Below are 144,179 nucleotides of genomic sequence, written 5' to 3'. Positions count from 1 at the left end.
ATTTGTTCACGGGGTCTTTTTTGCCTTAGTGAATTTTTTCTGTGCCACCCTCTTCCTTTTCCTCCAAACCTCCTGCGACACTCCTTCAGTCCTTTTCCCTCCAATCCTATCCCTGCCCTCTTGAGATGAACGCCAACCCCAACCTGCATCACTGTACCTTCCTTCCTGTACCATTCCATCCTTTTCCTTACTATAAATTATAAAAAAAAAAAAAACAGCTACACACCTTGTTGTCTGTTAATAGTTTTTTTTTCTTTTGAGGGCGAGGGGAAAGAGGTGGCGGAAGTTAGCTCATGCTCTTTCCCCTCTTTGTTCCCCCCCTCCCCTTCGAGTTTTTGTGGGGGGTCAGCAGTCAACTCAAACTCTGACTCCCTCTTTATCCGCCCCCTTCCTTCCCCTCTTTCCCCTCTCCCCCGTGATTTGCCTTCCAACAAAATGAGGAAGGAAAGGCAAGGCAGGGAAGGGAAGGAAGGAAGGCAAGGAGGCAGGGAGGAGGAATGAATAGCATGTAAAAGAACGCCGGAGGGAAACTTTTCGGAGGAAGGAGATAACGGCCTCGTAAAATGCCGAAAACTAAGGATCCGGACTGGACTATCGGCGCATTCTAAAAGGACCGGGCGCGGAGGACGACTTTCCCCAGACGTGATGAGTTGCCGCGCGGAACGAACCCGAGGAGGAACACAACTCTTGAAGGGGGGGGTGAGGGGGGTTGAAAGGGGGGGGGGGGGGGGCCGGTGGTGCTGGTCCGTTGAGGTATCTGGGAATCTTGGCAGGAAAAGTGTAGGAACTGAATATGTACCGGGAAGTAGATAAGTTTGCATTTTTCTTTCCGTATTTCGTTTCATTTTACGTCTGGATATCAAGTTCAGTGTTATCTCTTCCGTTGAGATAAAAAGAATGAAGGGAATTTTAGCAGGAAAAGTGTAGGAACCGAATATGTACCGGGTAGTAGATTGTACGTGTGTTCTTTTCCGTATATCGTTTCAGTTTACGTCTGGATATCAAGTTCAGTGTTTTCGCTTCTCTTGCGATGAAAAGAATGAAGGGAATTGTAGCAGGAAAAGAGTAGGATCCGAATATGTACCGAGACGTAGATAGTTCGCATTTTCCTTTCCGTATATCGCTTCAGTTTACGTCTGGATATCAAGTTCAGTGTTATCTCTTCTCTTGAGATTAAAAGAATGAAGGGAATTGTAGCAGGAAAAGAGTAGGATCCGAATATGTACCGAGAAGTAGATAGTTCGCATTTTCCTTTCCGTTTGTCGCTTCAGTTTACGTCTGGATATCAAGTTCAGTGTTATCTCTTCTTTTGAGATTAAAAGAATGAAGGGAATTGTAGCAGGAAAAGTGTAGTTACCGAATATATACTGGGACGTACGTTGTTCTCGTGTTCTTTTCCGTATTTACATGTTAATTTGCGATATCATGTTATCTGTTATCTTTTCCCTTGAGATTAGAAGAATGAAATGAATTTTGGAAGGAAAAGAGCAAGAGCAATATATCTACAGGGAGGGTCTTTTTTTTTTTTTTTTTACAGCACAGAGCAACTCAAGGGCAACAAAAAGAAAATGTAGAAAAAAAGCCCGCTCAATGTTGCTCCCACAAAGCGAAAAGTATCGAGTGGCCAAAAGAGAGGTCAATTTCGGATCGAGAGGTGTCTTGAGGTGTTACTGAGGTGTTGTTTCTTTGTGTGTATCAGTGTCTTGAGGTGTTACTGAGGTGTTGTTTCTTTGTGAGTATCAGTGTCTTGAGGTGTTACTGAGGTGTTGTTTCTCTGTGTGTATCAGTGTCTTGAGGTGTTACTGAGGTGTTGTTTATTTGTGAGTATCAGTGTCATGAGGTGTTACTGAGGTGTTGTTTCTTTGTGTGTATCAGTGTCATGAGGTGTTACTGAGGTGTTGTTTATTTGTGAGTATCAGTGTCATGAGGTGTTACTGAGGTGTTGTTTCTTTGTGTGTATCAGTGTCATGAGGTGTTACTGAGGTGTTGTTTCTTTGTGTGTATCAGTGTCATGAGGTGTTACTGAGGTGTTGTTTATTTGTGAGTATCAGAGTCTTGAGGTGTTACTGAGGTGTTGTTTCTTTGTGTGTATCAGTGTCTTGAGATGTTCCTGAGGTGTTGTTTATTTGTGTGTATCAGTGTTTTGAGGTGTTACTGAGGTGTTGTTTATTTGTGTATATCAGTGTCTTGAGGTGTTCCTGAGGTGTTGTTTATTTGTGTGTATCAGTGTCTTGAGGTGTTCCTGAGGTGTTGTTTATTTGTGTGTATCAGTGTCTTGAGATGTTACTGAGGTGTTGTTTATTTGTGTGTATCAGTGTCTTGAGGTGTTACTGAGGTGTTGTTTCTTTGTGTGTATCAGTGTTTTGAGGTGTTACTGAGGTGTTTCTTTGTGTGTATCAGTATCTTGAGGTGTTACTGAGGTGTTGTTTATTTGTGTGTATCAGTGTTTTGAGGTGTTACTGAGGTGTTTCTTTGTGTGTATCAGTATCTTGAGGTGTTACTGAGGTGTTGTTTATTTGTGTGTATCAGTATCTTGAGGTGTTACTGAGGTGTTTCTTTGTGTGTATCAGTGTCTTGAGGTGTTACCGAGGTGTTGTTTCTCTGTGTGTATCAGTGTCTTGAGGTGTTACTAAGGTGTTGTTTCTTTGTGTGTATCAGTGTCTTGAGGTGTTACTGAGGTGTTGTTTCTCTGTGTGTACCAGTGTCTTGAGGTGTTACTAAGGTGTTGTTTCTTTGTGTGTATCAGTGTCTTCAGGTGTTACTAAGGTGTTGTTTCTTTGTGTGTATCAGAGTCTTGAGGTGTTACTGAGGTGTTGTTTATCTGTGTGTATCAGTTCATTTTACTTCACGACATCAAGTTACCTGTTATCTTTTACGTGTTTGAGATAAAAAGAATGAACAAATGGGAGGAAATAGCAGGACCAATGTGTGTGCTGGGAGCTGTTGCTGAAGCCGTGAAGTAAATTATCCGTACGCTCTTTTATGTGCATTACTGATTTTTACCACAGTATATCAAATTACTTGTTAGTTTATTACCATGATTAAGATAAAATGGACGACACAAATTGCCACAAAAATAACTGGACCAAGTAAACTATTCGTATGCTATTTTATGCGTCGCTTCGTGTTACGTTTGGATATCAAATTACCTACTATCTCTTTCCTGATTAAGACATTACAACAAAGGAGACAGCTCAAGGGCACAAAAAAGGAAACAATAATAAAAAAAAGCCCGATACTCGCTGCTCCTAAAAAGAATCCAAAGAGGTGGCCGAAAGACGGGTCAATTTCGGGAGGAGAGGTGTCCTGATACCCTCCTCTTGAAAGAGTTCAAGTCGTAGGCAGGAGGAAAATACAGAAGAAGGAAGATTGTTCCAGAGTTTACCAGCGTGAGGGATGAAAGAGTGAAGATGCTGGTTAACTCGTGCGTAAGGGATTTGGACAGTATAGGGATGAGCATGAGCAGAAAGTCGTGCGCAGCGGGACCGCGGGAGGAGGGGAGGCATGCAGTTAGCAAGTTCAGAAGAGCAGTCAGCGTGGAAATAACGATAGAAAATAGAAAGAGAGGCAACATGGCGGCGGAGTTCAAGAGGTAGAAGACTATTAGAGCTGATGAGACGAAGAGCCTTAGACTCCACTCTGTCCAAGAGAGCTGTGTGAGTGGAGCCCCCCCACACGTGAGAGGCATACTCCATACGAGGGCGGACAAGGCCCCTGTATATGGATAGCAACTGTGCGGAGGAGAAGAACTGGCGGAAACGATACAGAACGCCCAACCTCGAGGATGCTGATTTAATGAGAGAGATGTGAAGTTTCCAGTTAAGATTTTGAGTTAAGGATAGACCGAGGATGTTTAGTGTTGAAGATGGTGACAGCTGAGTGTTGTCGAAGAATAGGGGATAGGTGTTTGGAAGATTGTGTCGAGTTGATAGGTGGAGAAATTGGGTTTTTGAGGCATTGAAGGACACAAGGTTCCTTTTACCCCAATCGGAAATGATAGCAAGGTCTGAGGCTAAGCGTTCTGCAGCCTCTAGCCTGGAGTCATGTAATTCTTGTTGAGAGGGTCTTCCGTTGAAAGAAGTTGAATAATGCAGAGTGGAGTCATCAGCGTATGAGTGGATAGGACAGATTGTTATGGAAAGAAGATCACTGATGTATAATAGGAAGAGAGTGGGTGATAGGACAGAGCCCTGTGGAACACCACTGTTGATAGGTTTAGGGGAAGAACAGTGACCGTCTACCCGTCCACAGTCCACAGCAGACAAAAAGAGTAAACAAAACAGAACGAAAATTGCAGGACCAAGTAAACTATTCGTATGCTCTTTTATGTATCGCTTCGTGTTACGTCTGGATATCAATTTGCCTGCCATCTCTTTCCTGAGTGAGATAAAAAGAATAAACAAAACAGAACGAAAATTGCAGGACCATGTAAATTATTCGTATGTTCATTTACGCTCATTCATGTGCACCACGTAGTTTTACCTCTGGATATCAAATTACCTGTTATCTCTTTCCTGATTAAGATAAAAAGGATGAAACAATAACATAATGAAGAACCACGTGCAACCCAGCTCACTCTGAACAAAGACTATGAACTTCTACCCGTCCGTCCTTTCAGTGCGTCGTCCATGAGAAAAGAAAAACAAAGAAATACTGAAGGCTCAATAAATACTAACGCCTGTGATGTAGTAAGTGGTAGTATTTTTTTTGGGGGGGGTCTTAGCGTTCTTTTTTTTTCCTTAGCGTATTTTTTTCTTTTTCTCTCCTCTGCTTAAGGTAAAACAATAAAAACAAACTAACAAACAAAACAATGAAATACGCGAAACCCAACGCAGACAGTAAACTTTTACCCGTCCGCTTCAGCAATGCATCATTCAAGACAGAAGAAAAGACGGAGGAATTGCTTAACATAAAATGATGAATATCGACAACAAAACAGTGAAATACGTGATGCCCAAACGAATTCTTCACAAAAAATACGAACCTTTACACCGCCCATTCGTCTTCTCAGTGCATCATCCGAAAGAGGAAAAAATGACGAAGAGAAACTGCTTAAGATACGAGAATAATAAAGAATAACTAAACAGTGAGGTATTACGTGATAGCCAAACGCATTCTGAACAAATATTACAAACATTTACTTCGTCCGTCCTTTAAATTTATCACCTGAAATTGAAATAAAGGACGAAGAGAAACTGCTTAACATAAAATAATAAACAAAATGACTAAAGCATGAAGTAGTATGTAATACCCAAACGCATTCTGAGTAAAGATTACAAACATTTACTTCGTCCGTCCTATAAATGCATCAGCTGAAATTGAAAAAAATAAATGACGAAGAAAAACTGCTTATATAAATAATAATAACCAAACAATGAAGCATTTCGTGATACCCAAACGCATTCTGAACAAAGATTACAAACATTTACTTCGTCCGTCCCTTAAATGCATCACCTGAAATTGAGAAAAAGGACGAAGAGAAACTGCTTAACATAAAACAATAAAGAATAACCAAACAATGAAATAGTTCGTGATACCCAAACGCATTCTGAGCAAAGATTACAAACATTTACTTCCTCCGTCCTTTAAATGCATCACCCGCAATTGAAAAAAAGGACGAAGAGAAACTGCTTAACATAAAATAATAAACAAAATAACTGAAGCATGAAGCAGTACGTAATACCCAAAGATTATAAACTATTACCCAGTCCTTCAGTTCCTTCAGTACGTTATCCAAGAACACGATAACAAAACAAAACAAAAACCCATAAAGCAGAAGAGGCGGAACACTGGCGCAAGCAACACACGAAAGAAGGCTATAATTCCAATCTCAAAAATTACAACAACCCCGACCGATGCAGCAGCAGAGACTTTCAATACGTTAGTGAGGCGAGAGGCGGCGGAGATATGAGGCACGTGAGGCAAAGGGTAATACTTCCCGCACGGCTCAGCACGAACACACTCGCTGCATCTCGGATATACTGCACGCAATAACTATGATTCTCCGGCGGCTGTGTGAGAAATGTTTATGGTTTAAGAGAGGTGGAAGAGGAGGAGGAGGAGGTGGCGATGGAAGTGGTAGAGCAGGGAACAGACGTGAGTAGTAGTAGTAGTAGTAGTAGTAGTAGTAGCAGCAGTAATACAAGTAGTAGTAGTAGTAGTAGTAGTAGTAGTAGTAGTAACAGAAGTAGTAGTAGTAGTAGTAGTAGTAATAGTAGTAGTAGTAAAAGTATCAGTAGCAGTGGCTGTAGTGTCGGTGTATAGTGAGGTTATTAGTAAAGATAAAGACATAATAATTATCCTATAGCTGCGCGTGGCCTCGGTGCTCATCTCCGTCACGCCGCCCCTTGAGTCCGTAGCTGTGGTGATGGTGATAATCATTGCTAGGCCGAGGGTCTTAGTGGGGATGAATAGTGAGAGGGGGGGGGGGGGAGATTAAGGATGATGAAGGGAGTGACGTGAGGGATTCCGGGACCAGCGGGATGTAGGGGGAAGACGGGGACCAAGGGGAGGAGGGGAGGAAGAGGGGGAAGATGGGAGAGAGGGGGGAAGAGGGAGGGGAAGACGTGAGGAAAAGGGGAAGAAGAAGGAAAGAAAGGGGAAGAGGGGGACTAGGTGGAAGAGAGGAAGAGGGGGGAAGATGGGAGAGAGTGGGGAAGAGGGAGGGGAAGACGTGAGGAAAAGGGGAAGAAGAAGGAAAGAAAGGGGAAGAGGGGGACTAGGTGGAAGAGGAGAGGAAGAGGGGGGGAAGATGGGAGAGAGGGGGGAAGAGGGAGGGGAAGAAGAAGGAAAGAAAAGGGAAGAGGGGGACTAGGTGGATAAAGGGGAGGACCAGAAGAGGAAAAGGGGAGGAAGAAAAGAGGAAGAGAAGAGGAAGAGGGACGTTTTGTAATGGAAGGAGGGACTGGGATGGAAGGAAGGAAGGAAGGAAGGAACAAAGGAGCAAAGGAAGAAAGAAGAAAAGAAGAAAAGGAGTGAAAATAAGGTAATGAAGGAAGGAAGGAAAGAATAAACGAACGAAGGAACGAAGGAAGGAAGGAAGAAAGAAAGAAAGAAAGAAAGAAAGAAAGAAAGAAAGAAAGGAAGGAAAGAAGAAAGAAAGGAAGGAAGGCAGGGAGTGAAAAGGTAATGAGGGAAGGAAGGAACGAATGAACGAAGAAAGGAAGGAAGGAAGAAAAGAACGAACGAACGAACGAACGAACGAACGAAGTGAGGGAGCGAGGGAGAGAGCGTAAGGTAACGAGGGAACATAATTATCCATATTGACTCTGAAACTCGGACACCTCATTTGTTTTATGCCTCGTTAGCGTCGGCCAGGTGACATTAAGCAGATCAATGCGGCCCACAAGCTTACCGCCGCTGCTCCCCTTGTTAATTAGGCCGTTGATGACGATGACGATGGTGATAACAGAATGATGACGCAACTTTTAATACGCAACGAAACAAACAAGCACACACACACACACACACACACACACACACACACACACACACACACACACACACATACACACACGCTTGAGTCACCGTGTACACAAAACTTTTTGGGAGACGTCATTAATGTCACAGAGGAGAAAAGAGAAAAGAATAATTACAATCACACACACACACACACACACACACACACACACACACACACACACACACACACACACACAAAAGCAAAAACTGATCTCCACCTCTTGACATCAACTTTTCACACACCACAGAAGAGTCAACACACAAGAGAATGAACGCAGGTATACAATCTCGACGTAACTTCCATACACAACGAAAATCTAACAAAAACAGCAAAAGGAAAAAATGGACTTCTGTTTACATCCCTCCTTGGTGCAAACTTTAAATCCGTATACAACGAAAAAAATCGACAAAAAAATGGACTTCTCAGTATACAATTTTCACGCCAATTAGATTAAAAAGACATAAGATAACCATACACAACAACAACATCAACAACAACAACAAACAAAAAAAGCAAAAACAGGACCTTCGTATATAATTTTCTCACCAACAAAAAAACAACAACAAAACAAATAAAACAACAAAAGGATCATCACCCCCCCCCCCACACACACACACGCACACATAAACAAAAACAAAACCGAACATCCCTACACAGTCTTAACACCACTGAATTAAAAACAAACAAAAAGAGAAAGAAAAACCGGTTGAAGTATCTTGCAACATCAACCACTATGAACCTTAACACGCTCTGGGGTGAAGAAAGCAGTGTTACCAGATCATCAAACTCATCACATTGTATTACCAAGTGTCTGACCCGTAACTTGGGAAACGTCAATATTTAACGACTTTAACAATAACCCTAAATGAATATCGGTATCGTGGGAGGAACAGATGGAGGTAGGATGAATATGGAATGAAGGTAGAGTAAAAATAAAGTAATCGAGTAGAGGAATGACAAAGGGAAGATGTAAAAGGGAGTCGAAGAGGTATATCGTTATCGGCGTGAGGTTCGAAAGGGAGTGAATGAGAGAGTGTAAGTTAATGAGAGAAGGAAGACAGGAAGGTGTGAGAGACTGTATGTTAATGAGAGAAGGAAGACAGGAAAAAAGGAAGGTGTGAGAGAGTGTAAGTTAATGAGAGAAGGAAGACAGGAAAAAAAGAAGGTGTGAGAGAGTGTAAGTCAATGAGAGAAGGAAGACAGGAAGACAGGAAGGTGTGAGAGAGTGTAAGTCAATGAGAGAAGGAAGACAGGAAGACAGGAAGGTGTGAGAGAGTGTAAGTCAATGAGAGAAGGAAGACAGGAAGACAGGAAGGTGTGAGAGAGTGTAAGTTAATGAGAGAAGGAAGACAGGAAGGTGTGAGAGAGTGTATGTTAATGAGAGAAGGAAGACAGGAAAAAAGGAAGGTGTGAGAGAGTGTAAGTTAATGAGAGAAGGAAGACAGGAAAAAAGGAAGGTGTGAGAGAGTGTAAGTTAATGAGAGAAGGAAGACAGGAAGACAGGAAGGTGTGAGAGAGTGTAAGTTAATGAGAGAAGGAAGACAGGAAGACAGGAAGGTGTGAGAGAGTGTATGTTAATGAGAGAAGGAAGACAGGAAAAAAGGAAGGTGTGAGAGAGTGTAAGTCAATGAGAGAAGGAAGACAGGAAGACAGGAAGGTGTGATAGAGTGTAAGTTAATGAGAAGGAAGACAGGAAGACAGGAAGGTGTGAGAGAGTGTAAGTCAATGAGAGAAGGAAGACAGGAAGACAGGAAGGTGTGAGAGAGTGTAAGTTAATGAGAGAAGGAAGACAGGAAAAAAGGAAGGTGTGAGAGAGTGTAAGTCAATGAGAGAAGGAAGACAGGAAGGTGTGAGAGAGTGTAAGTCAATGAGAGAAGGAAGACAGGAAGACAGGAAGGTATGAGAGAGTGTAAGTCAATGAGAGAAGGAAGACAGGAAAAAAGGAAGGTGTGAGAGAGTGTAAGTTAATGAGAGAAGGAAGACAGGAAAAAAGGAAGGTGTGAGAGAGTGTAAGTCAATGAGAGAAGGAAGACAGGAAGGTGTGAGAGAGTGTAAGTCAATGAGAGAAGGAAGACAGGAAGGTGTGAGAGAGTGTAAGTCAATGAGAGAAGGAAGACAGGAAAAAAGGAAGGTGTGAGAGAGTGTAAGTCAATGAGAGAAGGAAGACAGGAAAAAAGGAAGGTGTGAGAGAGTGTAAGTTAATGAGAGAAGGAAGACAGGAAAAAAGGAAGGTGTGAGAGAGTGTAAGTCAATGAGAGAAGGAAGACAGGAAAAAAGGAAGGTGTGAGAGAGTGTAAGTCAATGAGAGAAGGAAGACAGGAAGGTGTGAGAGAGTGTAAGTCAATGAGAGAAGGAAGACAGGAAGGTGTGAGAGAGTGTAAGTCAATGAGAGAAGGAAGACAGGAAGGTGTGAGAGTGTAAGTCAATGAGAGAAGGAAGACAGGAAGGTGTGAGAGAGTGTAAGTCAATGAGAGAAGGAAGACAGGAAGGTGTGAGAGAGTGTAAGTTAATAAGAAAAGGAAGACAAGAAAAAAGGAAGGTGTGAGGGAGTGTAAGTCAATGAGAGAAGGAAGACAGGAAGACAGGAAGGTGTGAGAGAGTGTAAGTCAATGAGAGAAGGAAGACAGGAAGACAGGAAGGTGTGAGAGAGTGTAAGTCAATGAGAGAAGGAAGACAGGAAAAAAGGAAGGTGTGAGAGAGTGTAAGTCAATGAGAGAAGGAAGACAGGAAAAAAGGAAGGTGTGAGAGAGTGTAAGTTAATGAGAGAAGGAAGACAGGAAGGTGTGAGGGAGTGTAAGTCAATGAGAGAAGGAAGACAGGAAAAAAGGAAGGTGTGAGAGAGTGTAAGTCAATAAGAGAAGGAAGACAGGAAAAAGGGAAGGTGTGAGAGAGTGTAAGTCAATGAGAGAAGGAAGACAGGAAAAAAGGAAGGTGTGAGAGAGTGTAAGTCAATAAGAGAAGGAAGACAGGAAAAAAGGAAGGTCTGAGAGACTGTAAGTCAATAAGAGAAGTAAGACAGGAAAAAGGAAGGTGTGAGAGAGTGTAAGTCAATAAGAGAAGGAAGACAGGAAAAAGGAAGGTGTGAGAGAGTAAGTCAATAAGAGAAGGAACACAGGAAAAAAGGAAGGTGTGAGAGAGTGTAAGTCAATGAGAGAAGGAAGACAGGAAAAAAGGAAGGTGTGAGAGAGTGTAAGTCAATGAGAGAAGGAAGACAGGAAAAAAGGAAGGTGTGAGAGAGTGTAAGTCAATAAGAGAAGGAAGACAGGAAAAAGGGAAGGTGTGAGAGAGTGTAAGTCAATAAGAGAAGGAAGACAGGAAAAAGGGAAGGTGTGAGAGAGTGTAAGTCAATAAGAGAAGGAAGACAGGAAAAAGGGAAGGTGTGAGAGAGTGTAAGTCAATAAGAGAAGGAAGACAGGAAAAAGGGAAGGTGTGAGGGAGTGTAAGTCAATAAGAGAAGGAAGACAGGAAAAAGGGAAGGTGTGAGGGAGTGTAAGTCAATAAGAGAAGGAAGACAGGAAAAAAGGAAGGTGTGAGAGAGTGTAAGTTAGTGAGAGAAGGAAGACAGGAAAAAAGGAAGGTCAGAAATAGATAAGGACACTAAGTTGAGTAGGATAATCTGGAAACGTTGGGAGAAAGACTGGCTGAATGGCTGACTATCTGGTTGGCTGTACCCGCTTCGACCCCCGCTAACAGATCATCACTTCGGTCCGTCTCAGGAAGAAAGGAAGAAATGAAGTCAGAAATCGATAAGGACATAAGCTGAGTTCCACAATCTGGCAACGCTGGGAGAAAGACTGGCTTACTGGCTGACTGGCTGACTGGCTGTACCCGCTTCGACCCCCGCTAGCAGGTTATCACTTTGGTTTGTCTCTAAACGTGGATCTAGAAAGACGATGCACGTGGCTGACTGGCTGACTGTGTGGTTAGCTGTACCCGCTTCGACCCCCGCTAACAGATCATCACTTCGTTCCGTCTCTCAACGTGGATCAAGAAAACAAACAACAAAAGGATCCACACACACACACACACACACACACACACACACACACACACACACATGCACACACAAACAAAAACAAAACTGAATATCCCAATACGTCCATGGCTGACTGGCTGACTGGCTGTACCCGCTTCGACCCCCGCTAACAGGCCATCACTTCGGTCCGTCTCTCAGCGCTGATCTAATAAACTGTAACAGGAATTCCAGAGTCACCAAAATCTGTTCCGCCGAGAGGGACGCAGAGAGAAGAGCGCCGCGGGAGTACAGCGTTCAATCAGTTCCTTGATGGAGGTGGAGGGGAGGGGGGGGGGGGGTAAGTGGATCAAATACCGTGCACCAGCCCATATGAGACCCGTGTGGAAGACTTGGAAGATGAAGGAGAGGGTTGTTATTAGGGAGGAGAGGGGCAGAGGGGAGGTGGAACAAAGGTGGAATGATGGAACAGAAAGGGGAAGATAATATGTGAAAATGAATGATCAAGGAAAGAGAGGAAGGGAGTGGAAGAGGTGGAGACGAAGGAGAGAGGGGAGGGAGAGAAACGAGGTAGGATGAATGTGGAATCAAGGAATAGCGGAATGACAAAGGGATGAAGAAGAAGGAAGTGGCAGAGGTGAAAGATGAAGGAGGCTATTAAAGGGGCGGGGAGGAAGAGAGAGGAGGTTGGATAAATGTGGAATAAAGGAGGAAAGACAAAGAGAGGAAGGAGAGGGAGGGGGGGAGAGAAAGGAGGTAGGATGAATGTGGAATGAAGGAACAGCAGAATGACAAAGGGAGGAAGGATTAAGAAGTGGCAGAGGTGGAAGATAAAGGAGAGGGTTGTTAAAGGATTGGGGAGGAAGAGAAAGAAGGTAGGATGAATGTGGAATGAAGGAATAGCGGAATGACAAAGGAAGGAAGGATTAAGAATGGCAGAGGTGGAAGATGAAGGAGAGGGTTATTAAAGGATTGCGGAGGAAGAGAAAGAAGGTAGGATGAATGTGGAATGCAAGAGTGGAGGAATGACAAAGGGAGGAAGGAGAAGGAAGTGGAAGAGATGAGAGATAAAGGGGAGGGTTATTAAAGGGGAGGGGAGGGAGAGAAAGGAGGTTGGATGAATGTGGAATGAAGAAACAGAGGAATGACAAAGGAAGGAAGGATTACGAATGGCAGAGGTGGAAGATGAAGGAGAGGGTTATGAAAAGCGTGGAAAGGGACAAAGTGAAGGTAGAAATGAAGACGGAATGCAGAAATAGAAAGAGACAAAGAAATTGATTGCAGACTGACAAAAGGTAAGAAATAAAAGAGAGCGGAAGACGTGAAAAATGAAAAAAAATATAGTTAATAATGGGGTGGGAAGGGACGGAGAGGAGGCAAGATAAAGGAGGACTGAAGGAATATAAGAACAAAATGAATGACAAAGGAAAGAAGTAGAATTGAGTGGAAGAGAAGAGTTTTCAAGGAGAAAGGGAAAGAGGAAATTAGAAAAAAGAGTTCGCGTGATAAAGAGACAAAAAAAAAGTAGGAGAAAGTGGAGGAAAAGGGAGCGATTTCTGAGGAGGAGGAGGAAGAGGAGGAGGAGGAGGAGAATTAAGTTAGGAGAGGCGTAGAATAATAATAACTCAAAGAAAAGAGAGAGAGAGAGAGAGAGAGAGAGAGAGAGAGAGAGAGAGAGAGAGAGAGAGAGAGAGAGAGAGAGAGAGAGAGAGAGAGAGAGAGAGAGAGAGAGAGAGAGAGAGAGAGAGAGAGAGAGAAGGGGTCGTGAGAGGAGAATAGATGGAGAGAATAGAAGAGACGAAGCAGTGAGAAGGAAAACGAGAGAGAGAATCAGTGTAGGAAGAAGCAGTAAAGCGGAATAAAGGGAGGAAGGAGGAGAGAAAAAAGGGAAACGAGGGAGAAAACGAAAAGCGGGAAAACGAAAAGGGAGAGAATGACAAAAGGAGAAAAAGGAGAAAAGGAAAACGGGGAAAAGGAAGGAGAAAAAGGAAAAAGGAGAAAAGGAGAAAGAGAATGAGAAAAAGGAGAAAAAAGAGAAAAAGGAGAAAGAGAATGGGAAAAAGGAGAAAATGAGAAAAAAGGAGGAAAGGGAGAAAGGAGAATAGGAGAGGGAGAAAAAGGAGAAACGGGAGAAAAGGGGAAACGGAGAAAAAGGAAAAAGGGAAAAAAGGAGAAGAGGAAAAATTAGAAAAGGAGAAAGGCAGAAAAAAGGAGAAACGGGGAAAAAAAGGAAAAAGGAGAAAAGGTAAAATTAAAAAAGAGAAAGAGAGAAAAAAGAAAACTGAGAAAAGGGAGAAAAGAGAAAAGGAAAACGAGACAACGAAAAGGGAGAAGAGGGAGAAAAGGAGAAAGGGAGAAAAGGAAGAAATAAAGGGCAAAAGGGAGAAAAGGAAAACGAGAAAACAAGGGAGAAAAAAGGAAAACGAGACAATGAAAAGGGAAGAAACGAAGGAGAAGAGGGAGAAAAGGAGAAAGGGAGAAAAAGCAGAAAAATGGAGAAAAGTAAGATATATAACAGGCGAAAAGGGAGAAAAGGAAAACGAGAAAACAAGGGAGAAAAAAGGAAAACGAGACAATGAAAAGGGAAGAAACGAAGGAGAAGAGGGAGAAAAGGAGAAAGGGAGAAAAAGCAGAAAAAGGGAGAAAAGGAAGAGAGATAAAAGGAGAAAAGGGAGAAAAGGAAAACGAGAAAACAAGGGAGAAAAAAGGAAAACGAGACAATGAAAAGGGAAGAAACGAAGGAGAAGAGGGAGAAAAGGAGAAAGGGAGAAAAAGCAGAAAAAGGGAGAAAAGGAAGAGAGACAAAAGGAGAAAAGGGAGAAAAGGAAAACGAGAAAACAAGGGAGAAAAAAAGGAAAACGAGACAATGAAAAGGGAAGAAACGAAGGAGAAGAGGGAGAAAAGGAGAAAGGGAGAAAAAGCAGAAAAAGGGAGAAAAGGAAGAGATAAAAGGAGAAAAGGTAGAAAAGGAAAACGAGGAAACGAGGGAGAATCAACGAAAGAGGGAGCAAGCAGTAAGGCAGAGTAAAGGAAGGAAGGAGGAGAGGAAGAAAAGGAAGGGAAATGAAGACCACTGATATCCATGTCGGCATACGAAAAGGAAAAAGTGAGGAGAGAAGAGGAGAGAAGAGGAGAGGAGGAGGGACGATATGAGGTGAAGCTAGTTAAGAGGAGATTGACGTGGGTAGAGACAGACAGACAGACGGACGGACGGACGGATAGACAGATACAGACAGACAGACAGACAGGCGAGAGAAATCTTAACATATGAAATGGTGGAATATACGAAGAAAGAGAAGAGAAAGAATTATAGAAAAAGAGAAAGACAGATAAATGCAGAGAGAAATAGACAAACAAAAGTAAACAATCTAAACTTAAGATATGGAGGAAAAGAGGAAGAGAAAGAGATGAAAGAAATAAAGAAAGAAGACAGAAATAAATAAATGAATAAGCGGTAGACAGACAGACAGACAGACAGACGAACGGACGGATAGACAAATAGACAGACAGACACAGACAGACGGACAGACGGACGGATAGACAGATACAGAGAGACAGACAAGCGATAGAAATCTGACCTTATGAAATGGTGGAATATACGAAGAAAGAGAAGAGAAAGAATTATCGAAAGAAAGACATAAATGGAAAGAGAAATACAGACAAAATTAAACAATCTAAACTTAAGAGATGGAGGAAAGGAGGAAGAAAAAGAGGAAAAAAATACAGAAAGAAGACAGAAAGAAAGAAATGAATAAGCGGTAGAGACAGACAGACAGGCAGGCAGACAGAAGAGAAAAATCTAAACTTATGAAACGGTGGAACAGGAAGAAAGAAAAATCAGACTTATAAAAAGGAGAGAAAGAGATAAATGAATAACGTAATATAGCGAAGGAGAATTTTGAAGACGTAGAAACTGCACGAGAGAGACATAAGAGAAAACAAATCAGTCTTATGATATTGAGGAACATAGAAAGAGAAAGGAAAGACATATAGAGGAGATAAGGGAAAGAGAAATATAGATAACTGGATAAAGAAGTTAGTAAAGGAAATTTATAAGTAGTAGAAACTGAGAAAGACAAAACAGGAGAAAAAAATCAAACATAGGTAGAAATATAAAGGAAAAAGAAAAAACATATAAAAAAGAATGAGAGATGAGAGAAAACGAGAAAGAGAAACTAAGCGACAGAGAAAGAGAAAGAGAAATATGGATAACTGGATAAAGAAGTTAGTAAAGGAAATTTATAAGTAGTAGAAACTGAGAAAGACAAAACAGGAGAAAAAAATAAAATACAGGTAGAAAAATAAAGGAAAAAAAGATTTAAGACAGAGAGATGAGAGAAAGCCAGAAAGAGAAACTTAGCGACAGAGAAAGAGAAAGAGAAATATAGACAACTAGATAAAGAAGTCAGTAAACGAAATTTATAAGTAGTAGAAACTGAGAAAGACAAAACAGGAGAAAAAATCAAAAATAGGTAGAAAAATAAAGGATAAAAACATATAAGAAGACCCAGAGATGAGAGAAAGCGAGAAAGAAAAAGAGAAATAAAGATAACTGGATAAAGAAGTTAGTAAAGGAAATTTATAAGTAGTAGAAACTGAGAATGACAAAACAGGAGAAAAAGATAAAATACAGGGAGATGAGAGAGAGCGAGAAAGAGAAACTAAGCGACAGAGAAAGCGAAAGAGAAATATAGATAACTGGATAAAGAAGTTAGTAAAGGAAATTTATAACTAGTAGAAACTGAGAAAGACAAAACACGAGAAAAAAATCAAATATAGGTAGAAAAATAAAGGAAAAAAAATTGACCAATCTTTCGGTCACTCCTCTAACTCTTTTTAGGAGCAGTGATTAGCGGGCTTTTTTTTCATATTTGTTTCCTTTTTTTATACCCTTGAAGTGACTCATTTGCTGTAAAAAATAAATAAAAGAAGATAAAGATGAGAAAGCGAGAAAGAGAAAGAGAAACCAAGAGACAGAGAAAGAGAGAAAGACATATGTATAACTGCATAAGGTAGTAGCAAAAGTAGTAGTAGCAGTAGCAGTAGCAGTAGTAGTAGTAATAGAAGTGAGAGAATTTATAAGTGGCTGAAGGTGAAAGAGACAGGGAGAAGAGAAGAGCTTTAGGGATCTGGCGGAGAGTGAACGAGGGCATGACTCTATGACCGCCTCGGGACTCAAGGACACAGGGGGAGGCGGAACCAGTGGGATGAACCTTGGCCCGGAGATGTGGAAAATGGGCTTAAGGGATGCGGTGTTTGTTTGCTTGTGTGTGTGTGTGTGTGTGTGTGTGTGTGTGTGTGTGTGTGTGTGTGTGTGTGTGTGTGTGTGTGTGTGTGTGTGTGTGTGTGTGTGTGTGTGTGTGTGTGTGTGTGTGTGTGTGTGTGTGTGTGTGTGTGTGTGTGTGTGTGTGTGTGTGTGTGTGTGTGTGTGTGTGTTTGGGAGTTGTGTTTGTGTGTGTGTGTGTGTGTGTGTGTGTGTGTGTGTGTGTGTGTGTGTGCAGAACAAACACCTACATCCACACCCACACCAACACCCACACCCACTCACACACACACACACACACACACACGAACACACACGCACACACACACACACACACACGCACGAAAATCTTTGCAAGCACTTTCCTACGAGTGCAAATTGCCTCCTTACGCTCTCCCTCCTCCTCCTCCTCCTCCTCCTCTTCCTCCTCTTCCTCCTCCTACGTAATGTCGCCTTCCTTTATTTCCTCCTCCTCCTTATTCTCCTTTTCCTCCTCCTACTCTTTTTCCTCATCATCCTTGTCCTTCGCCTAATCATCTTTTTTTTTCTTCTTCTTCTTCCTCCTCCTCCTCCTCCTCTCATCTTGCTCCTTTAACTTCAAATTTTCCTCCTTCTTTTTTTCACTATCATCATAAAAAACAGAGATTATTAACAAAAAACGAAGCAATTACAAGACACTTCATATTACTTTACATTCTTTTACTTTACGAGGCCATTAGAGATACATAGATAGATAGATAGATAGATAGATAGATGGGTAGATAGATAGACAAAGCAAAAAGCCAACAGCGCAGTAAAGTAAAGCAAGATGAAAATTAGGCTTGAGTAAACACATCCAATTTTGCCTCCATTCATCGGAGAGAATTCGAGGAAGTGACTAAGGGAGAAAGCAGGTAAGGGAGGGAGGGAGGGAGGGAGGGAGAGAAGGAAAGAACCAAGGGGGAGGGAGAGAGAGAGAGTGAAAGAAGTGAAGCTTTGATGGTGGCGGAGAAGCAAGGAAAAAAAAACACCTAATATTTACTAGTGATTTTTGGAGCCTGCGAAACTTGGCTATTGAAAAGAAAGGTTATGAGGGACTTGGCGCTCACCTGAAGTTTGGACAGGTAGGTGTTAATGAGTCTGGGGTTAGTGGGCTGAGGTAGGGCTGGGGAAAGGCTGGGAAGGAACTGGGGAAAAGGAGAAAGAGGGGAAAGAGGAAAACTGAGGAAATATGAAAAAAATAATGACTGGGATATATTGGGGAGGGGAAAATAAGGAGAAATGGGAAAAATTATGGATATGAAAAAATGAGAAAGAGGGGAAAAAGAGGAAAACTGAGGAAATATGAAAAAATAATGACTGGGAAATATTGGGGAGGGGAAAAATAAGGAAAAAAGGGGAAAAATTGGGGATATGAAAAGCTTATAATGCTGAGAAGGGATGGAGAGGGGCGTAAATAGAGGAAAAAGAGGAAAACTTAGGAAATATGAAAAAAATAATGACTGGGTTATATTGGGGAGGGGAAAAATAAGGAAAAGGGGGAAAAATTAAGGATATGAAAAAATTATAATGCTCAGAAGGGATGGGGAGGGGCGTACAGAGGAAAAAGAGGAAAATCATGGAAAAGTTAAAATAATCATGCTGGGGAAGGGTTTGAAAGCAGTAAAAATAAGGAAAAAATAAGAAAATTAGGAAAACATGAAAATTACTATGTTTGGGGAAGGATTGGGAAGGTGTAGAAAATTAAGGAAAATGAAAACTGGGAAAATAAAAATAATAGTTATGCCTGGAAGGGTTGAGAAGGTGAAGAAACAAGAAAAAAGAGGAAAACAAAGGAAATACAAAAAAAAAGTTCGGGGAGAGAGAGAGAGAGAGAGAGAGAGAGAGAGAGAGAGAGAGAGAGAGAGAGAGAGAGAGAGAGAGAGAGAGAGAGAGAGAGAGAGAGAGAGAGAGAGAGAGAGAGAGAGAGAGAGAGAGAGAGAGAGAGAGAGAGAGAGAGAGAGAGAGAGAGAGAGAGAGAGAGAGAGGAAAATTTGGGGTTTGTGAAAAAAAATTGGGAGGTAGCAGAAATAGAGTAAAATGGGGAAAATTAGGGAAAACGAAAAATAGTTATGCTTGGGAACTGGTTAGGGAGGAGACGAACAAGAGAAAAGAGGAAAATGGGAAAGGAGTAAAAATGGGGAAAAAATATATCTAGGGAAACGCGAGAAAGATTATGGCGTAGTTATTTATGTTTATTTCTCCTCATTATCCTACTTTTTTATCATTATTCTTTCCCTCCTTTCCTTCTTCGTGTACCCAAATCACCGCGCGGCTTTCTCTCATTACTCGTCTCTCCTCTTTCCTTCCTCTATTCTTCTTCCTTTTCTTCTCAGCTTTTCTTTTCCTCTCCCTCTTCTTCCTCCTAATTCATTTTCCTCTCTTTTCTCTTCATAATTTCCTTTTTTCTTCTCTACCTCTTCTGCTTCTTCTAATTTTTTTCCCGCTTTCTCTTTCTTTTCTTCTCATCATTTCTTTTTTCTTCTCTACCTCATCCCCCGCTTTAATTCTTTTTCTTCTTCCTTTTCTTCTCAACACTCCTTTCCATTCCTCTACCTCTTCTCTCTCCTCTAATTCTCTTTTCTTTCTTTACTTCTTACCATTTTCCTTCCTTTCTTTCGTCTACCTCTTCTCCCTTTTCTAATTCTCATCTTCCTTTTTTATCGTTTGTCGTGTTTTCATTGTTTTATTTTCCTCTTTTCTAGTCACACAAATTTCCCTTCTCTTCTCTACCTCTTTTCCCTAGTTCTAATTCCTTTCTTATTTTTATTTCTTCGTGTTTTCATTTTTCTATTTCCCTTCTCTTCACACATCTCTCTCTCTCTCTCTTCTACCCTCTTCTTCTTCTTCTTTTACTGTTCTCTTTCTTTCGTTATTTATTTTTCTTCCGCTTTCACTGTTTTGTTTCCCTCTTTCCTTATTCTTCTTCCTCATGTACTGTTTATTGTTTTCTTTTAACGTTTATTCATCTTCTTCTTTCGCTGTTCTGTTTCCCTCTTTCTTTCATCCTTTATTCTTCTTCCTCTTTCCTCTTCTATTTATCTCTCCTTTATTCTTCCTCCTCTTCCACTATTCTATTTCCCTTCTCTCTAAGCCTTCCCACATCTCTTTCTTCTAACTACCCGCTTTAATGCCTCACTTTCCACTTACCTCCTCCGTTAATTTCCTCCTTTTCCTCTCCTTCCTCCGCTAACAGCCACGCCCCCCTCTGCCCCTCCTGCCCCTCTCCCTTTCTCTCGCTTTGAACAGCCTCTTTCACTCGCAAGATGGGAGGGGGAGGAGGGGAGGGGGGGGGGGTGAACAGCGTATAAGAGCGGCCTAATACTGGTGCAACAAAAATGGCAACTCTCTCTCGTTTATTATTCTCTGCTTATCTCTCTCCTAACTTAATTTTCTTCTTGTATTCCTTCTCTTTCGTCTCTTCTACTTTCTCTTACTTCCGTTTTCCACTTCTTCCACTTCCGGTTCTTCCTTCCCTCCTCTTCCACTTTCTCCCTTACTCCTCTTCTTCTCTTCCACTCCCCTATCTCGCTTCTTTCCTTTGTCATTCCTCCTGCTATGTTATTTTGTCTTTTGTATATTCTCTCCTTTTCTTTCCTTTCCTTTCGTTTCCTTCTTTTTCTGTTCTCTCTCTCTCTCTCTCTCTCTCTCTCTCTCTCACACACACACACACACACACACACACACTAACCACCTCTGAATGCGTTGAGTCACGGCCGCCAGCTCACCAAGACCCTCACCACACGCCGCTCTTGTTATCGGTGTGATTGGTGTAGCGTTTAATTGCGTTGCGTTGTGTAGCGTTGTATTGTGTTATTGTGTTGTGCAGTGTTTGGGCGGCTGACAACCGGCCCGTAATCTCCGGCAGCCGCCTGGGAAATCATTGAAAAGGACCAAAACGAATCGAGAACGAGACATGATGGCCTGCCGATTAAAACGAGGTGAGGCAGTGCAGACAAGGTGCTTTTTTTTTCCCCTCAAATGCATTCCTTCCATCCGAGATTCACCTCTCTTGCCCACTCTTCTATACACCGATTAAAACGAGGTGAGGCAGTGCAGACAAAGGTGCTTTTTTTTCCCTCAAATGCATTCCTTCCATCCTCAAATGCATTCCTTCCATCCGATTCACACCTCCGATTAAAACGAGGTAAGGCAGTCCAGACAAGGTGTTTTTTTTTCCCTCAAATGCATTCCTTCCATCCGAGATTCACCTCTCTTGCCCACTCTTCTATACACCGATTAAAACGAAATTCACCTCTTTTGGGCACTCTTCTATACACCGATTAAAACGAGGTAAGGCAGTCCAGACAAAGGTGTTTTTTTTTTCCCTCATATGCATTCCTTCCTTTCGAAATTGACCTCTCTTTTGGCCACTCTTCTATACACTCTTTTCTGGAGGCAGCGATTAGAGGGCTTTTTTTCCTCACTTTTTTTTTCCCTAGACCTCCTTCCTTTACTGTAAAAAAAATCATCCGCCAGAGAAAACTTTACCGCAGCTAGATGATGCACTACAAGGGTTGTTTTTCTTCTCTATCAAATACAATCATCCGCCACTGAGACAACCTTCCCGCAGCGAGGTGATGCAATACGTAGGTTGTTTTTCTTCTCTCAAATGCATTCATCCGCCACTGAAACAACCTTCCTGCTAAAGTAGTTAGTGTAAAAACGACACCCTACTATAAAATTACATCTACCGTTATTCTCCCAAACAGATTAATCCACCACTGAGACTTCCCGGTGTAGTTATAAGTGCAAAAACGACCAACTCCTTTAAAAATCACATCTACCGTTATTCTCCCAAACAGATTAATCCACCACTGAGACAAGCTTCCGATGTAATTGTTGGTGAAAAAACGACCAACTCCTTTAAAAATCACATCTGCCGTTCTTCTCTCAGATTCATCGGCCACTGAGACAAGCTTCCCGATGTAGTAGTTAGTGCAAAACACGACCAACCAAGGGAAAAACGGGACAACTAGGGAAAAGGAAAGGGAACTATATTTGGTGGAGAAGTAAAAACATAAAAAAAGATATCTAGGGAAACGCGAGAATGATTATGGTGGAGTAATTTCTGTTTATTCTCCTCATTATCCTTCATTTTTATCATTAATCTTTCCCTCTTTCGTTATTTCGTATCCTAAATTACCGCGCGCGTAATTTAATTTAAAAATCGAATCAACCGTTACTTCGCTGCGACAAGTAAAGTGAACGTTCCCGTGCGTGAAAAGAACAAGTGGTTTAATCTAGTCTGCAGGTCAAAGGCTAAGGAGCATCAAAACATATAATTCGCTCTTTTTTCTTCTTTTTTGGTCTTAGATTTTTTTTTCAGTATTACATCTCTCAATAGGATACGATTAATAAATACATAATGAAGTTCCCCACTAGTACGAAAAAAAATATATACGCTTGACGAATCCATTAAAGCACTAGAGCAAGCAGCCTATGTTATTGCTGGCTATTATTATTATTATTATTATTATTATTATTATTATTATTATTATTATTATTATTATTATTATTGTTACTATTGTCAGAATTGGCTTTCTGTTTCCTGCTCTTCTGTGTTTCGATGATGCATTTTTCAATTTCCCTTCTCCTCCTCCTCCTCCTCCTCAGTTCTCCTTTAAAATCTCCTCTTTCTCCTACTTTTTCCTGTTTCTCCTCCTTTTCCTCTCCCTTCCCTTCAAAGAGCCTCAATAAAAGCCTTTGATATTGGGGGTTTCTCGAGGATTTAGTCCCTTGCCTAGGTTGACTTATCGACTTCAATATGCTTCTTTAAAATTAAACCGAAGAAGTGATTGCCTTTTAGATGTTTGTCCGATTCGTAATATGCATATCTATATCTATCAGTCTATCTATCTATCTATATATCTGTCTGGTTTTTTTTATCAAATCTCTCTCTCTCTCTCTCTCTCTCTCTCTCTCTCTCTCTCTCTCTCTCTCTCTCTCTCTCTCTCTCTCTCTCCATGTCTTTCTATTAATATATCTACCTATCTCTCTTTCTGCCTGTCTTTCTATCAGTCTTTCTACCTATTTCTCTATCTACCTAGCTAAGTATGTCTTTCTATTAAACTATCCACCCATCTTTTACTCTATCTATCTATCTATGCACAAAATACACACACACACTAACACTACCCACACCCACAGCCACACACCCCACACACAGCCACCCACACCCACCGACACATACACCCACACATTCCATACTATTTTTGCAGTAACTTTTTTTACCTCCATGTAATATGAGACTAATGGAACAGTCGCTCAACACGATGAGAAGCTAAACTGTATGCTGCTACACTAATTGTCCTCGTAATGGCGACAGCAATAACAGTAGCATCAGTAGTAATAGTAGTCGTAGTGGTAGTAGTAGTAGTAGTAGTAGTAGTAGAGGAAAGGCTGGGATAGTAGCAAAACGAGGGAAAAGCAGGAAAACTCAGGAAATGTGAAAATAATTGTTTGGGAAGCATTGGGGAAGGAAGAAAAATAATGAAAAAAATATAAAAACTGAGAAAAAATAAAAATAATTGTGTGAGAGGGATTGAGGAGGAAGAGAAATAGGGGAAAAAAACACGATAATTGAGGAAATGTGAAAATAACTGTGGGAAGGGTTTAGGAGGCGTAAAAAGAGGAAAATGAGTAAAACTAGAAAAATATGAAAACAGTAATGCTGGGAAGGGTTTGGGAGGCGTAAAGGGTAGAAAGAAAAGAGGAAAATTAGGAAGATACCATAACTACGCTTGGGGAGACTTTGGGAGGGATGGAAACAGTTTTAGCAGTGGTTGTGGAAGTAGCTGTAGTTGTAGTAGTAGTAGTAGTAGTAGTAGTAGTAGTAGTAGTAGCAGTAATAAGCAGAAGAATGACGTAACCAAGGGTGTGGAGTCGTAGTCGGAGTCGGTAAAAAGATCTCCGACTCCAACTCCTTTACGATACGCGTGATGTGTGGTGTGGTGTGGTGTGGTGTGGTGTGCTGTGGCTAGGTTTGATTTGCCTACCACTGTACTGCAGAAGAAGGGAAGGGGGAGGGGGTGGAGTTGGAGTCGTAGCCTTAAAATTTCCTAAAGTCGGAGTCGTAGCCTTAAAATTTCCTGAAGTCGGAGTCGTAACCTTAAAATTTCCTGAAGTCGGAGTCGTAACCTTAAAATTTCCTGGAGTCGGAGTCGTTATCTTAAAATTTCCTGGAGTCGGAGTCGTTATCTTAAAATTTCCTGGAGTCGGAGTCGTAACCTTAAAATTTCCTGAGGTCGGAGTCGTTATCTTAAAATTTCCTGGAGTCGGAGTCGTTATCTTAAAAGTTCCTGGAGTCGGAGTCGTTATCTTAAAATTTCCTGGAGTCGGAGTCGTTATCTTAAAATTTCCTGGAGTCGGAGTCGTTATCTTAAAATTTCCTGGAGTCGGAGTCGTTATCTTAAAATTTCCTGGAGTCGGAGTCGTTACCTTAAAATTTCCTGGAGTCGGAGTCGTAACCTTAAAATTTCCTGGAGTCGGAGTCGTTATCTTAAAATTTCCTGGAGTCGGAGTCGTTACCTTAAAATTTCCTGGAGTCGGAGTCGTTACCTTAAAATTTCCTGAAGTCGGAGTCACAACCTTAAAAATTCCTGAAGTCGGAGTCGTAACCTTAAAATTTCCTGGAGTCGGAGTCGTAACCTTAAAATTTCCGTAACCTTAAAATTTCCTGGAGTCGGAGTCGTAACCTTAAAATTTCCAGAAGTCGGAGTCGTAACCTTAAAATTTCCGTAACCTTAAAATTTACAAAAGTCGGAGTCGCAACTTTAAAATTTCCTGAAGTCGAAATCGGAGGAGTCGAAATTTTTTACCTCCGACTCCATACTCCAGGACGCAACACCAGCAGCAGGAGATGTAATAACAGCTTCAAAACACCGCTAACTACACGCTACAAGACAGGAACTTTGAGCGGGAGTCAGTATGTGAGAGGAACACGCGTGAGCCTCTCCTGACGCTGCTAAAGTGACGGACGTGCCGGCGTAACGAGTCATTTTTCAGCCAAGATCACAGGGTTGCGCGAGCCCTTACAGCAGGCGGAAAAAGTGTCCTTAAACAGTAAAGCGAAAGCGAGTATTAGTAAGAGTTTTATGGGGGAAGAAAAGAAAAAGGCCGGCAAATTTGAGAGAATGAGGTTTTTTTTCTTGTCTTGAACGTGAGGAAGAATCGAAGGAATTAAGGATGATGGAGAAGAGGAAATAGGAAAGGAAGAAAGGGAGGAGGCAAGGACTAGGCATGAAGGAGGGAAGAGAGGGAAAGGAAGAAGGAAGGAGGGAGGCAAGGACTAGGAATGATGGAGGGAAAAGAGGGAAAGGAAGAAGGAAGGAGGGAGGCAAGGATTAGGAATGGAGGATGAAAGAGACAAGGGACGAAAGGAAGGAGGCAAGAACTAGGAATGAAGGAGGGAAGAGAGGGAAAAGAAGAAAGAAGGAGGGAGGCAAGGATTAGGAATGGAGGATGAAAGACAAAGAGGAAGAGGAGGACGAAAGAAAGAAAGGAGGGAGGCAAGAACCAAGAATGAAGGAGGATGGAAGAAAGGAGGAGCGAAAGGAAGATAGGAAGGAATAAAGGGAGGAACAGACGAGGAACGAAAAGAAAAAAACAAAGAATCGAAGGAATGAAGGAGGAAACAGACGAGGAAGGACAAAAGGAAGAAAAGAAGGAGGCGAATGAAGGAGAATAGAAGAAAAGGACGAAGGGAAGAAAGGAATGCGGCAAGGAGTAAGATAATGACCGAGTGTTCGCGCCGTGGGACAGCCAAGGCGACGCAGGGTAAGGGAAGGGCTGGGACCGATCTTTATGAGAGGGTAGTTTAGGCAATGACAAATGACCTACTTATAAATATCTTAGTATCCTGCAGACCCGACCTGTAAGAGTTCTACTACTTCTACTTCTACTACTACTGCTACATCTACTACTAAGAGGCAAACTGTGTCGAATATTTTAGAATGATTTACAGAGGCAGTAGAGTTAAAGAGAAAGAAATGAGGCACAATGCGTTTAATATCTAAGAATGAGTTAATAGTGACAGTGGAGGGAAAGAGAAAGAAAAGAGGAAAATTTAGCGAGAGTAAGAGACGGCGCCCCTTCCTGATGTGGAGAGTTAATGAGTTACTGATACTAATGTTAATATACTGGCGGCGAGGCGGTGGAAATATCTGCCGCGGTAAAAGTTGTGGAGTTGAAGTGGAAACATTAATAGCGCAATGAAGGCCAGCGTGGCGAAAATAGTGGATCAGAAGTTGCAGTAGAAGTTTTTATTATTATTATTATTATTATTACTATTATTGTTGTTGTTGTTGTTGTTGTTGTTGTTGTTGTTGTTGTTGTTGTTGTTGTTGTTGCTGATGTTGTTGTATTAGTAAAAGGGCAGCTTGTGTAAATAAAATATGAGTCGGTATTCGCAAATCCTTCCACCAATTACATCAACCATTTCCAAAGGCTAAAAAGGAGGAGGAAAATAAGGCAAGGGAGAAGGAAGAAGGGGTATAGTGAGAGAGGAATATATGGTTAGCATGAAAAGGACAGGAAAAGGAAAGGGATGCCAGAAGAAGTGGATGGCGTAGGGGCTCAAGGAGGAGAAAAAAGAAGAGGAGGAAGATAAAAGTAAATAAATCTGGTCCTCGTGAGTGTTTCTTTAGGTTCACGGTACAGGGGAAGGGTCAAACTACCACCAGAGTCATAAAACTACTCCGGGTAATGCCCAAAACTCCTATGAAAGCTTTGTCAAATAGGTGATCTTGGGCGCCGATATGTTTAAGTGACCCCTGAACTCATGAAATCAATAGTCTTGGAGATAGTGGATGTCTTTTTAGTTTCCTTCCTTCTTTCAATTTCTTTCTCATTTCAAGCCTTCTCTCTCTCTCTCTCTCTCTCGGCTCCTCATCATTCTTACTTCATTTCTTCCTTCTTTCAATTTCTTTCTCATTTCAAGCCTTCTCTCTCTCTCTCTCTCTCGGCTCCTCATCATTCTTACTTCATTTTTACTTTTATTCTTTACATTTACATTCTTACTCTTCATACTTCACACTCTTACTCTGTTCTTACTACTTCTATTCTTTATATTTACATTTCTACTTTATTTAATTCTATCTTTCTCCTCCTCTTTCTTTTCCTCCTTCTATAAAGCCCCTCCACCATCCACTTCTCCCTGCATCCCTTTCCTTTTCCTTTCCTTTTCATTCCTCATTTCTCTCTATGCCCCTTCATCCTCCTCCCCTACCCCCCTCTTCATTTTAACATTCTTATTTTAGTTTTATCTTCCTTTTCTTTCTCCTCTGTTTCTCCATTCACTCCTTTCAGCACCCATTTCCTTCTCCTTTCCTCTTCATCCTAACCGTTTATTCCTTCCTCTCTAAACCCCTTCATCCTTTTCCCCTTTCCCCTCTTTCTTCTCCCTCACTAAGCCCCTTCATTCTTCTCCTTTCCCCCTCTTTCTCTTTCTTTAACCAGTCCCTTCTTTATCCTCAGCAACCCATCACTTTCACTATCCCATCCATTCTTCTTTCGTTTCTCAATCTTCTAAATCCTATTCTCCGGTCTGTCTCCTTTGTTCCTCTCAACACACTAACAACATGACTTCGTACATATTCTGAGAGCGTTTGATCATGAAGAAGACGAGGAGGAGGAGGAGGAGGAGGAGGAGGAGGAGGACAAGGAGCCTTATGATTCTAGACATATTTAAACTTTTTCATGTCCTGATTTATTTCCAAAACTTCATGGTGGCTTCTCCTTCCTCCCCTCCCCTCTTTATCTCTTTTACTCCACCTCAAGAGAAATTGCCCTCAGAACCCTCCACCTCTCCTTCCTTCCCCCTCCTCCTCCAATCTCATTTTCTTCGTTCTTTCTCCTTCGCTCTCCTCTCTCCAATCTCTCTCCCCATCCACTCGAGTCTTTCTCCCCCAATATCTGCTCTCCCTCTTATCCAGTTTCCTTTCTCTCCATCGTTATCGCCCCTCTGGCTACGTGGAGGCGTGTGATAATATCCCCGAAAATAGTGAGTCAGTCAGCAAAAAAGGTGAGTAGGAAGCGAGCGGTCAAATTCTATCCGGGACTCGAGGTTTCAAATGGTGATTTCGTATGTGTGTTGTGTTGTGATAAGTTTGATACTGAAAGGTTGATAAGATGGGTAGCAGCGGCGGCATTGTGCTTGTAGTTCTTGAAGTGAGAGTATAGTGGCAGGAGAAGCGTAAAAAGAAAGAAAAGGGGCATGTTGTGTTATGGATCTTGAAATATCTTAATTGTGGCCGTGCATGTAAGAAGGAATAAGAGAAGAAAGTTACGATTGTATTTCTTGACATAAAGGAATAGTGGCAGTAGAGTTAGAGAGAGAAAAGAGAACTATCGCGTTGTAGAGCTTAGAATGAGAAAATAAAGGCAGTGAAGTTAAGAAGAAAAGGGAAAAACTGTGACGGTAATTCTTGACATGAGGGAAGAGTGGGAGTGTATCTAACAACGGAGAAAGAAGGAATATTGTGTGATAGATCTTAGAATGGGAAAATAAAGGCAGTGAAGTTAAGAAGAAAGAAAAGAGAAAAGACTGTGACTGTAATTCTTGACATGAGGGAAGAGTGAGAGTGTATTTAATAACGGAGAAAGAAGGAATATTGTGTGCTAGATCTTAGAACGAGCAAATAAAGGTAAGGTAAAGTTAAGAAGAAAGAAAAGAGAAAACTTTAACTGTAATTCTTGACATGAGGGAAGAGTGGAAGTGTATCTAATAACGGAGAAAGAAGGAATATTGTGAAATAGATCTTGGAACGAGCAAATAAAGGCAGTGAAGTAAAGAAGAAAAGAGAAAAACTGTGACTAATTCTTGACATGAGGGAAGAGTAGGAGTGTATCTAATGACGGATAAAGAAGAAATAATGTGAGGTAGATCTTAGAACGAGCAAATAAAGGCAGTGAAGTTAAAAAGAAAGAAAAGAGAAAAACTTTGACGGTAATTCTTGAAATGAGGGAAAAGTGGGAGTGGATCTAATGACGGGTAAAGAAGAAATAATGTGAGGTAGATCTTAGAACGAAAAAATAAAGGCAGTGAAGTTAAGAAGAAAGAAAAGAGAAAAACTTTGATGGTAATTCTTGACATGAGGGAAGAGTGAGAGTGGATCTAATGACAGATAAAGAAGAAATAATGTGAGGTAGATCTTAGAACGAGCAAATAAAGGCAGTGAAGTTAAGAAGAAAGAAAAGAGAAAAACTTTGACGGTAATTCTTGAAATGAGGGAAGAGTGAGAGTGGATCTAATGACGGATAAAGAAGAAATAATGTGAGGTAGATCTTAGAACGAAAAAAATAAAGGCACTGAAGTTAAGAAGAAAGAAAAGAGAAAAACTGACTGTAATTCTTGACATGTGGGAAGAATGGGAGTGTATCTAATGACGGAGAAAGAAGAAATAATGTGTGAAAGATCTTAGAACGAGAAAATAGAGGCAGTGAAGTTAAGAAGAAAGAAAAGAGAAAAAACTGTGACTGTAATTCTTGACATGAAGGAAGATCAAGACAACAAAGATAAAACAAAAAAAAGGAATCCTGTTGGTTTTAGAACGAGAAAATAGAGGCAAGACAACAAAGACGAAACAAAAAAAAAAGTCCTGTTGGTTTTAGAGTGAAGGAATGATCAAGACAACAAAGATAAAACAAAAAAAAAGGTCCTGTTGATTTTAGAGTGACGGAATGATCAAGACAACAAAGATAAAACAAAAAAAAGGTCCTGTTGATTTTAGAGTGAAGGAATGACCAAGCCAACAAAGATAAAACAAAAAAAAAGGTCCTGTTGGTTTTAGAGTGAAGGAATGATCAAGACAACAAAGATAAAACAAAAAAAAAGGTCCTGTTGGTTTTAGAGTGAAGGAATGATCAAGACAACAAAGATAAAACAAAAAAAAGGTCCTGTTGGTTTTAGAGTGAAGGATTTATCAAGACAACAAAGATAAAACAAAAAAAAGGTCCTGTTGGTTTTAGAGTGAAGGAATGATCAAGACAACAAAGATAAAACAAAAAAAAAGGTCCTGTTGATTTTAGAGTGAAGGAATGATCAAGACAACAAAGATAAAACAAAAAAAGGTCCTGTTGGTTTTAGAGTGAAGGAATGACCAAGACAACAAAGATAAAACAAAAAAAAGGTCCTGTTGGTTTTAGTGAAGGAATGACCAAGACAACAAAGATAAAACAAAAAAGGGCCTGTTGGTTTTAGAGTTAAGGAATTAACAAGACAAAAAAGAAAAAAAAAAAAAAAAGGTCCTGTTGGTTTTAGAGTGAAGGAATGATCAAGACAACAAAGATAAAACAAAAAAAGGTCCTGTTGGTTTTAGAGTGAAGGAATGATCAAGACAACAAAGATAAAACAAAAAAAAAGGTCCTGTTGGTTTTAGTGAAGGAATGATCAAGACAACAAAGATAAAACAAAAAAAAGGTCCTGTTGGTTTTAGAGTGAAGGAATGATCAAGACAACACAGATAAAACAAAAAAAAGGTCCTGTTGGTTTTAGAGTGAAGGAATGATCAAGACAACAAAGATAAAACAAAAAAAAAGGTCCTGTTGGTTTTAGAGTGAAGGAATGATCAAGACAACAAAGATAAAACAAAAAAAAAGGTCCTGTTGGTTTTAGAGTGAAGGAATGATCAAGACAACACAGATAAAACAAAAAAAGGTCCTGTTGGTTTTAGAGTGAAGGAATGATCAAGACAACAAAGATAAAACAAAAAAAAGGTCCTGTTGGTTTTAGTGAAGGAATGACCAAGACAACAAAGATAAAACAAAAAAAAGGTCCTGTTGGTTTTAGAGTGACGGAATGGTGGCAAGACAACAAAGATAAAACAAAAAAAAGGTCCTGTTGGTTTTTGAGTGAAGGAATGATCAAGACAACAAAGATAAAACAAAAAAAAGGTCCTGTTGGTTTTAGTGAAGGAATGACCAAGACAACAAAGATAAAACAAAAAAGGTCCTGTTGGTTTTAGATGAAGTGGATGACATGTAGACTCTAAGAAGCATAAGGAGGAGAAGGGAGTAAGTGGATAAATGAAAAGGAAACATGAATAAAGTAAAGACTGGATGAAGTGGATGATATATGAACTCAAAGAAGCATAAGAAAGAGGAGGAGAAGGAGAAGAACATATATAAAATGGCGAGGAAGAGACTATGATAAACAACACAAACTAAACCTAAATAAACTAAAAGCAAGAAGAAACTAACTGGATGAACTGGATGACATGTAAACTAACTAAGAAACATAAGGAGGAGAAACTAACTGGATAAATGAAAAGGAAACATGAATAAAATTAACAAACTGATGAAGTGGACTAACTAACTAAACTACCTAAAACTACATTATACTAACAAACTCAAATTAACAAACTTACTAAACTACCTAAAACTACATTATACTAACAAACTCAAATTAACAAACTTACTAAACTACCTAAAACTACATTATACTAACAAACTCAAATTAACAAACTTACTAAACTAACTAACTAACTAAACTACCTAAAACTACATTATACTAACAAACTCAAATTAACAAACTTACTAAACTACCTAAAATTACACTAAACTAGCTAACTAACTCAAACGAAACTAACTGACTAAACTAACTAACTAACTAAGCTAACTAAAACTACATTAATCTAACTAACTGTCTAACACTTCTCCTCCCGAAACTGACCCTTCTTTCGGCCACCTCTTTTGATTCTTTTTAGGAGCAGCGAGTAGCGGGCTTTTTTTTTATTATTATTGCTTCCTTTTTTGTGTGCCCTTGAGCTGTCTCCTTTGTCGTAAAATAACTAAACTAACTAACTAACAAGTCACATTCCAACACAAGCTCCTCCCCTTCCTCCTCCTTACGAAGACTTATAGCAGCGTGAATACGAGACCACCACGACGATAACTTATTCAGCCGTGGGTTACTGGTCCTGCCTACAGCTATAATTCACGTCATAGGCCCTCCTCCTCCTCCTCCTCCTCCTCTGTTACGCCTTCCTCCCCGGCGTTCTGAGAGGTCCCATTACGAACCCTTACACCAGTTCTTACTAGCGACTGACTCTCTCTCTCTCTCTCTCTCTCTCTCTCTCTCTCTCTCTCTCTCTCTCTCTCTCTCTCTCTCTCTCTCTCTCTCTCTCTCTCTCTCTCTCTCTCATCTAACTGTCTATCTATCTATCTATCTATCTAAACAAAAATATAAAGCTCGGGAAGGCAAAGTCATGGCGTGAGGAAATTCCAGGGAAATATGAGTAAAAAAAAAAACGTAACTGCTCATTTTTTTTCTGAACTTTCCCCCACGGTACTATATTATATGCCTCCAACTCCTCCTCCTCTTTCCTCCTCCTCCTCCTCCTCTTTCATCCTCATCCTCATCCTCCTCACTCTTTTCCCTATCCTCTCCATCCTCCCTTTATCCTTTTCTCTCGTCACTTATCTCCATTTCTTCATCCGTCTATCTCTTCTTCCTTCTTATCTCCTCCTCCTCCTCTTCTTCCTCTTCCTCTCTCTTCATCCTCCCATTCCCTCCTTCTCCTTTTCCTCCTTTTCCTCACTTTTTTTTCTTTCTCTCTCTCTCTCTTCCTCTCTCTCTTCCTCTTCCTCTTCCTTACTTAGTAATTTCTCTTTGCCCTCCTCTCCCTTAACTCCATTTCTTCACTCACTCTTATTCCTCTTTCTTATCCTCTCCTCCTCTTCCTCTTCCTCTCTCTTCATCATCCTCCTCCTCCCTCTCCTCAATCTATTTCCATCCTTTCTTTGTCCTTTTTTCTCTCGTCAGTTAACTACATTTCTTCATCCACTCCTTGATATCTCAGTTTTCTTTCTCCTCCTTATCTCCTCCTCTTCTTCTTCCTCCTCCTCCTCTTTTCCTTTTCTTTTCCATCTTCACTTTATCCTTTTCTCTTGTCCGTTAACTCCATTTCTTCATTCATTTTTCTTTCTCCTTCTTGTCTTCTTCTGTTCTTCCTCTCTCTTCATCCTCCTACTCCATCCTCCTCCTCCCTCTCCTCAGTCTAATTCCATCCTCACTTTGTCCACTTTTTATCTCGTCAATTAACTACATTTCTTCATCCACTTCTTGATATTACACTTTACTTTCTCCTCTTTATCTCCTCCTCTTCTTCTTTCTCCTCCTCCTCCTCCTCCTCTATTCCTTTTTCTCTCGTCAGTTAACTCCATTTCTTCATTCACTTCTTTTTCTCCGTCTTATCTTCTTTTTCTCTTCTTCCTTTCTCTCTTCATTCTCCTATTCTCTCCTCCTTCTCTATCTCCTCACTCCATTTTCATCTTCACTTTTTCCTTTTTCCTCTAGTCACTTAACTACATTTCTTCACCCACTGCTTGATATCTCACTTTTCTTTCTCATCCTTATCTCCTCCTCTTCTTCTTCCTCCTCCTCCTCCTTTTCTTATCTTTTCCATCTTCACTTTGTCCTTTTTCTCTCGTCACTTAACTACATTTCTTCATCCACTCCTTGTTATTTCAGTTTTCTTTCTCCTTCTTATCTCCTCCTCTTCTTCTTCCTCCTCCTCCTCCTTTCTTATCTTTTCCATCTTCACTTTGTCCTTTTTCCTCCCGTCATTTAACTACAAATCTTCATCCACTCCTTGATATCTCACTTTTCTATCTCCTCCTCCTCCTCTTCATCTCTCTTCATCCTCATCCTCCTATTCCCTCCTCCTCCTGCTCTCTCTCCTCTCTTCGCTGGTGCATTAATTCTGTCCCTTAAAGCTACAGAGCCGAGGCGAGACAAAGAGACCCAGCGTGCGGCAGATCACGCCAGACACACGCGGCTCAGCGGCGATCACGGCGGCATGGTCGAGGCTGTGCCGATGATCGCTGGGGACAAAGACGGTGTTGGGGTGTGAGCCGTGCTGGGGGGAGGCCGGGAGAGGGGACAGGTAAAGGTGTTGGAGGATGAAAGATTGATAGAGAAGAGGTAAACAAGTGCACGGATAAATAACGAAATGGAGAGTTGGAGAGGTAAAAAGGGTCAGAAAGCGGGAGGGGGAGTTTGGGAGAGGACAGTCCAGGTAAAGGTGTTGGGGGATAAAACATTGCTAGAGAAGAGGTAAACAAGTGAGGAATATATAACGAAATGAAGAGTTGGACAGGTAAAAAGGGTCAGAAAAAGGAGGGAGAGAGTGAGAGAGGAGAGCCCAGGTAAAGGTGTTCGAGGATGAAAAATTGCTAGATTAAAAGGTAAACAAGTGACGAATAAATAACGAAATGAAAAGTTGGACAGGTAAAAAGCGTCAGAAAAAGGAGGGAGAGAGTGAGAGAGGAGAGCCCAGGTAAAGGTGTTCGAGGATGAAAAATTGCTAGAGTAAAAGGTAAACAAGTGAGAAATAAATAACGAAATGAAAAGTTGGACAGGTAAAAAGCGTCAGAAAAGGGAGGGGGAGAGTGGGAGAGGACAGCCCAGGTAAAGGTGTTTGGGGATTAAAGATTGCTAGAGAAGAGGTAAACAAGTAAGAATAAATAACGAAATGAAGAGTTGGAGAGGTAAAAAGGGTTAGAAAGAGGGAGGGGGAGGCTGGGAGAGGGAACAGGCCAGGTAAAGGTGTTTGGGGATGAGTAACAAGTAAATAAATAACAAGAAGAAGAATTGGGGAAGTATAAAGAGTCAGAAAGAGAAAGTGGGAGGCCAGGGATAGGACAGGACAGGTAAAGGCGTTTGGTGATGAGAGGTTGATAAAGAAAAAGGTAAATAAATGACAAGAAGAGGAATTGGAGATGTAAAAAGGGTCAGAAAGAGGAATGGGGAGGTCGGGGACAGGACAGACCAGGTAAAGTTGTTTGGAGATGAGAGGTTGATAAAGTAAGAATTAAATAAGTAACAAGAAGAGGAGTTAGGGAAGTATAGAGCCAGAAAGAGGGAGAAGAGAGGCTGGGGAGAGGACAGCCCAGGTAAAGGTGCTCGAGGATGACAAATCGGTAAAGTAAGAAGCAAATAAGTAACGAGGAAAGTTGGTAAAGTAAAAAGAGGAAAAAGCCAGATACTGTGTTTTTAGGGGCCCTCGTAAAAGAAGGGGAAGAGAGTAAATTTGAGGTGAGAGGGCACGCTAGGTAAAGGTGCTCGGGGATGAAAAATCGGTAGAGTAAAAAGTAAATAAATAACGGAGAAAAGTTAGTGAAGCATAATGAACTAGAAGGTGTCATAATTTAGGTGAAGGGGGGAAGGTGAAGTTGAGGTAGGAGGGAAAGGCAGGTAAATATGTCTTGGGATGAAAAATCGGTAGGGTAAAAAATAAATAAATAACGGAGAAAAGTTTGTGAAGTATAATGGACTAGAAGGTGTCATAGGTTAGGGGTAAGAGGATGGGGAGAAGGTAAATTTGAGGTAAGAGGAAAGGCAGGTAGAGATGTTTAGGGATGAAAAATTGATAGAGTAAGAAAGTAAATAAATAACGGTTAGAAAAGTTAGTGAAGTATAATGGACTAGAAGGTGTCATAGGTTAGGGGTAAAAGGAAGCGGAGAAGGTAAAGTTAGGTAAGAAGGAAAGGCAGGTCAAGGTGTCTGGGGATGAAAAATTGGGAGAGTAAGAAAGCAAATAAGTAATGGGGAGAAAAGTTAGTGAAGTATAATGTAATAGAAGGTGTCATAATTTAGAGGAAGGGGAAAAGATAAAGTTGAGGTAAGAGTGAAGCAAAGGTGTCCAGGGATGAAAAACTGGTAGAGCAAGAAAGCAAATAAATAATGGTTAGAAAAGTTAGTGAAGTAAAATGGAATAAAAAAATAATATAATTTGGAGGTAAAAGAAAGACAAAGGAGGTAAGGCAGAGGTAAGAGGACAGGCCAGGTGAAGGTGTTTGTAGATGATAAACTGATAAAGTATAAGTAAATGAATAACATAGAGGAGTTAGTGAAGAAAAATGTGCCAGAGTGTTAGTATTTAGGGGTGAAAGAAAGGGGAGGAGGAAAAATTGAGGCAAGAAGACAGGGCAAGTAAAGGTGTGTGTAGATGATAAATCAGTAAAGTATACGTATATAAGTAACAGGGAGGAGTCAGTGAAGAAAAATGTGCCAGAAAGTGTTATAAGTTAGAAGTGAAAGAAAGGGGAGGAGGTAAAGTTAAGGGAAGAAGACAGGACAGGTAAAGGTGTTGGAGGAGGATGAATCGGTAAAGTATAAGTAAATAAGTAACATAGAGGAGTTAGTGAAGAAAAATGTGCCAGAAAGCGTTATAATTTAGGAGTGAAAGAAAGGGGAGGAGGTAAAGTTAAGGGAAGAAGACAGAACAGGAAAAGGTGTTTGTGGATGATGAATCGGTAAAGTATAAGTAAATAAGTAACATAGATGAATTAGTGAAGAAAAATGGTCCGGAAAGTGTTATGATTTAGAGGTGAAAGAAAGGAAGAGTAGATAGGATAAAGGAGTAAAGGAGTCGTAGAGGAGAGGAAAGTAGGATAAAGGGGAAAGCGAAAATGAAAGTGTAAGAGATGAGAGAGAAGGAAAAAGAGGACGAGAGAATATAGAAGCTTATGGAAATGGAGGGATAGAGGAGTAGGGTAATAAATATCTTAAAATACACAACACACAAGGAAAGAAAGTGAACGAGAAGAAAGGAAAAAGAGAATAAGGAAAGACACCAAGGAAGAAAGCCACTCTCTTCTCTCACTTTCTCTGCACCACTTTCTTAACTATAGCAAAGAGGATGAAAATAACGTAACGAAAAAACAGTGAAAAGTAATACAACTACCTCCTCTCACTTCCTCTGCGGCACTTTCCTCTTAACTATAGAAAAGAGGACAAATATAAAGGAAAAAGCTTATGAGTGTTTCCAGTTTCCTCATTCTTTCCCTCCCTCCCTTCCTCCTTACTATAATTTCCTCCCAATCTTCTTTCCTTATTCAATTTCTTCTCGTACACTTTCTTAAAATATCTTAAAACACACAATAGACAAGGAAAGGGAAAGAAAGGATGCACTAATATAAAGGAAAAGGTTTGTGAGTGTTTCCAGTTTCCTCATTCTTTCCCTCCCTTCCTCCTTACTATAATTTCCTCCCAATCTTCTTTCCTTATTCAATTTCTTCTCGTACACTTTCTTGAAATATCTTAAAACACACAATAGACAAGGAAAGGGAAAGAAAGGATGCACTAATATAAAGGAGAAGGTTTGTGAGTGTATTCAAGTTTCCTAATTCTTTACTCTTCCTCCCTTCCTCCTTAGTATAATTTCCTCCCAATCTTCTTTCCTTATTCAACTTCTTCTCGTACACTTTCTTCAAATATCTTAAAATACACAACAGACAAGGAAAAGGATAAAAAGGATGTACCAATATAAAGGAAAAGGCTTGTGAGTGTATTCCTGTTCCTCATTCTTTCCCTTCCTTCCTTCCTCCTTACTATAATTTCTTCCCAATCTTCTTTCCTTATTCAGTTTCTTCTCGTACACTTTCTTCTACAATCTTGCACCACTCCTCCCTCTTCCCTCATTCTCCCCTGCGCCATTATCCTTTCTTAATTCCTTCTTTCCGTCCTGATAACAAATAATAGCAATCCAAGGAGGGGGCCAACGCAGGAGACTTAATGAAGGTAGAAGCGGCAATGAGTCGTGTGAGTGAAGCCAACAGGAGAGAGGGTCGTCGCCATATTGGTAAGGGCTGGGCTATCTGAGGGTGGCAAGTGTGTTCCTATACTAAGGAATAAATTATCCTGATATATATGTGTGAAAGTACCTGGCTGATCTATTTTTCACCTCATAGAAAGAAGACGAGCTCGAATGATTATGAAGAGTCTTGAGATAGGTTATATACAAACAATGAACTATAGAGGCAGATTAGTTTCTCGGTACTGACTTGCATTTGACTGTATTAAGGATAAGGAAAAGAACAAGGAAAAGGATAAGGACAGGAGCATAAGGAAAAGACTGCGACGAAGAAGGCCCACTCTCTCATACTTTCTACTGCTTTCCTCTCCACTATTTTGAGGAGGATTAGGAAGAGGACGAAAAAAAGGGACTAAGAACGGGACAAGGAAAAAGGCATGGAAAAGGAGCATAAGGAAAGGACAGTGAGGAAGAAAGCCCACTCTCTCTTCAAACATTCTCGGGCCTGCTTTTCTCCTTGACTGTATTGAGAAGGATAAGGAAAAAAGGACAAAGAGAGTCAAGGAAAAGAACAAGGAAAAGGAGCATAAGGAAAAGACAGTGAGACTGTATTGAGAAGGATAAGGAAAAAAGGACAAAGAGAGTCAAGGAAAAGAACAAGGAAAAGGAGCATAAGGAAAAGACAGCAAGGAAGAAAACCACTATCCCTCACTTCCTCTCCACCAGTTCCCTCTTAACAATAACAAAGAGGATAAAAAAATACATAACGAAAAGACAGTGAAAAGGAATACAACTATATCCTTACATTTCCTCAGTACCACCTTCCTCTTAACTATAGAAAAGAGGACAAAAACATATCACAAACGCCTCACACTTCACATATACACGTCCCAATGAAGTTTAGGGGAGATGGGTGAGGGGGGAGGGGAAGGAGTGTGAGGGGAGATGGGTGAGGGAAGAGGAGGGAGTGATGGGAGGTGTGAGGATCCGCTTTCTGTATCAGCATGCGACGTAGTGGTTTAAAGAAGGGGGGAATCGGAAAAGAAGTAAATGGAAATGGGGAGAGATAAGGTAAAGGGGATGGGGTGAAGGGAAGGTGAAGGAAGGGGAAGGGAAGTGAATGGGAAGGGAAAGAGATGAGGTAAGGAAGGGACGTTGGCTGTGTCCCGGCGAGGTCTTGTGGTGTTAGAGCTTGAGGGAGAGTGATGGAGGTTGGAGAGGCCGCCTAGTGTGTCTGCCTGATGGATAGTGCTGGATTAGACTGCTTATTATTACCATTGTTAGTGTTGTTGTAAGTAAATCTAATCTAAGTGCTGTTACGTTAGAGTGTAGAAAGGATGGATTAAACTGCGTGCTGAAAAAATGAAAACTTAACACGAAAATAAAAAAAGTAAACAAAAGTGCAATAGATATGTTCATTCCCACTTGTATGTTCTTTAGACTTTATGATACGTTAATGAATAGTTGTTGTTGTTGTTGTCGTTGCTGTTGCTGTTGTTGTTGTTGTTGTTGTTGTTGTTGTTGTTGTTGTTGTTGTTGTTGTTGTTGTTGCTGTTGTTGTCGTCGTCTAACATATGATAAATAAATGGAAGTACCTTGAAAAAGTTAGGTGATAAATAAATGTTTCAATTGCTTCTTAATGTTTAGATCGTGTTGTTGTTGTTGTTGGTGGTGGTGGTGGTAGTAATAGTAGCAGCAGTAGTAGTAGTAGTAGTAGTAGTAGTAGTAGTAATAGTAGTAGTAATAGTAGTAGTAGTAGTAGTAGTAACATTCAATAGCTGTTACTTTTGGCTGTTTTTTGTTATTTTCATCGCGCGAATATTGAACATTCCATTAAAAACTTCGCTGATACGACGCTCTCAGATAAGATTTATTAACACCATTCTCTCTCTCTCTCTCTCTCTCTCTCTCTCTCTCTCTCTCTCTCTCTCTCTGCCGTGGGAGTCGCAATATAAGTGTTACTCTCCCATGTTCGTGTCTAGCGGAGGATCCTTCATATATAATTCCGAAAGGTCAAGGGAGGAGGAGGAGGAGGTGTTATCAGTGAAGCTTATTATATCAACTTATTAGACAAATTTGCTCGGGGGAATAATGAAATGTGTGCCTGTGTGTGTGTGTGTGTGTGTGTGTGTGTGTGTTTAAGCGGAAACCGGAAAAAAAAACATAAAATAATAAACTCCTGAATGAAATGTCCACAGCGAGAGAGGGATCCATGAATTCCGAGCTCCCGACATCAAAGGTTAACACACACACACACACACACACACACACACACACACACACAGACCGCACCCCCCCTTCCCCCCTCCACACAGACACCCGTTCCTCCGCCCCCAATCCTCACCCCCCACCACCCACACACACACACACACACACACACACACACACACACACACACACACCGGCGCAATATAAACGTTCGTACGCCATCGCTGCTTCGCTCGTGTTGGTTATTGGTGTAATTCATCGCCGTTATGTTGGATGGCCTCGTCCACGCCAGATATAATTCATCTGCCCCGCCTCTCGTCTGTGTCTGACATTAAAAAAACAACACTTCACTCCTAGCTCTCCCTGACGTACCCTGATCTATCCTTACTTCACTATCCTTGACCTGACCTAGCTCTACTTAACTGAAAATTACTTACGCGTTAAAGTATCATAAACAAAAATAAATGCAGGGAAAAGTGTTTATCTGCTGTGCTTTTGTTTATATTTTCGACCTAAGTTTTCATCATTTTTAACACATCCTAATCTATCCTTATTAAGCCCTCCTTGACCTAACGTTACTTTTATTTACTTATTTGTTAAAGTATCATAAGGTCAACTTCGCACAACACTTCATTTCAAGACCATCTCTCCCCCTTGAAAGCATCCTAATTTATCCTTACTTCGCTATCCTTGACCTGACCTAACTCTACTTAACTAATAATCACTTACGCGTTAAAGTATCATAAACTAAAATAAATGCAAGGAAGAGTGTATATCTGCTGTGCTTTTGTTTATATTTTCGATCTAAGTTTTCATAATTTTTTTAACATATCCTAATCTGTCCTTATTAAGCCCTCCTTGACCTAAATTTTCTTATGTTTACTTATTTATTAAAGTACTATAAGGTCAATGTCACACAAGACTTCCTTTAAAGACCATCTCTCCCCCCCTTACGCATCCTAATCTATCCTTACTTCACTATCCTGGACCTAACTCAACTCTACTTAATTCAGATTCACTTATTCATCAACGTACCATCAGGTCTAAAGAATCTGCAAGGAGAAGAAGAGCATACGTATCGTACTTTTGTTTGTCTTTTTAGCTATGTTTTCAGTCTTTTTTTTAACTACATTCTAATCTATCCTTACTCCTCTCTCCCTGGTCTGATGTTACTGTACTTGACTCAAATTTACTAGATCATTAACGTGTCATAAACCCAAAAGAATATGCGAGAAGAAATGAGCACAGGTATTGCACTTTTGGCTTTATTTTCCCCTCCCCTTGGCTTGGGAACTCCACCTAACTCAGATTTACTCATTCATTAAAGTATTATAAAGTCTAAACGATATGCAAGTAGAAAAGGGCAAACGCTTCTTACTTTTCTTAATATTTTCGTGCTAAGTTTTCAGTCTTTTTAATAACATGCATCGTAATCTATCCCATTTCACTCTCCTTAGCTTAACGGAACTTCACCAAACTCAGATTTACTTTTTCATTAAAGTATCATAAAGTCTAAACGATATGCAAGTAGAAAAGAGGATTTGTGTCGTACTTTTCTTAATATTTTCGTGCTAAGTTTTCAGCCTTTTTAATAACATGCATCGTAATCTAACCCATTTCACTCTCCTTGGCTTGACGTAACTCCACCACACTCAGATTTACTCATTCATAAATATGTGTGTCTTTTTTCTTAATTTTCCGTAATAAGTTGTCTTTCTTTTAATAAATAATGCACTATCTAATCTAGCCCTTTTCACTCTCCTTGGCTTAACGGAACTCCACCTAACTCAGATTTACTCATTCATCAAATTATTATAAAGTCTAAACGATATGCAAGTAGAAAAGGGCATATGTGTCTTACTTTTCTTAATATGTTCGTGCTAAGTTAACAGTCTTTTTAATAACATGCATCGTAATCTAACCCACTTCCCTTTCCTTGGCTTAACGGAACTCCACCTAACTCAGATTTACTTATTCATTAAAGTATTATAAAGTGTAAACGAAATGCAAGTAGAGAAGAGCACATGTGTCTTACTTTTCTTAAAATTTTTGTGCTAAGTGTTCAGTCTTTTTAATAACATGCATCGTAATCTAACCCATTTCACTCTCCTTGGCTTAACAGAACTCCACCTAACTCAGAATTACGTATTCATTAAAGTATCAAAGTGTAAACGATATGCAATTAGAAAAGAGCATTTGTGTCTTACTTTTCTTAATATTTCCGTGCAAAGTTTCAGTCTTTTTAATAACATGCATCCTAATTTATCCTTACTTCACTCTCCTTGGCTTGACGCAACTCCTTAAAGTATCACAAATTCTAAGAAGGCTAGTGAAAAAGTGCAAATGCCTCAGTTGTGTTAATATAATGTGTTATTTTTTTCACTTATCTAACACGCATTCTAATCTATCTTTACTCCACTCTCCTTGGGCTGACGTTACTCTACTTAACTTAGATTTACTCGTCCATTAAAGTGTCATAACAAACAAAAGGCCAGTGGAAAAGTGCATAGCTGTCCGAGTGATGTTTATATCCTTGTGTTTATTTTCACAGACGGTGTTTAGCACTAAGAAAAATTACTGTAAGGAGGAAAAGTGCATAGCTGTCCTAGTGTTGTTTAAATCCTTTTGTTAATGTTCACAGACGTTGTTTAGCACTAAGGAAAATTAATGTAAGCAGGAAAAGTGCATAGCTGTCCTAGTGTTGTTTATATCCTCGTGTTTATTTTCACAGACGTTGTTTAGCACTAAGAAAAATTACTGTAAGGAGGAAAAGTGCATAGCTGTCCTAGAGTTGATTATATCCTCGTGTTTATTTTCACAGACGTTGTTTACCACTAAGGAAAATTAATGTAGGCAGGAAAAATGCTCTCAGTGTTCTCGTGTTTGTATTCCAAGCCGTTGTTTAGCATATTACTGTAAGGAGGAAAAGTGCATAGCTGTCCTAGTGTTGTTTAAATCCTTTTGTTAATGTTCACAGACGTTGTTTAGCACAAAAGGAAAATTAATGTAAGCAGGAAAAGTGCATAGCTGTCCTAGTGTTGTTTATATTCTCGTGTTTATTTTCACAGACGTTGTTTAGCGTATTACTAAGGGGGGAAAGTACATAGCTGTGTATAGAGTTGATTATATTCTCGTGTTTGTATTCACAGACGTTGTTTAAAAATTAATGTAAGCAGGAAAAGTGCATAGCTGTATTACTATTGATTATATTCTCGTGTTAATATTCACAGACGTTGTTTAGCTAAGAAAATAAATATTAACTATTGCCTAGTGTTGTTCAAATCCTCGTGTTTATTTTCACAGACGTTGTTTAGCAATAAGGGAAATTAATGTAAGCTGGAAAAGTGCTCTCAGTGTTCTCGTGTTTGTATTCCCAGCCGTTGTTTAGCGTATTACTATTGCCTATGTTCTCGTGTTTGTATTCCCAGCCGTTGTTTAGCGTATTACTATTGCCTATGTTCTCGTGTTTGTATTCCCAGCCGTTGTTTAGCATATCTGTTTAGCATATCTGGTAATCTAGCACATCTATTTATTTAGCATATCTGTCCTCTTATTGTTTGTATTATCACGTAATTTTAGGCAGATGTTTATCATATCTATCATTTATTACTTATCTTCTCGTGTTAGTATTCGGAGCTCTTGTTTAGCATATCTATCTCACTTTTTGCTTATATACTCGTTTTATTTCCCTAGTAGTTGTTTATCATTCAGTAACAGGATCCAACCTCTCACACAACCTCTCTTTTTGTACACTCATCCCTACTCTCATTTATCGTTAAATTAGCATGTCTATCTCACCTTTTGCTTATATACTCGTTTTATTTCCCTAGTAGTTGTTTATCATTCAGTAATATGATCCAACCTCTCACACAACCTCTCCTTTTAGACACTCATCTCTACTCTCATTTATCGTTAAATTAGCATGTCTATCTCACCTTTTGCTTATATACTCGTTTTATTTCCCTAGTACTTGTTTATCATTCAGTTACAAGATCCAACCCCTCACACAACCTCTCCTTTTGGACACACATCTCTATTCTCATCTATCGGGGCAGTGCTTATAGTGGACTCTTGTTTTATTTATGTATACCCTTGAATCTGCTTCCTCCACTGTAAATAAATAAAGAAAAACGCGCAGTGTCAGTTTATCTCGGGGCCTTGTGAGCAGGGGGAAGTGTGTGTTTGTGTGTGTGTGTGTGTGAGGGGGGGGGGGGGGGGGTCGTGGTCTCTCGGGGCAGCAGACGGACGTGACGAATGACCGGTAACGACATCAAGGCCTCCCCGTCCACCTGCAGGCGCTAATTACCCCGGCATAAGTCTCGTGCATAAATGATGGCCCAAGTCGAGGCGGCACGTGAGTTTTGTGTCAAGGTCGGGCGGGACGTTAGCAGCGGACCCGAGGGATTGTTTTGTGTGACTTGTTAAGGGAGTGGAGGAAAGAAGGCGAAGAAGAGAGGAGGAAACAATGGCGGAATGGAGGAATGGGTGGAGGGAAAGATGAGAGCAGAAAACAATGAAGGAATGGAAAGAATGTCAAATGCGTAGAGGCAACAGGGAAAGCAGCAAATAATAAAAGAATGAAAGGAAAGGAGGGAATGGAGGAAAACGTGGAGGCTAAGGAACAAGCAGAAAGCAACGAAGGAAACAATGGAGGAATGGGAGGAATGGAGGGACGGGTGGAGACAAAGAAGAGAGAGAAGGAAACGAGGAAAAAATTGAAGGGATGGGTGAAGGAAAAGGGAAAAGAAACAATAATGAGTGAAAGCAAAGAGAAAAGAAGGAATGGTGGATTGACAGACGAAACAAGGAAACAAGATAAATAATGGGGGAATAGATAGAAGCAAAGAGAAGAGGAGGAAATAAAGGAAGAAACAATGGAGGAGGAATAAAAGGAAAGGGAGGAATGAAGGAACGGAAGGAGGCAGAGGAGAATGCAAGAAAGGGAGGAAGCAAAGAAGACAACAGGAAATAAAGTAAAGAATGGAGGAAAGGGAGAAGGGAAAGAGGAAAGCAGGAAACAAATAGAGTGAAGATGAAAGTAAAGGGAAAAGGGTGATGAGATGGTAAAAGGAAGAGGAGGAAAGGAGGGAGGCAAAGGGAAGAGCAGAGAACAATGGAGGAATGGGTGGAGGAAAAGAGGAAAAAAGGAAACAAGGTAAAGAATGGAGTAACAGGGAAAAGGGAAAGAAACAGATATGGGTGGAGCGAAGAGGGGAAACAGGAAAGAAGGTAAAAAATGGAGAAATTGGAAGAGGGAGAGAGGAAAAAAAGGGGAAAAAAAGGTAAAGTAAAGAGAAATATGTGGAGGGTAGAAGGAAAACAGGAAACAATGGAGGAAAATATAGAGGAATGGAAGGAATGGGAGGAAAGGGAGGAATGGGAGGAGGGAAAGAGGAAAAAAGGACACAAGACAGAGAATGGAGGAAGGGGTAGAGGAAAAGAAAGAAGAAAAGATAAAGAATGCAAAGAATAGAGCGAGCAAAGAAAAAGAAAATAGGAAACAAAGTAAAGAAACGAGGAAAGGGAGAAGAGAGAGAAGGAAACAGGAAACAAAAAGAATGAAGGTGGAAGTAAAGGGAAAAGAGGGAAAAAAGATAAGGAATGAAGGAATATGTGAAGGGGAATGGGAATGCGGGAAACAAGGAAAAGAATGGAGAAAGGGAGATGGGAAAGAAGGAAGCAGGAAACAAAAAGAAAGATGAAAGAAAAGGGAAAAGAAGGAAACAATATAAAGAATGAAGAAAAGGGAAGAGAAGGAAAAGAAGAAAACAGGAAACAAGTAAAGAATGGAGGAAAGGGAGAAGAGAAAGAAGAAAGCAGGAAACTGAAAGAAAGTAAATGAAAGTGAAGGGAAAAGAAGGAAAAAGATAAGGAATGAAGAAAAAGGAAGAGAAGGAAAAGAAGAAAACAGGAAACAAGTAAAGAATGGAGAAAAGGGAGAAGAGAAAACGGAAAGCAGGAAACAAAAAATGATGGTAAAAATAAAGGAGAAAGAAGGAAGAAAAAAATAAAGAATGCAGGAAAAGGAAAAGAGAAAGCAGAAAGCAGGAAACAAAAGGAATGAAGGTGAAAGTGAAGGGAAAAGAAGGAAAACAAGATATAGAACGCAGGAAAGGGAGAAGAGAAAGCGGAAAACAGGAAACAAAAAATGATGGTAAAAGTAAACGAGAAAGAAGGAATAAAAAACTAAGGAATGCAGGAATGTGTGAAGGGGAAGGGGAATGCAGGAAACAAGGAAAAGAAAAACACGGGAAGCGAGGTACTAAAAATATTAAACTCTCTGTGGAGGTATTTCCGCCCCCAAACTCCTGCCTCGTCTCCTCCTCACTTCCACGCTACTGAATTTGGGGTTTGAGGTCAAAAGTTGGGCCCCAGAAGTCAAATGCATTTATCCCTCTCAGGAGCGCAAAAAGTACCGCGCACTAAGCTTTTTTTTTTCAGTCAGTATGAGAAAAAACGCTCGTAACTTTATCAAGGGTCAGTATTTTTTTGTTTACGTAGAGAATTTTTTGGTGTGCTAAAAATTCTGACTTCTTTTCATTATTAGTATTTTTCTTTTTACGTGGACGATTTTTTGGTCAGTATTCAAAAATTTCGAAACTCTATTCATTATTAGTATTTTTATTTTTACGTGGAGGATTTTTTGGTCAGTATTCAAAAATTTCGAAACTTTATTCATTATTAGTATTTTTATTTTTACGTGGAGGATTTTTTGGTCAGTATTCTAAAAATTCGAAACTCTATTCATTATTAGTATTTTTATTTTTACGTGGAGGATTTTTTGGTCAGTATTCTAAAAATTCGAAACTCTATTCATTATTAGTATTTTTATTTTTACGTGGACGATTTTTTGGTCAGTATTCTAAAAATTCGAAACTTTATTCATTATTAGTATTTTTATTTTTACGTGGAGGATTTTTTGGTCAGTATTCTAAAAATTCGAAACTCTATTCATTATTAGTATTTCTATTTTTACGTGGACGATTTTTTGGTCAGTATTCAAAAATTTCGAAACTCTATTCATTATAAGTATTTTTTTTTTTTACGTGGAGGATTTTTTGGTCAGTATTAAAAAATTTCGAAACTCTATTCATTATTAGTATTTTTATTTTTATGTGGAGGATTTTTTGGTCAGTATGCTAAAAATTCTAACTTCTATCCATTAGGACTATCAGTATTTTGCTTTTTACGTAGATAATTTTTTGGTCAGTTTCGTAAAAATTGTAACTTCTCTTCTTTATTAGTATTTTCCTTTTTACGTAGAGAATTTTTTGGTCAGTATTCTAAAAATTCGAAACTTTATTCATTATTAGTATTTTTATTTTTACGTGGACGATTTTTTGGTCAGTATTAAAAAATTTCGAAACTCTATTCATTATTAGTATTTTTTTTTACGTGGAGGATTTTTTGGTCAGTATTCTAAAAATTCGAAACTATTCATTATTATTTTTCTTTTACGTGGACGATTTTTTGGTCAGTATTAAAAAATTTCGAAACTCTATTCATTATTAGTATTTTTTTTTACGTGGAGGATTTTTTGGTCAGTATTCAAAAATTTCGAAACTATTCATTATTAGTATTTTTATTTTTATGTGGAGGATTTTTTGGTCAGTATTCAAAAATTTCGAAACTATTCATTATTAGTATTTTCCTTTTTACGTAGAGGATTTTTTGGTCAGTATCGTAAAAATTCTAACTTTTCATTATTAGTATTTTTCTTTTTACGTAGAGAATTTTTTGGTCAGTATCGTAAAAATTCTAACTTTTCATTATTAGTATTTTCCCTTTTACGTAGAGGATTTTTTGGGGCAGTATCGTAAAAATTGTAACTTTTCATTATTAGTATTTTCCTTTTTACGTAGAGGATTTTTTTGGGCAGTATGCTAAAAATTCTAACTTCCCTTCATTAATAGTATTTTTCTTTTTACGTAGAATTTTTTTTTTATCTGTTTACGTAGATGATTTTTTGGTGAGTATGCTAAAAATTCTAACCTCTATTCATTACCAGTATTTTTGTTTACGTAGAGGAATTTTTTAACCAGTATGATAAAAAAAACTCCTAACTTCTTTCCATTATATTTTTCTGTTTACGTAGAGCATTTTTTTTTTTTTTTCAATATGACAATAAAACTCATAATTTCTATTTATGATCAGTATGTTCCTTTTCACGGAGAGGATATTTTGATCACTATTATATATATATAAAAAAAAAAAATCTATCATTATTTTCCTTTCTGTACAGAGGAATTTTTATTATCACTCCTCAAAAAAAATCTAACTCCTATTCCTGGTCAGTATTTTTCTTTTTCACGAGGATGATATTTTCTAAACGTCTTTTCAAGGTGTGAGAACAACTATTATAAACCACAACACTATTCAAAGCATACGACCGTAATTCATGATGGTTTTCTCTTCTTTGTGAGCGAAATTAATCATGAAAGTTTTGGACGCCGAAGTTTCAATAAAGACAGAAGTGGAAATAATCTGCATACGCTCCTTTTTAAACGTCGTATTGGTATTCATTAAGTTATGTTGCTAGTTTGGCTTTTCAATGTCAGTTCAAGGAAGGAATTAGTTAGAAGTGTTGGGTTTTCGCAGTTAAGTCGCCACATAACACACTCTGTCGTAAAAAGTTATATAAAAAAAACTCAACAAACGCAACTAACCACGGCTTGATAAACGAGTCAGAAAAGACAAATTACCCATATAATTGTTAAGAAAGGCTAATAACACGCTAAAAAAATACCGTGAGCGCTGGATACGGCTTGGCGTGGAAAAAAAGAGGTGTTTATATGACGGGTATGAACAGGTGTGTGTGGGATAGCGACAGGTGTGTGGGCGCGGGCAGCATCAAGCAGGAACGGAGGCTGGCAGGTAAAGGTTATATCCAGCCGAGCTTGGTTCAATACGCCATTCCGTAACAAGCACACAGGTTCAATGTGTAGCATGAGAACCATTTTTATTTAAGTTAACGCTGACATTTACCTCCAAAGTTCATACCAGACCTGATGTGTCCGGCAATTAGCTCCACGCACACCTTATATGAGACGAGGGTTAAATGGAAGCTGCTTGCACACGTTTTGCCGAGTGGTCTGAGACTACCCGAAATAGACCCGAAATTGATCTCTCTTTTGGCCATTCATGTATACCTTCTTTTGCAGGAGCAGTGATGAGCGGGCTTTCTTCCTATTTATTTCTACCTTTGAGCTGCTTCCTTTACTGTAAAAAAAAATAACTTGCTTGAAGACCACCTATCAGTCCGACCTCTAGATAAACTCTAAAGAGGATCAAAGATGAGCTCCGGGGGCCAGCATGAACCAAGCAAGATGGCGCCACTATAAAAGACTTGCCTGCGCCATAACGAACTGAGGTCGACCAACAGGCCCCATTTAAAAGCCTACCAGCACTAGACGTTTTCTTTGATGTAAAAAAAAAAAAAAAGCTAAACACACAGAAAAACGAGAAAAAAGAAACGCATAAAACAAAGCAAAGAGAAAATACGCGTTAAATAGTAGGAAGAAACAAAAACATTCACACAATAAAGGATAATAGAAAAGAGTATTAAACGTTGTAAATACGCCGGCAAAGAAGTGTTGAGACTCACCTAATAATGCAGAGACGAGGAGTGGCAGAAGTGGAGTCCTCTGGGGGGTGATGAGGCGACATAAGAGTCTCATCGTGGTGGTTGTGGTGGTGGTGGTGACAAACAGCTGTTGTTGTGGCTCGGCTTCCGACACCACTGTTTTAATTTCGTCTGGGAGTAGTTTCCTGACAACTCACGCGCATATATTAACGAAGAAGTTACCAAGTTTACTCCTCTTGCACTGCGGCTGAGTTAACACGTAATTCTTTCCTTCATGTATGTCTGCGAACCACTGGGAATGTCTAGATAATTTGGCTTTCTTTAGTCCATGTTTCTTCTTCTTGTGGCTGATTTAACAAGTATTTATTTTCTTCTTATATGTCTACGATTCACTGGTAACGTCTAAATAACTAGGTTTCTGTAGTTCTCTGTATGTCTTGTATTCTGGATGTTTCTTTTCAGGATTTCTTTTCTTCTTGGATGTTCCTGAACCACTGGAAATGTCTAAATAAATAGGTTTCTGTAGTTCTCTGTATGTCTTGAATTCTGAGTATTTCTTTTCAGGATTTTTTTCTTCTTGGATGTTCCTGAAACACTGGAAATGTCTAAATAACAATGCTTTCTTTAGTCCTCTGAACGTTTTGTATTCTGAGGGTTCTTATATTCTTCTCTTCCCTGCCAGCAAAGTCAGGGTATGGTTCTATTGCTATCTTTACTCTATGACTACCTAGGGTCTTCAGAACACTTCTTTTCGGGTATTTTGAGGGTTCTTATGCCATTCTTTTTCCCTGTAAGCAAAGTCAGGAAATGTTTCTATTACTGTCTATACTCTATGACTATCTAAACTCTTTCTGTTCCAATATCGGCAACAAGTTCCTCACACATCGTCACTTCGGCAATAAAATCTCAGGAATACCAGCGCCATCTTTCACAGTCCAAGGGTCGGCGAGTTCCAGGTCAGCGCCGCAGGCTTCTTCGGGGAACAGATCACGTCAATCCCAACACGGCAATCACTCAAATTCATCCCCAGGTCTGCGCAGGATCATACACAATCGACGCACTCACTCAGGGGCACCAGTTCGCATCCCACTCTTTTCCAACAACAGCGACGATTTATCTGTTGGACGTGCGTGAAGACTCTCCGCGGCCTCACAGACACACGCACATACACACACACTCCCTCGAGGCTCCCAAACACGCACTCTACACCGAAGCTACACACCCCTTGCAGACTCTTCCGCTAGCACTTTTTGCTGTTGTTTTTGCTGTTGTTGTTGTTGATGTCAATACCAGCGACACGGCGCCTCACTACGTCTGTGGAGGAAGAGAAAGAGAGGCATTGTTAGTAAGTGTTGGAATGGAGTTTATTTTACCTGTAAAGGTAGGTAAGTAAAGGTGCGTCTTACCTGTGGCTATGTTGGTAACGATGATTGGTACTTGGAGGATATGTTTAAAGCTTTTATTGCTATCATTTTTGTATTGCTATAAAGTATATCGACAAGAATTAAGACAAGAAATCAATACCGTATAACCAACACTTTTCCTGAAACTTAGAAGAATAGATGAATACAAAGCAGAACAGAAGGATAGGGGGAAGCTCAAGTCTTTGGAAGTAGCCATTGTGGTCCGGGCAAGGTGGAAGGCAGTGTATTAATGCTGCTTTGATTGTCTCTGTCTGTGTGTGTCTGTGGTCTGTCTGTGGTCCGGGCAAGGTGGAAGGCAGTGTATTAATGCTGCTTTGATTGTCTCTGTCTGTGTGTGTCTGTGGTCTGTCTGTGGTCCGGGCAAGGTGGAAGGCAGTGTATTAATGCTGCTTTGATTGTCTCTGTCTGTGTGTGTCTGTGGTCTGTCTGTGGTCCGGGCAAGGTGGAAGGCAGTGTATTAATGCTGCTTTGATTGTCTCTGTCTGTGTGTGTCTGTGGTCTGTCTGTGGTCCGGGAGAGATGGAAGGCAGTGTATTAATGCCACTTTGATTGTCCCCGTCCAATATATTCAAGCTTTGTGGCCGCGGTCGCTGGCGTGATGGATAAAGCAATAACGGCCAAAGTGTTGCCCATTTTTAAGACGAGACGCGGCCTGAATGAAACCGTCCGAAAATATATACTTTCCCGGAAGAATGAGAAGGGGGAGTAGAGCCATACGTCTCCAGCAACTACTCCTGTCTCTACCCCTCTTGGTGGCGGAGTGCTGTGCGGGGGAGCGTTTGTGTTTGTGTTTTGTTTTTGTTTCGTTTTTGAGTCACTTCCATGGGTGTTAAAACTGTTATAGAGATGCTTTGCGGGGTGTTGATGTTTGTGGTTTTGTTTTATTTTTGTTTTGGTTTCGTTTGCCATTTGAGTTGTGTCCTTGGGTGTGAAGAGTGTTATAGAGATGCTCTGCGGGTGTTGTTGTATGTAGTTTTGTTTTGTTTTTGTTTTGTTTTGCCGCTTGAGTTGTGTCCTTGGGTGTGAAAATTGTTATAGAGATGCTTTGGGGGTGTTGTTTGTGTTTTTGGTTTGGTTTTGTTTTGGTTTGCCATTTGAGTTGTGTCCTTGGGTGTGATAAGTGTTATAGAGATGCAGAAGTTCGATACCAATGCCGTGGCTGTTTTATTAGTTTTGTTTACTTAGCTTAACTGTTCTTGTGCTGTCTTGTCATCTGTCTTCTTAACCTTTTCAATCCCTCCTTCGTTAATGCCTCTTTACATTAGTTCGTTTCCTTCTCTTCTATTCATATCAATTCTATGGCTGTTATTTTCTTCTTTTTTTTACCACACTTGTTCTTGTACTGTATTCTGTCTACTTATTCCTCTTCTTCGTGTTTCCCCCCTTTCATTACTCTGTTCTTTCTTCATCCTTTCCTTCCTTTCTATTAATTCTCAAGTTGTGGCCGATATTTTTTTTTTCTACTTTAATTCGTTTGTTACTGTATTGCCTTTTGTCTCCTCAGCTTATTCCTCCCTCCTGTGTTTTCCTTCTTCTTTCATTATCACGTTCATTCTTCACTCTTTCCGTTTTTTTTCTCTCCTGTTAATATCGAAGTAATGGTCGCTATTTTTTTTTTTAACTCTTCTTCTTGTACTGTTTTCTGTTTCCTTAATTCATTCCTCTTCTTCTGTTTCTCTACTTTTCATTATCACGTTCATTCTTCACTCTTTCCGTTTTTTTTCTCTCCTGTTAATACCGAAGTAATGGTCGCTATTTTTTTTTAACTCTTCTTCTTGTACTGTTTTCTGTTTCCTTAATTCATTCCTCTTCTTCTGTTTCTCTACTTTTATTATCATGTTTTTTCTTCACTCTTTCCGTTTTCTTTCTTTCCTGTTAATACCGAAGTAATGGTCGCTATTTTTTTAAGTCTTCTTCTCGTACTGTTTTCTGTTTCCTTAATTTATTCCTCTTCTTCTGTTTCTCTACTTTTATTATCATGTTTTTTCTTCACTCCTTATTCTTTCTTTCCTGTTAATACCGAAGAAATGGCCGATATTTTATTTTTTTACTTTTCTTCTTGTATTGTTTTATGTTTCCTTAATTTATTCCTCTTCTTCTGTTTCTCTCCATTTATTATTACGTTATTTCCTCACCTTTTCCTTTTTCTTTCTTTCCTATTAATACCGAAATAATGGTCGCTATTTTTTTAACTCTTCTTCTTGCACTGTTTTGTTTCCTTAATCTATTCCTCTCCTTCTGTTTTTCTCCTTTTATTATTACGTTCTTTCTTCACCTTTTCCTTTTTCTCTCTCTCTTTTCTGTTAATACCGAAATAATGGCCGGTTTTTATTTTAATGCTTATTCTTGTATTATTTTCTGTTTCCTTGATTTATTCCTCTCCTCCTTCTGTTTTTCTCCTTTTATTATTACGTTTTTTCTTCATTTTTTTCCTTTTTCTTTCTTTCCTATTAATACCGCTTTTTTAACTCTTCTTCTTGCACTGTTTTTTTGTTTCCTTAATTTATTCCTCTCCTCCTTCTGTTTCTCTCGTTTTATTATTACGTTCTTTCTTCACACTCTCTTCCTTCCCTTTTAATTTCAATACCGAACACGTGGAAGATATTTTTTTTTATCCCTTTGTTTTTTGTATCGTCTTTCGTCTCCTTGATTTATTCCTCTGCTGCTTCCCTCCTTCTTTCTTCGCCCTTTCCTCCTTTCATATTATTAAGTTCCTCTCTCCCCTCCATCATTCAATATCTTCTCATTTCCTGGCCTTCTTTCCTCCACCGGTCTCCTTCCCTCTTACGTCAGTTTTATCTTTCTATCTCATTTTTCTTTTCTCTATTTGCCCTTCTCTTTCTCCTTGCCTGCCCCTCCTTCAATTTATCTTCTCTCGTCTATTGCATTCCTTCCCTTATTTCCTTTGACTTTAATCTTGCCTCAAAGTTACGTGTTTTTTTATTTTTTTATTTAACCTTCCTCGCTTCTTCTCTCTCCTCTCCCAGCCTTTTCCTTCCCATCCTTTTCTGTACACACGATCCACAGTCTCCTCTCTTCTTCCTGCTTTCCTTCCTTCCTTGTCTCCTCAACATGCCCCCAGCCTCGTCCAGTCCTTTCTCTTCACTCTACCTCCCCAATCTCCTCTCCCAGTCGCTCTCCTCCCGTCCTATCCCTTTAACCTATCCCTAATCTCTTTCCACTGCCTCCCCTTCCACTCTACTTCCCCAATTTCCTCCCCCAGTCGCTCCCCTCTCGTCCTGTCCCTTCAACATATCCCTTATCTCTTCCCATTGCCTCCCCTTCCACCCTCTTCCCTTCACCCCACGCCCCAATCACCTCTTCCAGGCGTTTTCCTCCCTCTCCTATTCTCTTCACCCCACCTTCAAGCTACTCACACCGGCTCTCCTCCCTTCCTCCTCCTCCTCTCCTCCTTGTCCCTTCACCCCAAACAAGCCCATCAGCCATTCCGACAACTTCCCCACCAACACAAATATATTCTCTGTGAGCATCGCGCCGCAGTGAACAGGAACAGGAAGTATAAACAACTGCTTTTACGAGGGAGGAAGAGAGAGAGAGAGAGAGAGAGACAGAGAAAGACAGAGCAAGAGAGGGAGAGTGCGTGTAGTCTTCTCAAACACTTCCAGCGCCAAGGAACACGTATTTAACAAGGCTTTCGTAGGTGTTTTGGGCATTTTCAAGGGTAGTTTTATGAGCCTGGTGGCAGTTTAATTTTTTTCCTGTGCCATGAACCTAAAAAACATGCAATAGAACCCGATTGATCTAGTTTTTGGACTTTGGAAATAGTTGATGAGAGAGAGAGAGAGAGAGAGAGAGAGAGAGAGAGAGAGAGAGAGAGAGAGAGAGAGACGGTGTGTGTGTGTGTGTGTGTGTGTGTGTGTGTGTGTGTGTGTGTGTAACCTTCCCTTTCTGTACTCTTTCCCTGCAATACTTCACTCCTTCCCTCCTTCTCCATTCTCTCCTCTCTCTCTCCCTTGACGAATCTTAACACAGCCTCTTCTCTGTAATTGTACCTCCAACAATACCTCTAACTTCCTCTTCCTCGTCTTCCTCCTCCTCCTCCTCCTCCGCCTCTTCTTCTTCTTCCCTTGGGTTTCCACGATCGGTATTTTCCTTGGAGGGTCAGGGAAACGTGATAACACTACGGAAGAGGAGACGCAGAGATAAATTGTTAAGTAAACGGAGAAAGATAATACCTCAGAGGACGCGGTAAATTAATAGCAATACGGGTGTATGATTGAGAGAGAGAGAGAGAGAGAGAGAGAAAATATATATATATATATATATATATATATATATATATATATATATATTCTCTCTCTCTCTCTCTCTCTCTCTCTCTCTCTCTCTCTCTCTCTCTCTCTCTCTCTCTCTCTCTCTCTCTCTCTCTTTCTCTCTCTCTCTCTACATCCCTTAATCTTCCCGACTCCTCCAGCCTTCTTTGCCCTTATCACTTCATTAGTCGTCTCCTGCCATTATCTCTCCCTTCATTTTATCTGCTTCCTCCTTTAAATCACTGCGACCCTCTAATGTTGGTTTCCCATTCTCTTTCCTTCGTATTAGATCGCTTATACTTTCGCTTTGATATAAGAATCTTCATTGTCTCCCTTTCTGTATCTCCTTCTATCATTTCGACTGTCTTTTGTTTCTCTTCTTTCTCTCTCTCTCTCTCTCTCTCTCTCTCTCTCTCTCTCTCTCTCTCTCTCTCTCTCTCTCTCTCTCTCTCTCTCTCTCTCTCTCTCTCTCTCTCTCTCTCTCTCTCTCTCTCTCTCCTCTCTCCTTTCCTTCTCTTCCTCTCCTTCATCCTTCTCCTTCCCTCCTCCATCCTTCTTTGCCCTTATCCTTCATATATGTGCACCTGCCATTATCTCTCCTTCTTTTATCTGCTTCCTCCTTTAAATCCTGCGACCCTCTAATGTTGGTTTCTCATTCTCTTTCCTTCGTATTAGATCTTATACTTTCCTTTGATATAAGAATCTTCATTGTCTCCCCTCTCTCTCTCCTTCTCATTTCTCCTTCTCTCTCCCCTCTCTCTCTCTCTCTCCAAGACTCCCTGCATCTCTCTCCCCCTCTCTCTCTCTCTCTCTCTCTCCAAGACTCCCGGCATCTCTCCCCCCCCCCTCTCTCTCTCTCTCTCTCTCTCTCTCTCTCTCTCTCTCTCTCTCTCTCTCTCTCTCTCTCTCTCTCTCTCTCTCTCTCTCTCTCTCTCTCTCTCTCTCTCTCTCTCTCTCTCTCTCTCTCTCTCTCTCTCTCTCTCCAGCATCTCTCCCTCTCTCTCTCCAAGACTCCCAGCATCTCTCTCTCTCTCTCTCTCTCTCTCTCTCTCTCTCTCTCTCTCTCTCTCTCTCTCTCTCTCTCTCTCTCTCTCTCTCTCTCTCTCTCTCTCTCTCTCTCTCTCTCTCTCTCTCTCTCTCTCTCTCTCTCTCTCTCTCTCTCAAGACTCCCAGCATCTCTCTCCCCCCCTCTCTCTCTCTCTCTCTCTCTCTCTCTCTCTCTCTCTCTCTCTCTCTCTCTCTCTCTCTCTCTCTCTCTCTCTCTCTCTCTCTCTCTCTCTCTCTCTCTCTCTCTCTCTCTCTCTCTCTCTCTCTCTCTCTCTCTCTCTCTCTCTCTCTCTCTCTCTCTCTCTCTCTCTCTCTCTCTCTCTCTCTCTCTCTCTCTCTCTCTCTCTCTCTCTCTCTCTCTCTCTCTCTCTCTCTCTCTCTCTCTCTCTCTCTCTCTCTCTCCAAGACTCCCGGCATCTCTCTCCCCCTCCAAGACTCCCGGCATCTCTCTCTCTCTCTCTCTCTCTCTCTCTCTCTCTCTCTCTCTCTCTCTCTCTCTCTCTCTCTCTCTCTCTCTCTCTCTCTCTCTCCAAGACTCCCGGCATCTCTCTCTCTCTCTCTCTCTCTCTCTCTCTCTCTCTCTCTCTCTCTCTCTCTCTCTCTCTCTCTCTCTCTCTCTCTCTCTCTCTCTCTCTCTCTCTCTCTCTCTCTCCCAAGACATTCCGTAACGAACCACGGAATCTCTCTCTCTCTCTCTCTCTCTCTCTCTCTCTCTCTCTCTCTCTCTCTCTCTCTCTCTCTCTCTCTCTCTCTCTCTCTCTCTCTCTCTCTCTCTCTCTCTCTCTCTCTCTCTCTCTCTCTCCCTCTCCAAGACTCCCAGCATCTCTTACCACCCAGCATCTCTCTCCTTATCTCTCCCTTTCCAAGACTCCCAGCATCTCTTACCACCCAGCATCTCTCTCCTTATCTCTCCCTCTCCAAGACTCCCAGCATCTCTTACCACCCAGCATCTCTCCCTCTCCCTCTCCCCGTCCTCCACCCAACCGCTGATAACTAAACTTAAATCTTGACGGATGGCGAAGATTGTTGGTTCATTTTTGGCCTCTGGGAGTGGGTGCATTATTCAGGAGGCGCCAACTTTTATATAATCTTTTTTTGCCAGTGCGTTCCTCAATGCTATTAAGGCGAAATGGAGTGTGAAGGTGCTGATGGTAATGCGGGAAAAGATCTGCGTATTATCCCCCAACTTTCCCGGACTTTTCTCTCTCTCTCTCTCTCTCTCTCTCTCTCTCTCTCTCTCTCTCTCTCTCTCTCTCTCTCTCTCTCTCTCTCTCTCTCTCTCTCTCTCTCTCTCTCTCTCTCTCTCTTGCTTTGCTGTTTTCTTTCGTATTCTGGTTAGCTTATATTATAGTGAGAGAGAGAGAAGCAACTATATTTCTTTTCCGTTCTTTATAGGTGTGAGTGTGTGTGTGTGTATGTGTGTGTGTGTGTGTGTGTGTGTGTGTGTGTGTGTGTGTGTGTGTGTGTGTGTGTGTGTGTGTGTGTGTGTGTGTGTGTGTGTGTGTGCGTGTGTGTGTGTTCCAGGTTTTCGGTCTTAATTATGACGAAGTGGCGTGACTTGTAAACCTTCTCCTCCTCCTCCTCCTCCTCCTCCTCCTCCTCCTCTTCTATCGACTTCTCTAACGCGTTTCTCTGAGTTTCTTCCTCTTACTCCTCCTCTCCCTTCTACTGCCTTTTCTTCCCTCCTCTTTCTTTCCTCTTTTCCTCTCTCCCTGTTCCTCTTCCTCTTCCTTCCATTCATATCCTTTTCGTCTTTCTTTCTCTTCTATTCCCTCTTCTTCCCTCCCTTCCCTCTCCTCCTCTTCCTCCTCCTCCCATATATAATCACTCCTTAACCCTCCTTTATTATTTCATTCACACTCTTTATTACTCCATTAGCCTTCTTTCCTACTCCTCCTCCCTTCTTCCTCTTCCTCCTCCTCCTCCTCTTCCCTTCTTCCTTTGCCTCCTTCTCCCTTCTTCCTTATTCCCTTCCTACAATACCTTCTCGCTTCTCCCTATACGTTTCTCCTTCCTTCTGCCCCCTTCCTTCCCCCTCCCTTCCTTCTCCCTCCCTTCCTTCTGCCCCCTTCCTTCTCTCCTCTTCCTTCTCTCCCCTTTCATCCCCTAAGCTCTCAGGGCCTAAGTAATGAAGTGCTAATATGGAAGAGAAGGAGAGAAGGAGGGAAGGAGAGGAGATTAAAAGAGTTGAAAGAAGGGAAAGGGAAGAATATATAAGAAGATAAGGGAACAAGAGACGAGAGAGGTAAAGGGGGAGTAGAAGGAGAGGGAAAGAATGGGTATGTATAGGAGAGGAAAGGAGACTAGAAGAAAAAAAGGAAGAGAAAAGGAAGAAATGAAGGAGGGAAGGAGGAAGAAAGGAGGAGGAGGAAGAAATGTATGGACACACACACACACACACACACACACACACACACACACACTTGCATTTACTTAGACATTTCTCATTTATTACCTCCTACTCCTCCTCTTCCTCCTCCTCCTCCTCCTCCTCCTCCTCCTTATTATCTTTGACCTTGGGCCGCTCTTCCAGCTTTCTTCTTTCTTTCTTCCTCAATCGAGTGTGTAAATCTCGTCACCTCCGCCTCCCAAGTTACCGTCTGTCTTTTCCATGCGAAGTTTACTCCAATTTATTTCTGTTCCTTCCTCCTCTAAAGCGTTGGTCCTCTTCTTCCTCTTCCTCTTCCTCCTCCTAATAATCCTCATTCTTTCTACTCGTCCCATTTTTCTTTCCCTCCTGTTTTTTTTTTTCTTTTTCGCTTCTCTCGTTAGCTAAGTATCATATTGTTTTACGCATTATCTGAATCGAGTATCTCTCTCTCTCTCTCTCTCTCTCTCTCTCTCTCTCTCTCTCTCTCTCTCTCTCTCTCTCTCTCTCTCTCTCTCTCTCTCTCTCTCTCTCTCTCTCTCTCTCTCTCTCTCTCTCTCTCTCTCTCTCTCTCTCTCTCTCTCTCTCTCTCTCTCTCTCTCTCTCTTCTCCTTTTCGTCTTTCTTTCCCTTCTATTACATTTTCTTCCCTCCCATCCCTTTCCTTTCATCTTTCTTCCTCCTCTTTCGCATATCTCCCATCGCTCTCTCTCTCTCTCTCTCTCTCTCTCTCTCTCTCTCTCTCTCTCTCTCTCTCTCTCTCTCTCTCTCTCTCTCTCTCTCTCTCTCTCTCTCTCTCTCTCTCTCAACAATCTTGCTCTCGTATTCTTCGGTCACAAAAATCTTCAAAACTCTGGCAAACTTTTATTATCATTTCAATCTCTTCAACTTTTAGCACACAAAGACAAGAAAAGTTTCCCCTAAAAATTTATTGCTAGAGAACGTTAGCCTCAACTCCCACTCCCTCCACTCCTTCCTTCCTCCCTGCAGCCTATTCTGTATTCAACTCTTCCATTGGCGCTTCCTCTTTTTCTGTCTTATCCTCCTTTGTCTTCCTCCTTTCCTTATTTCAATCTTCTTGCTTTCCCTCCATTTCATCCCTTCCTCCCTGCAGCTTTTCCTCTCTTCAACCCTTCCTTTGGCCCTTCCTCTTTCCTTTTTTTCTTTCTTATCCTTCTTTCTCTACCTCCTTTCGCTCTCTACATCTTCTTTTTGCTTTCTAATTGCTTTCCCTCTATTTCCTTCCTTCCTCCCTGCATCTTTTCTTCTCCTCAATCCTTCCCTTTGCCATTCCTCTTTCCTATTTTCTTTCTTATCCTTCTTTCTCTACCTCCTTTCGCTCTCTTTCAATCTTCTTCTTGCTTTCTACTTGCTTTCCCTTTATTTCCTTCCTTCCTCCCTGCATCTTTTCTTCTCCTCAATCCTTCCCTTTGCCATTCCTCTTTTCCATTTTTTCTTATTCCTCTTTCTCTACCTCCTTTCGCTCTCTTTCGATCTTCTTGCTTTTTAATTGCTTTCCCTCTATTTCATTTCCTCTTACCTGCATCTTTTCCTCTTTTCAATCTCTCCACCCGGCCCTTCCGTTTTTCTTTTTTCTTTCTCTTCCTTCTTTCGTTACCTCTTTTCCCTCCTTCCTTATTCCCATTCTCCGGCTTTATCTGATCATACTCTTCTCCACCTGTACTACTTTCTATCTTCCTTTCCTTTAAGTCTAGTTTTCTCTTCCCCTTTTCCTTTTTCACACGTACTATAAAAACTTTCTGCGTGCTTATTTATTGCTTTACTTCTGTTGGCTTCTTTCCTACCTGCAGGTTTTTATCTCTTCAGTCCTTCCACGAGAACTTCCATTTTTCTTTTTTTTTCTCACCCTTCTTTCTCAATCTCCTTCCTATCTTTCAATCGTTCCTTTAAGTTCTTTTAGCTATTCTTGTGTTTTCTTTCTATATTCAACCTTTCCAACCGGTCCTTCCTCTTTTCCTTTTTTTTCTCAGCCTACTTTCTAGATCTCCTTTCTTTCCTTTCGTCTTTTCTTTTTCTCCCTTAGCCATTGTTGTGTTTTCTTTCCTATGTTCAACCTTTCCATTCAGTCCCTCCCCGTTTCTTTTTTCTTTCTTATCCTTCTCTCTCGATCTCCTTTCTCTTTATTAACATTTTTCTCAAAGTTCCTGTATCTATTCTTGTGTTTTCTCTGATTTTATATCCTTCACCAGTGCTACTTTTCTTTATCTTTTTCTTCTTCTTGCGCCTACTTTCCTTCAATCTTTTTTTTTTGTTCCTCTCTCCACTCTCCTATCTTTTCTTTTTCTCTCTCTAGCCATTCTTCTGTTTTCTGTAATATTTTCCTCCTCCACCAGTACTAGTTCCCATTTTCATCTCCAGCGTCTACTCTTCTTTTCCCCTTCTTCTCTTCGTTCTCTATCTCCTTTCTCTCCTTCAGTCTTTTCTTTTTCTTTCCCTACTCATTCTCGTGTTCTTGTCTTCTCCATTATTACTATTTTCTATTTTCCTCTTTTTTGTATCTACTTTCCTTCAATCTTTTTCTATCAACCACTTTTCTACTTTTTCTTCTTCAATCCTATCCTATTTGTGAGCCATATTTTTATCTGTTTAATTCATCTTCTATTCGTGAACCATTTTATTTTCATCCATTTTTCACCTTCTATACGAGTAACCATTTTTCTTATCTATTTTTTCTTCGCCTATGCCATTCATTAACCATCTTTTTATCTATTTTACTCATCTGCTATTCGTGAATCATTTTATTTACCTCTCTCTTTGATAAATACGGTTTATCGATTTCACACCCACTATGGCGTCTCCTAACATATTTTCAGTTCTACTTTATCTAAATCGCCGTTGTTAATATCCTTTACTCCATATAAAACTTCTATCAAATCCCCTCGCAGTCTACGCCTTTCCAAAGAATGTAAATTAATCTTCTTTAGGCTTTCACTGTAAGTTTCTAGGCCCTTTGATTATTATGGCCATTCTTCTCTAGACTGATCCGAGGACATCTGTATTCATTCTGTAGTACGTTGAAATTGGTTGATTTATTGGGTATTGTAGTCATGGCGCAACTAATACTGTTACATTCGCTTTCCCATATCAATCTTCGTTGTCTTCCTTTCTATTTACCTTCTCTTTTGTTTGTCTTCTTCGCATTATAACATAATCAAGGTGAAGCCTAATCAGTGCCAGATCCTATTAGTGTGGTAGGACTTGTACTCCCGTAGGATTCCGCTGTCAAAATTGATTTTATTGCATATTCTGGTTCATTTAGGTGTATACTGTAGGAAAGTAGATGGGGCAAAATTTTTCGATCCCTGGATCCCCCCCATGGGGGGCCTTTTTGTCCCGGGGGGGTCCCGGATACTCACAATATTTTCAAATCAGCTAATAATTAATCGATTTTGATGATTTTTGGATGGCTTTAGGGGTTTATGAAGATACTGAATCAATTTGTGACACAATTAAGTAGACTGGAAGTTACTATCATTCATATTCAGCATACGAGTGACCGGAACACGGTACGTTAACGGTACCAAACGACGAAGTTTGTCACAATCTTACAAACCTGCTCATGTAACACCTCTTTTTCAGGGTTTTCAGGCATGGCAGGGTGAATGAAGCAGTTGTTTTTCTCAATAAACCTTTAGTTTTGAAGTTACGGCATATGAGTTGTCTGTCTATGATTTTAAAAAATATTGTGTGTGGTTTCAGGTGTGATGTATCTCAAGACGAGAGAAGAGTCATGTCCACAAAATCTGTTTACATTAGCTGCCATGAGGGTGCATCTGCAACTCGAAGACTTGTCAGCAACCCTTCAATGTTACAAGAACTTCTGAACTGTTGTAAAGAGAGGGTGGCGTTAGGTCAGATCAACCTTAAGACTATAGCAGACCTTTTAGAAAGTTTGAACGAAACAGATCAAGCTTCAGTGCAATATCACAGTGAGTGTAGAAAACCTATTGTAAACAAGGCCAAAATTGAGACTTAGAAAGGAGACAACAAATTTAGCTAGCCCTGGTTGCTCTTGGCGAGGACCTGGGCGCCCATCTAGTGAAGTAGATTCCCGACCCAAAAGAAACAACACTGTCCAGAAAGCCGAGGCATGCATGTTTGCTTCATGCAAATTTTGTTGCGATGAAGGTCCAGAAGCTCTGCATCGTGTCTTCTCAGATAACATGGGGCACACTTTCCTAAAAATAAAACTGGAAACTCAAGATGATCTTGTTAGGACTTCTCTGTCTGACTTCTCCAAGAAGGAGATGCAGCTGCACTTGATAGGCACTATCACCGAAATTGCTTGCAGTATACAAAGCGCACCTAAAATCGAGCAAACGTTGATGACATGACTGCCACCCGTTCCCTGTGTGACGAAGAGTTTCTCCTCATTGTTCAGAACACATTAGTTAGTGACGATGTCTCTGTTACCCTGGCTGAACTGAATGATGAATATCTCTCAGTTTTGGAGAGATATCAAGTACAAGTTAGTAGCACAGGAAACTACCGTAAGCACCTGAAAAGTCTAATTACTGAGCGCCTTCCGAACGTCCATGTCATCAAACCAGTTCGAAAAAATTTGCCCGAAAAGACAGTTCTCCAAGCAACACTGAGCAGGGCAATTGAATCTTCAGTGCTTGACAGTGGGGAACTCATTGGAAATTTAAAGAACATAGCTGAAATTTTGCAAGAGGAGATGCTCCAACACAGAGGATGGTCTTTCAAAGATAGCTTTGAAGCCTTTGAAAATCCTCCACTACTTCAGTTTTACATTGGGCGCCTTCTTTTCGGCAAGCATGTTCTCAAGCGTCAAACAGCCGCGACCAAGAGGTACATAAAACCAGTGATGTAGCGTGCCAGTTTCTGGTTCAGAACACCCCAAGTGATTGTCAGGTGAAATATCAGGCAAAGAAAAGCACCTTTGAGCAGACAGCACAGACTCCCCTGTCAATGGGTTTACCTCTTGCCATTCACTCCAGAGTGCGCGATAAGAATCTTGTCCGTAACTTATCTGACCTCTACATTGGCTGTGAGTATCAGAAAATTCTCGACTTTAAAAAGAGTCTAGAGCAGGCCGTCATTCAACGAGTCAATTCGACGGGTGGATTTTGCTTGCCTGATTTTGTCAAAAAAAGGTGTGAACATCTGGTTTGCAGTCGACAACATTGACCTCTTGGTAGACACTCCCACTGGACAAAACACGTTTCATGGCACACTTATTGTCATCAACCAGAGGGCAGAGGACGGTGTTCCAGTCAACGACCAACTTGTTCTTCCAGAAAAGCTGAAGTCGCTTGCGCCGCTCTCACTGGATATCTGTCACCTGAATGAACCTGTCATCAAAAATAAGCCAGTACGCTTCGAGGAATACCAGACTGGCAAACGAAAACTGACATTCGCAGATTTCACTAAAAAATGGTCATTGGCAAGTTACTTCGTATCTAAAAACTACTTGGACAATATCAACTCTAATTGTCCGTCCAGTAGAAGTAGCAGATCATCCCATGAACAAACAGCAGAGACAACCCTGTGGTCAACAACGAAGTGAAGACAGCCAGTGCCAACATCTGGCACAAGATCACCACAAAGACGATCTAGAGACAACTGATGAACAAATGACAGAAGATCAGACGACGACAGACATTCAACATGAAAGCCACTCAGGAAGTCTAGTCATCAAAACTAAACCCGATCATGCGACAAAGCTAGAGGTAATGTCCACCTGGGCCGCAACAAAATCTCTACAGATGTCACAGTCATCTTTTCGTGTGCGCGAAATACGAGGCCGAGGACTCTGGAGAACTAGCGCAGTTCCTCATCCAGTACCTGGAACAGGTTGACAGTCTTCTAAGTGCCTGTCAATCAGATGACTGGAAAGGCTATTAAACAGCCTTGGAGAACTTCACAAAGTATTTCTTTCCACATGATTTGCTTAACTATTCGCGCCTGATGCCAGTTCACTTGGCACAGATGAATGCCTCGAAAAAGAAGATCCAGACACTTGGGAAGCACTGAAATCTGGGGATTTTGTCGTGTCCAATTCGGAAGTTCCTTTCACATGTCTGTTCACTGACCAGACACTTGAGCAAGTATTCAAAGGTTTGAAGTGCCATGGTGGCATGGTTGGTTTGACGCAGGATGAAGCAGCTCTAGACTTTTCAGTTACAAGTACACCTCATCTTGCCAGAATAGTAAAACAGTTCCTGAACCCCAACATCTGAGAGGACGAAACGAAATGAGCACTGTCAACTGGCAGGAAATATTGCTGCGAGAATACCATCAAATGTTCTGAAGTTGCGTGAATCAATAGAGCTGCACTGTGCTGGAAACCCTTTGAAATGAAAACCACACTGATAAACATAGCATCATCAGCTCTTATTCTCGACAAGGCAAAAGGCGATATTCTGCACTTTGCTGAAAAGGGGCAGAAGAGATTTCGGGCTTTCATTCAAGACAGGTTGCTACCGACATCCAAACTCTCAGTTTGGGATCCATTGCAGAAATGAAAACTGAAGAACTTCTTTAACTGGATGCTGAAGATAAAAGTGTGCATGGGAGACAAGGTGACAAGCTACGTAAAGAGCGTGAGCTGCTAGGAAGGTTTCTGATCATTCAAGGCAGCAGACCGGAGCTACATCCAAAACTTGAGGAGACCATCGGTGAATTTGAGATGTCTGTGGTTCCCCAAGATGGGTCACTCTTTATCCCTGGAGACAAGGCTAGTTTGATGCATGCCACTGAAGGAGCCACGGGCGAACCATCGGATGCAAGATCCCCTGTAATAACAGGTCATCCATCTCGTGTCCTGGTCATTGATGAAATGCGTGTACTCCAATGCAAGAAGAAAACTCCAACGATGCTCAAGATATCGGATTTCCAGGCAGCATTCATCGAGCGTATTGCATCTTTGGCATCCAGCTGCAGCAAGGCTCACGCTGTATTCGACAACTATCTAGATCAGTCGCTCAAGAACAAAACACGTCAGAAAAGAGCAGTGTCATCAATAGAGTATGTGATACACTCGGAGATAAAGCTCACCATGCCTCTGAAGGATATCTTATCCTCCACAAGATCAAAGCGAAGCTTAACAGAAATGTTTACCGAAGCTTTGCTCGAAAAATTGTCGCGTTCCTTGAATCTGGTCGTAGTGTACGGAAACAAAATCAAGAGCCATGACTTGGAAGAGGAGCACGAGGACGAGGAGGCCGACACCTTGATACCTGATCAGGCTATGGCTTCAACAGATGAAAGTAAATGGCAAGAGATATGTGTGTGGTCCTCAGACACAGATGTCCTTACACTTCTTCTCCATCTGGTGTCTTGGTGTCTTGGCACTCACCCTCAAACAGGTCTCAAATTCTTAACTGGCAAAGGTGTCATATACAGAGAGATTGACGTGGTGGAAAGAGCAAAAGTGATTGACCATCGCAAATGTCAAGGACTCATTGGTCTTCATAATTTTTCTGGCACTGACTGGGGTGGGAAATTTCTCGGTATTACAAAGAAGTAGTGGGTTCATACTTATCTGCAACTTTCAGATGACGATGCAGTGATCAACTGTTTTAGGGAGCTTGCGACAGATGCCTGCCAACGGAGCTGGTCTGTACTGAGCTTCCAGAGCAGCTCAAACCATTGGAGCACTTTGTTTGTTATGTCTACTCCCCAACAGGTCCAAAAACGCTCCCTGCACTGCGATGGGAGATGTTCCGTTCAAGAAATCTGGAGGGTGAGATGCTACGCGGCCTTGATGCCACACATAACACGGGCAAATTACACAGCCATGCGTGACAAATCTTATCGTACCAGCTGCCCCGTCCTTCCTTCAATCGATCAAAATGGCTGGAGCCTGGAAAAGGGAGAGTACGTGCCAGTGACGTGCCTTACCCTACCTGCGCCACGAGCTGTGCTTGAACTGACCAAGTGTGTCTGTAGATCTGGATGTGGAGGAAGATGCGGCTGTTCCAAGAACGGCCTTCCGTGCACCCCACTTTGCAAATGTTATGGTGTTGATTGTTCAAATACCATCAAGAATGATGGACATAATGATGACGATGAGTGATAAGTAGTGAATGGTAGCATGTTGACATACAGCATTAGCTATGATTCTAATGCTTAACAATAGGTCCAGTGTTTCTGTGACTTAGTTTGTCTTCTTTCCTAGTCGATACTATCAGCCATAGTGGTGCAATATGTAGTATTTTACATTATGAAGTATTGCAATCCTTTGTTCTGGTCAGTTGTGCTTGTCACACGACGTTTTATTATTCTAGCCTGGAGTTATGTGTTTATTTTCATGTACGGAAAGCATTGACATTTAATAATGTGAAGGTTACTTGTTTATTAAACAGATCACTTCTAGCTCAGTATTTGACATAATGTGGTTGAATAGGTTGCGTGAATTGTCACATCATAATTTACATAATGTAATCCTGGTAATTTTTTTAACCAAATATACAACAACTTTTGTTTACTTGTATGGATGGCTTATTTTTTTTCCAAAGCTAAATGTTTGTTAAGAAAAAGAACTGCTTCATTCACCCTGCCATGCCTGAAAACCCTGAAAAAGAGGTGTTACATGAGCAGGTTTGTAAGATTGTGACAAACTTCGTCGATCGTACCGTGTTCGGTACCGTTAACGTACCGTGTTCCGGTCACTCGTATGCTGAAAATGAATGATAGTAACTTCCAGGCTACTCAGTTGTGTCACAAATTGATTCAGCATCTTCATAAACCCCTAAAGCCATCCAAAAGTCACCAAAATCGGTTATTTATTAGCTGATTTGAAAATATCATGAGTCAAGGGACCCCCCGGGATAAAAAAAAGTCCCCCACGGGGGGTATCCGGGGGTCGAAAATTTTTGCCCCCTTCACTTTCCCACAGTATACACCTAAATGAACCAGAATATGCAATAAAATCAGTTTTGACAGCGGAGTCCTACGGGAGCTGTTTTTCTGACGAAGTCATACCGCACTTTATTTGGCGATAACTTCTACGCCTCTGTTACTACTTACAAATTAAACCTCAAACTTTGTCGGCACGACTCCTCGCGGTAATAGTGAGTCACAGAGCCATAGAACAACAACAACAAAAATAAAAGGATACAAGTGGCCGCTGCGCTGCAACTAGAGATAACATCAATAAAAAATATAAAAATCCCTCCAAGTTTAATTATCACCAGAGAGAGAGAGAGAGAGAGAGAGTGGAGAAACACGAGGCCGTAGCACATTACAATAATTTCATCAAGTCAGATTCTGCCGCCTCGCTACATCGCTCGTGCTTCACACTTAACACCTGTCCGAGCAATTACTTTGATATTTGTTGCCCTGCAGACGGAGGAGCACGAGGCGGAGCGGGAAGGTGAAGGGAGCAGTAGGGGAAGGATAATTGGAGGGGAGCTGGTGATGAAAGTGAAGAGGGTGGAAAGCATGGAAACAGAAATATTGGCCAGGAAGAGAGAATGCAAAGGAAGAACTAATGGGAAGGAAAAAATAAATTAATAGATGCAGAATATTTGAGAAAGAGAGAGAGAATGCAAAGAAAGTGACGATGATAGATTGCATGGAAACAGAAATATTGGAGAAATAGAGGATGCAAAGGAAGAAGAATTAATGGAAAGGAAAAAGAAAATTAATAGGTGCAGAAAATTTGAGAAAGAGAGAGAATGCAAGGAAATTAATAGGTGCAGAAAATTTGAGAAAGAGAGAGAATGCAAAGAAAGTGACGATGATGAAATACATGGAAACAGAAACACTGGCGAGAAAGACAGAATGCAAAGGAAGACCAAAACGAAGATGAATTAAGGGGTAAGGAACGAGGAAATGAATAGCAACTGAAAAACTGAAGAGAGAGAGAGAGAGAGAGAGAGAGAGAGAGAGAGAGAGAGAGAGAGAGAGAGAGAGAATGCAAAAGGAGAAAGCGAAGAGGATGAAATGAGTATAGCAGAAATAATGACAAGAAAGAGAGAATTGATGGACGGGATGAAGGAAATTATTAGAAGCAGAAAATAAAGCAGAAAAGAGGAGAGTAAGATAATGCACAGAAAGACAGCGAAGAGGAGGAAATGAGTGAAATAAATAAAACGGCAAGAAAGAGAGAATGCAGAGGAACCCCAAAACAAAAAAGAATTAATAGGAAGGAAGGAGGAAATGAAGAGAAGAAGAAAAAATCGAGAGAGAAAGAATGCAAAGAAAGAAAGTGAAGGAGGAAATGAAGAGAAGAAGAAAACTCGAGAGAAAGAGAGAATGCAAAAAAAGAAAGTGAAGGAGGAAATGAGTAAAAGCAAAAAATGGCAAGAAAATAAAAATAAATACCAGGACGAGGAGGATTTAACAGGAAGAACGGAGGAAATGAAAAGAAGAGGACGTAAAGAAAAAGGAAAACGAAGAGGAGTATTAACAGGAAGATAAAATAAATAAATAAAAAACAGGAGAAAAATTATGCAAAGTTAGACAAAAACGAAACAAGAATCAAAAAAGGAAAGAAAAAAGATTAACAGTTGTAGAAATGTGAAGAAAGAGGAAAACGAAAACGAAGTGGAATTGAAAAGAAGAGAAAATGAATAAAAACAGAAAAATAGGAGAGAGAGAGAGAGAGAGAGAGAGAGAGAGAGAGAGAGAGAGAGAGAGAGAGAGAGAAACGATGATATGAAGAAAAAAGAGAAAGCAGAAAACATATGGAAGAGGAGGTAGAGGAGGACAAGGAGGAGGAATGGAGAGGAAGAAAGGAATAACTGAATGAATGGGAAAATAAATAGAAATGGCCCTAAAGTGTTCCATTACAGGGATGCGTGTCTGAGGAATAGAAATGAATGAAAACGAGGGGAGAGAGGGGAAAAGAATGAGAAAGAGGAAATATATAGCAAAACGAAAGGAGGAAATGAATAGATCCAGATAAACAAAAATGGAGAAAGAGAAAGAATGCAAAGAATGAAAGTAAAGAGAATGAAGTGCAAGTAAAAATATTAACAAGGAAGAGAAAATGCAAATGACGAGGAGGACGAAGAGAAATTAAGAGGAGGAAAAGAGGAAATAAAATAAGACTGGAGAAAGACGAAACCCAAAGAAAGAGGAGGAAGAGGAATGAATAGGAGGAAAGGAGGAAGCAGTTAAAATAGAGAGACTAGAGAGAAAGAGGAAACGAGACTTAACCCGGAGACACAGTAAGAAAATAAAGGGTAAAATAAAGATATATAAATAAATAAAGAGTAAAGAAATAAAAAAAAGAAATAAAGAAATAAAGAAAAAATAAAGAGGTTAATCAGAACATAACGAACAAGTAGGGGAAAGAAAATGAAAAAGAGGAAAATAGGGTAAAAAATAAAGAATAAAAGGAAAAATAGGGGAGGTAAAAGAAGCAAGAGGAAATAAAGAAAACTGGAAAAGGGAAAAATAGGATGAGTAAAATGGGGAAAATGGAAAAAAAAGGAGATAGGAACACCAGAAAGGAAAGTAAAAAGAGGAAAAGAGGAAGAAAATAAAGAATAAAAGAAAAATAGGGAACGTAAAAGAGACAAGAGGATATAAAGAAAACTGGGAAAGGGAAAAACAGGTAGAGCAAAAATAGGGAAAAGGAAAAATAAGGAGACAGGAACACCAGAAAGAAAAGGAAAAAAGGACAAGAGGAGGAAAATAAGGAATGCAAGAAAAAATAGGGAACGTACAAGAAAGGCAAAAGGAAATAAAAACTGGGAAAAACAGGAAGAGTAAAAATGGGAAAAGAAAAATAAGGATAGGAACACCAGAAAGAAAAGGAAAAAAGGAAAAGAGAAGAAAATAAAGAAAACTGGAAAAGGGAAAAATAGGTAAAGTAAAAATGGGAAAAATGGAAAAATAAGGAAAGAGGAAAAGAGAAGGAGGGAAAAGTGAGGAAGACGAGTAAAAAGGGGAAACTCAAAGAAAATAACAAAACAGGACAAACCAAGGGAGACAGAAGTAAAGCTGGATGAAGGACAATAAAGAAATAAACAAAACAAAAAGACAAAGAGTACAGAGGTTTTAAAAGATGATGATGATGATGATGACGAAAATGACAACGAACAAAGACAAACAAGAAAAATGAAAAAATAGTAAAAAAAAAAAATAATAAAAAAACAGAGGCAAGAAAAAAAGAAAAAAAAAGAACAAGAGGAAATGAAAAACAGTACAAAAAACCTGAGTAGATGAAAAAAAGAACATCGACCAAAAAAGAGAAAGAAGAAAATAAATGAAACAAGAGTAAGAAAAAAATGACAACACGCAAAAAAACAAAAACAAAAACTGAACAGATGAAAAAAATAAGAGAGACAAAACAAACAAAAAAATAAACGAAACTAAGAACAAAAACAAGAACAAAATAAATGACAACGCAGAAATAAAAAATGAACAGATGGAAAAGAACAAAAAAAGAGGACAGAAAAAAGTAAAAAAAAATAAATAACAAATAAACGAAACTCCATCAATAAAAGAGCAAGGCAAGAGCAAGAGGGAATCTAAACGTCCTGGCCTTCATCTCCAGTCCGCCTCATCAGAGTATAGACGAGGCGAACATTTTCATTCCGTCTGTAGTTCAACGCGAGAAGAAATTATACAGAGGAGACTCAAAGCACTTTCCTTCTCTCTGTATAGGAGGGAAGGAGGAGAAGGGAGGGAGGGATGGAGGAAGAGAGTGTAAAAGCGGAGGGAAAGGAGAAAGAGGGCGAGGAGGGAGTGTGAGAGGTATAGCCTGGAGGAAGGGAAGGAAGGAGGGAGAGGAGGGAGGGAGTCAGAGAGGGATAGCTTGGAGGAAAGGAGGAGAGGAGGGAGTGAGAGAGGAATAGCCTGGAGGAAGGGAAGGAAGAAGGGAGAGGAGGGAGGGAGTCAGAGATGGATAGCTTGGAGGAAAGGAGGAGAGGAGGGAGTGAGAGAGGAATAGCCTGGAGGAAAAGAAGGAAGAAAAAGGGACAGGAGTAAGTGAAAGAGGAATAGGTTGGAGGAAGAGAAGGGAAGAGGAGACTGAGGAGGGAGTGAGAGAGAGAAAAGGAGGAAGGAAAGTGAAGGAGGGCAGGAGAACGAGGAAGAGGAAAGATGAGAGGAGGAGGGCGCAAAGGAGGAAGTGACAGAGGAATGGAGGAAGACAGGAGTGAGTCAGAGAGGGAGTGAGGAAGGGAGTGAGAGAGGAATAGCTTGGAAGGGAGCGGTGGAGGAGGAGGAGGACCAGGACGAGGAGGGAGTGAGAGAGAGAGAGAGGAATAGCTTAATTTTCCCATCTCCACATGCAAACGACGCCCACTCCCTGATTGCCTCCCATATGCATTCATCCCACGCCCTCCCCGCAAGCCTTGTCTGATCACCCCGTTAAGAGAAGTGGCTTTCTGTTCCCGTCCGTGTGCAGAACGTATGCCAAAAGACCCTTCACTATATTTACCTCTGAATGCAATGTAGAGATTTTACGGTCCTCGCGATTGGGCTGCCCAGACTCACTCCCTTCCGCTCCGGCCGTTTGTATCTCCCTTTAAGTTAGATGGTACGTATGTTATGAGTCTGTGTTTCTTGGGTAGTGTTTGTGTGCACTGTGTAGTAACTTCCACTGGCTGACACTTTCGTTTTACTTCTTCTAAGGAACGTTTTTGTATATCTGTGTGCCCCCAAACAAATGCTTACATATTGAACAACACTCCACGATCAAGCCGTCAACAAGCCACCATTATCAGTGTTCTTTGCCTGCTAGACACACTGACTGGCGGCGTGTTGGCTGAGACTGTGTGGACGAGGCTCCCCGGTGGCCGCAGGATGGGCCCCGGATAAGCACACTCACGCGCAGAGCTGAGGACAGGAGGTGGATGGATTGGTCGTGGGTTGACTCTACAGCTGATTGATCTATCGTTCACGCTACGTGTTATGGGATCCCATGAATATAGATTACAGCAAGAGTCAAGAAGCCCAGCCGACACTGAGCGAGTTAGGGTGGAAGATAGACCCTGACGAAACAGTTACCAAGAGAGGAGAGGAAGAGGACGAAAAGGCAGCCCAGTGACGGCGGCGTGACGCGCACAAGACCTACCGCCATAGAGCGTCGTCACCGGCCGACGAAATGTTGGCGGCATGTCTGCCGCGTGTGTGGACACACTTATTACTTCCACTCTGTTATCACCATGCGACAGAAAGTTGTTAAAATGTTAGGAAACTAGCGGCCATTCGTTCTTGCCGTCATGTAAGCAAACATGATGGAGGCAGCGTTGCCAGCACACGTTCAAGGGCACGGTGAACGCGCTCACGGAATTTCGTAACAGTCTCTGTAACTTTACTGAACGCACAGAGGAAGAGCGAGGCGACTGTCAGGACCACTGAGCCCAGATTCCTTAAGGTGAAGTTTACATTCTTTGGTTTGTTTTTTGTTTTTGTGTTTTTACGTGCCAGCCGGGCCTGGATGGTAGTCGGCCCCAGCCCGTCGTGGCGGAGGCAAGTGGTTTTATTTTATAGTGGCGCCTTCTTTTCTTGGCTCATGCTGCCTCCCGGAGCTCGTTTTTGATTCACTTGGACGGTTTCTTATACAGTTCGGGTTGATGGGTGGTCTTCAGGACAGCATGCGGGTAGTCTTAAGCCACTCGGCGGTGACTGAAAAATCCCAGTTCGTGGCAGCGGCGGATTCGAACCCACGTCGTCCATTACGCGGTGAATGCGGGGCCCGCACGCTAACCACTCAGCTACAGCCTACCTACAGGACACGTTGCTGAATTATTGTTTTGCTCCGAAAGCAGCACTTCTTATATACCAAGGTAACGCAGAATGCAGTCAACGCTTTACTATAAAGATCAAAGTTTGTTTCCTTGCCTAATCGAATACTCAATTTACATTTTTTTTCCAATCAAAATGAATAATCTTTCAAATTACCTTAGCATTAAAAGGAAATTCAATCAACGTGCAATTTTCACAGCGCTAAAACCTGACCTAATAAAATAAAATTCATTACTTCAGAATAAAAAAAGGATAATTTTATTCATTGTATAAACAAAATCCCTTACAATTTACAGATACGGAAAAAATCGCCACTCAATTATATCCAGTTCCGGCCAACAGGAAAACTCTCTTATTCTTTATCGTTCTCTCTCTCTCTCTCTCTCTCTCTCTCTCTCTCTCTCTCTCTCTCTCTCTCTCTCTCTCTCTCTCTCTCTCTCTCTCTCTCTCTCTCTCTCTCTCTCTCATTAAAAGATGAAAAAATAAACGAAAAAATCAAGGTGAGGAAAGTAAAGGTGAGGAAGAAGAGGAAAAAGAAGAGAAGCGAGCGGAAAAGGAGGGAGGGGAGCAAGAATAAAAGGAGGAAGAGGAAGAAAAAGAAGAGGAAGCGGAAAAAGAAAAAAGAAAAAGAAGACGAAGAAGGGGAGAAACAGGAGAAAGAGGAGGAAGAATAATAATAAGAGGAAGAGGAGGAAGAGGAGGAGGAGGAGAAAGAGGAAAAATAAGAAGAGGAGAATGAGGATGGGAGGAGAAAGACGAAGAATGATAAAAAAATAATAATAATAATAAGAGGCAGTGGAGGAGGAGAAAGAAGAAGAAGATAAAGAAGCAAAAGAGAAGGAAGAAACGGAGGAGGAAGAGGAGGGCAGCAGCGGGGTGGGTGGGGGGAGGGGGCGGATAAGAGGCAGGGCATGATCTTAATTAAAGTAATAAGCCACGTGGCCCTGAAATGGACTTGCCCTTACTGGTGTCATTATCGCAGCTCACCAAGGGACCCGCCTCCCCTCACTTATAATGGACCCCCCAACCCTCACCCTCACGCCCCCCTTAAAATGGTCCAGGGGTAAGGCGGCACCCCACTATAACTTGTCCGTTCTCTCTTACCTTTTTTCTCTTTTTTTCCTTTTTATCGTCTCTCAAAAGCGTTTCTTTACACTCATTTTCTCTCCTACTAAGCTAACGGTTTTTTTTTTTCGTTTTCATACTATCTTCTGCTTTTTTTTCCTCTTTTACTGTAAATTCCACTTTCTATGACCTTTTTTTTCCTTCCTCTTCATTTTATCGTCTCTCAAAAACGTTTCTTTACACTCATTTTCTCTCCTACTAACATCACGTTTTTTTCTTCGTCGTTTTCATATTGTCCTCTGCTTTTTTTCCTCTTTTACTGTAAATTCCGCTTTCTATGACCTTTTTCTCCTTCCTCTTCATTTTATCGTCTCTCAAAAACGTTTCTTTACACTCATTTTCTCTCCTACTAACCTCACGTTTTTTTTTCTTTGTTTTAATTTTGTCCTCTGCTTTTTTTCCCCTTTTACTATAAATTCCCCTTTCTATGACCTTTTTCTCCTTCCTCTTCTTTTTATCGTCTCTCAAAAACGTTTCTTTACACTCATTTTCTCTCCTACTAACATCACGTTTTTTTCTTCGTCGTTTTCATATTGTCCTCTGCTTTTTTTCCTCTTTTACTGTAAATTCCCCTTTCTGTGACCTTTTCCTTTCCTTCCTTTCCTTTTAATCGTCTCTCAAAAACGTTTCTTTACACTCATTTTTCTCTCCTACTAACCTTTTTTTATCTTCGTTTTCATTTTGTCTTGTTTTTTTTCTTTCTTCTTTTACTATAACTTCCCCTTTCTATGACTTTTTTTTCTCCTTTCTTTCCTTTTTATCGTCTCTCAAAAACGTTTCTTTACACTCATTCTTCTCTCCAACTAACCTAACGTTCTTTTCTTCGTTTTCATTTTGTCTTCTGTTTTTTTTCCTCTTTTACTGTAAAGTCCCCTTTCTATGATCTTTCCCTTTCCTTCCTTTCCTTTTAACCGTCTCTCAAAAACGTTTCTTTACACTCATTTTTCTCTCCTACTAACCTTTTTTATCTTCGTTTTCATTTTGTCTTCTGTTTTTTTCTTTCTTCTTTTACTATAACTTCCCCTTTCTATGACCTTTTTTTCTCCTTTCTTTCCTTTTTATCGTCTCTCAAATACGTTTCTTTACACTCAATTTTGCCTCCTACTGCCCTGTTTTTTTCTTCGTTTTCATTTTGTCCTCTGCTTTTCCTGTCTTCTTTTACTGTAAATTCTCCTTTCTATGACCTTTTTCTCTCCTTCCTTTCCTTTTATCGTCTCTCAAAAACGTTTCTCTACACTTTGATTTTTTTTCTCCTCGTGTTTTTTCTTCGTTCTCCTTTTAACTTTTCTCCCTAGTTTACCTTCTCCTTTCTCGATAACTTTTTCTCTACTTTCTTTCCTTCTTATCGTCTCTCAAATACTCTTCAATCTTTCTTTCTTTTCTCTCTTCCTCACGTTTTTACTTCGTTTTCCTTTTTCTTTCGTTCCTCTCCATTTTTACTGAGCCTTCGTTTTCTCTATAACCTTTTTCAGCTTCTTTCATTCTTATCGTCTCTCAAATACTCTCCAATCAATTCTTTCTTTTCTCATTTTCACGTTTTCCTTCGTTTTCCTTTTTCTTTCTTTGCTCTCCTCCTTTACTGTACCTTCGTCTTTCTCTATAACCTTTTTCAGCTTCTTTTCCTTCTTATCGTCTCTCAAATACTCTGCAGTAATTTCTTTCTTTTCTCATTTTCACACGTTTTCCTTCGTTTTCCTTTTATCTTCTCTCGTTTATCTCCTCCTTTACTTTACCTTCGTCTTTCTCTATAACCTTTTTCAGCTTCTTTTCCTTCTTATCGTCTCTCAAATACTCTGCAGTAATTTCTTTCTTTTCTCATTTTCACATGTTTTCCTTCGTTTTCCTTTTATCTTCTCTCGTTTATCTCCTCCTTTACTTTACCTTCGTCTTTCTCTATAATTTTTTTTAGCTTCTTTTCCTTCTTATCGTCTCTCAAATACTCTGCAGTCTATTTTCTATTTTCTCCTCGACATGTTTTTTTTTTCTTCGTTTCTTTTCGTCACTTCTCTTTTACTGTACTTTCGCCTTTCTCCGTAACATTTTTCAGCTTCCTTTCCTTCTAATCCTCTCTCAAAAACTCTGCAATATATTTGATTTTTTTCTCCTTCTTACGTTTCTTTATTTTCGTTCATATTTCTTTCTTCGCTTCTTTTCTATTTTCCTCTACTTATCTTTTCTCTCCTCCTTACGTTTTTTCTTCGTTTTCCTTTCATCTCCACTCCACTTTCTTTTCTTCGTTCTCCTCTCGTCTTCGCTTTCTCTCTTTTCTCTCCTCTTGTCTTTCCTCCGTTTTCTTTCTCTCTCCTCCTGAAGTGTTTTGAATCGAAGGGTGTTCAATCCCCTTCATATCGAGTCTTTGTATCTAGTAGCACAGCGATAATAAGGAGAGGGTTGGTTAAGGAGTTCAGATCGATTCTCTTTCTTTGTGTGAGTGTGAGGTTATATGGCACTACTTCCGCCTCCTCCTCCTCCTCCTCCTCTTTCGCCTCCTCCTCCTCCTCTTCCTCTTCCTCCTCCTCCTCTCCTCCTCCTCCTTCTTCTTCATAGCCCATTATATCGTAAAGCGAGAACTATAAAAGGACACTTCCACTAAGCCACAATGACGTCTTATTTTGAACGTTTATTTTTTTATTTTTTTAGTGTTATATGGATGCAATTTTACTACACACGCACACACACACACACACACACACACACACACACACACACACACACACACACACACGTTAAGGGTATGACCAGGTAAGTGAAAAAAGGTAATGATGATGATGGTAATAAAGAAGCTCTGATTATACAGGTACGGAGATTAAGTATACACACACACACACACACACACACACACACACACACACACACACACACTATTGTTGTTGCTTTTTTCTGTTATTTATTTTATCATTTTTCTTATCTTTGTAATATTGTTAATGAACTTGTTATATTATTTTTCTTTTACTACAGTCGTTTCATTTTTTTTTCCTTTTTGTATCGTTATATTAAAAAAATGTATACAATATTACTTCGTTTATTCATTTTCAGTTTCCTTTTCTTTTATCGTCTCTCAAAAACTATGTAATCAATTTTCTTTTTTCTCCTTCATACGTTTTTTTTCCTATTTCTTGCTTTTCTCCACTTTCTTTTTCTCTTTTTTCGATTCTCCTCTAACATCATCTTTCTATAACCTTTTTTACTTCTTTTCCTTCTCATCGTCTTCCAAAAACTCAGCAATCAATTTTCTTTTTCCTCCTGTATGTTTTTTTTCCTATTTCTTGCTTTTCTCCACTTTCTTTTTCTCTTTTTTCGATTCTCCTCTAACATCATCTTTCTATAACCTTTTTTACTTCTTTTCCTTCTCATCGTCTTCCAAAAACTCAGCAATCAATTTTCTTTTTCCTCCTGTATACGTTTTTTTTTCCTATTTCTCGCTTTTCTCAGCTTTCTTTTTCTCTTTTTTCGATTCTCCTCTAACATCATCTTTCTACAATCTTTTTTACATCCTTTCCTTCTTATCGTCTTCCAAAACTCAGCAATCAATTTTCTTTTTCCTCCTGTATTTTTTCGTTTTCCTTTTCTTTCCACTTTCTTTTCTCTTTTTAATTCTCCTCTAACATCATCTTTCTGTTATTATGTTTACTTATTTTCCTTCTCATCGTCTTCCAAATCTCAGCAATCAATTTTCTTTTCTTCCTGTATATTTTTTTCACATTTCTTCGATTTTCTTTTCTTTACGACTTTTTTTTTAACTTCATCTTTCTATAACCTTTTTTACTTTCTTTCCTTCTTATCGTCTCTCAAATACAATGCAATCTTTCTTTTTTTCTTTATTAGTCAGCTCATTTTTTCTTCATTTTATCATTATTTTTTCTCCTCTTTTATTAATTATTTTCATCTTTACTGTTATTATGTTTATTGGTATTTTCACTGTTATTGTTATTCATCTTATTATTATTCTTGTCTTCGTTATTTTTGTCACACATTTCTTCGATTTTTTTCCGATTTTTCAATAAAGTCAGTTAATTTTTTTCATCTTAATTTTTTTTTTCACTATTTTCAGTTATTTTTTTCTTCTCTTATCTCCCTCTTTTATTTTGTTTATTAGTCAGTTCATTTTTTCTTCATTTTATCATTTTTTTTTCACTTAAGTCAGCTCATTTTTTTTCGTCGTATTTTTTTTTTCACTACAGTCATTTCAAATTTTCTTCCTATCTATTCATTTTTTTCGTTTTTTCACAAGTCAGTTCATTTTTTCTTCCTATCTATTTATTTACTTTTATTTTTTTCACAAGTCAGTTCATTTTTTCTTCCTATCTATTTATTTTTTTCACTCTAGTCAGTTCATGTTTTCTTCATATCTATTCATTTTTTTCGTTTTTTCACTTAAGTCAGTCATCTGTATGCTTCCTTTTGGTCGCCTTTCCTCCAGACTCAATGCTATCACACACCACACCACTAACACTAAACCTAATGCACTAATAGTAACAACAATACAAGGCTTAACAACTCTATTATTATATTCCAAGGAACGAGGATGCGGGTCCGATCGTAATCCTCTTCCGTCGAGTCTGATCCGCTATGACACGTAAGCAATATCCGGATCGTCCTCGGATTCGTTTATTTCGTCCCGTTTTTATGATCGGGTGCGAGCGACCGGTCCGGATCCTATTTTTCTCTCTGCCGGAATATGCGCTTTAAAAGTATCATCCGTGTATTTTTGTTATCATCTGTTTGGTCATCTCCTGTTATCCACGTTGTAAAAAGAATCTGTCGACGGTGTAGTAAAAGTATAAATTTGTGTTTGTTATAGAGTTGTTTGATTTGAAAGTAGAGTTAAGTGAAAAAAAAAAACGGAGAGAGAACGTAAATAATGTGTCCTTGTTAGGGAGATATTTGTCGTGGAAAAACACATAGATAGGGAAACAAGAGAAAAAAGTAAGTAATTCGTGCTTGTAGTGGAGAAGTTTGGCGTGGAAAACACAAATGAATAGTAAAACGTGAAGAGATAAAGCAACTAATTTGTTCTTGCAAAACGTGAAGAGAGAAAGCAACTAATTTGTTCTTGCAATGAAGATAATTGGCAAGGACGAACCGATGACTAGTGAAACTTGAAGAAAGTAAATGATTTGTGTTTATAATGGAGAAATTTTATATGGAAGAACAGATAATTAAAGTAACCCTTGATGAAAAAAAGTTGAATAATTTGTGCTTGTAATGGGAAAAGTTGTCATGGAAGTCATGGAAGAACAGCTAACTGGTGAAACTTGAAGACAGAGTAAAACTTTGTGTATGTAATGGAGATATCTGACGTTGAATAACACATAAATACTGAACTTGAACAGAGAAAGTAAGTAACCGAAAAATATTAATATGAAGCCACAAAGAAGAACACAATGTCAAGACGCAAAGAACGAAATAATTTAACATTCTTCAGAGCTTCTTTGTAATGCCAAGGCTGAGGTGCAGTATCCGCGGTTCCCTTTGAGCGCCACGCCAACAAAGACCACAAAAGGACAGAAAGGGATGGCAGCGCGCAACACTTCACAAAGCTTCCGCCCAAAAGAAGAAAAGTGATGAATTATTGCCATCAGACGACTGCACTGAGTCACGAAGCCGAGCAAAGGAAAGAAAAATGGACTGACTAGAGCGAAAAAAAGAAAAAAATGCATAAATAAAATAATAAAGACAGGAGGAAGAAAAACTGAAGTAACTATTGTGAAAAAAAAGGAAAACAAATGAATAAATAAAATACGAGGGAGAAAATGAACTGGCTATATTGAAAAAACGAAAATTTAAATAAATGCGTTAGAAAAAGGTAAGAGGAAGAAAAAATAACTGACTATAGTGGAAGAAAACGAAGAAAAAAAGACAAATGCGTAAATAAAATAAGAAAGATAAGAACAACGATGATGCCAATAACAATAAAAATACCAACAACATAATAATAGTGACGAAAATAATAGCAGTCGAAGTAACACTGTAGGAAAACGTTGAGAACAGTAATACAAAAAGGAAGAAATAATAAAAATGACTGGTGATAGAAGAGATAAAAATAAAAAATAAAAATAATAATAATAATAATAATAATAATAATAATAATAATAATAATAATAATAATAATAATAATAATAATAATAATAATAACAAATAAATAAATAAATACAAATAACAAAAAAAATACAGTAACACCAATAAACATAACAATTTAGGTTAGGTTAGGTTAGGTTAGGTGATGAGAATAACATAATAAACAAATAAATAAAAAGAATGACAACAATAATAACACCAATAAAAACAACAACACTAGTGATAAAAAATAATAGTAGTAGCTATAGCAACAAGGTATAAAAATCCTTAACACAATAATAGTCTAGAATTGAAAGTGACCGGCGCTCTCAATAAAGAGGTAGAAAAAACAATATACCTAGAAGGGCTTGCGGGCATACCTGGTTCCGGGAAGGTAAAGGTGAGAGCGAGGTGCGGCCGTTCCAACCTGTGCTGCGGCCAATTACCTGGAATAAAAAGAGACAACTGTTATCACTCAGGTAATTCAAACTTGGGTAGACTGCTGTTGTTGTTGTTGTTGTTGTTGTTAAGTCTACAGAATACGTATTGCTTTGGTGCGGCTTCTGTGTTATATATTTTTTTTAATGTTGTTATTGCTTCTGTTGTTGCTGTTGTTGTTGTAAAGGTAGTAGTAGCAATAGTATTAGTTTTGGTATTATCATTAGTAGTAGTAGTAGTAGTAGCTCATGTGTGGGGGGGCTCCACTCACACAGCTCTTCTGGACAGAGTGGAGGCTAAGGCTCTTCGTCTCATCAGCTCTCCTCCTCATACTGATAGTCTTCTACCTCTTAAATTCCGCCGCAATGTTGCCTCTCTTTCTATCTTCTATCGATATTTCCACGCTGCTGCTCGCTCTTCTGAACTTGCTAACTGCATGCCTCCCCCCCTCCCGCGGCCCCGCTGCACTCGACTTTCTACTCATGCTCATCCCTATACTGTCCAAACCCCTTATGCAAGAGTTAACCAGCATCTTCACTCTTTCATCCCTCACGCTGGTAAACTCTGGAACAATCTTCCTTCATCTGTATTCCCTCCTGCCTACGACTTGAACTCTTTCAAGAGGAGGGTATCAGGACACCTCTCCTCCCGTATTTGATCTTGCTTTCGACCACCTCTTTTGTTTCTTTTTTAGGAGCAGCGAGTAGCGGGCTTTTTTTTATTATTGTTTTCTTTTTTTGTGTGCCCTTGAGCTGTCTCCTTTGTAAAAAAAAAAAAAGTATCAGTAGTAGTAGTAGTAGTAGTTGTTATAGTAGTAGTAGCAGTAGTAGTAGTAGTAGTAGTAGTAGTAGTAGTAGTTGTTGTTATAGTAGTAGTAGTAGTAGTAGTAGTAGTAGTAATAGTAGTAGTTCTTCAGTGCTTCTTGTTGACGCCAAAAATGCCTTCAACACAATAAATAGAAAGACTATGATACCCAACATTAAAACCAAATGCCCTAGCTTAGCTATGTATGTCGAAAATACCTATACATACCCGACCAACTTATACATAAATAGCCACAGTGGAAAAGTGAAAGTGTTAAAATCATCTGAGGGAACAACACAAGGTGACCCAATAGCCATGGCTATGTACGCCTTGGGCCTATCAGTCCTCCATAATGAAATCGCGTTCGCAGAAACACGGGTGAAACAGGTGGCTTATGCGGATGACCTCTCAGGTGCTGGTAAAATCTCAGACTTAAAAGGGTGGTGGGACACTGTGAACACCGCCGGCCCTGAGATAGGATACATCCCTAACGCCACCAAGTCTGTCCTTATTGTCAATCCTGAACATTATGACCATGCAGCAGAAACTTTTAGAGGAAGTGGCATCATTGTGACAAAAGACGGACAACGACACTTAGGTGCAGTGATCGGGACAGAGGTATATAAGAAGGAGTACGTGGGAGACAAAGTAGCTGAATGGGTGAAGGAAATAGAAGCTTTGTCTGCCATTGCCAAGACTGAGCCACACGCACGCCTCGCGGAACTAATCTCAAAAAAGAAACATCAGCCAAGGAGCCACGTTGTCGCCTGGATGAAGTGTCGCCTCTCGTTCTCCCTGCTCTGGTCGGCCATCCTATGTCTCAGGGGCACCAGACACTCTGGCCCAAAAGCCACCACCATCTCCAATATGGACTATGAAGCCACAGTGGTGGAGAGTGCCATTAGGGTGGGTCGGGAGTGACTTGAGTAGGGAAGGAAAGGGGGATCTGATGATAGGTGATTTAGTGCTAGGTAGTATTAGTGATATGGTTGGATGCCACAGTCATTAGCGAACAGAGTTGGGGCTAATGACCTCCAGGCTATGGAGCCCTTCATGATTATGTGTCGGGAAAATAAACATGGGTGGAGGCATCATTTATGTTGTAGTAGTAGTAGTAGTAGTAGTAGTCGTAGCAGCAGCAGCAGCAGTAGTTGTTGTTGTTGTTGTTTTAGTAGTAGTAGGAGTAGGAGTAAAAGCAACATTAGGAATAGTTGTAGTTGTACCAGTAGTAGTTGTAGTAGCAGTAGTAGTAGTAGTAGTAGTTGTAGCGTGAGTAGGAGTAAGAGCAACATTAGGAGTAGTAGTAGTAGTAGTAGTAGTGTAGTGTAAAGTAGTAGTAAAAGTAGCAGGAGGAGGACGAGGACGAGGAGGAAGAGGAGGAAAAGAAGGACAAAGACAAGGAGGACAAGGAGGAGCAACACGAGGACGAAGAGGAAGAGAACAATGTCGTGGAGGAAGAGGAAGAGGAAGAGGAGCAACAATATTAACAGAAACAGTATAACCAAAGTAAATAAGATTGGTTAAGACGGTGAGGTAGTGGCACATGTGGTGGTGGCGGGGCGTCGGTGCGTTGGTGGCGTGAGGGTGGCGGCAATAGAGAATGGGAATGACTGATCGTTGTGTGTGTGGCCTTGAGAGTGTGGCGCAGCGGCGGGAGCGATATATGAAAGCCACTGGTATGTTACTGCACCGGCGGCGTGGTGGTGGTGGTGGTGATGGTAGTGATGGTGATAGTGGTACTGGTGGTGGTGTTGGTGGTGGTGAGGAGAGTCAGTGAAGAAAGTAGTGTTGAGAGTGCCGTTTCACCTTGGCCTTGGGGATATTTGACGTAAAAGAAGCAGCGAAACTTGAAGGGAAAAGTAAGTAAGAAAGTAAGTGTTTTCTGTTGTTTTGTGTCTCTTCCGCTGTTTGGTATCTTGTGTTTTTGCAGCAAACCCTTTTTTCTTTTCCTTTCAGTTTATTTTCCCTTTTGGATCTTCTTCATTAGTTTATCGTAACCTCTTTTTAACTACAATTTCTTTTTTCTTTGTTAGTCTTAATCTATGTTAGCCTGAAGAACCCAAACATTCACGTCTTTAAAATGGAGAAAAAAAAACGATCAAGACAACACGGCATTCGTTCCCCATCCGATCAGATCAACTTGCACTCAACCAAGCTAAGAAACACAAACATCTAAGTCTTAAAACTAAAAAAAACGATCAAAACAACAAAACCTTCTATACCCATAATTATTAAGGTTAAGGTTATTATTAAGGTTAAGACACAGAAAACAAAATATTAACCCATCCGCTGCGATTGGCACGTATTTCGCCTTCACTGGTAGCCTGATAACATATACTCCCAGGTCTTTCTCTGCCTCTGTGGTGGATAGTGGAGTGTTTCCCATGTGGTATTGGTGTGCTGGATATCTTCTCCCAAGGTCCAGGACTTTATATTTTTCCTCATTGAATTGTAGCAGCCACTTTTTGTTTCATTCCTGAAGCTTGGTGATGTCTTCTTGTTGGAAATCCGCAGTCAAGGGGTAAGGAGAGAGAACAGTGTCGTCCAGCTTAGTCCGTGACCGCCAACTCCGGCTGTATGGGCACGTGGCACGCCTCCCGGATGTCGATCCTGCTCACAAGGCTATTTCCGTACGAGACAACCCACAGTGGAGGAGACCAAGGGGACGCCCACGTAACTCATGGATGGCGCAAGTCGATCGATCCTGCCGGGAGAGACATGAGATGGATGGGTCGGCGGCGTGGGAGCTTGCTCGGGGGGACCGTCGAGAGTGGAGGAGGCGAGAGAGTGAAGCGACGTGCCGCCGGGCGTATGTTCCCCGTTAGTTAGTTAGCTCTTCATAACATTTACCTCGCTCTGACGTGTGCACGATGCGGTAAAAAGAGGCGTTAGTCCTTTGGTCGGGGCGGCGTGACTACCATTTCTGACTATACATACACTCACAGCAACATTCAGATATATGCTAGCCTAAAAAAACAAAAACATTCACGTCTTAAAAAGATGGGAAAAAAAAGATCAAGAAAACACGGCATTCATTCCCCATAAGATCAGTTTAACTAATATGGCCCTGAGACTTGTGGGGCACAAGTCTCAGGGCCATATTAGTAAACATTTCGGCTCCCAGGCACACACATTTGACATGGCTTTCGTAGAAGTTTTGAGCCCTTCAGCGGTTAGTTTGTTTTACCTGGTGGGAGTCTGACAAGGCTTTTGCACCATGAACTCTATAAAACACTCATGAGAACGCATTTCACCTCTTTGCTGTGAGAGTCGGTACCAACCTCAATCGCTGCACTTAGGAGCCACCCACTACCTCCCCCAATGCTGTATGAGAAGGCATTTTACCTCGCCTTTAGAAATAACTGATGTTGAACTCTGTAGCATCTAAGGGTACCGACCTCAATCCCTGCACTTAGGAGCCGGCCACTACCTCCTGCAATGCCATATGAAAGCGGATTTTACCTCTTTTGTGGCCTTTTGAAATAAGTGATGTGAAAGTCTAACGTCTAAGAGTGCCGACCTCAATCCCTGCACTTAGGAGCCAGCCATTAGCCAACCTCCTACGACGCCATAATTTTATAAGAACGCACTTAACCTCTTTTTTGGCCTTTGGAAATAACTGATCTGAAATTCTAGCCTCTAAGAGTGGCGACCTCAATCCCTGCACTTAAACGCCAGCCACTAGCCTACCTCCTAGAACGCCATAAAAGAACGCACTTAACCTCTTTTTTGGTCTTTACAAATAACTGATCTGAGTCTCGCGTCTAAGAACACCGACCTCAATCCCTGCACTATGAGCCAGCACCCACCTCCTTCCCATCTCTTCCCAATGCTGTATATTACGTGGTTTCAAAGGAGCTCTCTCCTTGTCAGCCGGGAACGTTCGTCAGGCCAAATGCGCAGCTCTTTTGAATTCGTTATTGAGAGTGTGATCGATGACCCACGCCGACCAGAGCGCGGTGTCCCTGGCCTTTTCTTCGGCTCCGTCAATATATCGGAAGCGCGTGTATTTATTTCGCTCGGTTCGTCGATTTACGCGGCGCTGCGTTGTGCGCGTGAAAAGAAAAAACTTGTTAATAACTTCGGGATGACTGGAAAAGGTTAGAGATTGACGAGAGTTGAGATTAATGTTTGAGTGAATGTGTTTACGTGCTTTGATTCCTTTGTGTGGTGAGAGAGAGAGAGAGAGAGAGAGAGAGAATAATTAGAAAAAAGAAAATCGAAAATAACAGTATAGGGAGGCAGGCATAAGGACACACACACACACACACACACACACACACACACGACACCATTTCTTTGACAATCCACAGACATCACAGCAACATTCAGATCTATGCTAGCCTAAAGAACCCAAACATTCACGTCTTAAAAATGGAAAAAGAACATCAAGACAACACGGCCTTCATTCCCCACAAGATCAGATTAAATTGCACTATACTAGGCTAAGAAACACAAACATCTACGTCTTAAAACTGAAAAAAAACGATCAAAAACGACAAAACATTCTATACCCATAACATCAGATCAACTTACCCCCCCCCCTTCAACCCCTTCACGACTCTCACCTTCCACGGACACCTCGAACTAATAATAACCAATAGCAGCCACGTGTGCATGATATAAGGAAGCCCTGAGATAAGAACGAGTGCAGATTATAATGGGGAAGTTTATAGCGGAAGGGCTAATTCGCATCCCCTTCCTTCCTTAATGGACCTGGCGCTGCGAGAGGCTGTACCGGGTTGTGCTGAGGCGTACGGCGAGGCATTAGCTAACACCACCTCAGAGCGTTAAGTTTAATGGCTCCTGTGAAGAGAAATTAACCCCGCCGCCTCTCCTAATTGTGTTGGGGAGAGAACGACCCGCCAGCAGCGTGTGTTAGGGAGAGGGGGGTTGGGGGGGGCGGAGGGAGAGAAGGGGGGAGCAGGTGTGTGTATGTGTGTGTGGGGGGGGGGTCACTATGTGGGTGCGGAAGAGGAGCTGTATGTGTGTGAGGGATGGGTGACTGTGTGTGTGTGTGTGTGGGGGGGGGGGGGGGGGGGGGGGTGTGTGTGTGTGTGTGTGTGTGTGTGTGTGTGTGTGTGTGTGTGTGTGTGTGTGTGTGTGTGTGTGTGTTATGCTCTCTCTCTCATTATCTCACTCACACACACACACACACACATAATTAAGTCAACGTTACCTGTTAGAGCGACACTCGGGTGAGCTCCAGGTAAGATGGGGACCTCTAGAGCCCTTGCATTATATCTCTGGATCGCATGAGTTAAGGAGTAATGAAAGGAAAGTAGACGACTAAGAGTTTTCTCAAGTGTTTTATTCGTTGGCTTTATTTTCCTGTTTGGTACGTTTAATGTCTTTCTAGTATATTCATTTCATATTATTTTCTATTTTTTTTTCTATTTTCGCTATTGTTTTATCGCATTATTTACTGTTTTATTTTCACTGTTTGGTATATTTTCTATTTTTTCTATTGTTTTATGGCATTATTTACTGTTTTATTTTCACTGTTTGGTATATTTTCTATTTTTTCTATTGTTTTATGGCATTATTTACTGTTTTATTTTCAGTTTGGTATTTTTTCCTATTTTCTCTATTTTTTTATTGCATTATTTTGTTTATTTTCACTGTTTGGTATTTTCTATATTTTTTGTGGCTTATCATTATTTTTCTTTTCCATCAGTATATCTTTCAATTTCTCCCATCGTCTTTAATTATTTAATTTTAACCATTTCTTACGCCCCTTATTACTGAATGGTATCTTTAATAGTTTTTAAGCTTCATTTTTTTCTTTTTTAAGGTTATTTTTCCATTTAGCTTCTTTCTTACATCATCTTAACCCTTATTTTGTTACATATTTCTTCCTCTGTAGCGTAATTTCTACTTTTTTTTCAGTATCTCCCTATTTCGTATCCTTATTTTTTTAGTTATTTTTCCATTAATTTTTACGACTCTTCTTTCTCTTTAGCTTCCATTCTTTTTTTATTTTCTTCCTATTTATTTCAGTATATCTTTCCCTATTTTGCAACTCTTTTACTATATATTTATTTTTCTATTAAGTCTCTATCCTATCCCTATTTCGTATCCTCCTTATTTTGTTAGTTTCTTTTTCATTACTTTTCAATACTATTCTTTCTCTTTAGCTTTTTTTTCTCCCTATTTTTTCTGTATATCTTTCCCTATTTTGCAACTTTTTTACTATATATTTAATTTTCTATTGTCTCTATCCTATCCCTATTTCGTATCCTGCTTATTTTGTTACTTTTTTCCATTACTTTTCAATACTCTTCTTTCTCTTTATCTTCCATTCTTTTTTTCATTTTCTTCCTATTTTTTCAGTATATCTTTCCATATTTTGCAACTCTTTTACAATATATTTCTTTTTCCATTAAGTCTCTATCCTCTTATTAAGGTTGAAAGCAGACAGACACAGACGAGACACATCAGACAGCGCTAACACAAAGAACACACGGACATCATATCAGTTATCAATGCATTAGCCGCCCCAACACACGACTGCAACAAAGAAATTAAATATGAATAGCCAATAAGAGTCTCTCTCTCTCTCTCTCTCTCTCTCTCTCTCTCTCTCTCTCTCTCTCTCTCTCTCTCTCTCTCTCTCGTTAACTTTTTCCTCTTTTCCTTCTCTTTTTCGTCTGCTTTTTCTCGTTCTCTTCTTTTTATACATTTTTTTTATCCCTTCTTCCAATCAGCTGCGTCCTCTTTTAATTATCTTTTTCTTCCTCCTTCTTTTCATCGTTTCCTTCATCTTATTACATTCTCTTTCCTTTCCTCTTATCAACTGCATAGCGCTGTTCCTCGTTTTCTTCTCTCTTCTCTCTTCTCTCTCTCTCTCTCTCTCTCTCGTCATGTCCCTCACTAAAACAGGTCCTGGATGCGACATTTGGGTGAGGAATGTTCGATAAATTAACTTCCAATGTGTCAAAGAACAGCGAAATTAAAGTGTCAATAACTTATCTTTGTTTCTGAAACTGGAGGTGACACTGATGAAAATTTGAGAGTTTCTTAATGTCACACACACACACACACACACACACACACACACACACACACACACACACACACACGAATCGTTTCAGTATATCTTTCCCTTTTTTATTGTATCTTTTTACTATTATATTGTAACCACTTTCTGGTCTTACTTTTTCATATAGTTAATTATTTTGGTAGCTTATTCATTTGCTTCTATTTTTTTAAAGTATGTCCCACTTTTTTGCCTTTCTCTCCTTGTCTCCGCTTCCTTTACTACCTCCACTACTACTACTACTACTACTACTACTACTACTACTACTACTACAACTACAACTACTACTATTACTATTGCTACTACTCCTACTACTACTACTACTACTAATAATAATAATAATAATAATAATAATAATAATAATAATAATAATAATAATAATAATAATAAGAATAATAATAACAATAATAATAATAATAATAATAATAATAATAATAATAATAATAATAATAATAATAATAATAATAATAATAATAATAATAATAATAATAATAATAATAATAATAATAATAATAATAATAATAATAATAATAATAATAACAATCCTACTACTACAATTACAACTATAACTTTTAAATCTCGTCTATCGTCTAATTATTCCTCTCAACACAATTCTTCTCCTTTTCATTTCGTTAATTTTCCTCCTTATTAGTTTTCGTATTCGTTATCATCCTCACATTTCCTTCTCGCGGCTGCAGCAGATAAGTCGTAAATTTTTCAAGGACGCATTTCCTCTTGAGTGGCTCCATTAGTGACCCAACCTGAGCCAGCCACCAGCCACGCGCCAGAAGGCACGACCCACACACACACGCAGCCACACACGGCCTCCCTTTCACCTCCGCTCCGAGTCACGATCAAAGGGTCTTCAGGCTCCAATACCTCGGCTTATTAAGTTAACGCCTGGGAGCTTCGCCTTGACCACACCACCACGAGCATACAGATCTGATTTTGTGGTTTTTGGGGGTCACCTTTTCCCGCGGGTTTCCTCGGGCGGCGCGAATGGTTGAGTCCCCCGTGATGTCAGGAAGAAAACGAGAGGCGAGTGGGGGTTCATTCACCGAGCCGAGCCGCTGGTCGATGGCGTGGGCGGTGCCTCCTTGTTCCCCTCGCCAGCGTGAATATGAGGAATGCGTCTGCTGCCTCTTTCTCCCGCCCTTATCCAACCTTTCTCTCCTCCTTGCCTCCTACCTTCTTCCTCCTTCCCTTGTTCCCTCATCCTCTTCCCCTCTCTCTCCCGCCCCTTAGCCAACCTTTCTCTCCTCCTTGCCTCCTACCTTCCTCCTCCTTCCCTTGTCCTCGTCCTCGTCCCCTCTCTCTCCTGCCCCTTCGCCTTTCTTTCCTCCCATCTATCATCCTCCTTGCCTCCTCGCCTTCAGCCTCGCGTCCCTGGCCACTGACTAACGCTTCTAAGGCTTCCCCTCTTTCCCCTTCTTACCTCCTCTCGTCCCCTCTCTCTCCTGCCCCTTAGCTTTCCTTTCTCTCCTACCTCTCCTCCTCCTTGCCTCCATGTCTTCAGTCTTGCGTCCCTGGCCACTGACTAACGCTTCCAAGGCTACAGTACCGCATCTTTCCCCTCCTTCCCTCGGTATCTCTTTCTCCGCCCCTTACCTTTCCTTTCTCCCCTACCTCTCTTCCTCCTTGCCTCCACGTCTTCGTCCCTGGCCACTGACTAACGCTTCCAAGGCTACAGTACCGCATCTTTCCCCTCCTTCCCTCCTCTCGTCCCCTCTCTCTCCTCCCCTTATATAGCTTTCTTTTCTCCTACCTCTCCTCCTCCTTGCCTTCACGTCTTCAGTCTTCGTCCCTGGCCACTGACTAACGCTTCCAAGGCTACAGTACCGCACCTTTCCCCTCCTTCCCTCCTCTCGTCCCCTCTCTCTCCGCCCCTTATATAGCTTTCTTTTCTCCTACCTCTCCTCCTACCTGCCCCTGACTAACGATTCCAAGGCTACAGTACCGCACCTTTCCCCTCCTTCCCTCGGTTACTCTTTCTTCCGCCCCTTACCACATTTTTCCCCTCTTTCCCTCCTCCTTTTCCCCTCTCTCACGCGCCCTTCACATCTTACTACCTCCGCTTTCATCTTGTGGACCATCTCATCTCCCTGTCGCCCTTTTTCCACTTCCTTCTTCCCAGCACCTCCTCCTGTTTCCCCTCTCTATTAATTTCCTTCCTCGTCCCTCTTACCGTCCTATTTACCGCATTTTCCGCCGCGCTCTTTCTTCCGTCCCTACAAACCCTGCTTCCTCGAGGGCGTTAAAACAAAGAGTTCCTCCTCCCTCGGCGCCGCTGGCCTCGAGAATGAAGTTAATATTACAAACGCATTTTCACCTCCGCTTGACTCGTCTCACTTCGCTAATGAAACGGAGAACTGACATTTATACGACTATCTAGCACAAAATGGTATGGATATTTAAAACGACAACACAGTGAAGATGAAAATGTTAAAAATGTGATAATAGGGTTGCATCTCTTTCTCTCGTCTAAAACATAAAAATAGCGGTCACGGACTTTTCATTATGTTACTCGTCAAGGAATAATATCAAACTCCCTTCCGTGTAAGTGTATAAAAATGTTTGCGTCTCGTTCTCTCGTACATAACATAAAATTAGACGTCACAGATTTTTCATTATATTGCTCGTCAAGGAATAATATCAAACTCCCTTCCGTGTAAGTGTATAAAAATGTTTGCATCTCGTTCTCGTGTACATAACATAATAATAGAGGTCAGAGATTTTTCATTATATTGCTCGTCAAGGAATAATATCAAACTCCCTTCCGTGTAAGTGAATAAAAATGTTTGCACCTCGTTCTCTTGTGCATGATATAAACGTAGAGGTCACAGACTTTTCCTTTATTTTTATTCAGAGACGGAAAAAATTATCTTCTGTGTGAGTGCAATATCCGTTAGTAGCAAGGCGTCGAAATAGCTCGCAGACGCAAAATAGCTCGCAGAGAGTAATTCAACTTGCTTACTTCCATATTTCACTCACTGCTTTCGTTTGCTTTGTCTGTTTCGGCTCCAATACATGACAAAAACATCAGAGAAATATTTTTAATCAAGAGAAGGCTTTAGAACACATGAACAGGGCAGATTTTAGAAAGAATTACCCCACGTTGATGTTCACTCAGTTCCTGCTTGTTTGGTCTGTTGGTCTGGTGTGTTGTAGTCTGGCGGGCAATATCAACCACCACAAAGATCACACGTTTTTCTTTCTTTATTTGTTGCTCTATATTCTTCATTCATTCCGTCTTTCCTTCCTCTCTTCCCTTCTTCCTTCCTTCCTTTTTTCCTCCTCTCTTCTTCCTCGTTCATTCCCTTCTATATTTTTACATTCCTATTTCGTATTTACCTATCTACTATTCTTCCTTCAAGACAAAACTAGGACGAGAACGGGAAATCAGGGAAAATGCAAAAAACAATGGCAGTAGAAAATGGCAAATGCTGAGAAGGGAGAATATGGAAGAGGAGGGGGAGGGAAGGGAGACATTTACCTACCCTATATCTCCATTCCTGGGCCTAACTGTTACTCCTTTCACTCCATTCCAGGTAAATTAATATGTTTTCCTGCTGTGTATTCCCCTGTGCGCATGCGTAGTGTACATCAGAGCGACTTATTTCTGCGAGGAGTATTTCTCGCAACACCGGCACTCAGATACAAACAGCTTCTGGGATTGAAAAGCAGAGAGCAGACGAGGGCGCGGCAGGTGAGGCCTCGAGGGGGGCGGAGCAAAGCGTGGCCAATCCATCTCAAAAAGGGAACACCTGGGGAGTTCCCGAGTCACTGGAGCGTGTGATGGACGCCGCGGGGGCCGCACGCCAACACGCTGCCATGTGCACTCCGGCCCCTCGCTTCTCATCTCCCTTTTCCACTCACACGCGCACCCCAACCTCTCCCTCACTGCATTACATAGATCTGCCACAACTTATACACACTCACTCATTCCTCCCTCTGCGAAACTCCCCGCGCCTTCCCCGACCCTTCTCAACCACGCACCGCACCACGCTTCCCTAACTGAGAGAAAGGGAGATAGATAGTTATGTGTATATATATACATATATATATATATATATATATAGAGAGAGAGAGAGAGAGAGAGAGAGAGAGAGAGAGAGAGAGAGAGAGAGAGAGAGAGAGAGAGAGAGAGAGAGGAAATCATGCGTGTTTCGGCTCCAAACTTAATTTGTCTATTTACCTCATCAAGATCATTGTTTTATACGCGACAATACGCAAGAGCAATTGGATTCAAGTAATAAATGACGCATGATTCAATTACGCTATCATGCAATAATGGAATATCTCAATGAGGAATTTTTAATATCAAAAAACGTATCGGAATTTCAAACAATGATTAACTCCTCTCTCGACTCTCTGTGAAGGATTGGAGGTGAATGTGTGTGTTGACAACTTCACAACAGCTTATGACTGTCAGAAGGGCGAGAATATGACTATGGGAGGTGCAGTAAGGTAAGAGGATTGGGAAGTGATAGGCAGGTAAGAATATGACTGCAGGAAGGTGTAGAGGCGAGAAAGGACTGAAACGTATTAGAAAGGTGAGAATTTAACTATGGGAAGGTGAAGAGTAACTGGAATGTAAGGCAGGTAAGAATATGACTGTGGGAAGGTATAGAGAGGCGAGAAAGGACTGAAAGGTAATAGAAAGGTGAGAATTTAACTATGGGAAGGTGAAGAGTAACTGGAATGTAAGGCAGGTAAGAATATGACTGCAAGAAGGTGTAGAGAGGCGAGAGAGGACTGAAAGGTGCTAGAAAGGTGAGAATTTAACTATGGGAAGGTGAAGAGTAACTGGAATGTGTAAAGTGGGGAAGAATATGACTGAGGGAAGATTATTGAAAGATGAATAGGATTGGAAGATGACACACAAGTACAAATATGAACGTAGAAATGTGTATAGAGGCGAGAAAGGACTGAAAGGTATTAGAAAGATGAGAATTTAACTATGGGAAGGTGAAGAGGTACTGGAATGTAAGGCAGGTAAGAATATGACTGTGGGAAGATGACTGAGAGATCAATAGGATTGGAAGATGACACACAAGTACAAATATGAACGTAGAAGTGTGTGTAGAGACGAGAAAGGACTGAAAGGTATTAGCAAGGTGAGAATTTAACTATGGGAAGGTGAAGAGGTAGTGGAATGTAAGGCAGGTAAGAATATGACTGTGGGAAGATGACTGAGAGATGAATAGGATTGGAAGATGACAGACAAGTACGAATATGACCGTAGAAATGTGTATAGAGACGAGAAAGGACTGAAAGACGTTAGACAAGTGAAAATGTGACTGTGTGTGTTTGCAACTTCTTAAATACCACCTTAAATTTACAATACTTTAATATCAATTTAATATCACCTTGCAATCAGTTGGCAGGTGTAACAGAGGTATCATTAATAACTTCACAAGGACTTAAGACTGTGTTCGTGACTTTAATATCACCTTACAATCAGTTGGCAGGTATAAGAGAGGCTTTTTTAAGATTTTCAATTATAAGTAATCTCTGCAAATTTAAATCTACGTAAATAATTATCGATTTTCACTAACGACTTTACTTTACGACTTCTTTAATGGAAATTCTGAAGCGTCTTCCTTCTTATCATTCTTTTTTATTCTTCTCCCTTTCTACATCAAATGAGGTGCAAAAGAAAATTAAATAAAAGGAATAAAAGAAGAGGACAATAAAAAGGAGAATAAAATAGAGGCGTTTTCAGGATACGCAAAGTTCCCAGAAAAGTGTGTGTGTGTGTGTGTGTGTGTGTGTGTGTGTGTGTGTGTGTGTGTGTGTGTGTGTGTGTGTGTGTGTGCTTACCCGCTTCTTCACACATCGATTTTTAGTTGCTTTCCACCTCCATCCATCTTCCTCCCTCCCTCCCTTCCTTCACTCCCGCCCTTCACTATCCACTTCCTCATTCACTCTTTTTTCCCTACTTCTTATTTTTCCCGTCCCAAGTTTCCCCTTCACTGCAGCCTTTCACATATCAGCGGCACACATTTCCAAGTATCATAATGTCTGCTGCCTCCCTCCCTTGCCTTTCTCCTCCGCTCCTCTCCCTCCCTTTCTTCCCCCTCGCCTTTCTCCCTCACCCCCACTTGCCTTTCTCCTCAGCTCCTCTCCCTCCCTTTCCTCCCTTGCCTCTCTCCTCCTACGCTTGTCTCACTCTCACTCCCACTCGTCTTCTGTGCGTGGGGAGAGATCCTGTTGTTTATTTCTGATCCTACAATGGTTTTATTTTTTGTTTTTTGTTTTTTTGTTATAAACTGAGGGATTGAACTCTTTAGATCGGATCAAAGTCTAATTACGTATTTCAGATTGTTTGTTTTTTAGTTTGGTCAGGTTATTTTTATTTCATTTCTTTTACTTTTCGTTTTCTTTGGTTTTGCTTTTTTTGTTGCTGTAAATAGAGGGATGAAACTCTTTAAATGGGTTCAGAGTCTAATTACGAGCATCAGATTTTTTTTTTTAATTGTTTGTTAAGATCACAGTTTTTCTTCGCTTATTTTTTGTTATTAATTTCTGATCTTCAACTATTCAAGATTTTTTTCCCCGTTCGGTTATCTATATTTTTCCTTTTTTTCTTCTTTTTGTACACTGGCTTTAGGGCGGGGGGTTAATCTATTATTTTTTTCTTAGCATCCCTGCGCAAAAACAAGAAAAAATTATATTTGATAGTGTTTAATTGCATTTCTGATATCTCTCGCTTTCTCTCTTTTTTCTCTGCTTTTTTTATTTTTACTTATTTCCTTTTGTTTTCGCTTTTAATTATTTTCCATTTTTTCCTTCTCTTATTTTTCGCCTGTTCTTTTCTCTTTTCTCCTCTTTTTCTTTTCTTTTCGTTTCTTCGCTTGTTCTCGTCTCTCTCTCTCTCTCTCTCTCTCTCTCTCTCTCTCTCTCTCTCTCTCTCTCTCTCTCTCTCTCACCTCTCCCTCGCCCTCTCTCACTCCCCTCTCTCTCATATCATCGCATCTAATAAAGTTACAACACGCGCCCAACGAGGCCGCAACACTTATAAGTCCTCGGAGTTTGACGCATCGCCGAGGGAGGATCAGCGCCGACACTCACTGAGGCCGAATACTAATTAACACTCGTGGCCGCAGGATCGAGCACCACAACGCGTGAAGCCGTTTAACACTAACAAATATAAAGGAAGACTTCTTTGATATAATTCCTTTGACATCATTCGGAGTTGTATAATAGTTCACGATCTAAGAGATAAAATAGTGGGTTTATCGAGCACTACAATGTCCGAGGGTACATAACCTTTACAAATACAAGGATGAGGGGGATTTCTCTGATTCTTTGATATGATTCATTTTTTTTTTGTCACAATCTAAAAAAAATAATTATTAGTTGATCGAGCACTACAATGTCCGAGGCTACATAAACATTACGAATACAAGCATGAGGAGGATTTCTTTGATTCTTTGATATGATTCAGTTTTTTTTATCACAATCTAAAAAACATAATTATTAGTTGATCGAGCACTACAGTGTCCGAGGCTACATAACCTTTACAAATACAAGGATGAGGAGGATTTCTATGATTCTTTGACATGATTCAGTTTTTTTGTCACGATCTACAAAAAAAAAAAAAAAAAAAAAAAAAAAAGAGGACAGAAATGGGTTAATGAAGCACAACAACGCGAGAGGATGCAGGACTTTAACAAATACGAGGATGAGGAGGATTTCTTTGATTCTCTGATATGATTCCGTTCTTTTTTTGTCACGATCTAAAATCAAGAACAGAAATGAGTTGACGAAGCAGAACAACGCGAGAGGATGCATGACCTTAACAAATATATGGACGAGGAGGATTTATTTGACTCTTTGACCTTTTTTGTAGTTCGGTATGGCCATGATAACTTGCTAGATATTATGATTCACACTTTTTTCTCTTCAACTGCTTCCTTTAGTGTTAAGAATAAAAATAAACGACCACAAATCACAAAACCCATATAAATCGAGATGAAAATAGTAACTGAACATCACACACACAATAGACAAACAATAGACACAAGACTACAAATTATGAATCACACCTTACTGAACATCACACACACAATAGACAAACAATAGACACAAGACTACATATTATGATTCACACTTTTTTTCCTTCAACTGCTTCCTTTACCGTAAAAATAAAAATAAAAACCACAGATCACAAAACCCATGTAAATCGAGATGAAAATAGTAACTTAACAACACACACAATAGACACAATAGACAAACAATAGACACAAGACTACATAATAATGATGATTCACACCCTTTTTTCTCTTAAACTGCTTCCTTTATCGTGAAAATAAAAGAAAACGACCAAAAATTACAAAACACATAAAAATCGAGATGAAAATAGTAACTTAACACGCACACACAATAGACACAAGACTACATAATAATGCTGATTCACACCTTTTTTTCTCTTAAACTGCTTCCTTTACCGTAAAAGTAAAAAAGACCACAGATCACAAAACCCATATAAATCGAGAAAAAAATAGTAGCTTAACAACACACACACATAGACACAATAGACACACAAAAGACACAAGACTACATATTAATTCCTAGTATCTGTTCACGGCATAACAAAAACAGAAATAACACATGCCGCGGGGGTTAATCACTGACGTCAACAAAAAACATCCCCCACGCACAGATCTATGTTTAAACGAGATCAGAAATATGAGAGCTAAAAGAACAGACGCACAACCCTCGAGGGACGCGGCCGAGGGAGGGAGAAATGTCATCTAGGGTGTCACGAGTTTTATGACAATATAATACGAGTCTGAATATTCATATTTCATGATTCTTCAATTAAGGCTTGTATATTTAGCTACTGATACGGATGAAGGTGAAGGTGGGCGAGGATGGGAAGGGTAGAAAATTACGATAGAAAGAATATAAGAAAGAAAGGCAAATAGATAAAGATGAGTATAGATGGGGAACGAAGAGAGAATTAAAATCGTAGAAAAGGATGATTGAAAAATATGTCAGGAAAGAAACGGATGACAGGAAAAAAATAAAGATGAATCAGATAAAAAAGTAGAGAGAGGATAAAAAGAATAGCAAAGGATGACAGGAAAAGATGCAAAGAAAGAAAAAATAAAGATGAATATAAATTAAACGTTAAGAGAGAATGAAAAAAAAGTAAAAAAGGACGACAAAAAAACTAGATATTAAGAAAGAAACGGATGAAGGAAAAGAATAGAGATGAATAACGATGGAAAGTGAAGAGATTGCAAATAGTAGAAAAGAAAAACAAAAAAAACGATACTAAGAAAGAAACGGATGAAGGAAAAAAACAGCGATGAATAACGATGGAAAGTGACGAGATTGCAAATAGTAGAAAAAGAAAACAAAAAAAACGATACTAAGAAAGAAACGGATGAAGGAAAAAAACAGATGAATAACGATGGAAAATGAAGAGATTGCAAACAGAAGAAAAAGAAAACCAAAAAAAAGGATACCAAGAAAGAAACTGATGAAGGAAAATAATAGAGATGAAAAGAGATGGAAAGTGAAGAGATTGCAAATAGAAGAAAAAAAAAAACGAGATACTAAGAAAGACACGGTTGATAAAGATAACTAGAAATGGAGAAGTAATTTTACGAAGAGTTTTATTGATGTAAGAGAGGAGTAAAAATAAATACAGATGAAGGAAAAGCAATTTATGAAAGGAAACGCTTGAGGCGGAGGAAGAATATATAAAATAAATACGACTACAGGAAAAGTGATTGCAAGGAGGGAAATATTGAGGTAGAGGAAGGATGGATAAAGATTAAGACGGATAGAGGAAGCGTGAAGAGAGAAGTAAAAGGGTGGGAAAAGGGAAGACAGAGAAGAACGAGTTATAAAAGGAAACGGATGAAGGAGAGAAGAGTAATAGATAGAGAGATGAGAAAAAATAGATAGAGATGAGAAATTGATAGGACAAAAAATTGACCAGAGGAGAAATAGAGAAAAATAGATTGAGGAGAAAAAGACAGAAGATACAAAATATAGATAAAGGAGAAACAGATAAAAATAGATAGAGGAGAAATAGATAAAGATGAGAAAAATAAAAGGGAAATAAATTGAGGAGAAAAAAATACAGAGAGAGGAAATATAGATAAGAGGAAAAAGATACATAGAAGAGAAATAGAAAAAGGAGAAAAATAAAAAGCAGATAAAAAAAAATGTAGGAGAAATAGATAGAGGAAAAAAAATAGATAGAGAGGAGAAATAGATAGAGAGGAGAAATAGATAGAGAGGAGAAATAGATAGAGAGAAATACATGCACAACTTCTGTGCGTCTGGGTGCGTGTGCGTGGTTTTTTTTGTGTTTTTTTTTCTTTACAACAAAGGAGACAGCTCAAGGGCACAGAAAAAGAAAACAATAATAAAAAAAAGCCCGCTGCTCGCTGCTCCCCAAAAAAGAATCAAAAGAGGTGGCCGAAAGAAAGGTCAATTTCGGGAGGAGAGGTGTCCTGATACCCTCCTCTTGAAAGAGTTCAAGTCGTAGGCAGGAGAAAAAACAGATGAAGGAAGATTGTTCCAGAGTTTACCAGCGTGAGGGATGAAAGAGTGAAGATACTGGTTAACTCTTGCATAAGGGGTTTGAACAATGTAGGGATGAGCATGAGTAGAAAGTCGTGTGCAGCGGGGCCGCGGGAGGGGGGGAGGCATGCAGTTAGCAAGTTCAGAAGAGCAGTCAGCGTGGAAATATCGATAGAAGATAGAAAGAGAGGCAACATCGCGGCGGAATTTAAGAGGCAGAAGGCTATCAGCAGGAGGAGGAGAACTGATGAGACGAAGAGCCTTAGACTCCACTCTGTCCAGAAGAGCTGTGTGAGTGGAGCCCCCCCACACGTGAGATGCATACTCCATACGAGGGCGGATAAGGCCCCTGTATATGGATAGCAACTGCGCGGGGGAGAAGAACTGGCGGAGACGATACAGAACGCCCAACCTCGAGGAAGCTGATTTAGCAAGAGAGGAGATATGAAGTTTCCAGTTGAGATTTTGAGTTAAGGATTGAAGAAGGTGACAGCTGAGTGTTGTCGAAGAATAGGGGATAGGTGTTTGGAAGATTGTGTCGAGTTGATAGGTGGAGAAATTGAGTTTTTGAGGCATTGAAGGACACAAGGTTCCTTCTCCCCCAACCGGAAATGATAGCAAGGTCTGAGGTTAAGCGTTCTGCAGCCTCCAGTCTGGAGTCGTGTACTTCCTGTTGTGATGGTCTTCTATTGAAAGAAGTTGAATAATGCAGAGTGGAGTCGTCGGCGTATGAGTGGACAGAACAGTTTGCTATGGAAAGAAGATCATTGATGAATAATAGGAAGAGAGTGGGTGATAGGGCAGAGCCCTGTGGAACGCCACTGTTGATAGGTTTAGGGGAAGAACAGTGACCGTCTACCACCGCAGAGATAGAACGGCCGGAAAGGAAACTGGAGATAAAGGAACAGAGAGAGGGATAGAATCCGAAAGAGGGCAGTTTAGAAAGCAAAGACTGGTGCCAGACTCTATCGAAGGCTTTCGATATGTCTAGCGCAACAGAGAAAGTTTCACTGAAACGGCTAAGAGAGGATGACCAAGAGTCAGTTAAGAGAGCAAGAAGATCGCCAGTAGAACGCCCCTTGCGGAATCCATACTGGCGATCAGATAGAAGGTTAGAAGTGGAAAGGTGCTTTTGAATCTTCCGGTTAAGGATTGATTCAAAAGCTTTAGATAGACAGGAAAGTTAAAGCTATAGGGCGGTAGTTTGAGGGATTGGAACGGTCACCCTTCTTAGGCACAGGCTGTACAAAGGCATATTTCCAGCAGGAAGGAAAGATAGATGTTGATAGGCAGAGACGAAAGAGTTTGACCAGGCAGGGTGTCAGCACAGAAGCACAGTTTTTAAGGATAATAGGAGGCACTCCATCAGGTCCATAAGCCTTCTGAGTGTTGCGACCAGAGAGGGCATAGAAAATATCATTTGGAAGAATCTGAATAACAGGCATAAAGGAGTCAGAGGGGGGATGAGTAGGAGGAATATGCCCAGAATCGTCCAGGGTGGAGTTCTTACAGAAAGTTTGAGCGAAGAGTTCAGCCTTAGAGACAGATGAGACGGCAGTGCTGCCGTCAGGGTTAAGGAGAGGAGGGAAAGAGGAAGAAGTGAAATTGGAGGAGATATTTTTGCCTCGATGCCAGAAGTCACGGGAAGAATTAGAAGAAGCAAGGTGTTGACATTTTCTATCAATGAAAAAGTTTTGGTAAGTCGGAGAATAGATTTGGCACGATTCCGGGCTGAAATGTAAAGGTCAAAGTTAGTGGGAGTTCGAAGGCTCTGGAACCTTTTGTGAGCTGCCTCTTTATCTTTAAAAGCACGAGAACAAGTATGATTAAACCAAGGCTTTTTAGCATGAGGAGTAGAGAAAGTACGTGGAATGTATACCTCCATTCCGTAGACAATCACCTCTGTGATGCGCTGGGCACACACAGAGGGGTCTCTCTCCTGGAAGCAGTAATCATTCCACGGGAAATCGGAAAAGTACATCCTCAGAAGCATCGCCTCTTCGGCGGGTCCAGAGGATGTACAGGAGCGATAGGACAGGATACAGAAATAAGGTTATGATCGGAGGAGCCCAACGGAGAGAACAGTTTGACAGAGTAACCAGAAGGATTAGAGGTAAGGAAGAGGTCTAGAATGTTGGGCCTGTCTCCAAGACGGTCGGGAATACGAGTAGGGTGCTGAACCAACTGCTCTAGGTCGTTGAGGAGAGCAAAGTTGTAGGCTTGTTCACCAGGCTGGTCAGTGAAAGAGGATGAAAGCTAAAGCTGGTGGTGAACATTGATATCTCCCAAGATGGAGATTTCAGCAAAGGGAGAGTGAGTCAAGATGTGCTCCACTTTAGAGTTCAAATAGTCAAAGAATTTTACATAGTTAGTAGAGTTAGGTGAAAGATAAACAGCACATATGTATTTAGTAATAGAATGACAATGAAGTCTTAGCCAGATGGTGGAAAATTCAGAAGAGTTAAGGTCGTGGGCACGAGAGCAAGTGATGTCGTTGCGCACGTAGGCGCAACATCCAGCTTTGGATTGAAATTTAGGATAGAGATTGTAGGAGGGAACAGAGTAGAGGTTGCTGTCAGTAGCCTCAGAAACCTGTGTTTCGGTGAGGAAGAGAAGGTGGGGTTTAGAGGAGGAGAGATGGTGTACCACAGTATGAAAATTAGAACGAAGACCGCGAATGTTGCAGAAATTGATAAGGAGGAGGTTCGAGGAATATCAGGACACCTCTCAAGTCGGCAGCCAGAAGGGGAGTCGTCCCTGGGGGAGTTTATGGTCCCCCCCCCCCAGGCGGAGACTCCGAGGCGGTGTTTTCGTTAGCCATTTTGAATTTTGAATTTTGGGAAAAGGTGTGTGTGTTGTGTGAATGTAGTGTGGTGTAGAAAGAGAGAGGAACTGCCCTTTGAGAGCATGCTGAACTGCTCTCTGGTGTTGATGAGACAAAAGGGAAACGGTTAGTGAGGACGTGGGAAGGGTCTTTGAAGGGCTTCAGCACCCTCCTCGCTTCCCATATATCCTCACCGGGAGTAGCTCACGCCCGTTCGGTAGGTGTCTTCCTACCTACTCCTACTGTGTGTGTGTGTGTGTGTGTGTGTGTGTGTGTGTGTGTGTGTGTGTGTGTGTGTGTGTGTGTGTGTTCAGACGCCATAAACACACCCCTCTCATCATAGTTAATAGTCTTCGCGAACTCAAGTACTTGCTTATCAACTACAAAAAACTCCACCTTGTTACCTTGATTACCTGTCGAGATCGCGTAAGTGGAAAGTGTCAGGTGTACTCAGGTAAACAGACCTCTAATTAAAGCACCAGGTGGGAGGTTTGGAGAGACTGATGGCCAATAAATATAAAGCAGAGTGGCTGGTGTTCTATTTGTCTGTTTATTTTATTTCCTCGTCTGTCTGTCTATCTCTCTGTCTGTCTGTCTGTCTGTCCCTCTCACTCTCTCTAATATGGACACACGTACAATGAACTCTGGCAATAATGGAAAGGTGTAATCTCAGTGTTCCCTTGCTCACTGTGCGCTGACGAAGAGGAGAGGGGAAAAGAGAAAGAGAGAGAGGAACACAGACTAAAATGGGGAAAATAACGGTAGGATCGTAAAGAGTGAAGGAGACGAGGAGGAAAGAATAAAATAAGGAAGAGAGGAACACATAATAGAAGGGAAAAAGAATGGTAGGAACGTAAAAAGTGAGGGAGAGGAGGAAGAAGGATAAAGAGAGGAAGAACAACAGATTAGAAGGGAAAAAGAGAGGTATGAGCGTAAAGAGTGCAGAAGGAGGATATAATAAATGAAAGGAAGAGAGGAACACAGAATAGAAGGGAAAAAGAATGGTAGGAACGTAAAAAGTGAGGAGGAGGAAGAAAGATAAAGAGAAGAGGGAAGATAGATTAGAAGGGAAAAAAAGAGGTATGAACGTAAAGAGTGAAGAAGGAGGAAAGAATAAAAGAAACGAAAAGAGGAACACAGACAAGAAGGAATAAAGAATGGCAGGAACGTAAAAAGTGAAGAGGAGGAGGAAGAAAGATAAAGAGAGGAAGAAAGACAGATTAGAAGGGAAAAAGAGAGGTATGAACGTAGAGTGAAGGAGACAAGGAGGAAAGGATAAAATAAGGAAGAGAGGAACACAAACTAAAAGAAATAAAGAATGGTAGGAACGTAAAAAGTGAGGAAGAGGAGGAAGAAAGATAAAGAGAGGAGGAAAGACAGATTAGAATGAAAAAAAGGAAGGTATGAGCGTAAAGAGTGAAGAAGGAGGAAAGAATAAATGAGAGGAAGAGAGGAACACAGAATAGAAGGGAAAAAGAATGGTAGGAACGTAAAAAGTGAAGAGGAGGAGGAAGAAAGATAAAGAGAGGAAGAAAGACAGATTGGAAGGGAAAAAGAGAGGTATGAACGTAAAGAATGCAGAAGGAGGAAAGAATAAAAGAAAGGAAGAGAGGAACACTGGCTAAAAGGAATAAAGAATGGTAGAAACGTAAAAAGTGATGAAGAAGAGGAAGAAAGATAACGAGAAGAGGGAAAATAGATTAGAAGGGAGAAAGAGAAGAAAGAGCGTAAAGAGTGAAGGAGGAAAGAATAAATGAAAGAAAGAGAGGAACACAGACTAGAAGTAATAAAGAATGGTAGGAACGTAAAAAAGTGAGGAGGAGGAGGAAGAAAGATAAAGAGAGGAAGAAAGACAGATTAGAAGGGAAAAAGAGAGGTATGAACGTAAAGAATGCAGAAGGAGGAAATAAAAGAAAGGAAGAGAGGAACAAAGACTAAAAGGAATAAAGAACGGTAGGAACGTAAAAAGTGAGGAAGAGGAGGAAGAAAGATAAAGAGAGGATAAAAGACAGATTAGAAGGGAAAAAGGGAGGTATGAGCGTAAAGAAAGCAGAAGTAGGAAAAAATAAATGAAAGGAAGAGAGGAACACAGATTAAAGAAATAAAAAATAGTAGGAAGGTAAAAAGTGAAGAGGAGAAGGAGGAAGAAAGGTAAAGAACGGAAAAGAAAAAGAGAGATTAGAAGGAAAAAAGAGAGGTAGGAGCGTAAAGAGTGCAGGAGAAAATGAAAAATAGGAAAGTGAAGAGAAAAAAGTGAATGGGGGAATGAAAAATAGGGAAGCAGAAACAGATTGAAAGGGAAGAGAAAGGTAGACAGGAGTAAACCAGAGTGAAAGGGAAAGTTAAGGTAGAGAGTAAAGAGAAGGTAAAGGAGAAGGAAAAAAAGGAAGGTAAAGAGAAATAGATATGAGTGAAAGGGAAAGGGAAAGATAGAGGAGAAAGTATAGGGGAGAAAGAAAAATAGAGAGGAGGAAAAAGAAAGTGGAAAAGAAATATGGAAGCGTACAGTATAGAAAAGGGAAAAAAGATACAGAAAAGGAAAGAAAGTAGAAAAAAAAGGAGTCGATAATAGAGAAAGAGAGGAGAAAAGAGAAAGTGAAAAAAAATATGGAAGCGTACAATATAGAAAAGGGAAAAAAGATACAGAAAAGGAGAAAGTAGAAAAAAAAAGGAGTCGATAATAGAGAAAGAGAGGAGAAAAGAGAAAGTGGAAAAAAATATGGAAGCGTACAGTATAGAAAGGGGAGAAAAGATACAGAAAAGGAAAAAAAGTAGAAAAGGGAAATTAGAAAGGGGTCGAGGATAGAGTGAAAAGACTTAGAAAAAATAAACTAAAGGAAAACAAAGGATACCGGACTTCTCAAACATTACTGAACGCACACCAGCGGGCTTTTTTTCACATTTGTTTCTTTTTTTTATGCCCTTGAACCAACTCCTCTGCTGTAAAAAAAAAAAAAATACAGCAAAACAAGACAGGCAAGATTGATTATAGCCGCGAACAAAGAACCAAGAGCTACGCAGGTATAGATTTTTACACCTGGTTTGACTAATGAGCCACTTCCTGCACACCTTTTCACTCCCCTTAATTAACTTTCACACCTGTCTTCCTTCCAGCGCATGTCACGTACTACCTTTTACTCTCCTTTCACTTTCCCTCTCACTCATCTCCTCTGCAAACAAGGTATTCACAGGTAGACTCCTTCGACACGTTTCTAGCGCGCTTTTCTATCGACTAACACTTCCTTACCTCTCTGCCCCTTCCCATCGTTATTTTTCTACCTATCTTTCATCTTTTAGTCCTTCTCCTCTTTGCACCTTTCTACACTTATCTAATTACCTGTCCCCCTTTCAATCCTATTCATCTCTCATTCACCTTCAGTCATATTCTTACCTGTCTCACCTTCCATATCTTCTTTACCTTTCCATAGTCATATTCTCACCTTTCTAACACCTTTCAGTCCTTTCTCACCTCTCTACACCTTCCTACAGTCATCCTCTTACCTGCCTATCATCTTCTAGTCCTCCTCATTTGCTCACTCCCTTTCTAGCATTCTCCCCACCCGCCTATCGTCTTCCAGCCCTTCCTCATCCCTCTTCACCTTTCCAGCGTCATCTCTTCACTTCTCACCTTTCTACACCTTCCTACACTCATCTCCTTACCTGCCTATCATCTTCCAGGCCTCCTCATTTCCTCACTCCCTTTCTAGCACACTCCCCACCCGCCTATCGTCTTCCAGCCCTTCCTCATCCCTCTTCACCTTTCCAGCGTCATCTCTTCACTTCTCACCTTTCTACACCTTCCTACACTCACCTTCTTACCTGCCTATCATCTTCCAGTCCTCCTCATTTCCTCACTCCCTTTCTAGCACACTCCCCACCCGCCTATCGTCTTCCAGCCCTTCCTCATCCCTTTTCACCTTTCCATCGTCATCTCTTCACTCCTCTAAACCCCCTCCAGTCCTCTCTGCCTCCTCGTTCCCTCTCTAAGCACTCTCCCGCGACAATGAGCTTCAGTTTCTCTTCCGCCCATAACCACAGTACATTCTCCTCCTCCTCCTTGCCCACCTTCACACCCTCACACGGCCCTTCTATATTATTTTCTGCTCTATCTTCCTTTTTCCTCTTCACTCTAATATCTACTTCTTTCAATCTTTCTTTTTTTCATCTTTTCTTTTTTTCACTCTAATTCTTCATTGCTCTTTTCGCTTTCACTTTTATTCTTTGCTTCTCTCTTTTTATCTTTTTTACTTTACTTTCTACCTTAGTTTCCCCTTTCACTCGGCTTTTCTTCTGTCTACCTTTCTTTTCCTTTTCACTCTGTTTCTGTCTCTCTACTCTTCTCCTTCTTTTTTTTCTTTTTTACTCTACTTTCTACGTTAAATTTCCCTTTCACTCAGCTCTACCTCTACCTTTCTTTTCCTTTTCACTCTGTTTCTATCTCTCTACTTCTCTCTATATTTATTTTTTTATACTCAACTTTCTACCTTCATTTTCCCTTTCACTCGGCTCTACCTTTCTCTTCCTTTCTCTCTGTTTCTGCTTTCCTTATTTCACTCCCTTTCACCCTACTGCACCGGCCCGCCAATAGCCCCCCCCCCCCCTATTGAACCTCCACGCCATCTGGATAAGGTCAAGCAAGGTGTGTCGTGCGTGAGGCCGGTGACGTGGACAACCAGCTCCTTGATTATCCTCACACACGTATTGCGGACCCTCACTTTTGCCTTTCCGGGATTGCGTAGACCCTCCACTGTTCCTCAATTAACTGGAATAGGTAGATGAGGTACAATTTGTGAGGACTGGCCGGAATCATACACGAGGATATTCACGAGTATGTAATTTCCCACAACGATTCCGGTTCCCCGCCTCGGTATTCACGCGTGAGGTCTGCGAATTAAAGTACAGGTGGGTGGTGTTCCCTCAGGCGGCGGGCGTCCAAAACAATATCCCTGGAAACTCTACCTCGTATTTTGAAACGTATCGAGTGCCTCACTTCGCCTGTTTGAAGAGCCACTGTTGCCAGGTTTTTCACGGACTGTTTTGTGAGGCAAGTGATAGTTCTACCCGACCTCTGCGCCTTGAACGGGAAGAACACACATGATAATCCGGTTAATCTCCTCTGTGGCTTTAGGAAATAAGGGTAATGGGGTATGCCTATTTGAAAAGCCTCTCTTAGAAGTTGCTAGGTTTTTCATGGGCCTATTCGAAAAGGTATAAGTTGCTAGGTTTTTCATAGGCCTATTTGAAACGGTAGAAGTTGCTAGGTTTTTCATGAGCCTATTTGAAAAGGTAGAAGTTGCTAGGTTTTTCATTGGCCTATTTGAAAAGGTAGAAGTTGCTAGGTTTTTCATTGGCCTATTTGAAAAGGTAGAAGTTGCTAGGTTTTTCATTGGCCTATTTGAAAAGGTAGAAGTTGCTAGGTTTTTCATAGGCCTATTTGAAAAGGTAGAAGTTGCTAGGTTTTTCATAGGCCTATTTGAAAAGGTAGAAGTTGCTAGGTTTTTCATGGGCCTATTTGAAAAGGTAGAAGTTGCTAGGTTTTTCATTGGCCTATTTGAAAAGGTAGAAGTTGCTAGGTTTTTCATTGGCCTATTTGAAAAGGTAGAAGTTGCTAGGTTTTTCATGGGCCTATTTGAAAAGGCAGAAGTTGCTAGGTTTTTCATTGGCCTATTTGAAAAGGTAGAAGTTGCTAGGTTTTTCATTGGCCTATTTGAAAAGGCAGAAGTTGCTAGGTTTTTCATGGGCCTATTTGAAAAGGTAGAAGTTGCTAGGTTTTACATGGGCCTATTTGAAAAGGTAGAAGTTGCTAGGTTTTTCATGGGCCTATTTGAAAAGGTAGAAGTTGCTAGGTTTTTCATTGGCCTATTTGAAAAGGTAGAAGTTGCTAGGTTTTTCATAGGCCTATTTGAAAAGGTAGAAGTTGCTAGGTTTTTCATTGGCCTATTTGAAACGGTAGAAGTTGCTAGGTTTTTCATTGGCCTATTTGAAAAGGTAGAAGTTGCTAGGTTTTTCATGGGCCTATTCGAAAAGGTAGAAGTTGCTAGGTTTTTCATAGGCCTATTTGAAAAGGTAGAAGATGTTAGGTTTTTCATGGACTGTTCTGTGATGCAAGTGATAGTTTTACCCGACTTTTGCACCAACGGAAAAAAACACACCCCGGTTAATCTTCTCTGTGGTCTTGGGAAATAGTCGTAATGGGAGCCCGATACGCATGTTTGAAAAGCCTCTGGTAGAAGGCGGTGGCCGAAGTGATAGCGTACTGGACCCACATTCGCCGCGTGATGGACGACGCGAGTTCGAATCCTCACGCTACCACTCGATTTTTTCAGTCACGCCCGAGTGCTTAAAACTACCCACATGCTGTCCTGAAGACCACCCATCAACCCGGACTCTAGAGGAAGCCGTCCAAGCGAATCAAGAACGAGTTCCGGGGCAGCATGAGCCAATGCAAGATGGCGCCACTATAAACACTGCGCGCCAGAACGGGCTGGGCTGACGGCGCTAGAACGGGCTGGGCTGACCATCAGGCCCACCTGGAAGAAGCCTGGGCCGACCATCAGGCCCCACGAAGATGCCTACCGGCGCAATAGTAAAAAAAAAAAAAAAAAAAAAGATGATAGGTTTTTCATGGACTGTACTGTGATGCAAGTGATAGTTTTACCAGACTTCTGCACCAGCGGGAAAAACACACCCGGTTAATCTTCTCTGTGGTCGTAATGGGAGCCCGATACGCATGTTCCAAAAGCCTCAAGAAGAAGTTGTTTGGTTTTTCATGGACTGTTTTGTGATGCAAGTGATATTTCTAGACAACTTCTGCACCTTGAACGGGAGAAACACCCCCGGTTAATCTTCTTTGTGGTCTTGGGAAGTAGTCGTAATTGGAGCCCGATAAGCATGTTTGAAAAGCCTCTTGTAGTAGAAGCTGTTAGGTTTTTTGTGAACTGTTCTGTGATGCAGGTGTTAGTTTTACCCGACTTATGCATCTTTCTCCTCTTCTCTATCTTTCCTTTTCCCTTTCACTCATATCTTTCTCTTTACCTTTCTTTTTCCTTCTCCTCTATTTCCTCTCTACTCTCTACCTTAACTTTCCCTTTCACTCGGGTCTGCTCCTATCTACCTTTCTCTTCCATTTCAATCTGTTTCTCCCGGTCAATCTTCTCTTTGGCCATGGGAAACAGCCGCAATGGGAGCCCGAAGCTTCTAAAAATACTGACCTGTTGTTTGTGCCGTAAAATGGATCCTCGGAATACTTTTATACCCGAAGGATTCAGCGTGTCAGGCAGGCAGATCGCGGGAGTTCGAATAACATAAGAACGTAAATTGCTTTCCCTCCCTCCCCCAGTGGTAAGCCTCAACGGACAGCGCCAATTGGGCCATAAGTTTTCCTCAACAGACGCAGCGGAATATGCAATTTGATCTCACGCCTACGCCCACGTTATGGAAATACTGACACTCGGCGCAGGGATCCATTATTTACAGGTATGAATGGATTACCCGCCGTGAGGGAACAAAGGAGGGTAAGCAGGAGGTAAAGGGAAGAGAAGAAAGGAAGGAGGCGAGTGGGTGTGCAAAGGAGGAACAAAAGCTGGCAAGAGAGATCATTAGGAGAAAAGAATAAACGAAAGGTGAAAAAGCAAAGATAATGAGGAGAAAGGAAGGGAAAGGGAAGGAAAGGGAAGAGACGAGTGGGTATGTAAGGAATGAAGAAAGGGTGGCAAGAGAGAAGATCATTAGGAGAAAAGAAGAAACGAAAGGTGAAAAAGCAAAGATAATGAGGAGAAAGGAAGGGAAAGGGAAGGAAAGGGAGGAGACGAGTGGGTATGCAAGGAAGGAAAGGAAGGTGGCAAGGTAAAAGATCATTAGGAGAAAAGGAAAAAGAAGACATGCAGTTCAACTTGACAAGAGAAAAAATAACTAGGAGAAATGAAGGAAGAGCGAAATAAGGGAAAGAGGCGACTGGGTATGTAAGGAATGAAGAAAGGGTGGCAAGAGAGAAGATCATTAGAAGAAAAGACGAAGAAAGAAGATATGAAGCAGAACTTGATAATATAAGACCATGGAACGAACGGAATGTGACAGAAGCAAATACAATGAGGAGAAAAGAAGGGAAAGGGAAGGAAGAGAGAGACGAGTGGATATGAAAGGAAGAAACAGAAGGTGCCAAGAAAAAAACTTATTAGGAGAAATGAAGAAAAGGACATCCAATACAACTTGATAAAATAAACTCATGGAAGGAACAAGAGGAAAATAATTAAGAGAAAAGAAGAACGAAGAAAAAGACATGCAGCAGAACTTGATAATATAACGCCATTTTGATATTACGCGCATAGACAAAGAATAGAACAGACCGAACTAGTTATATATATTTCAAGAGTGGAACAAAAAGGGCAAAAAAAAAGGAGGAGGAAGCTAAATTTAGGAACGACAGTAGGGAGGGTCTCACAAGTAGAAGAAGAAAGGAGAAGGAGACATCGAGAAAAGAAATCCTAGAGAGAAGAGAAGGAAATCAGGCGAAGATAGTCAGAGGTAGAAAGGGAGAGTCAGCGTTGGAGGAGGGATAAGGGATAAAGATAAGGGCGAGAGGACGGTCCAGGAGAGAGGAAAGAAAGGGAAAAGAGGCACAAAAGACGGGAAAAAGTGTGAAAATGCAAATAGAGAGAGAGAGAGAGAGAGAGAGAGAGAGAGAGAGAGAGAGAGAGAGAGAGAGAGAGAGAGAGAGAGGAAATGTAAATAACTAAATCAAATAGGGAAAAAGGCATCTGACAAATAAAAGAAAATAGAAACGCAGTGCAGGAAATATTATTAATGCAGTATGGGGAAAGAAAACAGGCAAAGAAAAAGAGGGAAGTATCTATGGAAAATGAAGGAGTAAAATAAAAAAGACGAAATATTAATACAGAATAGGAAATGTAATTGCAGAACAGAACAATAAAACAGCAAAGAAAAAGAAAAGGAAATATAGTTGCAGTAAATGGAATATGACAAACGAAGAAAAGGAAAATAAGACTAAGAGAGAAAAGGAAATAAGAATGAAGTAAAGGGAAAAATATAAATGGCAGGATAGGAAAATAAAAGACAAAGAGAAAGAAGAGGAAATATAAATGTAGCAAAAAGAATATGACAAACGAAGAAAAGGAAAATAAGACTAAGAGAGAAAAGGAAATAAGAATGAAGTAAAGGGAAAAATATAAATGCAGAATAGGAGAATAAAAGACAAGGAGAAAGAAGAGGAAATATAAATGTAGCAAAAAGAACATGACTAACAAAGAGGAAAATGAGACTGAGAAAGAAAAGGAAAGAAGAATGAAGTAAAGGGAATAATATTAAAGCAGAATAGGAAAATAAAAGAAAAGGAGAAAGACGAGAAAATATAAATGCGGTAAAAGGAATATGACAAACGAAGGACAGGAAAATAAGACTGAGAGAAAAGGAAATAAGTATGAAGGAAAGGGAAAAATATAAATACAGAATAGAAAGATAAAAGACAAAGAAAGGAGAGGAAATATAAATGCACTAAAAGGAATATGACAAACGAAGAAGAGGAAAATAAGACTGAGAGAGAAAAGGAAATAAGAATGAAGTAATAATATAAATGCAGATTAGGAGAATAAAAGACAAGGAGAAAGAAGAGGAAATATAAATGTAACAAAAAGAATATGACTAACAAAGAGGAAAATGAGGCTGAGAGAGAAAAGGAAATAAGAATGAAGTAAGGGTAATAATATAAATGCAGAATAGGAGAATAAAAGACAAGGAGATGGAAGAGGAAATATAAATGTAACAAAAAGAATATGACTAACAAAGAGGAAAATGAGACTGAGAAAGAAAAGGAAATAAGAATGAAGAAAAAGGAATAAAATAAATGCAGAACAGGAAAATAAAAGACAAGGAGAAAGAAAAGGAAATATAAATGCAGTATTATAAATGCAGAATAGAAAAAAGTTTGAGAAAGAAAAGAATATATAAATGTAGTAAAGCGAATATGACAAACAGAGAAAAGGAAAATAAGACTAAAAAAAAATGCAAATGGAGTAAAGAGAATATTATAAATGCAGAGTAGGAAAATAAACCAGGCAAAGATAAGGAGAAAAATATAAATGGAAAATAGAAGTGAAATTAAACAAAGAAAAAAAATGCCAGTGTAGTAAAGGGAATGTTATGAATGTAGAATAGGAAATAAAACAGAGAAATAAAAAGACTCGTGAAATTTAATGCAGTCTAGAAAAGACATAAAAAAACGATAAAGATACATAACATAAATCTACTAACTGGATAATTACCAAAAAAAAACGACAGCTCAGGAGAAAAAATTCAGAAACTACAAATACAAAAACAAACCAAAAATAAGAATGACCCACAACACTGAACACCAAACGGGGAAAAAAAAAAAAAAAGACAAAACCAAAAAAATAAAACAAACAAAAAACAAACCAAAAACAAAAACATAAAAAGAAAGAAAAGAGAGGAGGAGGAAGAATAGTAACAAAGACAAGAATAAAAGTATAATAATAAGTGCCGGCAGCCATTCAACAGACCGGACTTTATGAACCCCGAATTTTGCCGGTTACAATAAATTCCTTTAATTAGATTCCGCTGTTCCACTGCCGTCATAGCGAGGCCAGACGCGGTACGTATGACCTTTTTCTATTTTCACTAAGGGCTTACATATGTACATTTTATCTTTTATTTTATGGACGTTATGTAAGTTGGCTTCTATTCTAGTGGTGGTCCCCTTAACTGAGACGTGGATACAGACGGGGAAGAAGGGACGTAGAGAGGTGAAAGTAGAGGCAGTTACTTCTATGCTTTTTATGGATTTTGTTTTAGGGAAGTTACGAGCGCTGGTTTATAGTCTAATATGTTAACTTGTGCTCTGAATAAACGAGGAAAAGAGACGTAGAAGGAAGTATAGACGGAGGAAAGAGAGGTAGAATTAGGGCCAGTTACATATATACTTTTTGGGTTATATTTTAGGGGGGGGGGGGCGGGTACGAATGCTGGTTTCTACTCTCTAATGGGTTGGCTGGTGCCCTGAACAGACATGGATATACAGACAGGGAAAAAGATGTGAAGGATATATAGGCGGGAATAAGAGACACAGAAGTAGGACCAGTTACATATATGCTTTTGGGTCTAGTTTTAGGGTCCCTAAGAATACTGACTTTTGTTTTTGGTTTGTTTTGTGTTTGTTTTATATTATTGGTTTTGTCTTTTTTGTTTTATTTTTGTTTTGTTTTTTGTTTGTGCTTTATTTTTTGGTTTTGTCTTTTTTTTCCGTTTGGTGTTCAGTGTTGTGGGTCATTCTTATTTCTGGTTTGTTTTTGTATTTTTATTTTCTGCTTTTTTTTCTCCATAGTTGTCGGGTTTTTTTTAATAATTATCCAGTTAGTATATTTATGTCACGTATCTCTACTGTTTTTTTATCTTTTCTACACTGCATTAAATTTCACGAATCCCTATTTCTCTGGTTAAATGATGCCGTGAATAGAAATGAGATGGGAAAAAGAGATATAGGGACGATAACACAGTGCAATAACAGAGCAAATTGTAAGCTACTTAACCGAACATATTATACTAGGAAAAGAGATATATAAAGAGATAGAAGCCCAGTACCAGCATAATAACATAGCCAGTTTGTCAGCTCCTTAAACCAGACATACTATACAACGAAAAGAGAAACGGATATATATATAGACATAGAAAAGAGACATAAAGCTAGTACCGCAGTCCAATACCAGATCAGTAAATACAGTTATATTAAATACTGCGAAAATTCCCAGTGCAGTATTAGGTGCTGATATAGAAGGTAAGAAATTTGATACAACCACGCAGGCAAACCTTTTAGTATCGGGTGTTGAGTGGAAAAACTGTCCATTATTGAGAGTAGAGTTTGGTTTGTGTGTGGGCTTACAATGGCATTGTGCTGGGCTGTGACAATGGCCGTTATTGACCTAAACTGGAATAACTAAGTGAAAAAGAGGTGGTGATGGAGATGGTTGTTGTTGTTGTTGTTGTTGTTATTGTTGTTTTAGTTGTGGTTTTCGTTGTTGTTGTTGTTATTGTTGTTGATGATGATAATGGTGTTGCTTTCATTGTGGTGTTTTCTTTATTACATTTATTGTGGTGGTAGTGCTGTTGGTATTACTAGTGAGGAGGTGTTGTTGTTGTTGTTGCTGTTGTTGTGGTGGTGGTGGTGGTGGTGATAAACAAAATAAAAAAAGAAAGAAGAAAAAATGAAGAAAGAAAGAAAGAAAGAAGGTTGTGGTTGTGATAGTGGTCCTGGTGGTTGTTGTTGGTGGTAGTGATGATGGTGGTGGTAGTGGAAAGGAAAAAGAAAGAAGAAAAAGAAAGAGAAAGAAAGAGAGAAAGAAGGTGGTGGTGGTGAAAGTGGTTCTGGTGGTTGTTGTTGTTGGTGGTGGTGGTAGTGATGGTGGTGGTGGTGATAAACAAAAGAAAAAAGAAAGAATAAAGAAGGAAGAAAGAAAGAAAGAAAGAAAGAAAGAAAGAATGAAAGAAAAAAAGAAAGGTGGTGGTTGTGATAGTGGTTCTGTTGGTTGGTGGTGATGGTGGTGGTGGTGGTGGTGGTGGTGGCAAACGAAGGAAAAAAGAAGAAAGAAAATGAGAAAACGTGAACAGCTGTCTTTCTCTGCCCGCTTTGAAGGATATCCGAAATTCAACCTGTCTGTCTGTCTGTCTTCCTATTGATGAACCTGCATGACAAAGGTATATAATCTCTCTCTCTCTCTCTTCAGTACTACACTTATTCTTCCTTATTTTTATTTGTTTGTTTGTTTTTTGTTTCAATCTCAATCCTTTTTTTATCATTCTTTCCTTCTTCTGTTTTCCTCTTCCTTTTCGGTCTTATTCTCTCTCTCTCTCTCACCAACACTAAAGGACCACCACATTCACCATCAGCGTCACTGCGACCACCACAAACAACAACAACCGCAGCAATAACAACAACAACAATACTATACCACCATCTCCACCACCAGCAACAACAAAAACAACAACAACAACAACAACAATGAGTCAAACATCCACCACACACGCACCAAACAACCACAATCAAGGTCGTAAAGAATGATGAAAAAAGAATGCGAAAACGATGTAAAAATGATAAATAAAAATTGGAAGAACGAAACAGCAAGGAAAAATAAAGAAAGGTATTGTGAAGGGAAGCAAGAAACAAAGATGGAAAACTGGGAAAGCGGAGTAGAGACGGAAAGAAAACAATGAAAGAATGAATTAGACACCGGCCTAGCAAGGATAAAAAAAAAGGATGGGAAAAATGGAACACCGAAAGGAAGCGATAGAAAAATGTAGACATCCGAAAAAATGGCACTCGGGATAAAACAAAAGAAAAATGTGTAGAAAAATAATGATGGAGAAAACAATATAAAACAAACTAGAAGCGAACAAAAAAAAAGACCTGAAAATTCCACAAACGGGAGGAAAGTGAGATACCAAAAAACAGAAAACAAGTAACAAAATAAAACAGAAAAATATAAGTAGTCCTCCACGAGCACAAACGGGAAAAAAAGACAGTAAAAACACAGAAAAGGAGAAAAAAGGCAAAATAAAAAATACAAAATAACAACCCAAAACACAAAAAGGAAAAAAAGACAAATAACAAAATAAAACAAATACAAAACAAACCCAGAAAACAAAACAAAAAACACACTGAACACCCCACGGAAAACAAACAAAAGAGAAAGACAAAAACAGAATATAAAACAAATCAAGAAAACAAAACAAGACAAAACACAACACTGAACCAAATACGCAAAAACAAAGAAAAAAAAGAAAAAAAATACAACCCCCCCAAAAAAAGCAAAAAACACACAAGAAAAAAACACTGAACACCAACGCAGAATAACAACCAGGAATTAGGGAACCGAGTCGAAGCATCAAAGCCCAAAACAACAACGCGAAGCAGAACGCCTACACCTTACTGCTTACTGGGGGGAAGGGGGAAGGGGGGAGGGGGGGGAGGGGTAGGTTTAAGATGCACTATCCCCGCCAGCAACAACAATGGGCGCCTTCCACTTTACGTCCGCCGTTCCCGAGATGATTATTTGCGTACGAGGGATGCCGTGCCTTTCTCCCGAGGGCCGCGGCAGTGAACCGTTCGAAGCAGTGAAGCAGTGAAGCAGTGGAGCAGCGGGCGGACTATGAGCTCACCCATTCATGCAGTATTTTTGTTTGTTTGTCTGAGGTTTTGTTCTCTCTCTCTCTCTCTTTTTTTTTTTTTTTTACTTTTGTCTTACTCTTCAGATGTTGGTGATGTTGATGGTGGTGTCATAGAGAGGGAAAATGTTAAAAGTGAGTGACTCTCTCTCTCTCTCTCTCTCTCTCTCTCTCTCTCGTTGTCTCATTTCCTTGTATCCTCTTTTGTTCATCCTTCTCCTTTTCTATTCTCTTATTCTCTTTTTCTGCTCAGTTCCTCCTTTCATATCTCTCTCTCTCTCTCTCACACACACACACACACACACACACACACACACACAAATTCGTGCAGTATTTGTTTATGTGTGGTTTTATTCCTTATTATTTTTCACTTTGTCTTGCCTTATTATTTGCTTGTGGTGTAAAGGTGAAAAGTCTGAAGTAGCGGAGCAGGTATGATCTCACACGTCTATGCTTTTTTTATGGTTTTGGTCTTTTGTTCACTTTTTCAATCTTCCCTTCTTGCTGGATGCTAATGGACGCTTGAATTTTTGCTTTTTTGAGGGGGAAAATATAAACACACACACACACACACACACACACACACACACACACACACACACACACACACACACACACACACACAAACACTTAATCTCCAATAGTCTCGTTATCTTCTTCCCTCTTAATCTTTTTAGTTTCTCTTTTTCCTTTCTTTTTTTTCTTTCAGTCTCTCTCATTACCTTCTTTCCACTTTTTCTTTTCAGTTCCTCGTTTTCCTATTCTCTCTCTCTCTCTCTCTCTCTCTCTCTCTCTCTCTCTCGTTATCTCATTTCCTCTCTTTATTTATAGTTTCTCCTTTACTTTTCATTTTTCCCTCTTACAGTTTCTCTCTCTCTCTCTCTCTCTCTCTCTCTCTCTCTCTCTCTCATTTCCTTGCTTTCTTTTCGGTTCGCGCTGGTTTACATTTCGCCACAAACTCGTCCACACCCTCGGGCCGCCTCGCGCGTGCCATTCACCGAGACACGAAGCGCTGCCATTATCTTTTATCCTTTTTTTGGCGTGTGTCCTGGTCCGCATTGCGTTAGTTTCCGTATTGCTTTATAAATTGATGATAGCGCCGCGCGAAAGGGGGGGGGGGGGTCGGTGGGGGTGTGTGTGTGTGTGTGTGTGTGTGTGTGTGTGTGAAAGAATGACACACACACACACACACACACACACACACACACACACACACACACACAAACAGATAGATAAATAGAAAGATAGGTAGATAGAGAGAGAGAGAGAGAGAGAGAGAGAGAGAGAGAGAGAGAGAGAGAGAGAGAGAGAGAGAGAGAGAGAGAGAGAGAGAGACAACCTCAAGATAACACAATAAGAGAGTGGAGTAACGAGAGGAAGGGTAAAGGGACACAGAAGCCCAAATTATCAGCTTAAGGGAGTCCGATTCTATATCCAACACTCCTTGTCACGCTCTCGAACCCCTGACTTCCAATACGAGTTTCCTTTCAGTCACGTTTTGCTTCTATTCACTTTTCCTCCTCGTCTTCTTCTTCCTTTCCTTCGTCCTCTTATGGTTCTGTGTTCTTATTCTGTGTCTTCTCTTTGTCTGTTTCCTTTCCTTCTTTTCTTCGATCATGTCTTGTTTCTTTTCTTTTATATAATGTACGTTTTGGGGTCTCTCGTATTCTCCCCATTTAGTTTATTCTCTGTCTCTGTTTTCCTCATTTCCTTCCACCATATTGAGTATTGTTTTCTTCCCATTCTGTTAATTCTCTTTCTCTGTCTCTCTTTTCCTCATTTCCTTCCACCATATTGAGTCTTGTATTCTTCCCATTCTGTTAATTCTCTTTCTCTGTCTCTCTTTTCCTCATTTCCTTCCACCATATTGAGTCTTGTTTTCTTCCCATTCTGTTAATTCTCTTTCTCTGTGTCTGTTTTCCTCATTTCCTTCCACCATATTGAGTCTTGTTTTCTTCCCATTCTGTTTATTCTCTTTCTCTGTGTCTGTTTTCCTCATTTCCTTCCACCATATTGAGTCTTGTTTTCTTCCCATTCTGTTAATTCTCTTTCTCTGTCTCTGTTTTCCTCATTTCCTTCCACCATATTGAGTCTTGTTTTCTACCCATTCTGTTAATTCTCTTTCTCTGTCTCTGTTTTCTTCATTTCCTTCCACCATATTGAGTCTTGTTTTCTTCCCATTCTGTTAATTCTCTTTCTCTGTGTCTGTTTTCCTCATTTCCTTCCACCATATTGAGTCTTGTTTTCTTCCCATTCTGTTAATTCTCTTTCTCTGTGTCTGTTTTCCTTATTTCCTTCCATCATACTGGATCTCTTGTTGTCTTCCTATTCTGTTTATTCTCTTTCTCAGTCTTTCCTTCCGCCATGTCTTTTCTTTTTACATACTGAACGTTTTCGGTCTGTGTTGTTTTCATTCTCTGTGTCCTCTTCCTCCGTCTCCGCTTGGTTCTCCTTTCTTTCCACTATATTTTCTCTTCTTTTTGTTATATACTACACGTTTTGGGTCTCCGTTCGTAGTCTTCCCATTCTCTGTATCCTCTTCTCTTCCTCCGTCTCCGCTTGGCTCTCCTTTCTGTGCTTCTCCCGCTCATAGTTTCGCTCGGTAATGACCTCCTTGTGTTCCTCTTGTCCGGAAAACGAGCCTCCATGAGTTACTCTTGACGTGGACAAACTCCCTCGAGAGGATTCCGCGCTAGCTGCTCGCCTACTCCAAGCTTGTTTCCTTCACCGATATCATTTAAATTCTATGTCCTCTTAATTTAAATGGAAATGTGTGTTTTATTTAATGCTGGAGATGCTGATGGACGCCCTTATGAAGAATATATTGCTGGAGGTGTAATAATGTTGGAGGAAATGTGAAAGAAAAAAAGAATATTCTCCGTGTCAGAGTGAAGTAAATGCTTACGAAAATAAGTAGGTAGGAAAAGTGGGTAATGGTGACGCCAAGGATCTCAGTAATCTAGCTGGCTGTCGGGCCCGTGGGTGAGTTAACGAGATTCTTTTAAGGTGCAGCCAGTAGCGCCGGTAGGCTTTCTTGAGGGGTGTCTTTGAACGACCCCAGCCCGTTAGTGGCGCAGGCGTATTATATTTATAGTGGCTGCCGTAATGTGTGACTCTTGATTGACCCATGCTGCCCCCTGGTGCTACAGATGAACGAAGTCGCTGAAGTTTGGGTTGATAAAGGATCTTGACAGCATGTGGATAAACTTCCGCCACTCGGAGATGGCTGAAAATTGTCAACGTGCATCGGTGGGACTCGAACCTAGGTCCTCGAGTTCACCACGCCCGCATGCTGACAACTCGGCCACCACCAAGGTCGCGGTACATCACCAGAGTTTTGACAACCTTGATGTTAATTATTATGATAGTTAGCGTCCACCGCTGGAGCGTCTAAGGGCCAGTTTCACAGTTCCCCATGATGGGTTAGTAATCTCCCAAACCAATACCAGAGCCTTCGAAATTTCCTTGTATAGTGTCTGGTGTTTATATTTAAGTTCACAAATTTGATGAAACTATACAGGAAAAGTCTTGTGTATTTAGTGTGGCATCGAAGACCTCCCCATTTTGGATAGTATGGGATTCTATAGTTTGGTTCGGGTTGTTACGAAGACACTGTGTTGGACTGTGAAACCGGCTCTAAAACACACAAGTCAAGGGTTGCCACTGCTCACGTCGGCCATGGTGGAGCCGTCGACGTATCTCCAGCGGCGGCTCGCATCGCTAAGAGCACCATTTATTAGGATGAGAAGGGAAAGCCGCCCCATTCGCGTCACTTGCGGGTCGCCTCAGGTCAGGGCCTGGGTAAAGGGGAGGGAGGAGTGGAGGGGGAGGGAGTAAGTGGAGATGGAGGAGAGATAACGAACCGCCTCACTGCTCCCGCTCTGAAAATTTGCCAGCCACGCCAGGAGTCAAGGACGCATCTCAGGCTTCACTGCTTCCTCACTTATTAACGTGGACCTGCAATGATGATGATGATGATGATGATGATTAGAAAAAAGAAAAAGGAGAATAAAAAGATGAATCAAAAGAAAAAGAAGAAGGGGCTAAAACATATACGAGTGGAAATATAGTAAGGAAAGATGATGATAATAAAAAATAAACAAAAGAGAATCATGATGTGTGTGTGTGTGTGTGTGTGTGTGTGTGTGTGTGTGTGTGTGTGTGATGGTCATATGTCCGGTAAGGAATTCATAAGCCTTATCGTGGAGAGAGGGGAGGGGGGGGGGGAAGGGGGACAGCAGGTGGCGGTGTTGTGAATTAGTGAGAAGCGACGTAACAAAGTGTGTCATCTCGCAGCTGTGTGTGTGTGTGTGTGTGTGTGTGTGTGTGTGTGTGTGTGTGTGTGTGTGTAGCGGAAAACAAAAATAAGAACACAAACAGAAACAATGAACTCTTCCTCCTCCTCCTCCTCCTTTCCCACCTCTCGATTCCTTCCTTTTATCCATCATTTGCTCTTAAATCTTTCCATTCTATATTCACACCTCATTTACTTTTTAACCTTCCAGTCACTATTTCTCTCTAACTCTCCTCTCTCGCTCCTCTCTTTTATCTTTCCTAAGCGAGTCTTTACAAACAAACAAAGCAAGTCATATAACACACACACACACACACACACACACACACACACACACACACACACACACACACACACACACACTAAACGGACCACAACACCAAAAAACACAACTAAAACAAAACAAAAAAAATATTATACACAGACCCAGTTGGCATTTTTTTCTTTTTTAGCATTCCGAGAACACAAACGGGCCTTGGAAATACGAGCCTGAATAATGTGCGAGTGAGGTCATGCATAATAAAAGCATTGGGGAAGTGGGTTGCTTGCTGAATGAGGGAAAAAAATACACAAGTCCAATTCTTCGCCACAAGTTGGAAAGAGAGCCTGTTCAACTGGGGGAAGGGGTGGAGGTGGGGGAGAGAAAGAAAGAGAAGGAAGGGAGGTGGAGGAGAGACAGAAAGAGAATGAGAGTGGGGAAGGGAGGAGGAGGAGGGAGAGTGGAAAGGAGGAGAAAGAGAAAGAGAGGGGAGGAGGAGGAGAGACAGAAAGAGAAAGAGAGGGGAAGGAGGAGGAGAGAGAAAGAGAGAGGGAAGGAGGAGGAGGAAGAGAAGAGAAAGAGAGGAAGAGAAAGAGTGGGAAGGAGGAGGAGAGACAGAGAGAGAAAGAGTGGGGAAGGGAGGTGGAGGAGAGACAGAAAGAGAAAGAGTGGGGAAGGGAGGTGGAGGAGAGACAGCGAGAGAGAGTAGGGAAGGGAGGTGGAGGAGGAGAGAGAGAAAGAGAGAGGGAAGGGGAGGGAGGAGAGAGAGAAAGAGAGAGAAAGAGAAGAGAGGAAGGGAGGTGGAGAGAGAGAGAGAGGGGAAGGGAGGGAGGAGGAGGAGAGAGAGAGAGAGAGAAGGGAGGGGGAGGAGACAGAGAGAGAAAGTGAGGGAGGAGGAGAGAGAGAAAGAGAGAAGGGAAGGAGGTGGAGGAGAGACAGAAAGAGAAAGAGAAAGAGAGTGGGGAAGGGAGGTGGAGGAGAGACAGAAAGAGAAAGAGTGGGGAAGGGAGGTGGAGGAGAGACAGAAAGAGAAAGAGTGGGGAAGGGAGGTGGAGGAGAGACAGAAAGAGAAAGAGAGTGGGAAGGGAGGGGAGGAGAGACAGAAAGAGAGAGTGGGGAAGGGAGGTGGAGGAGAGACAGCGAGAGAAAGAGAGTAGGGAAGGGAGGTGGAGGAGAGACAGCGAGAGAAAGAGAGTAGGGAAGGGAGGTGGAGGAGAGACAGCGAGAGAAAGAGAGTAGGGAAGGGAGGTGGAGGAGAGGCAGAGAGAGAAAGAGTGGGGAAGGGAGGTGGAGGAGAGACAGAAAGAGAAAGAGTGGGGAAGGGAGGTGGAGGAGAGACAGAAAGAGAAAGAGAGTGGGGAAGGGAGGAGGAGGAGAGACAGAAAGAGAAAGAGTGGGGAAGGGAGGTGGAGGAGAGACAGAAAGAGAAAGAGTGGGGAAGGGAGGAGGAGAGACAGAAAGAGAAAGAGAGTGGGGAAGGGAGGTTGAGGAGAGACAGAAAGAGAAAGAGTGGGGAAGATAGGTGGAGGAGAGAGAGAAAAAGAGAGTGGGGAAAGGAGATGGAGGAGAGAGAGAAAGATACCATACATTCGTACACTCCTACTGTCCTTCCTTCTCCCCCACCTGTACCTTCACCACTAACCCACTTCCTCTTCATACTATACCTTTGATTAAAATAAAAGGCAGTCCGTCAGTTAGCCAGATAGACAACTCCCGAAATTGACCTATTTTTCTTCCACTTCTCTAACTCTTTTTAGGAGCAGTGAATATCGGGTTTTTTTATTTTTTTATTTGTTTCCTTCTTCTTTTTTATGCCCTTGAACAGACTCCTTTGCTGTAGTAAAAAGAAAAAAACTACGAACAGACATGACAGACGTGCAAAACAGACTTAAAAGAACAGTGCAACGTGCCACACTGCAACCGGAAATAGGTGAAAGGAGTGAGAGCAAGAGATAGAAAAGTCAGTCAGTCACCCAACCAGACTCGTAGGAACAGACATGACGGACGTATAGGACAGGCATAATAGAACAGCGTAGTATGCCAGCCTGTAGCCGGGAAAACAGGGAAGGAGAGAAAGAAAAAGAGAAAGAGATAGAGTCAGCTAGCCAACCAGACAACTAGGAACAGACATAAAGGAACAGCGCAACAAGCCAGCCAGTAACCTTTCCTGTCCACTGCATAAGACATTCAGACAGCACTCGATCCCATGTTTTCATCGCGACGCCCCTGAAAACCACTGTACTGCATGGACCCGCTTAGAATGTCAGGCGAGCGCTTCTTGTTCTGGGTTCAGGGTGGACTTTAAGCCCCCTTGAAGTGATCGACGCTCTTGAACGTGTTGAATTTTACACTTGTCAAGACTAAAAGGCATTTGCCAGTTCTCGGAACGCTAGATAATCCGGTAAAGGTAGTTTGCGGATGATCTTGAAGTCGGTCGGAGTGAGGGCCTCTCCACTAACTTTGGAAGAAGAAGAAGAAGAAGAAGAAGAAGAAAAATGAAAAAGAAAATGAAGAAAAAGATGACGAATACGATAGTCAAAGAAAAAGAAGACAAAGAAGAAGAAGAAAAAAGAAGTAGAAGAAGAAGAAGAGCTAGAGGAGAAGAAGGAGGAGAATATAGTGTAGGAGGAGGAGGAGAAAACAGCATAAATGTAAGGAGAGGGCAGTACCGGGAGGTGTTAATCGTTCCCGCCACACTGTAAAAGGGAAGGGAACTTGTGTGGCCTGCCGTCGGCTTTAGAAACTAAGGTTGAAGAAACTGGAAATCAGATGCTGAAGTTAACGAGAGAGAAAGGGGGCGGGACGACGGCGTGGGAGAGGTTTATGTGCAGACTTGGCGAGCTGTTTGAAGGCATAGTACCCCTTGTTTTGCTTGTTAGAAATACACAATGTTCTGCTTGAGGAGACAAATAATACGGGAGGGACAAAGAGTACGTAGGGAGAAGATATGCAAATGAGAGAAACAACATAGAAGGAACAAACACCCCATAAGGAAACGATATGAACAGGCGAATGAAGAGATAAAAAAACGGAAAACACTTCATACAAGCAAACAAAAAAAGATAAATCGATACTCAAACAAAATTCAGAGGAAGCCAAAAAAACGTGAGGAAGAGGAATGAAAATGAAGAGAAAAAAAACACTTCATACTAACAAAACAAAACAGGAAAATCGATACTAAAAAAAACTTAAAGTATAACTATTTATATTTAGCGAAGGGAAAATAAACCAAAATCACAACTTATTCTCGAAAAAGTCAAAATTAAAATCAAGAGAAGGATTCAACCACGTGCCTTCCACAAACTCCATCCTCTTAAAGCCCTCATCACAACACACCCACGCAAACACAGATCAAAGGTTTCCCACGGCTCAACACACAAAGAGAATCCTCCATTACACAAGTCTGCATCTCCCTTCCATCCTCTCCCAGTCCCTTCAGCCTCTCATTACCTTCCCAGCCCTCCTCTTCCTTCCCGCGGCATCTTCCATCTCCTCTAACCCTAAAGCGCACTGAAATACCTCTCCTTCCTTCTTTTCCAGTCTCTCCTCTCACTCACCTATCTTTAGTCTCGTTTATCCCCTTTAGATCTTTCCTGGGCCTTCCGATCCTCTCTCCAGCCTCGTACAAATGTTCTAACGACCCTAAAGCAAGCACAAGAGGGGCTCAGGGACCGACACGCGGGCCAGGGATAAAACTGTGATCATGGCTGAAGGCAAACGCGTCACCATGGAGGCAGGATGGGAGAAGATGTCCTCGCTCGGAAAAAGTCAAGGCAGCCACGTTGGTATTGAGAGAAAGCATATGACCGTGCCCTGACCTGACCTGACCTGACCTGACTTGACCCCACCATGAAACCTTCCATCAGCGACTTTTGACGGTGCCTCGTATTATCAAAAGTTCCAGGTTCTTGTTACGACCGTTTTCGGAGGCCACAGAGGAGATATGTCGGGCTGTCATGAGTGTTTTTATCGTTCAGGCTGTCATGAGTGTTTTTATCGTTCAGGCTGTCATGAGTGTTTTTATCGTTCGGGCTGTCATGAGTGTTTTTTTATCGTTCGGGCTGTCATGAGTGTTTTTATCGTTCAGGCTGTCATTAGTGTTTTTTTATCGTTCAGGCTGTCATTAGTGTTTTTATCGTTCGGGCTGTCATGAGTGTTTTTATCGTTCGGGCTGTCATGAGTGTTTTTTATCGTTCGGGCTGTCATTAGTGTTTTTATCGTTCGGGCTGTCATGAGTGTTTTTATCGTTCAGGCTGTCATGAGTGTTTTTATCGTTCAGGCTGTCATGAGTGTTTTTATCGTTCGGGCTGTCATGAGTGTTTTTATCGTTCAGGCTGTCATGAGTGTTTTTATCGTTCAGGCTGTCATGAGTGTTTTTTATCGTTCGGGCTGTCATGAGTGTTTTTATCGTTCAGGCTGTCATGAGTGTTTTTATCGTACGGGCTGTCATGAGTGTTTTTATCGTTCAGGCTGTCATGAGTGTTTTTATCGTTCAGGCTGTCATGAGTGTTTTTATCGTACGGGCTGTCATGAGTGTTTTTATCGTTCGGGCTGTCATGAGTGTTTTTATCGTTCGGGGTGTCATTAGTGTTTTTATCGTTCAAGCTGTCATGAGTGTTTTTAGCGTTGGGGCTGTCTCGTGTGTTTTTATCGTTCTGGCTGTCATGAGTGTTTTTTATCGTTCGGGCTGTCATGAGTGTTTTTATCGTTCAGGCTGTCATGAGTGTTTTTATCGTTCAGGCTGTCATGAGTGTTTTTATCGTTCAGGCTGTCATGAGTGTTTTTATCGTTCAGGCTGTCATGAGTGTTTTTATCGTTCAGGCTGTCATGAGTGTTTTTATCGTTCAGGCTGTCATGAGTGTTTTTATCGTTCAGGCTGTCATGAGTGTTTTTATCGTTCAGGCTGTCATGAGTGTTTTTATCGTTCAGGCTGTCATGAGTGTTTTTATCGTTCAGGCTGTCATGAGTGTTTTTATCGTTCAGGCTGTCATGAGTGTTTTTTATCGTTCAGGCTGTCATGAGTGTTTTTATCGTTCAGGCTGTCATGAGTGTTTTTATCGTTCAGGCTGTCATGAGTGTTTTTATCGCTCGGGCTGTCATGAGTGTTTTTATCGTTCGGGCTGTCATGAGTGTTTTTATCGTTCAGGCTGTCATGAGTGTTTTTATCGTACGGGCTGTCATGAGTGTTTTTATCGTACACGGCGCAGAAGCCTTCCAAAAGTACCGCCAGGGTCAGAAAACCACACATGGAAACGCCTATAACTTCTACGAAAGCATTTTTAAGTAGGTGAAATAACTATGATTTCGATGAGTTTGATAAGATGGGCCTGACAGTGAAAAGCGAAGAGAAGCAGGCACGGGGCATCACTATCTACCTTTCTCCACGGGGGTAGCACACTGAACTACCATCGTGTTGTTTGTGTCCTAGCGAGCAAGCGGAGACTCAATTAAAGAGAGCAACGTGAACCAGCTCACCATTACTTCTTTCTTCCATTCTTTCCTTTCTCGTCTGCCTCGGTTCTGGTAGTCGTTATAATTCATTTTCCACCGATTTTCTCAGTATTCAATTTCAGGCAGTAACAGACACTCGGAGGGCCAGAGAGAGAGAGAGAGAGAGAGAGAGAGAGAGAGAGAGAGAGAGAGAGAGAGAGAGAGAGAGAGAGAGAGAGAGAGAGAGAGAGAGAGAGAGAGAGAGAGAGAGAGAGAGTGAGAGAAAGCATTACAGAGAGAAAGATAGACAAAGAAAGATACTAAAATAAAGAAAACTAAAAAAGGAAAAGGAGAAACTAAAAAGAAAAAGAGATAAGAATGCAAAAGACAGAGAGAAAAACCGAAAGCAAAAGGAGATAGATAGAGAGAGAGAGAGAGAGAGAGAGAGAGAGAGAGAGAGAGAGAGAGAGAGAGAGAGAGAGAGAAGGGTAAGGTGGTCATGGCAGATGCAAAACTAAGTTAGAACCGTAAATCCACACAAAGTTTTAATATAATTCTCTCTCGCTCCCTATCTATCAATTTCTCTATCTACTTGATCTATCTTTATCTATCTATCTCTGTTATCCTGTCTACTATCAGTTTATATGCCTTACTCTCCATTGGTCTTTCAGGGACTCCTCTGTCTGTCTGTCTGTTTTTGTCTGTTATTGTCTGTCTTTCTGTTAATGTATGTCTGCCTTTTAGTTCTCTCTCTCTCTCTCTCTCTCTCTCTCTCTCTCTCTCTCTCTCTCTCTCTCTCTCTCTCTCTCTCTCTCTCTCTCTCTCCTTCTTTCCTTTTGCTTTCGTTTTTATTTCTCTCTCTCTCACAGTCTCTCGTTTTCTCACCTCCTTTTCTTCTTAGTATCTCGTTTTCTCTCTCTCTCTCTCTCTCTCTCTCTCTCTCTCTCTCTCTCTCTCTCTCTCTCTCTCTCTCTCTCTCTCTCTCTCTCTCTCTCTCTCTCTCTCTCTCTCTCTCTCTCTTCTTAGTATCTCGTTTTCCCCTTTTATTTATGTCTCTCTCTCTCTCTCTCTCTCTCTCTCTCGTTTTGTCTTTATTATATTCCTATCTTTTTAGTCTCTCTCTCTCTCTCTCTCTCTCTCTCTCTCTCTCTCTCTCTCTCTCTCTCTCTCTCTCTCTCTCTCTCTCTCTCTCTCTCTCTCTCAGGTCCGATACACCGTCCATCATACTTTGGGCAAACTTTCCTAAAGCCACCGGCAGAAAAAATAAGGTGCAAAAGAGCTCAAAGTTGGACACACCAAAAAAAGCCGTACAAACATAAAATGAAAAATGAATTCAGAAAAGGGAACTAAAGCGACAGAGTGCGTTTAGACCAAAGGAAAATATGTTGATGAATGAGAAAAATTTAACGGAATATGTAGAGTAGTTAATATTTCCAACGTCTGCACTGTTCCTAAGTTTCATTCTAATTTTGCTGATTCTGTTTCGTAACTTTCCATTATTTTTTTTGGGGGAGGGGGGGCATTAACTTATTCATACGAGCACCGAATATTTCCTTAATTAAATCTACGGACATTCCCATTTCTTTTCAGTATTTTCGTTTAGACGCAGTGGTTCCCAAACTTGGTGGCGCGCCCCACAGGGAGGGTGTGAGCTGGATATAAGGGGGGCGTGATTCCGTCTGCCAAATATTGCAGTTTTGCAAGATATTAACACACACACACACACACACACACACACACACACACACACACACACACACACACACATACACACACACACGCATGAAGGAGTAACACTGTGTTTGAATCATCCTCACGTGAGTTGATATATATATATATATATATATATATATATATATATATATATATATATATATATATATATATATATATATATATATATATATATATATATATATTCAAAGGATGGGGGCGTGAGGATTTCTTAGAAGTTAAAAGGGAGCATCATGTAAAAAAGTTTGGGTAACACTGAGAGAGAGAGAGAGAGAGAGAGAGAGAGAGAGAGAGAGAGAGAGAGAGAGAGAGAGAGAGAGAGAGAGAGAGAGAGAGAGAGAGAGAGAGAGAGAGAGAGAGAGAGAGAGAGAGAGAGAGAGAGAGAGAAACTAACAGGCAAACATACACAAACAGAAAGACACACAAGAGTCAGACCAGAACAAACACAAGTTACAAAGTCTGTAGCTCCGACACACTTGGGACGCAGAGAAGAAAGGTTAGAGGGAACAAACTGCAAGATACAGAATTAAAATGAAAAACGTTTTACAAACTGAAAGGCTTAAGCAACAATAAACCAGCACAGTAGACTCGAGACGTTTAGCTAACTTTAAATTTTCGTAGGAGATTGATACAGACTGAGGGTTAATTATATAGTATTATTTTCCAACTGCATGAGTATATAATCCACTTTGGAGTTCAACGTGTGAGCATTCTCCAATATATCACTATAGGAAACTTGAGACACCGAGTTAACTTCAGATTTTCATAGGAGATCAATGGGGAGTGAGGACTAATTGTGTATTATTATTCTCCAAATGCAAGAATAAATAATCCACTTTGGACTTCAGCGTGTGAGCTTCTCCGCATTGCAGGCTTCACGAGGCATGAGTTCCAGGCACCGACAGCTATCGAGCAAACCCTTCTTGAACTGCTACATGCTATACCTCACGGGCTGCAGCGGTAACATGTGCTGTGCTAAGGAATGCTGAGTTACTCGATGCTGAGCCGTCTAGAAATAGTGTGCAATGAACAGGTATTAAGGAGTGAGACTGTCTGGTAATCATGCTAAAACTCTACTGAAATCCCTTCCACACTAGCTCCGGACCTCCTGACTCTCTTTACATACCTGATAATTTTTTTGTTGTAATTTTGTAACCCGTCGAAAAGGGACCGAGTGGGAGGGTCGATTTTTTTTTCGTATTTGTTTTATATATTTATTTTTTGGGGGTGAGGAAAGTGTTTTATTATGGTCGCACTGTAACCCTCTCACTCTACTCTAACGTCTCTGGTCTAACTCTACTCTAACGTCTCTAACTATAATCTAACGTCTCTGATATAACTATACTCTAACGTCTCTACTCTAACTATACTCTAACGTCTCTGGTCTAACTTTACTCTAACGTCTCTAACTATACTCTAACGTATCTGCTCTAACTCTACTCTGACGTCTCTGCTCTAACTCTAACGTCTCTACTCTACTCTAACGTCTCTACTCTAACTCTACCGTAACTCTGACATCAGATATTTTTACCAGTATCTTCATTGTTTCATTACTTTTACTGCCACACTCTGGAACCTTCATCCGTTTTCCCCTTCCTACGAATTAAGCTTTTTTGTTAGGGGAGTGACAAGATTCCGCTGCTTGTTCATGGGGCAGCTTTTATACAACATTGTTTTGCTCTCGTCCTGCTTCCTGTGCCGTAAAACACATAAATAAATAACGGAGTGTGACGGAGGAAAAAGAAACATTTAAACAGCTGCCGCCGTTCCCTCGTGTTTTGTCACAAAGTTTTTCACGAGGAACGAGGAAAGAAAACATGGGAAGCAGGAATTCCTTCTTTTCCTCGGTGACTTCTGGCATCCGCCCTTGAGTCTGGACCACCAATTTTCTCTTAGAATTGTCTCAGACGAAAACCACGGCAATACAACTTAACCTCTCCTCCCTCAGTGTCTAGCGGTATCCTAAGTGGCTTAAGTCTTGAAAAGCATCCAGCATTATCGCTAACTAAACATATCGAGCTCCCATGAAGACTGTTTTCTAAGGCTACGGGGAAGATTAACCGAATTCCCATGAGTGATTTTCCCGTTCATGATGCAGGAGCCAAAACTATCACTAGGATCACGGTAAGCTCTCACAGACGCCCTTCATACCCTTGCTTTCCTTCACCTATTAACACTCACAGAACGTTCCCTCACAGTCCAACACCCCTCCACCTTTTCTCCCTCATTGTCTAGCAGCATCAGTAAGGTCACACAGACATCATCCATACTCCTTGCTTTCCTTCACCTATCAACACTCACAGACCGTTTCCCCCTCAAAGTCTACTTACTCTACCTGTAGTGTGCAGAAGCACTGCAGACACTCACAAGTAATCCCTAACTATCTATTGGTATGCGCCCATTTTTGAACGGGGCAGGTTGCGTTAAGTAAGGTTTGGTTTGGTTTGGTTAAGTTTGTTAGGTTAGGTTAGGCTTGATTATGTTTGGTTGGATTGGGTTAGATTGGCTTAGAGTCATTGTAAGGTCATTTTGAGTGTGAATCACAATGAGAGCACCTTCCAGAACACCCCATGGTTAGTTTTGAAGCCGTAGCCAGGCCGCTTTACCCGGGGACCACATAACCGTAAAGTAATTGGAAATATGCGACCCTCCCAGACGAAGCCTCTCACGCCACTGCCTCGTCCCATCCGTCACCACTCCTCGGCACCATTATGCCAATAAAACGTTCCGGGTCACTGCACTCGCGAGCCAATGAACTGCGACACTGCTCAATGCGCCGGAGTTTTCCCCTCTCAGCCAGTCTTTTTAATGTTCATACAAAGCAGCAGCAACAACAACAGTAGCAGCAGCAGTAGCAGCGACGCAGCGCCCCTAAAGAAGCGCCGTTGCCAAGGGGACAAGCGCCGTGTGCTTCTAAATGGCGCGGAGCTTCCATGTTATGGTGTTCTATTAACTAATGCAGGTACATCGCAGCAAAGTGATGGTCGTTGTAAAATATAGCCATGCTCTTTTTTCCTCTCTCTCTCCCTCTCTTGAATTAAAAAAAAAAACGTACACGAGAATAATAGCAAAAAGCGCTTCACTTATTTTGGGGAATTCGTTTCCTCAATAAAAATACTTCCGTAATTTTAAATATCCCTCACGAGCCTCGGCAGCGGTCACGTTTTACACAGTACAAAGACCCGTCCAATAATAGCTATAATATCTTTCCACACCACACGCAGGCCACAGCACAAGGCCGCACTTCACAACACTTCTAGGACCAGTCCCTCCACCTCCTCTACACCTCCTCGCTATCACATTCTCCAGACGTGCAAAATAAAATGAGCAGGAGAATTACACTTACACACACCAAAGATTGATATAAACCGGTTTTAGCTTCGTAATTACCAGAATCTTCAATGGCTCACGTGTTTGTGATTGACTACTCAGCCCTCGACCGTTTTCCATAATTATGTCGCCGTCTTGGAGAACGACACACACACGTCAAACTCTGCGGCAGGATGTCATCGTGCTCACGCTCGGCCTGCCTTCTTTCCTTCTTTTGACAAACTTCTCCCTTGTGACCTCCATTATGTTTTTTGCAACTATTCACGTGACACAAGACCCACTTTGCACAATACATATTTACGTGAATGTGTTTCCCTACAAGTTTTATAATTCTCTAAACTTTCTTCTTATAATGGTCACCAAGCGAGTCTTCCTTCCTTTAAACAAATAAATAAACACCATAACTCAGCTCCCATTATCTACTAAAATGTTAACGACACAGGCCAAACCACACACACACACACACACACACACACACACACACACACACACACACACACACACACACAGACAAAGGAGGACACGAGCCCTACCCATCACCTCTGTGCGTTTCCAGGCCCATCTTATTGGCAGGAAAATAAATATATATTACCTGAGCTTCCATCAAATTAGTGAAATGGGACTCCGCCAGTTCAGTCTTCGTACACATCACGTAGGTATGCTGGGTTAAGGCTCTGAATGCAGGTATCATATATTAATTAAAATATCGATGGGGGACTTCATTAGTATTTTTCAATTAATTAAAGTTAATGCCATGTGAAATAGTATGGCGCAGCTTCCCCGTTTGGAATTAAAGGTAAGTGGTACTCTCTCTCTCTCTCTCTCTCTCTCTCTCTCTCTCTCTCTCTCTCTCTCTCTCTCTCTCTCTCTCTCTCTCTCTCTCTCTCTCTTCCCTCTTCTCTTCCTTTTTATTTTCATTTCTCACCTCACCTACTTTTTACTCTCCTTTCACCCCCCTCTTCTCTTTTCTTCCTTTCTCTCCTCTCCTCTTTCCCTCCTCTCACTTGTTACATATTTATTTTATTTATGAGACATTTCAGTCATACGGTGCTCAAAGACCCAATGACACGATATCTTCTCCTTTGTGACCCTGTTAAACAAATTGCCATAAGAAGGGAGACTATGATCAGCAGCTTGAAGACTAAAAAGAAAAAGAAGTATCTATAAATTGGTGGACAACCCTTGCAGTCACCTTAAATTCTTCAGTATCTTTTTTTTTTACAGTGAAGGAAGCAGCTCAAGGGAGAAAAACAATAGAGGGAAAAAAAAGACTAATCACTGCCCCTATAAAAGAGACTAGATGAGTGGCCAAGAGAGGTCAATTTCGGGTGGAAGAGATGATTTTCGGGTGTAAGTATGATGAGCACCCTTTTAAAATCAATACCAAACGGCAAAAATATATTGGATGCTAAAATATATAACATCCCAAATCATCATAAACACCAATGGACCTGCGGTTAAAGTTCTACAATGTGCCTTGATTGCTGCACACGGAGGCCACGAAATGGACATCCAAAGCATCGGTAAACAGGTGTTCGTGAGTGTGTTGCCCTGTAGTGGATGGCGAAGGCCGCCGCTCAGACAGGACCCGACCCTGAACTCCGGCCACGACACGGTTAGCTTTGTAATAGTAGTGGTTTGTGTGAGTATCAGCTTAACCAGTCATGATCTCGCAGGAATCACAGTAACCTCTTCTGGGCTCTCGGTTTTTTTCAGCTTTTTTGTTGAGGTTTTTGTTTTTTACCCTTGAGCTGTCTTCCTTGCTGTGAAAAATAAAACCATAAGAAAGGCAGCCACAAGTAAAAGGTTTAATAACGAGTACTTTCCTGAACGATTTTAGGCTGCTAAATCACGTATATACAAAGATTATCAGCTTCCAGTCGCTATAAATACTGCGAGAGACTTCACTTCAGATGTCAATACACTTCATTAAGAGGAAATCGTGTCTCTCAAAAGGTTCATTAGGTCATCGTTTCCAACCTCTTTTTATCTTTTTTTTTCTCAGTTCGTTGCACCAGCTTTCGTAAATAACGCCATGCTGCTATTAAAAGGCGGGTTTACCTAGCAGGAACGTCAAGTCTTCTCTTCCGCATCCGGGATTTAGATGTCGGATTTATATTATTTTGTTCTACCGATAGTTAATTTTAAGCCTTCTCTTCAGCATCCAGGATTTACACGTGTTATCTACATCATTTTGTTCTACTTGTCAATAATGTCAAGCCTTCTCTTCAGCATCCAGGATTTACACGTCTTATCTACATCATTTTGTTCTACTTGTCAATAATGTCAAGCCTTCTCTTCAGCATCCAGGCTTTACACGTCTAATCTATATCATTTTGTTCTACCGATCACTAATGTCAAGCATTTTGGGGAGGCGGTGGCTGAATGGATAAAAAAAAAAAAATTATATTCCGCATCCGGGATTTACACGTCTAATCTACATCATTTTGTTCTACCTATCACTGATGTCAAACCTTTTCTTCCGTTTTCAAGACTTACACGTCAGGTTTATATCATTTTGTTCTACCTGTCAGTAATGTCAAGCCTCCTCTTCCACATCCAGGATTTACACGTCTTATCTATATCATTTTGTTCTACCTGTCAGTAATGTCAAGCCTTCTCTTCCTTTTCCAGGATATACATGTCTGATTTATTTTGTTTTGTTCCACCTGTCACTAATGTCAAGCCTCCTCTTCCGCATCCAGGATTTACACGGCTTATCTATATTATTTTGTTTTCACTCGTCTCTTCCCTGTCTTGAAATTATCTCACTTGTCTTTCCTGAATTCCTACACCCTTATTCCTTAACCTTTCTTCCCCTCAATTTACCTTGCACACACTTTCGAAATGCTACCTGCTCAAGCCTACCTCACCTCGCTTTACTGAGTTCCTACCCACTTGTCTCTCAACCTTCCTTCCCTTTTTCACGTTACATCACACACCCTTCCGTCCCCTTAACCTCTTGAAGACTTCCTCAGATCGCTTTTTCCCCTCCCACCAGCGTCACCAGAATATCGCACTCAGAACATTGCATTTTATCACTTTCAGACCCAAAACTTGAATAACACCCACACAAATAACGATATTCTGTTAAAGTTATCGTAAAAACCGTTAATTCTTGATGTTTCGTTTTTCAATTGAGAGTCAGAAATCAGAAAATACAATGTCATAGGTACAATAGCCTGGTCACATTGCTTTCCACTTATTAACTCTTTTACAGCTAACACGGTAACGCCATCTCGAGGAGCCTTATGTCGATACTATTAAACTCTTCCAAGCCTTAGTCCATCAATTTCGAACGGCTCTCGCAGAAGTTGTCGAGATTTCCATTGGTGGTTTCCTGAGCCTAGCGGAAATTTTGGAAGACTTCTGCGCTGTGAACGGGGAAAACGCTCATGACAACCCGACGTGGCTCCTCTCTGGCCTTGAAAAACGTTCGTAACAGGACCCACAAACGTTTGACAATACGAATGTTAGACCACACCGGGGAAAAACACTCATGACAAACCGACGTAATTCCTCTCTGGGCTTGAAAAACGTTCGTAACAAAACCCATAAACGTTTGACAATACGAATGTTAGACCACGCAGGAGAAAAACACTCATGACAAACCGATGTACTTCCTCTCTAGCCTTGAAAAACGTTCGTAACAGGAGCCACAAACGTTTGACAATAAGAGCCTTTGTCTTTTGATCTGCTTCCCGATGCCACTGTACTTTAAGCTCCAGGATGTGAAGTCGATAGCATGTGAAGGCTCATCCATCCAGCGCCCTAACTTCGCGTCAATCACCGGCGCTCTCAGTAAAAACGCAGACTCCCCCTAAAATATTATGATGGATGGTGCAGGAGGAGGAAGGGTGATGGTGATGCAGGTGATGAATGCAGGAGAATGGATGGTGGTGATGATGATGAGGGGGTGATGGATGGAAGGGGTTGGAGGGGTGATGGTGAAAGGAAGATGATGGTCGAAGGAAATGTAGTGGTGATGGTGAAGGAGAGTGATGGTTGTAGAGGGATGAAGTAGTGATGGTGAGGGAGAAAGTGAAAGATGGAAGGGGAATGAATGGAGGGATGATGATGAAAGGAAAATGAAGGTTGAAGAAAATGAAGTAGCGTTAGTAAGGGAAAAGGGAAGGGGAGAATAAAGGGGGAGTGCAGAAGTAATAATAACAGTGAGGTAAAGTATAGAAGGGTAAAAAGTGGGAATAACAAGAGGAAAACGATAATGCAGAAGTGATGGTGAGGGGGGAAGGGAGGTGATGGTGAGTTGGAAGGGAATGAAGTTGTGAAAGTGAGAAAAAGTGAAAATGGAGCAGTGATGGAGGGGGAATGAGAAGGGGAAGGGGAACGAAAGAGGGGAGTGCAGTGGTTATGGGGAGGGTAAAGTAAATTATGGAAGGGGATGAAGTAATAGTGAGAGGCAAGTGATAGTGGAGTGGTGATGGTGAGGGGAAGGTGAGGGGAGCAAGAGCGACGTAGAGAGGAGGGTGAGGGATGAAAATGAACTAAGAGGTAAAAATGAGATTAAAGTGGTTACGTAGTGGTGATGGTGAGGGGAAGATGAGGGGAAGGAGGTGCGTAGAGAGGAGGGTGAGGGATGAAAGGTAACAGTGATAGTGATATTAAAGTGATAGCGCTGCGATGATGATGAGGGGAAGATGAGGTGAGCAGGAGGGGCGTGGAGAGGGGCGGAAGTTGAAGTGATAGTAAGAGGAAAGTGATGTGATAGTAAAGTGGTGATAGTGAGGGGAAGGTGAGAGGTGCAGGAGGGGCGTGGGGAGGGAGGGGCGGGGCCTCACCTCCGGGCCGGCGGCGTCACCTTCACACCCCCATCACTTCAACAGGGATCGCGGGTCTTTCTCAAGTTGCATCATTACCGAAAACTTCAGCCCATTGTCCAGACTTAACACACCACCACCACCACCACCACCTAAAGTCTCCCTCCCTCCCCCTTCCCCTTCACCCTCCTCCCCTTCCTCCCCCTCTCTCTTTCCAGGTATCTCCCCCTCCCCTCACCTCACCCTCCTTCCCACTGCCAGCATCACCAGGTAAAAGAGATCCCCCCCCCCCCCCCTCTCGGTCACCTTTCCCTGCGGTTCGCCGTGTACCCAGTTGCAAGATCCAACACGAAACTCGCTTTGACATCAACTGAAACGTGGGATTGAAATCTATCTGCTGGTTAATCTTTCTCGACTTTCAAACTTCCTGTGTCACTGTTTTTTTTTTTTTCTCTCTCTCTGTTGCAGCTCTCTTCCGTGCGAATATTAACCTTCTATGCTATTTTATTTTTATATATTAACGTAGGAATGAAGATGAAACGTGGAATTGAAATCTATTTGCTGTTTCATCTTCCTCAATATTGAACTTCCTCTGACACTTTTTTTTATATAAATTCCCTTTCCTGCGTGCAAATATTAACCTTCAAAGCAATATTTTTCGCACTATTTTCTTCTTTTTTTATGTATTATCTTTCCTGCGTGCAAATATTAACCTTCAAAGCTATATTTTTCGTTCTATTTCAACGTACTAATGAAGCTAATACCCGTTTTCAATTTCGCGTGAGAAACAGGGATCCTTGTATCGTCTTAAAAGGGATCTACATTTCGTTTTAATATTGCAAAGTATGTTCTTTTTTTTCCCCAGGAAGGATTAGTCAGTTCCCCGAGAAGACAAAAGAAACGTGAAGCAGCGGCTGGATCTCGACGGGTCACGCGAGCGGAGTAGTAGGCTAACGTCGGTTGTGTCAGACGCTTCCACCCCTCACATCAGCTATTTCCAAAGGCCGAAAAGGAGATCAGTCGGGTTCTAATGAGTGTTTCCTTAGGTTCATGGCAAAGAAGGAGGGTTAAACTATCAGAAGGGTCATAAAACTACCCCTGGAAATGCATATAGCTCCTACAAAAGCCTAGTCGAATATGTGTGCCTGGGCGCCAATGTTTAAGAATATGACGCTAACGTTTATCATGCCACAAAAAACCCATACAGCAAGCGACACACACACACACACACACACACACATACACTGCATACTTACCTCCGTGGAAAGTCCAGGAGAAACACGTAATATCTTTTTGATTTATTTTTTCTTTATCTCGTTCCTCTTCACTTCTATACACCGTCCTGGCGAAGCAGACACCAGTGGGTTCAATAAGACTCCAGAAAGACACACAACACCCACGTCTTAGCCTTTCCAAGTACACAGAATGACGAATAACACACACGAGAACACTCACTACACACACACACAGTCACGAAATATCACCCTTAGAATGTAACATCAATATCCAACAATGCGTAACACCACGATGTCAGACTTGAGTAACCAGACACACGGGGTAACCAGGAGACTATACAACGGAAGGGAAGCGGAGAACACCCACAAACAGCAGGATGAGATGGAGAAAAAGAGGAGAGCGGAGGAGTAGGAGCGCGTGCAGCCGACCTCTTCCACCCTCTGACTGTTTCTGTGCCGAGTAGCGCCGAGCGAGCGGTGTAGCGCAGGGAGAGAGAGAACGGGAGCAGGTTACCTTGGGCGGGGCATCGGCACAGAGAAGGGAGGTGCCTGGCCCAACCCACTCGCGTCCTCGTTCCCTCTCCTCTCTCTCTGTCGCTTTATTTATTTATTCTCTCTCTCTCTCTCTCTCTCTCTCTCTCTCTCTCTCTTACACACACACACACAAACCATTTTTCTTTCTCCTTCTCTCCCTCTCTCTCTCTCCCCCCTCTAACCAGACAACTAACTACTATTGATTACGTCAGAGGTATTATTTTCACTAGACTGTGGCCTCAAATAAAGCGCCATGATTACTTGGGTTGGGTTTCTGCATAATATGATATGGCGGAAGAGAAAGAGCAAGAGGAGGAGAAAGAGGAGGTAGAGGAGGAAGAGGAAGAGGAGGAGGAGGAGGAGCGGGGAAGGTGAAAGAGCAAACAGGCTGCAGAATGTGACAGAAAACAAAAGGTGCACTAATTAGGCTAATGATGGAATGCGAAATTAACGACGAAAAATGGACACGGAACGAAAACAAACAATCACTCGTAGCCTGAAAACGAAGACAAAAGACCAACGCAGATACAAATATACTCTACAAAAAAAGGAAAAAATATTGATGAAAAAGGAAGAATAAAACAACGCATAAAAACAAACTTAAAATCTCACATAAATTGAAAACGAAAGCGAACGAAAAGACCAACGAATTAATACAAAATATGTATCACAAAAAGGGGAAAATGATGAAAAGGAAAACAAAACAATAAATAAACAAAAACAGAATCACTCATAACTTAAAAAACGGAAACGAAAGAAAAGACCTAAAAAAGAAACATAGAAAAAACATCACAAAAAGCTAAAAAAAAATAGATGAAAAGGAAAAATGAAAACAAAAATAATAATAAATAAATCAAATATATAAAAAATAACAATACATAAAAAATACTTCACAAAAAAAACAGATGGAAAGGAAAAAACAGTGAATTCACGAACACGAAAGAAAAAAACTAACGAAAAAAAAGTTAAAATAAATGAAAAGGAAGAATAAAACAATGGATTTACGAACACGAAAAAAAGACAAACAAAATATTAAAACTACATCACAAAAAAGGAAGAAAACAGATAAAAACGAAGAACAAAACAAAACAATTAAAAAACACACAAAATCACTCATAACTTGAAAACGCGAGAGGAAACGAAGAAACACGGCAAAAAACACACAAAAAATATAAAAAAATAGATAGAGATGATGAACAAAACATATCAAATTGTAAAAAACATACAAATTCACTCATAACGCAAAATGAAAACGAAAACAAAAGACCAAAGGAAGAAATACGACAAAAAAAGCAACAAAAAAAAGAAAAAAATATATAAAGGACTAATCAAAACAATTCATATAAATACACAAAATTACTCATAACTTTATAACGAAAAAAAAAGACCAAACGAAGAAATACGACAAAAAAAAACAAAAGAAAAAAGATGAAAACGCAGAGGAAAACAAAACAATTCATAACGCGGAAGCAGAAGTCGACGGAACGGACGGAAGTGGACCAAACATAACCACGACTCTAACTTACGCCAAGGACCAGGTAAAGGCCCTTAAACAGGTGTGCCGGTCAGGGGCATCAATATTTTGGAGCTGACTGAGGAACGTGACCCAAATGCAAAAAGGAGAAAAGTCGGAGAAGTGCGAAGAAGAGGAAGAGAGGAAGAGAGAGGAAGAAGAGGATGGAGCAAGAGAGGAAGAGAGAAAGCGAAGATGAAGCAAAGGATAGAGAGAGAGAGAGAGAGAGAGAGAGAGAGAGAGAGAGAGAGAGAGATATCAAAGAAGAGGAAGCAGCATGAGAGGAAGAGAGAGAGAGAAAGAGGGAAAGGTGAGGAGAGGAGAGGAAATTAAAGTGAAAGAGATAATGTGATGAAAGGAGAAGGGTTGGATTCAATGAGTACAAGGAAGGGAAGGGATAATGAAGAGCATTGAACCCGGTTGTAGACATTTGAGTAGTTGAATAGAGTCAACATTGAAGTATTGTATTTGGAAAGGAAAGAGGAGAAAGAGAGAAAGAAGAGAGTGACAAAGCTTGGAGTAAGAACAGTGTGAAAAGGCAGTTGGTGGTGAGGAGGAAAAACATACAAGAATACAGTTAAACATTGAAGTACTGTATTTGTAGAGGAAAGAGGAGAAAGAGAGAAGAGTGACAAAGCTTGGAGTAAGAACAGTGTGGAAAGAGCAGTTGATGGAGAGGAGGAAAAACAGACAAGAATACAGTTAAACATTGAAGTACTGTATTCAAACAGGAAGGAATGTTAGGAAGGAGTAAAAAAAGGCTTGGAAATAAGAGCATAGGAGTGAAAATTAAGCATTAGATGAAAAAAGACAAACAAAAATGCGGTCAAACATTGAAGTATTGTATTAAAAAAAAATGTTTTTGACAACAAAGGAGACAGCTCAAGGGCACAAAAAAAGGAAACAATAATAAAAAAAAGACCGTTACTCGCTGCTCCCAAACAAGAGAATCAAAAGAGGTGGCCGAAAGAAAGGTCAATTTCGGGAGGAGAGGAGTCCTGATACCCTCCTCTTGAAAGAGTTCAAGTCGTAGGCAGGAGGAAATGCAGATGAAGGAAGATTGTTCCAGAGTTTACCAGCGTGAGGGATGCAAGAGTGAAGATACTGGTTAACTTTTGCATAAGGGGTTTGGACAGTATAGGGATGAGCATGAGTAGAAAGCCGTGTGCAGCGGGAGGGGCGGAGGCATGCAGTTAGCAAGTTCAGAAGAGAAGTCAGCGTGAAAATATCGATAGAAGGTAGAAAGTAAGGCAACATCGCGGCGGAATTTAAGAGGTAAAAGACTATCAGTAGGAGGAGGAGAGCTGATGAGACGAAGAGCCTTAGACTCCACTCTGTCCAGAAGAGCTGTGTGAGTGGAGCCCCCCCACACGTGAGATGCATACTCCATACGAGGGCGAACAAGGCCCCTGTATATGGATAGCAACTGCGCGGGGGAGAAGAACTGGCGGAGACGATACAGAACGCCCAACCTCGAGGAAGATGATGTAGCGAGAGAGGAGAAGTGAAGTTTCCAGTTGAGATTTTGAGTTAAGGGTAGACCGAGGATGTTTAGTGTTGAAGATGTTTTTTTTTTTTTTTTTTTTTTTTACAGCTAAGGAGACAGCTCAAGGGCGCAAAGAAAAAAAAAGAAAAAAAGGCCCGCTACTCACTGCTCCCGAACAGAAGTTAAAGGAGTGTCCAAATCAGAGGTTAATTTCGGGAGGAGAGGTGTCCTGATACCCTCCTCTTGAAAGAGTTCAAGTCGTAGGCAGGAGGAAATACAGATGAAGGAAGATTGTTCCAGAGTTTACCAGCGTGAGGGATGAAAGAGTGAAGATGCTAGTTAACTCTTGCATAAGGGGTTTGGACAGTATAGGGATGAGCATGAGTAGAAAGTCGAGTGCAGCGGGGCCGCGGGAGGGGGGGAGGCATGCAGTTAGGAAGTTCAGAAGAGCAGTCAGCGTGGAAATATCGATAGAAGATAGAAAGAGAGGCAACATTGCGGCGGAATTTAAGAGGTAGAAGACTATCAGTATGAGGAGGAGAGCTGATGAGACGAAGAGCCTTAGCCTCCACTCTGTCCAGAAGAGCTGTGTGAGTGGAGCCACGGGACACAGGAGATGCATCCTCCATACGAGGGCGGACAAGGCCCTGTATATGGACAGCAACTGTGCAGGGGAGAAGAACTGGCGGAGACGGTACAGAACGCCCAGCCTCGAGGAAGCTGATTTAGTAAGAGATGAGATATGAAGTTTCCAGTTGAGATTTTGAGTTAAAGATAGACCGAGGATGTTTAGTGTTGAGGAAGGTGATAGCTGGGTGTTGTCAAAGAATAGGGGATAGTTGTTTGGAAGATTGTGTCGAGTGGATAGGTGGAGAAACTGTGTTTTTGAGGCGTTGAAGGACACCAGGTTCTTCTTGCCCCAATCGGAAATAATAGTAAGGTCTGAGGCTAAGCGTTCTGCAGCCTCCAGCCTTGAGTCGTTAAGTTCCTGAAGGGTGGGTCTTCTATTAAAAGAAGTTGAATAATGCAGAGTGGAATCATCGGCGTAGGAATGGATAGGACAGTTCGTTTTAGAAAGAAGATCATCAATGAACAACAGAAAAAGAGTGGGAGATAGGACAGAACCCTGTGGGACACCACTGTTAATAGATTTAGGGGAAGAACAGTGACCGTCTACCACGGCAGAAATAGAACGGTCAGAAAGGAAACTGGAGATAAAGGTACAGAGAGAAGGATAGAAACCGTAGGAGGGTAGTTTAGAAAGCAAAGATTTGTGCCAGACCCTATCAAAAGCTTTTGATATGTCCAGCGCAATAGCAAAAGTTTCACCGAAACGGTTAAGAGAGGATGACAAAGAGTCAGTTAAGAAGGCTAGATCACCAGTAGAACGCCACTTTGCGGAACCCATACTGGCGATCAGATAGAAGGTCAGAAGTGGAAAGGTGCTTTTGAATCTTCCTGTTAAGGATTGATTCAAAAGCTTTAGATAGACAAGAAAGTAAAGCAATAGGACGGTAGTTTGAGGGTGACCACCCTTCTTAGGTACAGGCTGTATGAAGGCATACTTCCAGCAAGAAGGAAAGGTAGATGTTGACAGGCAGAGGCGAAAGAGTTTGACCAGGCAGGGTGACAGCACGGAGGCACAGTTTTTAAGGACAATAGGAGGCACTCCATCAGGTCCATAAGCCTTCTGAGGATTGAGGCCAGAGAGGGCATAGAAAACATCATTTTGAAGAATCTTTATAACAGGCATAAAGGAGTCAGAGGGGGGATGAGTAGGAGGAATATGCCCAGAATCGTCCAGAGTGGAGTTTTTAGAAAAAGTTTGAGAGAAGAGTTCAGCCTTAGAGATAGATGAGACGGCAGTGTTGCCGTCAGGACTGAGTGGAGGAAAGATGAAGAAGTGAAGTTGGAGGAGATGTTTTTGGCTAGATGCCAGAAGTCACCGGAAGAGTTAGAGAAAGCAAGGTTTTGACATTTTCTATTAATGAAAGAATTTTTGGTTAGTCGGAGAATAGATTTGGCACGATTTCGGGCAGAAATGTAAAGTTCATAATTAGCATTAGTTTGAAGGCTCTGGTACCTTTTGTGAGCTACCTCTCTATCATTGACAGCACGAGAACAAGCATGATTAAACCAAGGCTTTTTAGCGTGAGGAGTAGAGAAAGAACGAGGAATGTATGCCTCCATTCCAGAGACAATCACCTCTGTGATGCGCTGAGCACACACAGAGGGGTCTCTATCCTGGAAGCAATAATCATTCCACGGGAAATCGGAAAAGTACATCCTCAGGTCGTCCCACCGAGCTGAAGCAAAATGCCAGAAGCATCGCCTCTTCGGTGGGTACAGAGGGTGTACAGGAGCGATAGGACAGGATGCAGAAATAAGATTGTGATCGGAGGAGCCCAACGGAGAGAACAGTTTGACAGAATAAGCAGAAGGGTTTGAGGTAAGGAAGAGGTCTAGAATGTTGGGCCGATCTCCAAGACGGTCGGGAATACGTGTAGGGTGCTCTAGGTCATTGAGGATAGCAAAGTTGTAGGCTTGTTCACCAGGATGGTCAGTGAAAGAGGATGAAAGCCAAAGCTGGTGGTGAACATTGAAATCTCCTAGGATGGAGATTTCAGCGAATGGAGAGTGGGTCAAGATGTGCTCCACTTTAGAATTCAAATAGTCAAAGAATTTTACATAGTTGGTAGAGTTAGGTGAGAGATAAACAGCACAGATGTATTTAGTAATAGAATGACAGTGAAGTCTTAACCAGAAGGTGGAAAATTCAGAAGAGTCAAGGTCGTGGGCACGAGAGCAAGTGATGTCGTTGCGCACGTAGGCGCAACATCCAGCTTTGGATTGAAATTTAGGATAGAGATAGTAGGAGGGAACAGAGTAGAGATTGCTGTCAGTAGCCTCAGAAACCTGTGTTTCGGTAAGGAAGAGAAGGTGAGGTTTAGAGGAGGAGAGATGATGTTCCACAGAATGAAAATTGGAGCGAAGACCGCGAATGTTGCAGAAATTGAGAAGAAAGAGGTTCGAGGAGTTATCAAGACACCTCTCGGGTCGGCAGCCAGAAGGGGAGTCCTCCTGGGGATGTGGTCCCCAGTCGGGGACTCCGAGGCTTGGTGTATGTGCGCCATTTTGAAATTTTAATTTTGGGAAAAGGTGTGTATGTTGTGTGAATGCAGTGTGGTGTGGATAGAGAGAGGATCTGTCTTTAGAGAGCACGCTGAACTACTCTCCGGTGTTGGTGAGACAATAGGGAAACGGTTAGTGAGGACATGGGAAGGGTCTTTGGAGGGCTTCAGCTCCCTTCTCACCTCCCATATATACCTCACCGGGAGTGGCTTGCGCCCGCTCGGTAGGTGTCTTCCTACCTACTCCAGCCAGGTGACAGCTGAGTGTTGTCGAAGAATAGGGGATAGGTGTTTGGAAGATTATGTCGAGTTGATAGGTGGAGAAATTGAGTTTTTGAGGCATTGAAAGACACAAGGTTCCTTCTGCCCCAATCGGAAATGATAGCAAGGTCTGAGGTTAAGCGTTCTGCAGCCTCCAGTCTGGAGTCGTGTACTTCCTGTTGGGATGGCCTTCTGTTGAAAGAAGTTGAATAATGCAGAGTGGAGTCGTCGGCGTATGAGTGAACAGGACAGTTTGTTATGGAAAGAAGATCATTGATGAATAACAGGAAGAGAGTGGGTGGAACACCACTGTTGATAGGTT

At 41.0% G+C, this 144,179-nt stretch overlaps 1 long non-coding RNA gene across 1 annotated transcript; it reads right to left on the bottom strand.

Annotated features, from left to right (window-relative positions):
• Positions 1-49,044: 49,044 nt before the first annotated feature.
• LOC127008575 (uncharacterized) lies at positions 49,045-137,372 on the bottom strand. The gene is made up of 3 exons (XR_007761191.1): positions 136,954-137,372; positions 80,413-80,478; positions 49,045-50,358 (listed from the first exon to the last, which is right to left on the bottom strand). It is a non-coding gene; the product is annotated as an uncharacterized LOC127008575 (long non-coding RNA).
• Between the last annotated feature and the right edge of the window lie 6,807 nt (positions 137,373-144,179).

Source organism: Eriocheir sinensis, chromosome 38 (genome assembly GCF_024679095.1).
Source record: "Eriocheir sinensis breed Jianghai 21 chromosome 38, ASM2467909v1, whole genome shotgun sequence".
Lineage (NCBI taxonomy): Eukaryota > Metazoa > Arthropoda > Malacostraca > Decapoda > Varunidae > Eriocheir > Eriocheir sinensis.
This window is presented reverse-complemented; position numbering and strand designations above follow the sequence as displayed.